Source organism: Chiloscyllium punctatum, chromosome 15 (genome assembly GCF_047496795.1).
Source record: "Chiloscyllium punctatum isolate Juve2018m chromosome 15, sChiPun1.3, whole genome shotgun sequence".
Classification (NCBI taxonomy): Eukaryota; Metazoa; Chordata; class Chondrichthyes; order Orectolobiformes; family Hemiscylliidae; genus Chiloscyllium; species Chiloscyllium punctatum.
Genome location: NC_092753.1, coordinates 61,947,574 through 62,064,794, shown reverse-complemented (window position 1 = coordinate 62,064,794; position 117,221 = coordinate 61,947,574). Strand labels below are relative to the sequence as shown.

The window sequence follows — 117,221 nt, the reverse complement described above, 5'->3', positions numbered from 1 at the left end:
AGACTTTTTGATTAGGTTATTTTGCTGATGATGTTCAGGCAATACAGGGTCTCCTTGAGGGTTTTAATAAAAGATGTTGCATAATAATATCTCTGAATATCTTGTTTAGGAAATAAACACGTTGGCATTGAGGGAAGACACTCATTGCAAGGTCCAGGTTAATGCTCCAAAAGGCTTTAGTGGTACAGTGTAGTGTCTGCCAGTGTACACTCCATAAGCGTCTAATAAGTAAGTTGATTTTTAAAAAATGTACAAGTTGGTATTGAGCCTCCAGAACAGTACATTGTATTGGTCACACTAACACACCACATTCACGAATCACTTAATCTCCATTTTCTTCATCCGCCTATTTTATTCTCGATAAAGTTTCTGTTAAAAACCAAACTTGAGGGATTTCAACTAAGAGGGCTATTGTGCAGTGGTAATGTCTCTACCCCTGACCTCTTGCACATATCCAAATTTAATCTCATTGGTGACTAAGCCTTAGGATGCCTAGGCCCACAGCTCTGGCGTACTTTACCTAAACCTTTCTTTGTCTATCACTCTTCTTACTTTAAAATACTCAATAAAACCTATTTGACAAAGTTTTTGATCATCTGCTGAAACATGTTCCCTGTCAAATTTGTTTGCTAACAATCACTGGAAATGCTTTGGGATGTTTAACTACTTTGACTTGTATTTGTATATCACACTCAATGTTGTGGTCCTAAAACTTTAGTCTTGACTTTTCTGGTGGGGGTGGGGTGATAGAACGGTGAGTCTGGTACATTGAGAACTTGATCATAGGTAGTAACTCGGGTAAGTTGGAGAATGTGGTGAGCTTGCCAATCTTATTAGGTAAAAGCAAGGACTGCAGATGCTGGAAACCAGATTCTGGATTAATGGTGCTGGTAAAGCACAGCAGTTCAGGCAGCATCCGAGGAGCAGTAAAATCGACATTTTGGGCAAAAGCCCTTCATCAGGAATACATCTTATTACCAGGGCTTGATTTGAGTAGACCTTTTCACAGTTCCTATCTGACTATAGTCAGAGTGACCACGGATGTGATGAGCTGGAATGTAAGTTTTGCAGCAGGAGTCAGTGGAGAATGCATTGGGCATGATTAGTAGCTGAACCCTGGAATAATTGGGGAGGTTGGGAAAGCCTTTGATAACCATTAGACAGGTTGCAACCAAAGCTCATCTATCAACAGATCCTCAGCATCCAATTGCATGGCCATCATCCTCCTCCCTTGCGACCTATCTTTCAACTCCTGTCCTCTGATTCTCTACCCACACGCGCTGGTTTCCTTCTCCCTCCAGCATGCTATCTACATCTTTGTACTCTGGTCACCAAGCTCATACGAAATTGGAGTAGGAGTAGGCTATTCGGAACATCAAATGTGCTCCACTATTTCATAAGATAATGGCTGATCTAATTGTGGCTTTAACGCTCCTTAATGGCTTACCCTCTGAACCTTGACTCCCTTGTAGATTAAAATTCTGTCTAACTCACTCATAAAAATATTTAATGATTCAACTTTCAGTGCTCTCTGGTGAAGAGAATTCTAAAGACTAAAATCCTGAGAAAATAATTATTTTTCTCATCTCATTGGAATACCCCTTATTTGTTTTATATTCTCCCAGGAGAGGAAACAACCTTCGACATCTGCACTGTCAAGTCCCCTCAGACTTTTGTGTGCTTCATTGAAATTTGGAAAAAATTTATTTTAATGAGGACGAGCCTAATCAGCTCGACCGTTCTTCATGAGTTAACACCGTCTTCACAAAGATGAGCTAAGTGATCCTTTTCTGAACTGACACCAATAGAAGCACATCCCTCTTAAGTAAGGAGACCAAAACCTCACAATGCTCTAAGTATGGTCTCATCAATGCCTGCAACATCTATAGAAACACTTCACTTCTTTTATACTCTATTCTGCATTGCAAAAAGTTCAACATTTCATTTACCTTCCTAATTAGTTAACTCTCTCAGTTGTTGTGACTGTGGGCTAACGGTTTGTGATTTATGAACAAGGATATCCCTACATCTCAGTATTGTACAGTGTCTTTCCTTCCTGCTTGTATAGTCATCTTGCCTAAGTAGACAAATTTTCCTACATTACTCCATTTGCCAAATTTTAGGCTATTCACTTGATCTATATACATCCTTTTATGGACTGTTTATTCTCCTCTTACTTTTGTATCTATCTTTGTATTGGCAGCAAATTTGACAGTAATACACTCAGTCTCTTCCTTTAGGTGATTAATATAGATTGTAAATGAGGATGTGCACTAGTGTGATGCTGGAATAGTTACAGTTTGTCAAGTTGAATGCGATTCATTCATCCCAACACTTTTTCCTGTTAGTTGGCCAATTTACTCATTTGAACAGCATTTAAATTTGTCCAAAAATTAATATGAATGAGACAATTTCTTTCATTGAATTCTTTTTAAAAAATCATTTATTCTCTAAATGTGAAGGAAGCATTTATTGTCCACTTGTGGTTGCCCTGAGGTAAATAGTGTATTCAGCCTACTACACTTTTTCTGATTTTGCTTCGCATTATGTACAAAACTATTAAAATATAATACTGTACTCCAATAATGTTTAGGAAAGCAGTTCTTGTAAAATAGGCTGCTTTAATTAGATTTTTTAAATGTGTTTTCAAGGTCACTTTATATAAATTAAGCAAAACCATTATTTTCCAACTTAGGTGACAGAGATTAAAAAAATGTTTCTTTCTCACCTAAAAATAAGTTAGTTTCTTCCCTTAACAATAATAGATTTAATTCGTAAGGACACCAGTGAAGATGAATCTTGTCTCAGGAGATTGTAAAATAGAATTATACACTAGAAATAAAACAGTCAGAAACCGTGTTATTCATCTTAATGGCAGGTCACTGCATAGCTAACAAAGTACAACACTGTTTACCATCCGCCTAATGGCATTTTTTTAACCATTGGGCACAGCATTAACAAATAAATTATTTGAGCATGTAAAAAGGCATTGTAATAATTTTTGATAATTTTCTCAAGCGCTATGTTTTGGACCCAACCAGGGATAAAGTTAGTTCAAGTTAGTTATATGCAATGAAGCATGACTCATGATCCAATAAGAAATCACATAGTAAATTGCCCACTGGGAATTAGTGGTCATAATAAAATTGAATTCCATGATAAGATTGAAAGTGAGTTACTCCAATTACAAGTAAGAATTTCAAAGTTAAACAAAGCCAATTACATACCTATGATTGGAGAAATGGCTAAGGTTGCTTGTGTAAGTTAACTGTAAGTTACAATAGTGAATAAACAGTGGGAAGCATTTAAAGAAATAATGAGGACCATTAAGCAAAAATATTTTCTGTTGATGAAAGGTCAGCTAAAAACCTCTGTCTGTGACTTATTCAGAAAATGGGTATTAGATTAAAGTAAGAATCTTACAACCTTGCAAATAAAGGTTCCAAATTTGAGGATTGGGAATGTTTAAGTTACCAGCAAAGGGCCACCATAAAGTTGATGAGAGGGGGAAAGAGCAGAATACAACAGTAACCTATAGCTGAAGAAGGGCTGATGCCCGAAACGTCGATTCTCCTGTTCCTTGGATGCTGCCTGACTTGCTGCGCTTTTCCAGCAACACATTTTCAGCTCAGTAACCTATCCAGGCTTATAAAAAAAGAGCATTTACAAAAGGGCCATCCAACATTTTCAATTGGAAGAGGGAAGGGATATTTTTTCTCTCACTTTATTTAGAAATAAGTATTCAAAAGAACAGTAAAAATGAATTTCAGAAAATTCCAAAGCAATATATTGATATTTTAAATATATGGTGATTAATAAAATTGGCCATTAAAAACTGCCAAGCAGCATAGCTTACTCATAACATTTATCTTTTCCATTAAAAAGCAGAATTAAAGAGAGATGGTGTAAGCCTGTTCACCAGGGAAAAGATGGAGACATGGGCCAAGCTAAGGAGTTAGATCACCTAACAATGACCAGCTGCTTGTCTTTGGTGACTGATACTTTGAGCTTATTGTAGTGGAGTTTATACAAAAGTGGAGCTCAGATTTCAGTTGCTTTCACCCTCTGTGTTTTCCCTCCTGCCGCCTAACTAATACATAGTTTTTTTTGTGGAGGGAAGGGGAGGAGGTGGGTCTATATCCCAATCCTTCTTTGTTTCAGGGTTTCTCACATTGTCTCCCTCAATCACAGACTCCTTTCACATGCTTCTTCCCTCACTTGGTGCCTCACAACCCTCACTCCCTCACACTCACTCCCTCCATCCCTCGTAATAACTAACTCTCTCCATTGCATTCACTTCATCCCTCCCTGAATCTCTCAGTCTCCATCCATCCCTCACTATCTCACACACACACTTGCTCACTGACTCACTCACTCACTCCCTTCCTTCCTTCCTCAAAGACTTACTCACTCTCTCACACACATACTCCTTTTCTCTCATCCAGGGCCCTGCAGGCTCAATAGCCTGTTCTGCCATCTTGACTGCAGTCCTTTGGAGGACGAGCACCTGTGAGGGAAGGAGGGAAGCACTTCCTCTGCTGTCTTCCATGACTCGGTTCTTTTTCCTACATCCACAAGGAAGGCATTCTAAGCCTTACAGTGTCTCCCACAACATCCTCAGCTCTTCCCTTCCCTAGCCATTGGTGTTCCTGGTGCACAGGCATCAATAAAAGGCATGAATAGGCAGGAATAAAACTAGCCATGTTTGCGTAGCTCACTGCTCCTCCAGTCAGAGACAGTTTCGCTTTCATTGCTGTGATGGGCTCATGAGTGAACCTCTCAGCAGTAAATGTGGAAGAGAAACAGAGTCTGAAGAAAGGACCATCTGCTGGTTACACCTTCCAGATGTCCCTGTGGTGTGTAGGACTGCACCACTGAAGGCCCAACAGGCCTCTGTCGGACAGACTTAGTTTACTTTTTACTTCTATTTCTCTTCATTTTCCATTGTAAAATTGGAGGAACAGGTTGTCCAGCTACAGAAAGACTGGGTTGGTGTACTGTAATTCATAAGAACTCCACCTGTAGATGGTACAAGGAGTGCATAGGTAGAAACTTTACCTGGCTGGACTACATCACCACAAAGGTAAAAACAATGACTGCAGATGCTGAAAATCAAATACTGGACCAGTGGTGCTGGAAGAGCACAGCAGTTCAGGCAGCATCCAACGAGCAGCGAAATCAACGTTTCGGGAGTTTCACCTGCACATCCACCAATATCATTTATTGTATCCGTTGCTCCCGATGTGGTCTCCTCTACATTGGGGAGACTGGGCGCCTCCTAGCAGAGCGCTTTAGGGAACATCTCCGAGACACCCGCACCAATCAACCAAACCGCCCCGTGGCCCAACATTTCAACTCCCCCTCCCACTCTGCCGAGGACATGGAGGTCCTGGGCCTCCTTCACCACCGCTCCCTCACCACCAGACGCCTGGAGGAAGAACGCCTCATTTTCCGCCTCGGAACACTTCAACCCCAGGGCACCAATGTGGACTTCAACAGCTTCCTCATTTCCCCTTCCCCCACCTCATCCTAGTTTCAAACTTCCAGCTCACTTACTGTCTCCTTGACTTGTCCGACCTGCCTATCTTCTTTTCCACCTATCCACTCCACCCTCTCCTCCTTGACCTATCACCTTCATCTCCTCCCCCACTCACCCATTGTACTCTATGCTACTCTCTCCCCACCCCCACCCTCCTCTAGCTTATCTCTCCATGCTGCAGGCTCACTGCCTTTATTCCTGATGAAGGGCTTTTGCCCGAAACGTTGATTTCGCTGCTCGTTGGATGCTGCCTGAACTGCTGTGCTCTTCCAGCACCACTGGTCCCATATACATCACCACAAAGCAAGACATGCAGCTACTTTCCAGCTTGAAGAATGGACTATTTAGCTAGCCCTTGGTGTTCAGGGAAATGGTGACTGCTGAGTCCCTGGTGGAAGTGGGAAAGTCCTCACTCCTGTCCTCACCACTTGACCTCACCACCAAGTCCAAATTGAACCTAGAGACCTAATCAAAAGTTTGAGATTGCCAAACGCAAGCTTAGGTTTTAGGGACATATCACTCAAGACATTGGAATCACAATTGATTCACAAAACAAAACAAAAATAATTTTACCAGGAATGCCTTACTGAAGAAGAACAAAAACAATCTTGCTCTATTGAGTTATCAGTCTTCATCTCTACAGAGCAGGTTATTTAGAGTCATAGAGATGGACACCATGGAAACAGACCCTTCGGTCCAACCTGTCCATGCCGACCAGATATTAGATTAGATTAGTTACAGTGTGGAAACAGGCCCTTCGGCCCAACAAATCCACATTGACCCTCCGAAGAGCAACCCACCCAGACCCATTCCCCTACATTTACTCCTTCACCTAACACTACAGTCAATTTAGCATGGCCAATTCACCTAACCTGAACATTTTTGGACTGTGGGAGGAAACCGGAGCATCTGGACGAAACCCATGCAAACACGAGGAGAATGTGCAAACTCCACGCAGACAGTTGCCTGAGGCGGGAATTGAACCCGTATCTCTGACGCTGTGAGGCAGCGGTGCTAACCACCGTGCCACCCAACCCAATCTAGTCCCACCTGCCAGCACCCGGCCCATATTCCTCTAAACCATTCCTATTCATATACCCATCCAGATGCCTTTTAAATGTTGTAATAGTACCAGCCTCCACCACTTCCTCTGGCAGCTCTTTCCGTACACTCTCTGTGTGAAAAAGAACCTTAGGTCTCTTTTATATCTTTTCCCTCTCACCCTAAACTTATGCCCTGTAGTTGTGGACTCCCCCACCCCAGGGAAAAGACTTTGCCTATTTACCCTATCCATGCCCCTCATAATTTTGTAAACCTCTATAAGGTCACCCCTCAGCCTCCGACGGTCCAGGGAAAACAGTCTCAGCCTGTTCAGCCTCTCCCTATAGCTCAAATCCTCCAACCTTGGCAACATCCTTGTAAATCTTTTCTGAACCCTTTCAAGTTTCACAATACATTTCCGCTAGGAAGGAGACCAGAATGGCATGCAATATTCCAACAGTGGCCTAACCAATGTCCTGTACAGCTGCAACATGACCTCCCAGCTCCTGTACTCAATACTCTGACCAATAAAAGAAAGCATATTAAATGCTTTCTTAACTATCCTATCTGCCTGTGACTCCACTTTCAAGGAGCTGTGAATCTGCACTCCAAGGTCTCTTTGTTTAGTAACACTCCCTAGGACCTTACCATTAAGTGTATAAGTCCTGCTAAGATTTGCTTTCCCAAAATGCAGCACCTCGCATTTATCTGAATTAAACTCCATCTGCCACTTCTCAGCCTATTAGCCCATCTGGTCAAGATCCTGTTGTAATCTGAGGTGACCCTCTTCACTGTCCACTACACCTCCAATTTTGGTGTCATCTGCAAACTTACTAACTGCACCTCTTATGCTCTCATCCAAACATGGAGGACCCAGCACCGATCCTTGTGGCACTCCACTGGTCACAGGCCTCCAGTATGAAAAACAACCCTCCACCACTACCCTCTGTCTTCTACCTTTTGAGCCAGTTCTGTATCCAAATGGCTAGTTCTCCCTGTATTACGTGAGATCTAACCTTGCTAACCAGGCTCCCTTGGGAACCTTGTCCAATGCCTTACTGAAGTTCATATAGATCACATCTACCACTCTGCCCTCATCAATCCTCTTTGTTACTTCCTCAAAAAACTCAATCAAGTTTGTGAGACATGATTTCCCATGCACAAAGCCATGTTGACTATCCCTAATCAGTCCTTTTCTTTCCAAATACATACACATCCTGTCCCTTAGGATTTCCTCCAACAACTTACCCACCATTGACATCAGGCTCACTGGTCTATAGTTCCCTGGCTTGTCCTTACCATCCTTCTTAAACAGTGGCACCACGTTAGCCAACCTCCAGGCTTCCGGTACCTCACCTGTGACTATCGATGGTACAAATATCTCAGCAAGAGATCCAGCAATCACTTCTCTCGTTTCCCACAGAGTTCTAGGGTACACCTGATCAGGTCCTGGGGATTTATTCACCTTTATGCGTTTCAAGTCATCCAGCACTTCCTCCCCTGTAATCTGGACATTTTGCAAGATGTCACCATCTATTTCCCTACATTCTATATCTTCCATATCCTTTTCCACAGTAAATACTGATGTAAAATACTTGTTTAGTATCTTCCCCATTTTCTGTGGCTCCACACAAAGGCCGCCTTGTTGATCTTCTCTCCCCAGTTACCCTTTTGTCCTCAATGTATTTGCAAAAACCCTTTGGATTCTCCTTAATTCTATTTGCCAAAGCTATCTCATGTCCCCTTTTTGCCCTCCTGAGTTCATTCTTAAGTATACTCCTACTGCCTTTATACTCTTCGAAGGATTCACTCGATTTATCCTATCTATACCTTACATATGCTTCCTTCTTTTTCTTAACCAAACCCTCAATTTCTTTCGTCGTCCAACATTCCCTATACCTACCAGCCTTTCCTTTCACTCTAACAGGAATATACTTTCTCTGGATCCTTGTTATTTCATTTCTGAAGGCTTCCCATTTTCCAGCCATCCCTTTACCTGCGAATATCTGCCACCCAATCAGCTTTTGAACGTTCTTGCCTGATACCGTCAAAATTGGCCTTTTTCCAATTTAGAACTTCAACTTTTAGATCTGGTTTATCCTTTTCCATCACTATTTTAAATCTAATAGAATTATGGTTGCTGGTCCCAAACTGCTCCCCCACTGAAACCTCAGTCACCTGCCCTGCCTTATTTCCCAAGAGTAGGTCTAGTTTTGCACCTTCCCTAGTAGGTACACCCACATACTGAATCAGAAAAGTTTCTTGTACACACTTAACAAATTCCTCTCCATCTAAACACTTAACACTATGGCAGTCCCAGTCTATGTTTGGAAAGTTAAAATCCCCTACCATAACCACCCTATTATTGTTACAGATAGCTGAGATCTCTTTACAAGTTTGTTTCTCAATTTCCCTCTGACTATTAGGGTCTGTCAGAAAGATTAGGAGCTTCAGAATACAACATCTATTTCTGTGACACACTTTAAAATCTCACATTTCAGAGAAAAATCACAAGACAGTAAAGAGCATCAGGAAAAGAAAAGGGACAATTAAGTTCAAAAATTCACTATCAGGTACAGAGCCTGAGAGTTACTAGAGATGAACCCTAGAAAGAGAGAGTGGAGAACGGTGAGGTTATTCCCTTTGGTCGATAGAATAGAAAAGCAGAATTTAAAAAAAATAACATGTGGAACTTGGAAATGTTGATGTCCTGAGAGACTTGGGTGTACTTTTACGGAGAATATTAGCATGCAGGTCCATCAACCAATTGGGATGTTGGCCTTTTTTGCCTTTAGTGCAAGGGGATTTGAGTACAAGAAAAAAGAGGTCTTGTTACATTGCGCAGGGTTTTAGTGAATTCACACCTGAAATGCAATATCAACTTTCTGTTGTTGAGAGTTATAAATGTTCCATTACTGAACACAGTTAAGGCTGAGATGGACAGATTGTTAGTCTTTCAAGGAATCAAGTGACATGGGAAATAGACAGGGAAGTGGAGTTGCAGTCCAAGATCAGTTATGGTCATATTGAATGGTGGGACAAGTTTGATGGGCCTTACGCTCTACCCTTGCTCCTATTGCTTGTGTTCTTATATTTTTAACTTTAGATATGATAAACCTCCATGTAACTCGACCCATAGCATTATGTAATATCTTATAACCAACAGCATAGTTGATTATCCAAATAAAAACAAAATATAAAGCATTGCAAATACAGCAAACCTACATTAAAAAATAACACATAGCAGGCCAGCCAGCTCCTCAAAAAAAGAAAATTTCATGTTTCAGACAAGAGTCTTTTGAACAAGAAATATTTCAAGGAAGGATTTTTGTCTGAAGTGTAGCGTATATTTTCTGACCGGAGCTATCAGCATGAGACCAGCAGCACAGCAGTTGAGAGTCCCTTGTTTGTGTATTGCTAGTACAGTTTGGGGCAACTCAGTGAGAATTATGGCTGTAGCAATAACTAGGATCAGCTGATACAGAAATAAGTAACAGTCTTCTGTTGCAAACGAGTCTGAGATTGCAAATATTAATTTCTGAATTTGGTAGGTGCTTATTTAGGGATTTATTGCATTTTCTACAAGCTACAGTAATTGCTCCTCATTGTTTCTGTTGAAGTTTGGATACTGGCAGAATTTCAGTTCTGTCCACCTATACCTTTTTAGCAGTTAGGAATTCTCAGGATTAATAACAGTGTTCGCAACTGGCACACTGCAGTGAGCCATTGCCATAGAGGAGCAGGAGTATTATAATATGCAGCAAAGGACACTCAGTGTTTGCTGCCTAAGACCCGGCAGCAATTGTTATAACCGTTATAACCGGAGATACCTTTCCTGTGTCACAAACTCTGCCTCAGGGACTTAACTCTTTCTTCTCCATGTTTACATAAATTCTCTTGAACAAGACTTAGAGGAGCTGGTGTTGGACTGGGGTGGACAAAGCTAAGAATCACACAACACCAGGTTTTTTTGAAAGCACTAACTTTCGGAGTGCTGCTTCTTCTTCAAATGGTTCTTCCCGGAAGAAGCAACGCGTCAAAAGCTAGTGCTTCCAAATCAACCTGTTGGACTATAACTTGATGTTGTGTGATTTTTAACTCTCTTGAACAAGTGTCTGTCCCCAGCGTCTGTCAATTAATCAGCTTTCCTTTGTTTCTACTTCTTCAGGCTAATATTCATCATCTGAGTGAAAACATCAGCATTAATGAGCACACCCTATCCTGTGTGACTAACCTTCATGAATAACAATGTGCCATTTCATTGCACAGTGTATATGAATGCAATATTTACAAAGTTCAGTCTGTTATTTTCTAACATTGTATATGACCTGGGAGTTGACACATACCTTGTCATCAGCAATTCTTATATACCTTCTAAAGTTTACTTGAGGACATGGAGCAACAGAAGTGGTTGTACAGAGGCATCATGGCACTGAATGGACCCTCATTTCATGTCACTTTAGGCAATTTGGTGGGACTTTATTTGTGCTACTGTCCTGAGAGACAGCGGTATAATGTAGCCACGATCACCAGCAAGTCTTTTGGTCTTCATCATAAGTTTCCTCTGCCTGAGCCATCCTTTGCTGTGGGAATCTGTCAGACAGAAAGGCTGAAAATTACCCCTTGGCATTAAATAAAGACAGAAGTGGGCAGAGGTTTATCTCTGTATAGTGCTTCACAGTGATGATGCGATAACAGCAGAAGCTCAGTCAATAACCAGATTCTGGAGAATACCATTACCTCCCACTTCCCAGGAAAAAGCTACATTTCTTTCCCAAAGCCAGATGGCCTTTACCCTGAAGTGCAGCGTACTTAATGTTGGAAAAGGACTGTCTGATACTGTCCATAATAGAATCATTTTGTGCAAATTTACCCTGCAAGAAAATAGAGGAAATGAACATAAAGATAACAGATTGAGAGTGTGTAACAATTCACAAAGGAGTACTGAATAAGAGATGTGGGGATATAAGATTATTAAACTGGCACAAGTGGTTTCAGTCTCATAGATGTATGCAATTTATAGGTAGCTATAGTTCAAGGTGCTGAATTAGAGACCCTAATAATCTGATTTCTCCACACAGAAGCTGCCAGACATGCTGAGCTTTTCCAGCAATTTCTGTTTTTGTTTTTGAATTGCAGAAAAGTTGCTTAAAAACGTTGTTCTGTTTCTTGGGGTGGGCAAGTAAAAAAAAATTGACCTGCTAAGACAGAAATTGCAGCAATAGTTTTAGAAAGAGCAATCAGTAATTTCTCTATTCGAGTGCCCTTTTTTATGCTCTTCAATGTTTTCTTGTCTGAGGTCTGCCTGGTGAGAGGATGATGTATGTCAACCATGAATTAATGTTATGAAGCTTCTAAGTTATAATTCATAGGAGGTGTAAGTACAATTGCAACCTCACATTATCATTGGAAACTTGACATGGCTATAGCTATGGTCCTCTGGAAATTAAAAATGAAATGATTTACACGGTTAGGTTTAAGGTCTGATCTTAAGGAACTACAAGGGAACTCACAAATATAACCCTGGTCATTAGAGTCATAGAGTCAAACAGCACAGAAACAGACCCTTTGGTCCAACTAGTCCATGCTGAATGTAATCCCAAACTAAACTAGTCCCACCTGCCTGCTCTTGGCCAATATCCCTTCAAACCTTTCATATTCATGTACTTAACCAAATGTCTTTTAAATGTTGTAATTGTGCCCACACTAACCATTTCCTCAGGAAGTTCATTCTATATGCGAACCACCCTCTGTACAAAAGATTTGCCCTTCACATCTTTCTTGATCTCTCTCCTCTCACCTTAAAAGTGTGGCCCCTAGTCTTGAAATCCCCCATCGTAGGGAAAAAAAACATCTACCATTAAGCCTGTGACCTCATAAATTTCCAAACTTCTATAAGGTTTCACAAAATGTTGGAGGATTTGAGCTACAGGGAGAACCTGAACAGGCTGGGGCTGTTTTCCCTGGAGCGTTGGAGGCTGAGGAGTGACCTTATAGAGGTTTACAAAATTATGAGGGGCATAGATAGGATAAATAGACAAAGTCATTTCCCCGGGGTCAGAGAGTCCAGAACTAGAGGGCATAGGTTTAGGGTGAGAGGGAAAAGATATGAAAGAGACCTAAGGGGCAACTTTTTCACGCAGAGGGTTGTATGTGTATGGAATGAGCTGCCAGAGGATGTGGTGGAGGCTGTTACAATTGCAGCATTTAAGAGGCATATGGACGGGTACATGAATAGGAAGGGTTTGGAGGGATATGGGCCGGGTGCTGGCAGATGGGACTAGATTGGGATATCTGGTCGGCATGGACAGGTTGGACCGAAGGGTCTGTTTCCATGCTGTACATCTCTATGAATATATAAAAGCCATTTTTAAAGAAGGAAAAATTATAAACCGGGTAATCTAGGCACAAACAGATAAATGAACCTCAGTCAAGATTCCTAAATGAATATCATGTGTCATTGATTCTAAAGAAGAAAGCTGATCAAAGAATGCACAAGTGAACAGTGGTAGAAAAAAAATCAAGTGCTCTAAAATGTTTTGATTCTTATAAAAAAACTATTTGTCAATAAATCTGTATTTAATATATAGTTATCTAATTACCAATTTTACACATTTGATGTTGAAAATACAATTTGCATTTATGTAATATTAACAATTTTTTTTTGTTACAAAGTCATTACGTGTTCTTGTTACAGTTCCTTGAAGTTTCAAATATAAATGCATGGAAATAATTTCAGCTGCCAATGTTGGTCATAGCTTGACATGGCTCAAAATTCTCAAACTCTACTTTTCCCCTGGCTAACCTCATAATGGAAGGGACACAGTTTCACTATCTGATCATGTATTTTAAACAAGCATTATCCAATTGTATAGAATAAATGTACTTCAGTTTCATCTTCCAACTCAGCTTGTGGCATCCATTCTGTCACATCCTACAGATCTGAAATTGTCAATCTGCAGAAACATAAAAAAAACAGACTTTGCACATCATATAAACTCTAGGTGAAAGTGATAGGATAATTTCAATTTTATGCTATTTGTCACTGTTGCCTCATCAATCTTACAATTGCCAACTGTTCCATTAACATTACCTAATTGGTGTCATACCCCTTCATTACTAACGCTTCATTAATGTTAAACTGCTCTATTCTGCTGTCTTATCATTCTCACTTTACCATTACTATTGTCACACTAATGTCACATTACTTCAGTATCAGACTTGCATTGATGGAACACCATAATTACCATTGCAATATTCTGCCTTTGAATCACCACTATCATTAGCTGCTATTCTGTTTCACCTTTTATTTCAATCTCACTGAATCACCAATAACTTATTATAGTCTCATGAGTCCTGACTTTCTCCCACACTCGTTTGAAGGGTGCTGGGATGGCTGATGAATCCAATACCTGAAACACAGGCCCTGCCAAGGAAAGGGCAAATACTACTGGAAGGGGTGAGTAAATGGCTTGTTTGGAGTTTTGCATGGTCCCTTTGATGCCTCGACTTTGCCACAGCACATTCTCAATGACATTATTTGACATAATCAGTGCTTTCTGAATGAACTTTACCCATTTTGGTCAGTTACATGTCTCAGGGGATATGTTTAACCCCTTCAGTGATGTTTTGAAAAAAAAACCCTAAAACATTTCTGATGTCCTCCTAGGGGTTTACTGCCATGGCCGAGTTATAAGTGGTGCAGTTGCTTTGGGAGTCTCATGGCAAGCATTCAAATGATATGTCCTTGCCAGCACAGCTAGTTCAAAGTATTTAATGCCTCTATGTGTCTATGTTGGCTCAGGAAAAGACTTTGCTGCTGGATCACTTTTCTTGCTATTAGATTTGGAGGATCTTGCAAAGGCACAAAAAATGGCATCTCCCAACTGTTTTGAAGTGCCTGCAGTACGCAGTCCTAGCCTCTAGACCAACCAACCATAAATAAGGCCTTTTCCGATCTCATACAAGCCCTTGACTCTGTCAAGTATGAAGACTTTTGGAGTCACTTCCTCTGACTTTACTACCCTCAGAAATCAGCCATCATTCATCTTCCGTCTAGTCTGTGATGTACACAGGCTATACACCTCACCAATGGAACCACATCAATCCTATCTCGATGACATTTGTGTTTGAACAAGGCTGTGATATTGTACAGAGTCGCTTCTCTTTTTTTTTTGCTGCAATATTACAACTCACCTCCAGCAAATTACCCACATGCATTAAGGTCAGCTATAGAACAGAAAATAAATTGTTCATACATTTTTACTGCTCACATTGGATCTTGCCATGAGATTTCATTCCTGGGCTCTCTTTACATCTTGATCTTCTTTCATGTTCTCTCTTCCTTTCTTGATGTTACTGGCTGCTGATTATAACTTTTTAAAGTGAGTTTTATTTTTCTATTGTCAGTATTATAATATCACAGGATCACAAATCTGTCTAAGCATCAGTAAGTCAAAAGCAGCATTGGCCTTCACGCTGGAACTGAAAAATAATTTAATTCATGTTGCAGGACTGTGCTGGTGTAGCAAACTAAAGTAATATTGCACTCCACATAGATGACTTTCACTTTTTTAGAGACTGAAAATGGCCATCAGTTCCAAAGCACTAATTCTTTTCAAAACACCAAATGTCATCTGTCAGTATGAATTGCAGTCATAAAATCATACAGCATGGGAACAGACCCTTTGGTCCAAACAGTCCATGCTGACCATGTTCCCAAACTAAACTAGTCTCACCTGCCCATATCCCTCCAAACCTTTCCTATTCATGAACTTATCCAAATGTCTTTGAAACGTTGAAAGTCCACCACTTTCTCTGGCAGTTCATTCTCTCTGTAAAGAAAATGCTCCTCATGTCTTTTTAAAATTTTTCTCCTCTTACCTTAGAAATATGTCCTCTATTTTGAAGTTCCCCACCGAGCAAAAAGACCTTTATCATTCACCATATCTATGCCCCTCATGATTTTATAAGATCATCCCTCAACCTCCTATGCTCCAGTGAAAGAAGTCCCCAGCCTTTCATCCTATTCTTTTATCTCAAACCTTTCATTCCCAGCAACATACTGGTAAATCTTTTTTGAACCCTCTCCAATTTAATAATATCCTTCATATAATGACCAGAACAGCACACTCAGTTCCCCAAAAGAGGCCTCAGCAACGTCCTGAACAACCTTAATATGACATCTTGACTTCTTGTGGGCGGCACGGTGGCACAGTGGCACAGTGGTTAGCACTGCTGCCTCACAGCGCCAGAGACCCTGGTTCAATTCCACACTCTCTGTGTGGAGTTTGCACATTCTCCCCGTGTCTGCGTGGGTTTCCTCCGGGTACTCCGGTTTCCTCCCACACTCCAAAGATGTGCAGGTCAGGTGAATTGGCCATGCTAAATTGCCCGTAGTGTTAGGTAAGGGGTAGATGTAGGGGTATGGGTGGGTTGCGCTTTGGCGGGGCGGTGTGGACTTGTTGGGCCGAAGGGCCTGTTTCCACACTGTAAGTAATCTAATCTAATCTAATCTTCTATACTCAAAGGTCTGAACAATGAAGGCCAGCACGCTAAACACTTTTTAACCACCCTGTCTAACTGTGATGCAAATTTCAAAGAATTAGGTACCTGAAGCCCTAAGTCTCTTTACATTATCCATGGTCCTACCATTAATTATAAAACTCCTGTCCTTATTAATGCTACACATTTATCCAAATTAATCTTAATCTGCCACTCCTCAGTCCATTGACCCAATTGATCAAGATCTCTTTGTAATCTTAGATAACCTTCTTCACTGTCCATTATATCACAATTTTTGATGTCATCTGCAAACTTACTCACCTCCTAACTTCTCAACCAAATCATTTCTATAAATGAAAAACAAAAATGGATCCAGTACTAATCCCTGGGGGACACCACTGGTTACAGGCCTCCCTCTGTCTCCTTCTACAAAGCCAATTTTATATCCAATTGGCATGCTCACCCTGAATCTCATGTAATCTAACTTTACTAATTAGGCTACCATTGTCAAAGGCTTTACTATAGTCCAAGTAAACAACATCTACCGCTCTGCCCTCAATCTTTTTGGTTACTTCTTTAAAAAAAAACTTAATCACGTTTATGAATCCATTATACCTGGACCCAATATACCGGCCACTGCAACGGACAGCTGGAACTGACAACCAGAAGCGGCAGATTCAAACCACTACAAATGCTGGAGGAAAGATCACAGAAGCGCTTCACAGGAGGCTCCCAAGCACTGAGGATGTCACCTAGACAGGGGACGAACCGTCTGCAACACAAATTCCCAGCTCGGTGAACAGGACCACAACAACGAGCACCCGAGCTACAAATCTTTTCATAAACTATGAATCCTTTCTCTCTCCAGAAAATGTATTTTATGCCTCTTGAACAAGTTTTGGTTTCCTCTTCAATGACCTTCCTTGGTAACTTAATCCACAACAGTGTTACCTTGAAAATGGAAAAGTTGTTTCTTCTCAATTCTACCCTCTTAATTATTTTGTCTGTGTCATCTTGTAAAAGAACTGTTCAGCATTTCTCTTTATAATTTTGAAGACTTCAATATGATCTCATAAAAGTCACCTTTTTGCATAGAAAACAAACCCAACCTCTGCAGCTTCTCTTCATCTCTCAAATTCCTAATACCCGGAATCAAATTTGTCCCTTCCTGCTCTTACAGCATGGATATTGTTGAAACACTAAACTACAACTGAATGAATAAATGTAACATGAGAACAATAACCATGGAAACACAGTATGATAACCCATTATCACTGATGACATTGTTGTGCTTCCAGAGCCATATTTCTACTAAAACAATGGACCTCACTTCAGATGAACTTTAACACTGCTGTTGCATTCTGTAGTGTAACTGTCATGATAATGCTAAATAAACAACTTGTAACTGCAGCAGTTCTATAGCATGGGTGCAACTCATTTTTGTAACTGCATAAATTTCCTTGGTGGATATCAAAAGATTCTCTGTGTTTTTGACAGGTCATCACTCATTATTTAATTATGTGGATTCCCTTAAATATATTGACCCAATATATCATCTTGCAAATATACAGAAATTTACACAATCACAACGTTAATGATCTTTCAAGTATACAGGGCTTTTTAGTCTCTGTCATATGGCAAGCTTTGAAAGAATAAAGATTTAAAATTGTGGATCCAGAGTCCATTCCGGTTAATGTGATTGTTTCTTTCTGTTTCTATCCTTGTGACATATTCTGAAGCATTACTGAAAAAATCCAAATGCAAGCTTCAAAATGTGTATGTCATTCTTATAGAAAATCCAGGACTCTCCTGCAAGGACAAAGCTGCTCTTCTAATGTACCTCTCAGTTTCAACAATACTTGAATGTTCTGAATTGGGTAGTTTTCAAGGTATAATTTTGAATTTTCATTTCTGATGCAAACCAGAAAAAGCATAATTTACATTTTGCACCATAATTCACAAAACCACTGGAACAATCTGAAATACTACATCGTTAAGAATTTATAGCATTATCTACAATGGTGCCATCAACAAGGTTTCTTGAATTTATTGAAGTGTTGGAGGATATATCTTCAGTATTTTTGGCATGTTCTTTGCTACCATCCAATGACTCAAGAGTTCCTGATCCATTGTTTCCCATTGTCTTGCACCGAGTATCATTTCCTGTGTCACAATTCTGAAGAGGGATCAAAACATTATGCTTCATCAAAAAATCATCGCTGTATTTGGCTTCCATTGAATTTCTCCTCCTCATGCTCCTGCTAACAGTTGCGTACCTTCCAGTTTCCTCAAAGCTCAGGGATAAAGTGACAGTTCCACTTCCAAAACTGACCTTCTGCTTGCTGCATCTCTGCATTTCCATGGTTATTTGCTCATCATGGGCGCTTCTGCTGCAGATTGAAGATGTTGGAGAGGAGACAGTGGAACCACCAATACTATTAGACCTCTTGCGAGACAAGGTGCCACGCCGCAAAGTTGCCTTTGCTGCCACTTTAAAAGCATGGGCAGCCGTACTGCATCTCACTTCTTCAATTGTATTTCTTGATGGTTTAAACAAAATTATATAGCATTTGTTAAAATAAATGCATCCAAGTAACCCAAAACTTGATGCAAGAATAGCAATAACTTCTACAGCTGAAACAAATTTCCCGTAAGTGCTGACATAAGCAGGAATAAATGAGATCCAGACTATGAAAAATATGAGCATACTGAAGGTAATAAATTTGGCCTCATTGAAGTTCTCTGGGAGCTTGCGAGACTTAAAGGCAAAAAAGAAGCAAATGGCAGCAAGGAGGCATGTGTAACCAATGAGGAAACCAAGTGCCATTAATGAACCTTCATCACACGTAATAAAAATGATTTCATCTTCTAGTTCATGGTTTCTGTAGCTTGAAGGGGGTGCTGTGTAAAGCCAGATAACACAAGTAACTATTTGCACTAGAATACAGAGGAAAACAAGTAAGAATTGCAAATTGAGGCCCACCCACTTTCGATGGAGGCTGGTTGGGATCTTGGCCTCAAAGACTAATAATACACGATTTGTTTTCACCAGAATGCAAGAAATGCACAGCACGAAACTGATTCCAAAAGCGGGTTGACGTAATCTACAGGTCCAATCCTTAGGTTCTCCAATGAAGATCAATGAGCTGGAGAAACAGCAAATTAAGGAAAAGAGGAGGAGATAGGAGAGTTCTCTGTTAGTGGCTTTCACAATAGGAGTATTTCTGAACTTAATGAATACTCCTAAAACAAAGGAAGTCATCAGTATTCCTAGAATGGCAAATATTGTCAGGGCAATTCCAAAAGGTTCAATCCATGACAGGTATTCAATCTCCTTGGCTATGCATGACGTATGGTTCTCATTTGACCAGAAATCATTGGGACATTTTGTACATGCACTTGCATCTAAAGGAAGAGAAGAGATGACAAACATTGAGTATAGTTAGTTATTTCTTTGATACAATTAAACTTTCAAAGCATTAACTCTTTACTCAGTGCAAGAGTATATTCAGTCCAGTTTGCCTTGCTTTCATGTTATTGCTACCTTATCCAATCATTAGCGTAAGGATTACGTTTCCTCATCTTTTAGCTGGGTTTTAAGGTTGACTAATATTTTAATGTGATTTAGTTGGTTCACCGACCACCTACTTGCATCACAATAGTATCATTCACCTGCTCTTCGCTATTCACATTTTAATCTATAATAAGTTCTGCTTGGCTATCCGGTCTGTCCTCACTAAATCTTCAAATTTTCTGCATCCCAATGAATTTATTGCAAATGAGTCATTTTTATTTACAACTTTATTTACAATTCCTTGCAAGGCTTTTGTTTGTGTTTTCTGATCTCCACTTGTTTTATGTCTTAGTTTGTATTCTTTCCTCCTTTGACTCTAAGTTATCTGTGTATTTCACATCTGTTTGCTTCAAAGTTGTTAGTGTGATGAATCCTGGTATTTATGAGCTTTTTAAAATATTTTGCAGAAGTCAGCATTCTATGAGGAAGTAACATTCAGGCACACTCAGTTTCAAAGGGATGTTGCATTTGGATGTTCCAAAATAAATCAGTTACATGTAATTCTTCATAGAAATAAAGATGGTACTAGTTGCAAGGTTTTCAATAGGTCCCTTAGAATAGTTCACTGTCCACTGAAGAAGAGCTCGTAGCTTATAGGCAATGGGGAAGTGAATGAGTTTGTGAGTGAGAGAAAGGAAGAGAAAGATAGAATCCGTGTTACACAATGCTGCTGGGAATACAACTGAATTACATGGATTTTGTTTGTAGGGGCCTCAGTAAGACTTTGCACAACAGTTGAGTGTCTCAGTGTTGTTAGATCTGAAGAAGTTGTTCAAGGAGTTAATAGGGAGCTAGAAGTCAAGTCAAGGTTCTGGAAATATCCCAGAAACTATGGACATTTAATAAGAAGCAAAGTATCACAAGTACTATTACTTCACTACAGCTAAGACTGGATGTTGTAAAATACATAAGTTGTATTTGCTTGATGTGACTGAGCAAGATTAGAGCTGAGGAAAAAATTGAGAGGTGAAGCTAGATTTTGTTGAAAAGCTGGAATACAGCCTGTGATGAAGTATTGGAGTGCAGTTTCTGGATTCCAGGGAAGTATCGATCCAGGAAGGGAGGGTGATTGACCAGAACAGAGCTTTCACTGAGGCAGCCCACAATGAAACTGAAGGGAATTGCAGGGCCAGATTAGCAGAAAAGAAGAAATGAAAAAGTGAAGAATTCCTTGTCAAGGTTCATGAGGGTAATTTATGGAGGTAATTGCAGAACAATCCTGCATTGGTTACATTTGCTATTTTATGTGCACTGTGGGATGCTTAATCGCAGTCCTTTACTCATATTTTACCAATTGTTGATTCTGGGTTTTAGAACAGAAATTGATAGATTTAGATGCCATCTCTCAACCCTCAGAAAATGAACAGGAAATTACATCACCACAAACCCCAGGAACCCCATCAAGGAGAAAGATATAAATAGAAAGCAGGAGACAACAGCTTCGCTTCACTTGGAGGTCACCACTGATGATGTTACCTCGCCAGGTAATGAAACGTCTGGATATCAAACCTAAAGCTCAGCGAGCAAACCTACACCCTAAAGCTCAACCTGAACTACAAACCTTCACAAACCTTGCAATATAAATTGTACATGCATTGCAGATTATATTACTGTTCAAATGTTTATTGTTATTTATTAAAAACAAAGGAATCTTGTGGCTTTATTCTCTTTGTAAGTCCCCTGGAACCCCTGCTTTTATCCACTTTAATAAAGAGGTTACTAGTCTCCAGATAGCTCGTAACATAAATTTGGTAGAGGAGGATAAAACAATGGTAGAATCTTTGGTTAATGTGGAGTATGCTGAAATAAATTCTTTAATTTTACTATATTTCTTCCCACCTTTAAATAATTTGTTTGGAACAGATTTATATACTTAAACAAACCAGCATAAATTTCAAGCGAGCAGATTGCTTGCCCAGCTACAGCCCTGCATTAATATGACATTAAATGGGCTATAGATATTAATGGGTCAGGTAAATCGGTTAAATTTATAAGCCTTTATTTATATTCTGCAGAAACCAACAAAATATAGGGGTCACTTTCACATTTGTAAATGCCTGTTTTTCAGGTGCAGCTGTGATTTATTTCTTCTCTATATACTTTGGTAGTTCTGTCATAAATATAAATAACATTGCAAAAGCAATCTCCTTCAGTCCCTACCAAGGAGTTAAAGACTATTGGGGCCTTGCAGAAATATAGAGTTGAGGTTAAAATTAGACCTTAGATTAGAATGGTGCTGGAAAAGCACAGCAGTTCAGGCAGCATCCGAGGAGCAGTAAAATCGGTTTAAATTAGACCTGCCATGATCTTATTGAACGGCAAAACAGACGCAAAGAGCCAAGTGGCCTGCTCTTTTACTTGTTTATATGTTTTCCATGTTCATAAATATATTTGCTGATCCTTGCAGAGATGTAAGTGCATGTCAGTTATACTATCTGCATTTCAGTTTACATGTTTCTGAAGGCAGAACTATCTGAGATTTGAACATATATGCTGGACAGCACTTTCAGTTACGGGCACATGTACAGTAATAAAACTAATAGTTTTGCTTACCACTTTCATCACTAAACTCTCCTTCTGCACATGCTACACACTCAAAACAGCAGGTAGGCTCCCCTTCAATTATCCCCTTCCTGGTGCCAGGCACACAATCACGACTGCAGTTTGAGAAAGGCACCTAGCAATGTAAGTTTTAAAAAAAGAAGAAATATTGAAACATTGAGCAGATTCATTAAAATTCTTTGGGTCGAATTTATTATTATTGTGGGAGGTTCCCCATATAAATTCACTGCCAGGCTTTTCTCCCTCTATGGATCCATCACTCAATATTTAATGTTTCCGTCAAATTTCTTTCCATTGAAATAAGTTCTGACATATAACATTATTCCTTTGCAGTAGCTTTAGCTCTATTTATTCTACAAGTGGATTAGGTTGCTATTCATATGTGACATTTGTCTATACGCAATTCCTTTGTAGTTGTAATTCAAAGCAACTGCCTGCATGTACATTTTATGTATATGCAATTTGGGCGAAGTTGAAATTGGAATTGTTCCATTCAATTCTGCATGTTCCCTATTGTTTTACCAAAAGTCTTCACAGCCTGTCACTACATTGCTAACCAATATCGGAAACCCAGACGTCAGTTGAGCTGTTGCTACGGATGTGGATGTTTGTTAAAACTGTGAACAATGGAACTTTTGGTTGAAAGTACTGGTCAAAGATAATTTACCAAAATTAAGAAAAGTATCTCCACGTGGACTTCTACCATTGGAAAAAATTCTATAAATTAAATGTTTTGTTTACAACTTCATCTTACAATTTAGAGGCCAAATCAAGTATGTTCAATCTGGATGTGATCAGTGCATTGAGGAAAACTGATATGTTTTCAGATGATGCTACAGAAGGGTACTGCGTAGATAAGAAATAGGATGCAGTCAATGATAGTTTCTTGGGGGACAGTAGTCATTCCCTTACAGGAGGTGGAGAAGAATCCATTGTATGTGATCTGGCAAATATTAGATCAATAAAATGCAACTAGATGACAACACACCCAGATGGATGACAGTGGAGAGGTTTCAGAGGAAGATGATGTGACCAACTGTGCTAAAAGCAACAGATAGATCGAGAAGGAGGTAGAGAGTCTGTTCACCTTTGTTGCAGTTACATATAATGACACTAGTCACCTTGATATGGTGATAGGACATAAACTTGTTTAGAGGGATTCAAATATATAGTCCTCAGAAATTGATTGAGGAGGTAACAACATGTTCTAGGTCTTTTGGAAGGAGAGAAATGTTAGAGGTGGGATGATAAGTTGCAAGGATAGAAGGATCAAAAGGTTGATTTTTGAGAAGAGAAGTGAAGATAGAATATTTAAGTATCTGAAGATTGAGAAATATTCACCATGTGAGTTAACATGGAGATGAGCAGGGAAACTTGGGCACTCAGAGGTTTATTGAGAAAAAGGACCAGACAGAAGAAGGTGGATCTTGTGGATAACATAAGCTCAGAGAGGACATGATTGGAGACAGGAAAAAAAGAAGAGGAAAATGTGAGATCAGGGCCTAAGCATGGAAGAGTGTTAAAGGAAATTTGGCCTTTTGGACTCGAGTAAGGGAGGGAAGTGGCTGTGGCAGCTAATTTGATGGTTTCTCAGATTTGGTAATCAAGAAGTTTGTGAGCTCTCATTTGTCGAAGGTTGGGGTAGAGGTGACAGGAAACAAAATTTGAAAAAAATTGCAGTGGGGAAAACAAGTTGGGATTACTTTTGGATTCCAGGTTGATTCTAAAATAATGAACAGTATTAGGAGATGAGAGCAGAACTTAAAGGTGCTTCATGTCATCTAGCCAGTACTGAAAGTGAATGGCTAAACCAGGGAGAACAACCAGGGTGAAAGGTGATAATAGTTTTCATGGTTAAGAGGATTTCAAATGTCAAACGAACTGTAGAAATATTGTGTTGAATGGAGAACCAAAGGCTAAATATTTGAGATTTTGAGTCTGGTGTTGTAAGTGATTTGTGAAAGACAAAATACAAAACATTACAAACAATATATTATAAATTGTGTCTGAGTATTATCCCAGTCTGTATTATTAAATACTGATGTGGTTTGAAATTAAATTTCAACCTTGTTTGGAAATATAAGAATAGTAAATTAGTAATATTATTAGTAGTAGCAAAACAGCTAATTATATTTGAGAGGTAGTGATAAATATAGCCATTATACAAATAGCTGGATAGTAGACCAAAACTTGTGCATTATTTTAAAAAAGGCACATTTTGCTGAAGCTTTTCATCTTGCATTCATCAGGACAGTTTGTAAGAATGCCTACTCCAACAGATAAATCAACATCTGTACTACACAACAGGAGGGCGCTGATTGGTTGAGACATTGGTTCTAATTCATAGAGACATTATGATGGAGTATGCACCAATGATTATTGACAGTGACTGCCAGACTTTATTTAAATTTGAAACCGGACCTAATTTGTTTAAAATCTAAATAAAGGCTGATAAGTTAGCTGGTTAATGCTTTGGTTCATTCTCCACAAGAATGTTTCTACTATCAAAGTTCACTCACTAATCAGACAGCACTCTCCTCTCATTCTGTATAAATGTTGGTTTTTCCCCATATTAGTATTCTTGCAAATTGTCCTGATGAGTGCCAGATGAAAAGCTTTGACAAAATGTACATTTATTTCAGCAAAATAGCTATTGCATATTAATCTATTAACTAAAATGTATTCCGATATATTTTCCTTTGTATAGTGTTAAAAGGATAGCTAATTACTAGTCAACTATAGACCAGTAATGGTTTAGTAAAAGTACTTTTCTTTAAAGTGGCAGCTGAGGAGATATATTGCAACAATCAATGAAAATCATGAAATTTTACATTTGACAAATTGTGTATTGAACAAAAATAAAACAGAGGATTAAAAATTGATCACGTACCACTTTTGAGAAACCACTCCACAAGATTTTCTTCTCATTTATGTTGAGTCTATCACTTGGTTTAGCATCTGCATTGTAGTTGCCAACTTCTTGAAACACTACGGATTCATCCTCAGGGGACAACTGCCAATTGATAATGGTATAATTTCCTTTAAGGTCACCTTGATCATCAAAATCAACCTGCTCGCCCATGCTGTTTGTAAACTTCAAATGCAGCAGATGGTTGAGAACCTAGTAGATAATTAAAAGACTTTGTAACAAACCTTGCACATGAAATTCATTCAAGCACACCGGTCTGTAGTGTGGCTCCATGTACTTTTTCTTAAAGTTTGTTTATTATATTATCATGACAATGCTGAGAAGGAAACAAAGACAAAACAAATGAATAGTAATAACTACCATTTGCCTCTCTCCTTTGCTACTGTCTTCACTGATGCCCTCTCAAATTTTTTATATCCCTCTGATTCTGATTTTATATTTGTTTTCATTTTGACTTCGTTATTTCTCTCTCTCCCTTAAAGGATCTGAGATGCTAAAAACAGTGACTTCAATCAATTTGAGTAGACTCCTGTCAGGCTAACTTAAAGTTCAGATTTTATTTGATAAATAAACTAAAATGTATAAAGAAAGTAATTTCACAATTGGAATCTATGTTTCATTAAAAAAAACACAATGCTTAAATAGAAAATGTGGAAGTTTGATGGCTCATTGTGAAGAATAAAAAACAGACTCTAGAAGAAATGCAGCAAAACTACATTTCCTAATTCAAGCAAGAAGTAAAAATAGCAGATTCTGTCACAGCCTGGTCTCAGTGAATATTGTGCAGAACAAACTTTCTAAATCAAACCAGAGATCAAAGTAAAAAAAGGGTAATATAGGAAAAACAATCACATAATGAATATATGTAATTTGTAAAAGTTATGAATTACTTGATTTCACTGTTTTGTGATTGCTCCTGACTGGTGACAGTGAGTGGGGGAGCATGGACCATTTTCTCACTCCTTTGAATTTTTTTTCTCTGTAATTAAACGATAACTATTTGTCCAGCTGCTGACAAGGGACTCCAGACATTTGATAATTTAGAATGGTTACCCAAACAGATAGTGATTATTTGAACCAATTGTAAAAGTGCTAGAGATCTGGCTCCTTGAAAATTGTATTTCTATTTACGTAGGATTCTACAGGATAGAAAGCACAGAACAGGCCATTGTTCCATCCAGTCAATACTAGTATTTACGTTCCACTTCTGCATCCTTCCAACTTTGATCTTCTACATCTGACACTTTAAACCTCCATTCTTTTCAAATGATTGTCTAGCTTTCTCTTAAGTGCATCTTTACTATTCACTTCAACCACTCCTTGTGATAGTAATTTCATATTTCCAACACTCTCTAGGTAAAGAGGTTTCTTCAGAATTTGCTGTTGGATTTTTGGTGACCATCTTTAGATTACATTTAAGTTGTGATTCACAGATTTCGTAATAAGTTGTGGGACTTAATTCATTACATCTTTCTTTCCTGGAAACTGACAGTTATTCATCTTACCATTAATCACTTCTTAAATAATACCCATTTAACTCTAAGTTGTTATCTAGAGAACATTCTATAGCATCATAACCATGGGTCACCTATGGAGATACCAAACTTTTTAATTAAAATGTATGTGTAATTCTTTAAACAGCTACATACAGCCAAAAATTGACAGCAATTGTAAATTCAGTGGCTGCCTTGAGAGAATGAATCTGAACTGCATCTCTTATTTTTGTGTCTTTAAAGACTGGTCTGCAAGGAGAAAGAATTGTTGTTAAAACAGAACGGATTTAACAGAACGGCTGAACAATTTCACAGCAAGGAATTTGATTCCTATTATGAACTCTGTTTCTGTGTCTTTAGGTTCCTGTAATGTACAGATGATCAGAAGCCAAGGAGTTGTTTATTAGTGAAGGTGATTGATTCTCATCTGGCTAAGCAGATAGGAACTGGAAACAAGTTGCAGAAATATAGACATATGGAGAGGGAAAGACTGTTGTTCTCCCCAATTGAAGCTGCCTGTTAGTTGCTGTAAAAAAACTCAGTTTTAACTTGAAGAAAACTAGTTACCTTTTCTGAGGTAGTTGTTGTAAGCTGTGAGTTTTGAATTGTTAAATCCAAGACATTATCCAAGTGAATCAGTCATTATGTACTTCTCACAACTAGTTCCAGAGAGAAAGACAACTGAAAATACCAAGTACCTGGCCAGCTGAATTAGGATCACCTCAAAGTCAGAACAAAGAATCTGACTGACAAAGAAACTGACTTCCATTTTTTATCTCCACTAATAATCTATTTTTCATATTTGCTTATATGAGCATGTGTAAAGGAGGGATTTATAAGGGAATTAGTTTTAGTTAATAATATTACATACTAATAGTTTATATCTAGTTTCTTGTAGCTACAGTATAACTACTTATAGTAAATAATAATTCTTATTTAGTATAGAGACTTGATCTATGGCTAATATCAATCTTTGTCCAAAAGCATGTAAATTGGTGTACAATGCATACATTTGGTGTGACTTGGGTAAAGTCGGGCTCTATTTACAATGCATTATCCCAGTGGATTGTATAAATTGTCATAACTGGCAAGTGTCAAAGAAGCTGCAAGAGGAGAAAATTGGCTCAGTGGTTAGCACTGCTGCCTCACAACACCAGGGTCCCAGGTTCGATTCCAACCTTGGGCGACTGTCTGTGTGGAGTTTACACATTCTCCCTGTGTCTGCGTGGGTTTCCTTCGGGTGATTCAGTTTCCTCCCACAGTCCAAAGATGTGGAGGTTAGGTGAATTGGCCATGCTAAATTTCCCCATAGTGTTAGATCAATTAGTCAGAGGGAAATGGGTCTGGGTGGGTTACTCTTCGGAAGGTCGGTGAGGACTGGTTGGGCCGAAGGGCCTGTTTCCATACTTTAGGGAACCTAATCTAAAAAAAAATGGAACTTGTATCCTCCTCGAGATAAATTTGCATTTCCTCCCTTTCAAGAATCACAAGGCAGGGGTTAAGAATTTAAACCCTTTGAATATGTTAGCGACTCAATGCCTAATGTATAGACTAGTATGCTGTGAAGATCATAGCTCTGAGAACAGCCATTTAAATACCCCAGCACTCCAAGTAATGCATAGGGAAAGGACTCTTTCACAGTCTGAATGCTACCAGTCAGCTACTACTGAAAGTAATCAGAACAAGCATTTCAATCGATCTACAAAACTAAGAATCTTGAAATTGACTGTTCAGCTCCCAACCAAGGGTGGCATTGTGGCTTATTGGTTAGCACTGCTTGTCTTACAGCACCAGGGACCTGGGTTTGATTCCACCTTTGGGCAATTATATCCTTGGAGTTTGCACATTCTCCCTGTGTCTGTGTGGGTTTCCTCCAGGTGCTCTGGTTTCCCACAAAAATGCAGTTTAGGTAAATTAATCATGGGAAATCCAAGGGTAAAGGGGATGGGACTGTCTTCAGAGGCTTGGAGTGGACTTAAGGGCTGAATGGCCTTCTTCCACACTGTTTCTTTCATGAAGAAACATGATAAAACAGAAATGCTACCAGTAACATCCACTGTAATGGCCACAATATTCGACTACCCACTCTTCACAGAAAACTTAAACGTTTCTGGGTTTTTTTTAAACATAAAAATTAATTTATAATTTCTAATCTGTGTATGTGTTGTGTTCTTATTTCTTCTTGCATTTAGTAATGAATAAACTCACTATTTTTACCAACTCAGGAAAGCCTGGTTAAATTGTCTCCTTTTAAAACTTAAGTTAGTGTGGGCCTGTGAGAGATGTATCCACAAGAAAAGACTTTGTGTTAGCCTTGCTGCAATAAACTGAGGAGGCAGGTGAATACTTACTGGCACAATGCCAGGTTAGTTTGTATGTAGTCTAATTACTGACTGCCCCTTCGAATTATAAACTGATTGTCCTTTTTAATTTCAAACTCTGGGCGATTCTGCCTTTCTTTTCTAATAACTCAGTCATCTGATTAAACCACGTGGCCTTTTTCCTGCCTTTTGAGCATAAATGCTTCCTCAAGCCTGTCAGACTCAAAGTGAATGCAGATTTGGGGTGCAGCCTGATCAGAGCAATATACAGCATTAACATGTCAACATTAGACATTAAATGTGACATCCTGATTTGAGATGTCAAACACATTCAAGGTTTGAGACACACTAGTCCACAAGGCCGTATATTAACATTATGTATCATATATTTTTCTGCTCGGCTGTGATACACAGCTAATAATTTTCTAAAATAATAAATGGGAAGAAAATGTTGAGCTCTGCTGAGCTCATTTATATTTATAGGGGAAAGTGAGTCAAAATGTGTGGTGCTGGAAAAGCGCAAACTCCCCTGCTCCTCGGATGCTACCTGACCAGCTGCGCTTTTCCAGCACCACACTTTTTGACTCATTTATATTTATAACAATTAACTTAGTTGGCTGCATGGCTGGTTCACAATGCAGTGCAAACCCAACAGTCCAGTTTTAATTCTCCCACCAGCTGGAGTCATTGTGCAGATCCCACCTTCTAAACCTTCCCCCCCAAACCTGAGGCAAGTTGTCCCTCAGGTTAAACTCACTTCTGGTTATCTCTGGTTCCTTATCAAAGTTGGCATCTTCAGAACAGATGCAACGGAGATGGAAGAACTGGGGTATTGGAATGCAGTATCCATAGATGCTGCTTTGGATGATCTGTTGGAAAGGTGACAATGTCCTGAAGAAGGGTTACACCCGGAATGTCAACTTCTCCACCTCCCAATAATATTCAGCAATACCTTCTTAAAAGGACAAGAGAGACCAAAGTGAACAAAGGCATCTTAGAGAATGAGGCTGCCCAAATAATAATGGAGAACCAGGAAATGACAGAGGAGCTGAATAAATGTTTTGCATCAGTTTTCACTATGAGATACTATTAGCATCCCAAAATTGCTAAATATTCAAGGGCAAAAGGAGAAGAGAAAATAAATACAATAACTATCAGTAGAGAAAACATGTTAGGGAAACTCATGGGGCTAAAGACCGATAACTCCCCTGGGAAGCGTCCTAAGATATTAAATGAAATGGCTGCAGAGCTAATGGTAGCAGTGGTAATATTCCTCCAGGAATTCTCAGATACTGGAAAAGTCCCAGATAATTGAAGAACTGCCAAATGTAACTTTTTCATTTAAAAAGGGAAGCGGACAGAAAACAAAACAGGTCACTGTTGGTCAGTTAGCTTCATATCTGTTATTGGGGAAAAAAGGGTCTATTATAAAAATGTAATAGCAAAGCATTTTGAAATGCATAATATGATCAAGCATAGTTAGCATGGATTCATGAAGGCGAAATCATGCCTGACAAATTTACTAGAATTCTTTGAGGAGGTAACAAGTAGGATAGATAAAAAGGATGCAGTGGGTGTAATATATTTATGATTTTCTGGAGCTATTGGATGAGGTACCACACATTAGGGTCTTTATTAAGATAAGAGCCCATGGTGTTGGAGGTAGTATAGAGCCATAGTCATTTATTAACATGGATAGAGGATTGGCAATCAAGTAGAAGACTGAGAGTTGGGATGAGGAGAGCATTTCCAGGATGGCAACCTGTAACTCGTGATATGCCATTAAACTAAATATTGGGTTCAGTTGCATGGAAAATAGTGGGAAAAGTTAAAAAGGGGAAGGCTATTAAAGTTTTCAGAACAAGAGAGCATGAAGAACTCAAATTTAATTTCAGGCAAAGCATATAAGAAGGGGGCAGACAACGCAGGACTGAGGGTGTTGTACTTAATTGCTGCAGTACATGAAAACAAGATAAATGAAATTGTAACACAGATTGAAATTGGCTGGTATGATCTTGTGGGAATCACAAGTGGCTGCAAGGGGCTTAGAGCTGGGAAGTAAATATCCAAGAATAACGAAAGGACAGGCAAATGGGCAGGGAGCGGGGTTGCCTTGTTAGTACGAAATGAAATGAAATTGAAAGCAAGAAGTTATATAGAGTCATAAAGTATAGAATCTGTCTGTAGAGTTAAGGAACAGCAAAGGAAAAATCTCTCTGATGGGAGTCATGTACAAGCCTCCTATCTGTAGTCAGGATTAGGGAAAGAAAATAAAACAGGAAATAGAAAAGGCATATAAGAAAAGGCACAATGATCATGGGGGACTTCGATATACAGGTAAACTGATAAAATCACAGAATGTGTACGAGGTAGTTTTCTTGGGAGGGGCTTGTGTTAGAGCCCACTAGGGAACAACTCATTCTGAATTTGGTGATGTGTAATGGGGCAAACTTGATTAGAGAGCTTAAGGTGAAATAACTCCTAGGGAACAGTCACCATAATGCAATACAATTCACACTACAGTTTGAGAGAAAGAACTAGAATCAGAAGTAACGGTATTATAATTGAGTAAAGGTAACTATAAAGACACGAGGGAAGACCTGGCCAGAGTTAATTGGAAGCAAGCCGAACAGGGAAGATGTTGGAGCAGCAATAACAGGAATGTATTAATTTTAATTTAAGTATCTGACATGGGAACGTTTCTTTGTACTCATGAATGACTACTTTAATATGGTCCTGCATTGAGTTCCGAATGGCGTACAAATCAACTTGGGAACGGATCCAAGTATGGAACCTGTTCACAACCTGGGGACTGTTTGTGCTGGCAGTGGAGGAGATCAAAGAAGGTTCACTAGATTGATCCAGGGTATAGAAGGACTGTCTTAAGAGGAAAGGTTGAGTAGACTGCATCTATGCGCCTTGGAATATAGAATAATGAAAAGTGATCTTATTGAAACATACAAGGTTTTTAGGGGACTTGACAGGGTAGATGCAGAAATGTTGTTTCGCCTTATGGGAGAGTGTAGAGGGCATAAACGTAAGAAATTGCACATTTAAGACAGAAAAGAGGAGGAACTTCTTCTCTCAGTGGTTTGTGAATCTATGCAATTCGTTACCACAGAGGGGTGTTTAGACTGGGTCATTAAGCATATTCAAGGCTGAGATAGATCTTCAATCAGTAAGGGGAATCAAAGGTTATGTGGAAAAGGCAGGAAAGTAGAGTTGGGGATGAGCAGATCAGAAATGATCTCACTGAATTGTGGAGCACACATGATGGGCTGAACGGCCTATTTTTGCTCCAACATCTTATGGCCTTATGGTCTTAAAGAGAGAAATCCCAATTGAGTTCCTGAAAAAGAGGCCAGTTACCAGATACCCTCAGCAGATTTGAAACCTTATGGGAAAGAACAAAAAAGGATTGTTTCCACCTGAAAGATTCGGCTGATGAGCATGGTTAAGATTTCTCAGCTCACAATTTTCAGAACTGCTTACCTGATGATAAAGTTAGCCACAGTAAGTTAAGACAGTGCTTCAGGTTCAGAAGTTATAAAAGCTAAACTAATAAAACTGGAAAACAAATTAGCAATTGAATTACTTGCCAATGCCAAGAAGAGGGAAGTAATTGAAATATTGGCAAAGCAATTTTGGGACTGATGGAAATACAAAGAGTACTAGACACACCAAGTGGTGAATCACCTGAGTTAGTAAAGATCCAATTCCAATTCAAGTAGTTCTAAATGTGGACAATAGTTGAAGCAACTCGAGATAGAAAAAGAATTTAAAAAACAAGATAGTGATGAAAATCTTGAACATCTGAGGGAGGAGAAAGGGAAAAAAAAAAGAGTAATTCAGAGAAGGAAAAGGCCCAAAGGTTCAGAATTTAAGAGGCTGAAACTAATGATTTAGGAGACAAAAAAAAGAAGGAAAAACAAAAAGTGGAAAGAGGTAGAAGTACTGTCTTAAAATTATGCAGTTTCAGAAGGAAACTTCAGACGCAAAAGAAGGTTCTGAGGAGAAGAGTTCTAGCTATAATCTAAAGAGAAATATATAATTTGTATAAGCCCCACTGGATTTGAGCTAAAAGTTATGAGGGCATTCTTTATGTCATTTGAGGAAATAGCCACCAAATGAAGTGCTGAAGGGAAACTGGACATTGCCCATTCAAAGCAAGTGGACATTCTTACCAGTTGTCATGATGGTATAAATGCCACAGTATGGTCAGAATTAGAAAACTTTGCATTCACTGGAATAACACCAGTGCAACAATCTAGACTGAAAGACTAGAATATTGTGTGCAATTCTGGTCTCCTTCCTGTCAGAAGGATGTTGTGAAACTTGAAAGGGTTCAGAAAAGATTTACAAGGGTGTTGCCAGGGTTGGAGGATTTGAGCTATAGGGAGAGGTTGAACAGGCTGGGGCTTTTTTCCCTGGAGCATCAGAGGCTGAGGGGTGACCTCATATAAGGTTTGTAAAATCATGAGGGGCATGGATAGGATAAATAGACAAAACCTTTTCCCTGGGGCGGGGGTGTCCAGAACTAGAGGGCATAGGTTTAGGGTGAGAGGGGAAAGATACAAAAGAGACCTAAGGGGTAACTTTTTCACACAGAGGGTGGTATGTGTATGGAATGAGCTGCCAGAGGAAGTGGTGGAGGCTGGTACAATTGCAACATTTAAGAGGCAGGCATCTGGATGGGTATATGAATAGGAAGGGTTTGGATGGATATGGACCAGATGCTGGCAGGTGGGACAAGATTAGGTTGGGATATCTGGTCAGCATGGATAAGTTGCACTGAAGGGTCTATTTCTGTGCTGTTCATCTCTATGACTCTATGTGCACAGAAAGAAGATAGATTATCTTTATCTAATGTACTTATAAGTCAGAGCCTAGTATGTCTGTGATTATCATGTACACTGGTATACAGTATTCATGTATAATAAATAGTATTAATTTGAAATGCAAGCCTGCAGACAGTTCTTGACTTTGCCTTCTCTTCAACAAATCCAAACACACAGACTAGCATCAAACCACACAAAAGGCAGCAGCAACTAGAGACTATTCTGCTTATAACTTATGGTACAGGCAATCCCTGGGTTGCGAACAAGTTCACTTCCGGAGTTTGCTCACAAATCGATTTGTATGTAAATCAGAACACAATGCAGGACAATATAAAATATTCATTCGTATCTTTATATGTCAGATCTTTAAAATCACACCCCTGCAGGAAATCACATTTGTAAGAATGAGTACTTGTAAGTTGGACATTTGCAAATCAGGGATCTACTGTACAGGAAAAGATATGGACAAGGAGTAAAGCGTAAGCAAGTAGTTGTAGAGTTCTTATTTCACAGAAAAAACATTTTCTTGTGAATGTATCATAAATCCAATTGAATGTTGCAACAACAGGATTGATGCAAACAAAATCCCAAAATGAATAATTTTAAGTAAACTTTGTTAATCATTCCAATAATGACACCATTAGTAAAACTGAGGTTTTTAAAAAATATAATAGCAGCAGCTATTACTTCTGTCGGTGAATTTATTACTTAATGAGGAAATGAGACATACAGATCCAGAAAAGCAAAGAATTGATCCCTAGTCTGTGCTTTCCTTGAGCTCAGTTGGGATGTGACAGATGTGTTCATGAGCTAAAGAACAAAATCAATCCAACGTATTGATTCAGAACTTTCCAGAGCAAAACTACATCACCATGTTTGTATAATATACAACTGACACAATTACCCTGAATAAGGCCATCATCATGCAAGTTTTCCGAACACCTTTCTGTTAAGTTAAGGGCATCACCACGAGGTAGCACATATGAACAAACATAGCTTGGCAGAAGAACACCAATTGCCTGAAACAAAGGTGGCGCTGCCCATATAATCACAGCACAGGTTACTCTGAGTGAAGAAATATGTGATTTTACTGAGACTTTGCTGTTATCACTGTGTTCATGTGATGATCTCCTGACAGATTGACGGATTTCTGTTGTCAGTGATTTTTTGTCCAATATACACTTGATCAAACTTAATTTGCTATCTGATCTCCAAAAGGGAAAAATAAATCTCCTTAAAGTTTGGAAATGACTGTAAACCTTGACAGACATGTGAAAAAACATTCGGGAATATAATAAGCTGTGCAAAAACATGCAGGTTAGGTGAATCGGCCCTGCTAAAATTGCCCATAGTGTTCTGCAATGTGTAGGTTAGGAGCATTAGTTAGGGGTAAATGTAGAGTAGGAGGAGAATGGGTCTGGGTAGGTTACACTTCGGGGGGTCATTGTGGACTTGTAGGATTCTATCTGTGTCATCGAAACATAGAATTAGCATTTGCCATTCAGCTCATCAAGATTGTCTAGCCATTCCATCCCTTTTATCTAACCCATCCCCATTGGTAATCAGAAATTTATCAATGTCTACATTATGTATACTTAAAAAAGACTGAGCTTCCATAGCCCTCTGTGAAAGAGAATTCCAAATGTTCACAACTCATTGAGTAAAAATGTTTATCCCCATCCCAGACCCAAGTGGTATTCCCCCTTATTTTTAAAATGTGCCCCCTGGTTCTAGACTTAACAATCAGGGGAAACATCTTACCTGCATATATCCTGTCTATCCATTTAAATATTTCATAAGTTTCAATGCGATCATTTCTCATTCTTCAAAATACTACTGGCCCAGTTTACCCAATCTCTCTTTATAGGACAGAGTGTGGTACTAGAAAAGCACAGCAGGTAAGGCAGCACCCGAGGAGCAGGAGAATCGATGTTTCGGGCATAAACCCTTCATTAGGAATGAGTTCTCATTAATAAGCCCTGACGAAGGGATCTGGCCGGAAACGTCAATTCTCCTGCTTCTTGGATGCTGCCTGACCTGCTGTGCTTTTCCAACACCACACTCATGACTCTGATCTCCAGCATCTGCAATCTTCACTTTCTCTTCATAGGACAGTCCTGCCATCCCGGGACCAGGTCTGGTGAACCTACATTGCACTTCCTTTCTACAATAATAGCCTCGATTTTCCGCTGGCTGACAGTTGTTATTCGAGTGTAAATGGGAAAGGGCAAACGGGGGCCCTGCAGAATCTCCAAGGTAGCAGAATTGGAAGGAATTGCTTGGGAAACTTAATTTTCCTCTGGGCATTTCCCCTACTGGAGACTTCATACTGAATATATAGTCTAATTCCTGAGTGACTATGGTGCCAGACGAACATCAGCACCCAGCTAGATCCCCAGACCCCAACACTCGCAGGAGGCCTGTCACTCAAACACTACCCAGGGACCCGAGGCCCAGATCTAACCCTGCAACCCACTGGACCCAACCCAACTCTCCCGTTCCCATGCTTTACCTGATCCAAAAGCCCCCATTGCTGGACCTAAAACCCCTCAGACCCGATGCCTCCTGCTTACCTCAGCCTGCCCTAAACACTGCACATTTACCTGGATTCCTAGTCATCATCCAAAGGGCACCCTGCCCATACCTGCCTACTATCCTCTGCAACTGGTAACCTACTCCTAACCCAGCACCGAAACTCCCAAACCATCCTGCACCCTACCGTCACATTTACCATATAGTTATTTTTAATCAAGCCATTCAGGCATGTTATGACACATTTCTTGTACAGGTGGAACTTGAACCTGGATCTTGTGGCCCAGAGACAGGGACACTGCCACTCTGCTATAAGAGACCTTATTCTTACCTTATTTGCTTGCTTTTCAACAGCAGCTGTCAAAGTAGCTGTGTGAGATTGGGGCAAATTTTCCAGACAGTGGCAATGTATTTCCTGAGATAAGGAGTCCAAAGCTGCATACAGTACTCAGTTGTGGTCCAAACAAGCTTCTACTTAATTGAAGAAAACTGCACTGCTGACTTGAATCCTCTTGTAAGAAAGGCAAGCATTCCACTAGCCTTCCGAATAGCTTGCTGCACTTGCATGTTATCCTTCAGTGACTTATCAACAAGGATACCTAGTACATCGACACTTTCCAACCTCCCACCATTTCAGAAAGACTCTGCACATCCCACTAAAGGAATAACTTCACATTTTTTTCACATTATATTACATCTGCCATGTTCTTGCCCATTCACTAACCCTGTCCAAATCATCCTGAAGCCATTTTGCATCTTTCTGATAACATACATTCCCACATAGCTTTGTATCATCCAGACATTTGGATCTCCATGCATCGATATCAAGCCAATCAAGTCCTCCTCCATTGTTCCTCAGATGACTGAGAATGTTCAGAAAAATTGCATGCAGCCTTTCCACCTTCCATAGTATAATGGATGTTTGAAATTGACTACAGGGTGTCAAACAGCTGTGGAAGCATTTGGTGATATCCAAGAAAAAGGACATGATGATATAAACTACATTTAGATGAGATAATCAGCCACAAAAGTTTCCATATTCCAGAAACATGGTGGAACACTGTTGCCTGTGGGTCACACAGATCAGAATTAAATAATGGATGATATGGAGTTTTGACAGGGAACCCATAGCACATTAAAATATGGGAAGTGAGGAAGAACAAAACTTACTGGATTGATCAAACATTTTCCATTCCATTCCTCATTATCTAAGGTCCTACTGCTAATGAGCAGTTTAGAATTATTCATAACTGTAATATCCAAACTATTCTTACACAGTTTTTGAATAGAAAAAGTGAGGACTGCAGATGCTGGAGATCAGAGTCAATAGTGTGGTGCTGGAAAAGCGCAGCAGTTCAGGCAGCATCCGAGAAGCAGGAGAATCAACGTTTGAGGCAAAAGCCTTTCATCAGGAATGGGCTTTAGCCTGAAATGCCAATTCTCCTGCTCCTTGGATGCTGCCTGACCTGCCGTGCTTTTGCAGCACCACACTCTCAGCTTTTGAATAAAGTTTCAATTAAGATTATACTTGCAATAATTCATCTCCTTTACCTGCCATGCTTCAACTTTCTTTATATCAGGACATGATCCATTTGCAAAAATACCCTTGCCTGGTTTGCAGTCATAGATGTCCTGCAGAGCATGAGCAATTGAATATACTGCTACATATACATTGTATGAAATACGTAGGTGAGTATAATCCAGATAAGGAGTTTCCACACTCGTGATATTCTCTTCTCCGGTGCATGGAGGCCTTGATCTTGTCCTTGTGGAATGCTGCACTTTAGCGTTGCCATCCTGTGTTGCTAATCCATGGGTTGGTGTTTTTGAATTTTTTAGCTGCGTTAGGGATTCATCAGTGAAATAACAGTCAAATGTTTCTTCCCAAAATTCCTTGACAAATCCATTGTCAGAGGATCTGCTGGGATGGACTCTTTTTAAAAACTCATTGAATCCTGGGATGCGGCCTGCTCGGAGTGCAATTCCAATGGTTCCACCAACAACATGGAAATACTCTGGTTTGGCTATCAATGAGGAACTCGCCCATGCTTCACTTGCCAGCCAAATCCTACCAGTGATGTTTCGTCGAACTATCTCTTGTATCAGTGGTTCCAAGTCAGGGCCATTTGAGAAGACAACAATCACTCTGGCTGAGGAATTCTGAATGATATCTGCAAGCTGTTCTACCTGTTTCTGGGTATAGTACTGAGAAATCATCTCACTGAAATCTATGCAGATATCCCGTTCTTCAGCTTCTTCCCGAAATGTATCTATCCCTGGACGCCCATAGTCGTCATCAGCGGCTAAAGTGCCCACCCAATTCCACTGAAAATGCTCGATAATCTCAGCCATGGCTGTAGCCTGTTGCCCATCATTTGGGATTGTGCGAAGGAAAGCCTTGTATTCGTTCTTGTTGCTTAAGAGCCTGCTTGAGGAGGCATAACTGACCTTCAATAGAAACAACAAGTGTTAGCAAGGGTCACCTGTGCAAAAGCTAAACAGTCATAAATCAAAATGCTCAAATCTTTGTGTAACAAACATTTGAGTTCTTAAGTCTGTAAGTTTGCTCACCGAGTTTGGAGGTTTGTTTTCAGACATTTTGTCACCATGACTAGGTAACACCATCAGTGAGAGTCTCTGGTGAAACGCTGGTGGTATGTCCTGCCTCTCTATTTATAGGTCTTGGCGATATCATTTTGGTTCTTTTTTTTTTAAAGGGAAGATTGATAGGATCTCAGTTGATGTGTTTATTGATGGAGTTCTAGTTAGAATGCTATGCTTCTAAGAATTCTCGTGGGTGTCTTTGTTTCGCCTGACCTAGGATGTGTGTGTTGTCCCAGTCAAAGTGATGTCCTTCTTTGTCTGTATATACAGAAACTAGTGATAGTAGGTCATGTCTTTTGGTAGCCAGTTGGTGTTCATGTATCCTGGTGGCAAGTTTCCTGCTGGTTACTCTTCAGTAACTTCAAATCTGCTCAGTGTGGTATACATGAAAATGTATCAGGATTGTTCTATTATGTGCATATTCCATTAAACTTATTAAATCACAACTACTTTTCCTATTGAGTATGAGTTTTAAGAGTCTCTGATATAAACAGAAATGTAATTATCCGAAACCCTACCATGAAAAATGCACACTTCCAGCCTCCAGCATGAGAAGGAAGTACTACCACCTATTTCACAAGTGAAGAAATATTATCACCTTATTTACACTGATCCATTGACACTAAGATCAGATGTCCCCAATTCTTCTGAACAAACACTTTCCCACATCCTGTAGCAAATGTGTCACATCTAAGGCTACACGATTTCTTAGTCCCAAAGTCCATTCATTAATGCTGGTGATGTGAGTTTTCTCTTGACATGAGGTTGCTGTACACTAACAGTCAAATTCTGGCCAATTTTAGATCTTACAATTTCATATCTTACAAAAAACCGTTTTTAAGTTCTGATCAAAAGTTATCAGCCTGAATCATATCTCCCGGTTTTCTCATTCCATTGATGCTGCTAGAGCTGCAGAGTACTTTCAGCATTTTCCCTTTTTATTTCAAATGTCTTTGGTTCTCTTCGGTGGTTAGTTGTTTCTAGCCTGTTTTTGTGAAATGGGCCTGCTTACTTTAGGTGATCACTGCAGTTTGATTAGCTACACTTTCAATGGATTAGAAAAATGTATACTGCTAAAACCTTATACTTGCATCATACTTCACTAGTGCACTATATTGAGAATAGATATCTCAGATGGAGTTACAATGAAGAAATTCAGGAAAACCTACATACCAAGAAGTGTGAAATCTTACTTATAAATGCCACTGCTAAGCCTGTTCTCATTTGTCTCCTAAATAGCTTCAAATTATTCAGTGCACTTTCAAGAAACTGAATGTAGGATCTTATCCTATAGATCAATATGTATAAGATTCAGTGTTGCTACCTTTTGTAAAAGTTACAGCTAGTGTGCTGTTAGTGCTATTGAATTTCAACAATTGTGTAGGAATCTGAATGTTACTAAATCATCAATTTTAATAATACTACTAGTTTTTAAGATTTGTTAATTATGATCAAGAAGACATCATAAATGACCTGAAAGTTTTATTACTATTCATCCCACATGTTAGAAGAATGGGCACTTGAATTTTAAACTATACAGAATTCTGGGATCACTGAGGGTGATTTTAATTTTGCACAATAGCATAAAGCAAATTATAGTGAATTAATCACCCATTATATACTATGCTTGATCCATAGTTAAAACAACTCCTTGTAATTTATGCTCTCTTGCAGGGAGTGAAGGACAGGATCTCTAAGCATGGGAAATCAGGAGCAGTACATGTCAAGGTGGAGAATTGAGGAGTGCAGGAGCTGTGTTGGTGGGGATTCAGGGTGGGTGCTCTGAGGGTCTGTATGGGGGGTGCAGGGGCTGTGAGGATGATAGGGAGATGTGGGGCAGGTGAGGATTGTGGAGAGTCAAGGGATGCAAGAACTGTGAGGGTGAGGAGTGGTGAAGCCAGAGACTTTGAGGGTAGGTGCTGGGGGTTAGCAGGAGGTGTGAGGGTGGGGATTGGAAGGGTGGGGTCTGTGACAGTGGACCATGAGCTGTCTAAAAATAAATGAAAAGATAAATAAAATGAAGAAGATAATGCTTAAATGAATTTTATATAAGAGTGTGCACAATGATAAAAAGACACAGTATGGGGTTTTGTGGAGAGTAATCTGAGTCTGAGCTGAAAACTCATGAAAACTAGACGTGTCTGATTTCTGACCAATAGAAGGACCACTATTGTGGTTGCCTCCAGTACAAATCCAGATCCAACCAGATCAAAACTACTGAACCCCAGTACATCCTGATCCAGTTTTGTACTGGTTTCATACTGGACTATACTGGCTTTTCCTGTTAGTGAAAACAGCTCAGAGGGACTATTAGGGCCTCTAGCTAAGGAGGGCAGCATTTAAACAACATCATCAGTTCCATTTCATTTTAGATTATGCAGATAGCAGAACTATATTTCTTGTTAAAGGAATTCACTGAACAATTACATCTAGCTATTCCGTCAGACCAATGAATTGTCTAACAAATTGGCCAAAAAATGAGACCATTCAACCCAGCAAATACAATTCTATATTTACTTCAATGCCTTTTACTGATTACTTATTTCAAAACCCTGCTGCAAAATGAAGTCCAGTATCTATTTTCATAAAAAGCATATGAGCTTAAATTTAAAAATCAATGTCACTATTAATCACTAATGAAAGGATGTTGATATTAATGCAAAACGTCTTCTAATCTGTTATGTTTTTACATGTAAGACAAAAGATTGAACTTAAATTTGACTAGACAGTTGTTAAAATGTGGTATTCACAAAGAGCTGGCTGTTTGTCTACAGCTACATGTGGTCTCCTTCACAAACACACATACATATACTGGTTACAGAAACACTTGTTCTCCACAGTGTACACACACACAATATTGTTCATTGTCACTAAGTGCACTGACCTGTGGAATGTGAAACAACCCCAGCAGATTGGCGACTGCAGTCGAAATTCCAGATCCCGTTGCCCCCACAACTGCTATTGTCGATGGGATGTGATCAGAGCAGTTACAAAACTCATCCAAGTTCAGTGAGTCAATTTTATTCTGGGCTACAAAACTTAGAGTTGCTTCCAGACCTTTGGACACAGTGTTGCACGTATCAAATATCCTGTATCCGAGAGTGATATTTGGTAGAAATTTCATACTATTGTTGATTTCCTCAATTGCAAATATCATTGCCTGCAACCACCGGAATCCTCTGAAGTTGTACCTGTCAATGATAATTGAGACGTAGTTATGATATTCTTATCCACCTTTTCAACCAGTCTAACTGTGGCCTTTCCATTGATCAGTCTGTAATCAAGATGGACACAAGGAGAGATGCCTCAGCCATAATACAAACCCATTGCAAAAACAGTTTTCTTAATGGAATTGTTTACAGCTTAATGACTAACATTTTTGAACAGAAAAGAAAAAGGAAAAATTGCTTTTTTTTGTGTTTTTCACATCCTGAAGACTTCCCGAAGTGCTTTACTACCAATAAGGTGCATTTGCTGTTATAACGTAGGAAACACAGTTGCCAATTTGTATATTGTAAGGTCCTACAAACAGCAATATAATAAAATCTCGATAATCCATCATTTTTAGTAACATTCTCCTGTTCTTCTCCAGAGTAGGGTCATGCAATCGTTTCAGTCCATGTGTGAAAGCAGTTGTGGCCTTAGTTTAAAGCCTGATCCAAACGGTGGTACTTCTGACATTGCAGTCCCCGTACTTAGGAATGCACTGAACATATTGTTTGCAAGGCATTTTGAGGTGGAACTTGAATCCACGTGCTCCTACCTCTGATGCACCACTCAACCACAACAGACAGTTTTCAGATGCAACTTTCATAGAATCTTTTTTAGATTAGATTTACATTACAGTGTGGAAACAGGCCTTTCAGCCCAACAAGTCCACACCGACCCGCCGAAGTGCAGCCCACCCATACCCCTACATTTACCCCTTACCTCACACTACAGGCAATTTAGCATGGCCAATTCACCTGACCTGCACATCTTTGGACTGTGGGAGGAAACCGGAGCACCCGGAGGAAACCCACGGAGACACGGGGAGAACGTGCAAACTCCACACAGTCAGTCAGTTGCCTGAGGCAGGAATTGAACCCGGGTCTCCGGTGCTGTGAGGCAGCAGTGCTAACCACTGTGCCACCATGCCGCCCATAAATCGTAGAGATGTACAGCACGGAAACAGACCCATCAGTCCAACCCATCTATGCCGATCAGATATCCGAACCTAATCTAGTCCCATTTGCCAGCACTTGGTCCATATCTCTCTAAACCATTTCTATTCATATATCCATCCAGATGCCTTTTAAATGCTGTAATTGTACCAGCCTCCACCATTTCCTCTGGAAGCTCATTCCATACACACACCACAGTCTGTGTGAAAACGTTGCTCCTTAGGTCCCTTTCATATCTTTCCCCTCTCATTCTAAACCTATGCCCTCAAGTTATGGTCTCCCCACCCTAGAGAAAAGACCTTGTCTATTTATCCTATCCATGCCCCTCATGTTTTTATCAACCTGTATAAGGTCACCCCTCAGCCTCTGATGCTCCAGGGAAAACAGCCCCAGCTTATTGAACCTCTCTCTGTAGCTCAAGACCTCCAACCCTGGCAGCATCCTTGTAAATCTTTTCTGAATGCTTTCAAGTTTCACAACATCCTCCCCATCCTCATTATTAATTAATTAATTGTAGTTAATACAAATTACTTTTATTTACTCATTGCTGAAATGGGTCTGACTAATTATGGTTAAGACTGATTTTGCAATAAGTTAACATTTAGAATACTAATCTCCCTTCGAGTAATGATTCAAGGATGGGAAAATTTAAAATGAAAAAATGTTGCGAATTAAATTGCTTTGGTTGTGACTGGAACCTTTTACATTGCAACCATTAACAATAATAGTCTCTTTTTTCTGTTCACTCCACACCTAATGTCTTCAGCAAATAACTACAGTTTTCGTGAGGGAGCTCCATCTCTCCTAAGGAGTTAACTGTTGCCACATGCCACTTCTCATTTTATTCTCTCAAGTATCACTTGCACAAAAAGACATTTCTACATGAATAACTCATGGCTAGGTTTCAAATATTTCAATATAAATGAGATAAAAACTCTGGACAGGCTGAAAGGGATTTCAAAATACTAATCTATGGAGACTTATTCCAGCATGATGAAAACTTCTATAGGTATTATTGAAACGATACCAATCATGATGGGAGTGTCATTTGAATCTAAGAAAGTACCAGTAGATTCGAAATTAATGCGTTTCCCAATAAAAACAGGCACGGACAATTATTTCAACAGCACCTTCCAAACTTCTGCCATTGAGAAGGACACAAGTCCCATATACATGGGAACCACTACTTCATATCCCCATCTAGCCACACACTCTGCTGACTTGGACTCTTATTTTTGTTTCTTCACCATCACTGAGTCAAATCCTAGAACTCCCTCCCTAATAGCATTGTGAGTGCAACTTCACCAGGTGGCAGCAAAGATGACTTGGCCAGTAGGGTTATACCTATATAAGAATAAAATTATGGACTCAGGAGTCTAATTTCTAAAGTTGAAGAGATGGATTCAATTACTGGGAATAAGCCATTAGGAGTATACAGTAATAAGATAGTAAGTGATAATTAATATGGATTTAGCAGGGAGAATCTTGCCTGTCCAGCCTGACCAGCCTTTTTGAGGAAATGGCCTTTCCAGGGAAAGGTTCTACAACTCCACAAAGACATTCCACTAAGTCCCACAGAAAAAAAAATTAGTGAAATTCAAAGTTGTGGGTATCAGAGGAAAAACTGGGAATGGAAAAGAATATGACTGAAGGTTAGTATTCAATTCATTAGATGATTTATGGGGAGAACTATGAATTCAGGTTCTTCAGAAGTCATTGTTTTGACAACTACAGTCATAGAAACAAATACAAAATGTTGTGGCAACATTTGCTCCAGCCATTAGCACCTGCTTGACTACATCATCTTCCAGGTGAAAGTGAGGACTGCAGACGCTTGAGATTAGAGTTGAGAGTGTGGTGCTGGAAAAGCACAGCAGGCGAAGGGCTTTTGCCCGAAACATTGATTTGCTTGCTCCTTGGATGCTCCTTGACCTGCTGTGCTTTTCCAGCACCACACTCTTTACATCATCTTCCAAATGAGGGATCACAAGGATGTTCACATCACTTGGATATAAGTTGAAGACTTTTGGACCATCCAATACCTAAACATGACTACAATCTACAATAGATTGGGCCAAAAACACAGAACACTACCTCAGGACATTCTGTGATGATGGACTCAAGGTTTTTGCAAAGGAAGACCTATTCAGTTAATGTCTCACTGACAACCTGATGTCACTCAATGAACAGAACCATAGAATGTTCCCAATACTTGGCTTGTCCTTAAATACATTACAAGCAGCACTGGCACAGATGCCTTTGATTTCCTCACCAGGAAATTGGTTTGATGAGGATGATCAGGAAATTCAAGAGCTACAAAAAACTCCAAGTCCAAGGTTTTCCTGAACTAGAAGCACCATCAAAATTCAAGGGTAAGAAATCAGATCTACAGACAAATGAAGGCTAAGGTCCAATGTAAACTTCTGACCTAAAGTATAAATGATGGGTGGAAATAGAGCAGGACATACAGTAATTCACGGACAACCATGACATGTATGTATTCATCAGCACAATCAAGGTACAAACTCACATCACACTCTGCTCTGAGAGCTAAGAATGGAATAACTTTTACAAAGGACAGATAGGCAGTAAGCATTCATTGGAAGTAGTGCTTCGAGGATCTCCTCAACCAGGACTCAGTCCTCAATGTGAGTGCCTTCAACCACATCCCACCGCTTCTAACTACCCAATGTTTCAGCAGAACAACTATTTGACATGAAATTGGAAAGGCCATCGAACAATTAAGAACCAATGAAGCCACCAGTGCAGCCAAACAGTGGAGAAGATCCTCTGCATGACAATGTGAATTATTCCCCTCATCTGGAAGGAGGAGAGCACACCAGCAGACCTCAGAGTGGCAGTAATTGTGAGTAGCTTCAAGAAAGGAATTGACTGATTGCGATAACTACAGAGGGCTGTCTGCCACAGTGAAATTAATGGCATGAATTTTCTTCAATTGCATCTTCCCCACCATGGCTGAAGAGCTCTTACCAGAGTCACAATGCAGACTCTGTCCATCAAGAGGCACAGGAGCCATGATCTTCACAGCAAGATGGGTAAAATGCAGAGAGCAGCAGCAATATTTATATATGGACTCTTTGATCTCATAAAGGTCTTCAACGCTGTTATGTGGGAGAAATTTGTCTGTTTGCAGAAATTTGTCACCATTTTCCGCTTGCTCCATTAAAACATGAAACAGATCCATCACAGATCCAATAAGTGTGCAAGTTGGGTTCAAGCATGGCTGCATCATTGTGCCAATGTTCCTTTCAATCTTCTTCACCAGAACACTTCACCCCACATCCACAAATGGAGCTAAGCTATAGAATTATGGGAAACTTAAATCTAGAACCACGATCACCCAACTTCCATCATTGAGACGTAGTAAGTAGATGACACATGCAAAGACTGAACTCCCATTCAGCATCAATAAACTTTTGGAAGTGTTTAGGAAGAGTGGGCCTCAGGTTAAATATCTAGAAGACAAAGGTCCTCTATCAACCTACTCAGGAAGAAGGTCTTATGCCCAAAACGTCGATTCTCCTGCTCTTCGGATGCTGCCTGGCCTGCTGTGTTTTTCCAGCACGACATTCTTCAACTCTGGTACTCCAGCATTCTGCAGTCCTCACCTCCTCCTAGCATAGTCTTTGGTCATCTGAGGACCAGTATTTGTTAACCAAGACCTCAAACCTCAAACATGGCACTAAGCACATGTTCTACAGGGCTGTCGTGTTACCTGTCCTCTTGTATGCATTGGTGCAACGGACATTGTTCAGCAGATACCTCAAGCCATTGGAGAAATAACATCAGAGACGTCTCTGCAAAATCAAGAACAGGATAGGTGCTCCATATAAATGCCTTCTCTCAGGCCAACATGGAGGCACTGGTTATGGCCAATCAGATAAGCCACATTATCCCAAACACAACCCTCTACTCAGACAGAATGTCCTCAAAATTACCGTAAAGTTGCAACATCCCCACGAGCTCATGGAAATCTTTTCCCCAATACCATTGAAACTGTAGAAGAAACACCTGCAAAGGTGCAGAGAATTTTGATTGCCCCTAACAGTCTCATGTGCAAGCTAAGTGAAAATGGGCTAAAGAGTTTTAAACATTCTCAACGTCCCACCCTCCCAGCTCATACGATCTGCCCCATGACAACAGGCTGTGTGGATCCACTATTGAGGTCAGGACCCACAGTGGAAGAATGTCATCCCCATTCCCAAAGGGCTGCCTAAGAAGAAAGAAGAAGAGCCTCTAATTGACATATTTAACCATGATTCAGAAACTCAACATAGTGAAATTTCCTGATGAGATTAAACAAAAAAAGGCAATGAAAGAAACCCAGCGCATTAGATAAATTACACATGGCACTTACTGTTTCTGATTTAAATACATGCTTGGACTGAGAAAATGATCAATTACTTAATTGTGATATAACTTAACTGAGAATTACAAAGGTAAAATATTTCAGTGGAAATGAGACACAATGAACGAACATGATGGGATTTCCATTTAATTGTTTGGTTTTGCGGTAACCTTTGTAGATTTGATAACTCAGATCTATGCTGAGATGAAGCATCAGTTGCTATGTGTGCAGGAATTTTACTTACAAAGGTTTTTTTCTTTAACGGCTGCTCTATGCCTACAGTTGTAACTCTAAGTAACTTCTACAATGTATTGACTTTTCTTTGAGTGCACTCAGGTATAACTAGTTAAGCACAACGAGCATCAGTAGTACACAGACTCACATAATTTAACACAGAACATTTGACCACAGATAACATTGCATCTTAGGCCAATTCCACTGGCCTTACCATTCCATTATGAAAGCAAAGTTTAGTCTGGCTGAAGTTCATACAGGCTTCAAGTTTCTTAGTGCTGTTGTCTTGTTGGCGTAGACAGGCAGGAAGCTGGGAGAACACAGCAAGCCAGGCAGCATCAGGAGATCGAGAAGTTGACATTTCAGGTGTAAATCTTCTTCAGGACTGGGGCTGGGTGTAGAGAGAGCTACAGATAAAAGGGGTAGCAGAGGTGATGTGGTGGAGTGGGGTTAGTTGAAGACAGGTAGAGGATATGACCTGGTTGGTCAATGGGAGGAATGAATCCAGTTGGTGTTGTTCCTCCAATTTGCAGTTTGGTTTGTTATGGTAAAGAAAGCAGCCAAGGAACGATCATGTCGGAAAGGGAGTGGGAAGGGAAATTCAAGCAACACCTCAGATTCAGCCTGGGCAGCTGACAGCCTGGAGAACTCAACACTGAGTTCTCCAATTTCAAATAACCTCCCTTCCCAGCCCCTCCCCCACCCTTCACTCCTCCCTGCCACCAACCAGATTCCTTCCTCCCATTGACCAACCCTCTGCTTATCTTCACCTATCCCCACTCCACCACCCCCTTTATCTGCAGCTCCCTTTACACCCACCCCTAGTCCTGAAGAATAGTTACACCCGAAACATTGACTTCACGGCCTTCTGATGCTGCCTAGCTTGCTGTGTTCTTCCAGCTTTCTGCCTGTCTACTTTGGATTCTAGCATATGCAGTTTTTTTGTCTCCAATGTTGTCTTGCTGGTGGGCAGTATCACCAACATGTTCACTTCAAGTTTCATATGTGAGTGGTGCTATTTACAAGAAAATGAATAATAGTAAAGATACTTGTATCCTATATCATCCTTAGCCAGAGTAGGTATTGCTATTTTAATGGACTAGTGAAACCCTTGGAATCCAAACAAGGCTATAGCAAAACCAAACAAGTGGTTGGATGTCCCATCCTGTGAGTTGACATTAGCAATGAGCTTCTTTATGTTTGTAACTCACTTAGGAATTAAGTCATTCAATAATTTTGTAAATCCAGAAAATGTATTTAGATTAGAAACATTAAATGGGAAATCACAGATGCTTGGGATACTCTGTTCACTGTTCATTTTCCTAGTTCAACATCACTCCCCTAACTAATATCCTCTGTTTTTCTCTCTTTCAGATGGGTCATTATCCATCTTGAGGTTTTACAAAAAAATGTCAATTGCATTAAGCTGTGTAATAGCCTTTCATTAGATTACCTACAGTGTGGAAAAAGGCCCTTCGGCCCAACAAGTCCACCCTGATCCTCTGAAGAGTACCCCACCCAGACCCATTTCTTTACACTTACTCCTGAATAATGCACCTAACACTATGGACAATTTAAATGGCCAATTCACCTTACCTGCATATCTTTGGACTGTGGGAGGAAACCCACGCAGACACGGGGAGAATGTGCAAACTCCACACAGTCACCCGAGGTTGGAATCAAACCTGGGTCCCTGGCGCTGTGAGACAGCAGTGCTAACCACTGAGCCACCGTGCTGTCCCAAATGTAGTAACTTTTATGTGGAAAATTACCAAAAGCTTTTGAGAAATCTCAATATACTTCCACCAGATTATACAAAATCCACTTCTCTCAAAAAAGATCAACTAGCTCATCAATCAGAATCTGCTCTTTCTGACAATGATCGAAATCTTCATTAATCATAAGAAAATCATTGAATTCACAGTATTACAATGCAACATTGCTAATTTATAGTAAATCACAGTATATTGTAATAAAATTTCACTAGAGTACAATATATCTGAATGAACACTTAGTAACGTATATACAGCTCACTCCAAACTCAAAATAATTCAATATAGTGTAATGTTAGATCATCAATACACAGTATAACCAATTGAGGATTAAATAAAGTGTAATCCACTTGAGAACTCAACAACTCATACTAAAACTCTTTGAAACTATATTAATTCATATTCCAACTCAGTAAGAATTCAATCTGTAACCGAAGGAGAGCTCAATTAGTTTTAGTGATCTGAATCAGCATTCGGTTAAAGAGAGTGTAATTCAATAACTTATATTGTAATTTGATACAAACTAATCATGCAACTCATTACTTTATAAAGTTAAAAATCACACAACAATAGGTTATAGTCCAACAGGTTTAATTGGAAGCACACTAGCTTTTGGAGCGACACTCCTTCATCAGGTGATAGGACTCTCTTTAACCTGGTGTTGTGTGATTTTTAACTTTGTACACCTCAGTCCAACACCGGCATCTCCAAATCATTACTTTATAGTGCACCTCCAGTAACATATGCTGGCAATTTTCCAGGACTTATGTCTCTAAAATTAGCAAAGTTCCAGTGGCAGAGTCAGAGAATTCCCAAGGACATTCCCAACATTACTGTAATCTAATAAAATGTCAGCATAAAACAATGAGATTCAATATTTCAGTTTTCTGTAATGCGATAACAGTACTTGTGGCATCAATGCGATTTCAATCACTCATATTGTTAGAAAATGAGAATTTCATAGATCCCAATGTAACTCAATCAGAAGCTAATATATTATTGCATCTCAGTAAGTACTCAAATTCACAGTGAGGCTCAATGACAATTCAGTAACTTACTGCATAACTGAATGCAAATTAAATCAATCACAATATAAGTCAATCATGTAGTCCAGGCTGTGGGGTGTGATTCTGATATCTGCCTGTGATACTGATAATGCACAAATAGCAAATATGATTAATTTACAGTGTCTCTGTTGCTCTTACAATAGTTTACATCAGGTTCATTTCACCCAGTATCCCATGTTTATTGACCTACATTGGCTTCCCCATGTTTTAAAATTATTATCTGTTTCTAACATCCTCCATAGCTTCATTCCCTCCCTATTTCTTTAATTTCCTTCAGTCTCCAACACCCCTCTAATACTGACCTCTTTTTCACCTCTATTTGTCATTACTCTACCATTGGTGGCTATACTTTCAGCTGTGTAGGCCATAAATTCTGGAATCTCCTTTATAAATCTGTTCATTTCTCTATCTATCTCTCTTCCTTTAAGATGCTTCCAAAACATCTCTAACCAAGCTTGAAATGACCTGTTCCCAAATTTTGTTTCATAATGCTCCTGAGAAGCACATTCAGATGTGTTACTTTTGTCAAAGGTGCTGTATGAATACAAGCTGCTATTGTTGGGTAGCTAATGAGACCTTAGTCCACATTTCTGTAAACAGCAATTAGATCTTAGAAATTGTGATGCTCTATCAGACTTCAGTTCTAGCTTAAGTGCTGGAAAAGCACAGCCGGTGAGGCAGCATCCAAGGAATTCCTGATGAAGAGCTCACACTCAAAACGCCGACTCTCTTGCGCCTCAGATGCTGCCTGACCGGCTGTGCTTTTCCAGCATCACGCTTCTTGACTGATCTCCAGCATTTGAAGTCCTTACTTTCTCTTAATTCTAGCTTAGCTAAGAACAGAAAAACTCAGCAACATCTCAATGAACCAAGTTTATCAGGGAGCTGGGAAGGATAATTTTACTAGCTTACACTAACACTCAGTAAGATCTCAAGTGCTTTTTATTATTCTTAGATTCACGGAGATGTACAGCATGGAAAGAGGCCATTTGGTCTAACTCGTCCATGCCAACCAGATATCCAAACCTAATCTAGTCCCACTTGCCAGCACCCAGCCCATATCCTTCCAAACCCTTCCTATTCATGTACCCATCCAAATGCCTTTTAAATGTTGCAATTGTACCAGCCTCCACCACTTCCTCTGGCAGCTCATTCCATACACACAACACCCATTCTTGTTACATTGTGATATATTACAAAAGACTATTTTAATTTTCTTACTAAAATGTAATGATTATGTGCTATCACATAATCATTACATCCTAATTAACCTTAGCATTGTTCAACAAGATGTCTCATAGTGCAACTATACTAAAGCATTATTTTACAACTAACGCAAATGTTTTGTTGAACAAAATATTATTATTGGGCCATCCATCTCTGCTCTTTAATGGACAATGACATATGAAAACCTACAACCACTTTTAGCCAAGTTACAAATAAACTTATATTTCAAATAGTTTATTGGTGGTGAAGCACTTTTGAACACCCTGAGAGTATGAAAGGCACTTTTATGTAATGTTCTTTCTTTAATCTTAATAAAGCACAATGCGATCCAATGTGAACTTTACAAATTATATTGCTTAGTATATTTAAAAGTAGCTTAATATTTGTGTAACAAAAACTCCATACCCTTTCATGCATCACAATGAAATATTCCGTAACACAATATAATCTATGTGAAACACCACAAACCAGTTAAAATTTGTATTAACTGTCTCAGAAAGAGTTGTGAAATATGAATTTTATCCCAGAAATATGTTGAGCTTTTAATACTTGATTAACAAAATTTTGAGTATGATATGATTTCTTAAATGAGATATAAGCAAAGCACATTAGTAAACAGGGAGAAAGATACATTTTTGGACAGAGGAGAAAAACATAGCTACATCTCAGGAAATCCCAACATAAATGAGAAACGTCACTTACATCTCACTGAATCTTGCAGTAATTAACTAAGATGCAGATGAGGCTTTAGTTCACAATTATACTCTTCTGTGAGGTCTGTGTTCAATCTCAGAAATTACTGCGGGGATCCAGTGAGATTTCAGTAAAATGTAATTATATAACAGTGATATATATATATATATGATAGCTGAGCACCTTCTAGTGAGTATCATATTTCAGATTAATCTTAGTAAATCACTGTAGGATTAAGTGAGATTCAAACACTGACTGTATAAAATCACAATAGGCCTAAGTAGGATCTCAGTTAAGACTCACATTTAAATCACTATATAACTGAATTAGATTGCAGTTACACATCAATTACAGTTTCAGAATGAGTCATAATGTAAGACATTTTATATATATCATATATAGAGAGAGAGCAATATCACAGTCAAATTGATAGTAAACTTCAGTAAAAATCAATGTATACAATTGAACCAATGTACAATCATAATTATGTTTCACTCAACTAATATGACTCATTAAAATTAAAATAAAAGTTACATATTCGTAACTACAGGGAGATCAAAATGGTGTATATTTGGTGAAAATTCGTTTGCAACAGTATCTCAAATAATTGTAGTCTAACACAATAACGCAATTCAGATTTTCATTGTCATTCATCAGTGAAAAGCTAATAAAAGGTTGTTTCAGAATTGGAGTTAAAATAGTTGAATGGCCAATCTTACAGGAAGAAGGTATGATATTTTTATATTTTCCCATATGTCAAATGAAAGGAATACTGTTGATGATTATTTTAAGAAAGTCTACTTTTATATTTCCAAATACTCCAGTATAAATGAAAGTATGAATATAAACATATGTTTTAAGTAAATACATTTGAAAAGTTTGTTGTACTTAAGGTCCTACCTAATACATTTAGTTGCCTCTGGTCTAGATTTTAAGTCTTGATCCTTTACAGCTACTCCAAAGTGTATTGGGAAAAGGCCTCCAAGTATAATGTCTCCCTTCTTTTGTGCTCTTTGATTTGGCCCATATCCCGAGACACTGTAAGATTGTAGAAGAGTAAATCCTAGGAACAAGAGATGGTAATAATAGTGCCCCATTGTACAATCCACTCTTGCCGATTTCTTTACCAAGTCAAAAGGTTGCACTCCAAAAAAAAAATCACTTAGAGAAAAATCGTTGAGGCTTTTTGCTTATCTTTGTAATGGTGAGGGATGACACGATTGTAGAATTTTTGAAAGATGAAAACTGCTGCCTTCTTGAAATCTTCCATCTTGTAAAAAAGGTTATCACACAGTCTTACAGCTGATGAACAAACAATTCAGCTTTGTTCCATTTTCAAAGATTCCTTGGGGAAAGAAAGTACAGAAGTTGAGTAACTGTAAGCTTGTCTTTGGAATTGCAAAACATAAGCTTTTTTTCTTGCTTTCTTATTTTAACCTATGAAACCCATTCACTTTGTCTTGGCCTTGTGAAGTATGGTGGAGAAGACTGAGTTTTTCTACGATTTCTGATAATATCACACAAAACTTGGTTGCAAAGGAGGCAACTGGCAGAAAAACATGGCTACAATGTATATGCACATACTTTACCGCAATTGTCAAGGAAACCCTCCTAACAAAACATTTTGAAAACTTCAGTGCTATCTTCTGAGTTTTCTTGTTATAATCTGAAAATTTTACTTGCCTATCTTTTTAAAGTATACTTCCATTTTTAACAACCTCAGCCTGAAATTTGTAAGGGTTTGAAAACCACCTATTTTGAGTCTCCAGATTTGTACTCTCAGCCAGCCGAAATTCGGAGGGTGAAGCCCAGGATTCATATCAGTATGGTTCACACTGAGTGCTACTGGATTCTGAGTTAGTTTGGAACACCAAGGAAATTGGGAACCCGTACTTTTGGAAGGTTTCATTGATTCCAAAGATAGAATGACATGACAAACCCACCTTGAGATCAGTTTAATTGTATATGTTGTGGAACAACTACTTTATATTCAGTGCTATAGTACTTACTACCTCCTAATACTTTGTTGACTCTTGTATGAAATTTGTAACATGATATTCCCATCAAATACGAAGGTGATTTTTCCAATGCTAGCATGATACATAAGAACAATAAAACACTCCACATCGATTTATGAGGAAACACCTCAAGTTGCCTGAGAGAATATGTGACTTGAGGAATCCATGGTTTATTAATCCATGGTATCAGTATTTGCTTTGGAAAATGCAAAAGCAAATGTGTGACAGAATGAGACAGTGGATTGCCTAATTAGCTGAGAGTGCTGCTGAGATACCAGAAAGATGGAAATGCATTTCTATTTATATAATTTATTTTCTTTCAAGAGATTTTGCTTTATTAGAGACCTCATGATGAGATCACACTGTGGAACAGTGATCAAAAATCCACAATCCCACCTACAAGATTGTGCAATATTTCTAGTATAATTGACCACTGTTCAGAAGACAAAAATAAATTATGCCTAATTTAAGGAAAGACTATTAATAGTTCATATGTAAACCCTTAAAAGAAATGCATCAAGTTCCAAAACATCTTAGTTATCCATGATCATCACGAACCATACTTGATTAATTTCCTCTTCCCATACCTCCCAATGTCCCTAGAAATATAGGAGTATGCATGATCTAGAAGGTTATTTTTGACTATTATGCCAATTATGAATAGAGGCTTAGGGTGTAGGTTTGCTCGCTGAGCTGTAGGTTTGATATCCAGACGTTTCATTACCTGGCTAGGTAACATCATCAGTGGTGACCTCCAAGTGAAGCAAAGCTGTTGTCTCCTGCTTTCTATTTATATCTTTGTCCTGGATGGGGTTCCTGGGGTTTGTAGTGATGTCATTTCCTGTTTGTTTTCTGAGGGGTTGATAGATGGCATCTAGATCTATGTGTTTGTTTATGGCGTTGTGGTTGGAGTGCCAGGCCTCTAGGAATTCTCTGGCATGTCTTTGCTTAGCCTGTTCCAGGATAGATGTGTTGTCCCAGTCAAAATGGTGTTTTTTTTCATCCGTGTATAGGTATACGAGGGAGAGAGGGTCGTGTCTTTTTGTGGCTAGCTGGTGTTCATGTATCCTGGTGGCTAACTTTCTTCCTGTTTGTCCTACGTAGTGTTTGTGACAGTCCTTGCATGGAATTTTGCAGATGAAGTTGGTTTTGTCCATGGGTTGTACTGGGTCTTTCAAGTTTGTTAGTTTTTGTTTGAGAGTGTTGGTGGGTTTGTGTGCTACTAGGATTCCGATGGGTCTTAGTAGTCTGGTTGTCATTTCTGAAACTTCTTTGATGTATGGTAAGGTGGTTAGGGTTTCTGGCTGTGTTTGGTCTGCTTGTCGTGGTTTGTTCTTGAGGAATCTGCGCACTGTATTGTTTGAGTATCCGTTCTTCATGAATGAAACAAAAACTAACAAACTTGAAAGACCCAGTACAATCCATGGACAAAACCAATGTCATTTGCGAAATTCCATGCAAGGACTGTCACAAACACTACGTAGGACAAACAGAAAGAAAGTTAGCCACCAGGATACATGAACACCAGCTAGCCACAAAAAGACATGACCCTCTCTCCCTCGTAGCCCTACACACGGATGAAAAAAAACACCATTTCGACTGGGACAACACATCTGTCCTGGGACAGGCTAAGCAAAGACATGCCAGAGAATTCCTAGAGGCACTCCAACCACAACGCCATAAACAAACACATAGACCTAGATGCCATCTATCAACCCCTCAGAAAATGAACAGGAAATGACATCACCACAAACCCCAGGAACCCCATCCAGGAGAAAGATATAAATAGAAAGCAGGAGACAACAGCTTCACTTCACTTGGAGGTCACCACTGATGATGTTACCTAGCCAGGTAATGAAACGTCTGGATATCAAACCTACAGCTCAGCGAGCAAACCTACACCCTAAACCTCAACCTGAGCTACAAACCTTCACAAACCTTGCATGAATAGAAGTCCTCATAACTTTGTCCAACAATCTCAAAAACTGGAGAATAACAGGCCAAGTAGATTATCTGCCTTTTATAGAACCATCTAATCAAGTGTTTTCTACAATGGACACATAACCTGAACCTCCAGCTCACTCTCAAATGGTGAATGTCAACATTATTCCTGCGGAATCAATGCTGCTGGATTAATTGGCCACTTTATTGACAGTACAGCGAAAGAGAACCACAAAAACATGTGGTGTTAAATTATCTTTAAAGCTGCTTTCCCAATTTCTTTCATTTACTTATCTCATGTGATTGCAAACATTCCCCTAGGACTTTCCTGGCTACACAATATTGAATCTGGCAGACAGCACTGAGATTTACATTGGCGTGGGTTCTTTTTAAATGAAGCTCTGGTATGGAAATGACACACACCCCTTTGTACCTGGCAAGTGCAGATGGCCAAAAGGTCTACCCCTGCCCCAGCTGTAAGAACTCCGCATCCTGGACATGCCGTGAAGTCTGGCAGTTCAGCAAGAGAGAAACCTGAGACAAATACTTGATTACCTTTGTTTCCAAAGAGTATTTTGGGTGGATGGGGGTGCCACGGGACAGTGATGGTCACTCACCATATCTCACCCTCCAACACACCTGGTCCCTCACCATATCTCACCCTCCAACACACCTGGTCCCTCACCATATCTCACCCTCCAGTACAACTGGTCCCTAACTATATCTCTCCCTCCAACACACCTCACTATATCTGACTGTTTTAAGTCCTCCTGGTCCCTCACCATATCTGACCCTTCAACATAATGCCTGGTCACTCACCACATCTTCCCACTGCCTTACCTGTGCATCCCAATTACAACTTGCTTTTCCTGCCACAATTAATTCCCCGTTACCACGACACACTCCAATTCAGCACCTGACGTTATCACGTCTCTATAACTGATCGATAAAGATAAAGTCTTACCAGACCATAGAGCTACGCTCTCATTAGAGAGACAACTGGTGGTGGCTCAAAAGTGTGTTATTGGAAAAGCGCAGCAGGTCAGGCAGCATCCAAGGAGCAGGAGAATCAACGTTTCGGGCATGAGCCTTTCTTCAGAAATGCCCAAAATGTCGATTCTCCTGCTCCTTGGATGCTGCCTGACCTGCTGCGCTTTTCCAGCAACACATTTTCAGCTCTGATCTCCAGCATCTGCAGTCCTCACTTTCTCCTCGAAGATTCTAACCTAAGGGCCACCATACTTCAGGCAGGGGAAGAGTTAAGAAGGATCATCCTTCATGGTAACATCAGCCAGTATGGGAAATGAGGAGAAAGTGAGGTCTCCAGATGCTGGAGATCAGAGGTGAGAGTGTGTTGCTGGAAAAGCGCAGCATCAGGCAGCATCTGAGGAGCAGGAGATGATGCTTCCTGATGAAGGGCTCTGGCCCGGAACATTGATTTTCCTGCTCCTTGCCCTGCTGCGCTTTTCCAGCAACACACTCTCGACCCCAGTATGAGAAATGAGCCCACACTGTTGGCATCATTCTATATCACAACCAGCTGTCAAACCAACGGAGCTAAATAACCCCTCCAGAATTAAGGTCTGTTGGGGAAGCCAGCGACAGTCACCAGTGGGAGGACTGAACCCATAACCTTGGCATTATGAGCGCCATACTCTAACCATCTGAGCTAACTAGCCCAATCCAATATTGCACCAAATAAGCCAATGTATCACTCAGGTTGTTTGTTTTCCACTAGTATAATAACCAATCAGTTAACCAAAAACCACATGGGTGGTAAATGTACAAAACAAAATAACCAGAATATGATCACACACATAAAGGTCACATGGAGAAAGGAACACACTTCTTGCATTTTATACAAGAGAAAAATGACACCAAATAAAACTACTTTGTGACTGTGGTCACAGAGTCGCTTCTAATGAACTAAACATTTCCATGAAACAGTATAAGTTAAAGAAAACTCCAACCAGAAATAAAATTAGTGTTCAAACTTTGCTTGAAGTTACTATCTATGGAAAATACTGTCACCTGAGGTCTTGAAAATGTTGTAACAGAAGCATGACCATTTCTCAAAGCTAGAACAGTTCCAAGAAGTTATATTAGATGCAACAGACTGTGACAACCTCAGTAACAAAAAAGGTAACCATAGTAGCAGCAAAGGTCAACTACGGTAGGTACAACAGTTTCTAAATACTTTTATCAAACTTAATACAACAGTACAGCCGGCTAGAACAGAGGTAGACAACTGCATCATCAAACACAAATATTATGAACGACACTAAGCAAAAAAGGCAGGCTGGAGGCACAATCCAGTTTCCATTGCCACTTCAGTCTGAATCACTTCATCTTTCTGTGTTAAAGGTTATGAGTTCTGCAATATACACATTAGAATATAGGGTTTATTTGGAATTGCACATTTGTTCCCCCAGTAAAAACTCACTGTGGTGGTGAATATGTTGAAATTAGAGTGACAGAGACATAGCACAGAAAAACGCCCTTTGGCCCATCAAGTCTGTACCAGTCAAAAACCAACACCTAACTTTTCTAATTTGATTTTCTAGCAGTTAGGCCATAGTCTTGTATGCCTTGCATTGCAACTGCACATTTACATACTACTTACATATTATGAGGGTTTCTGCCTCTACTGTCATACAAGCAGTGAGTTTAAGGTTTCCACCATCCTCTGTGTGAGAACATTTTCACTCACATCCCCTCTAACCTTCCTATCCCTTACCTTAAAATATATGTCCCCTGGTCATTAATGCCTTCACCAAGGGGAAAGGTTCCTTCCTGTATATCCTGTCTATGCTCCTCATAATTTTATACATCCCCCCTCAGTCTTTTCCAGGGAAAACTGTCCAGTCTGTCCAACCTCTCTTCATAACTGAAACTTGGTAAATCCCGGAACCTGGTAAATCTCCTCTGTACCCTGTCCAGTGCTATCATATCCCTCCTATAATATGGACTCTGGAACTGCACATCATACTCTAGCTGTGGCCTGACCAACATTTTATACAGTTCCAGCATAGACTCCCTGTTAACCTTCTTAATCATCTTACCTACCTGTTCCTGTTACCTTAAGGGATCGATGGACATGCACACCAAAGTCCCTCTTATCTTCAGTGCTTCCCACGATCCTACCGCCATTGTGTATTCTCTTGCCTTGTTTGTCCTGTCCAGTTGCATCATTCATATTTATCTGGATTAAATTCCACTTGTCACTGAACAGCCCACCTAAACCCTCCTGTAATCTAAGACTTACTTTTGAAAAATAACAATGAGAATTTAATTATCTTGAGGGGAAATGTGGTTTATTTAAGAATTAATATAAAATCCATGATTCAACTGTGGAAGGGTGTGCTGATCTGTGAAAGCAATTCCTTTTCTCATATTTGGGTTGTGGCATTGCTGGTTGGGCCATTATATATTGCCCATCTCTAATTGGTCTCGAGAAGATTGAGCTGCCTCTTTGAACCACAGCAATCCGTGTGCTCTAGGTAGACCCATAATGCTGCTGAGTGGAGAATTCCAGGATTTTATCCCAGAGATACTGAAGGAACAGCAATATATTTCCAAGTTAGGATGATGACTAGCTCGGAGGGGAACTTGTAGGTGGTGTGTTCCCACGTATCTACCACCCATGTCCTTCAGGATAGAAGTGGCTGTGGGTTTGGAAGGAGCTGCCTAAGTGGTGAATTTCTGCAGTGCATCTTTTAGATGATACGCACTGCTGCTACCGAGTGTCAGTGTTGAAGGGAGTGGATGCTTGTGAATGTATATGATTATAAATATATGACTAATAGTAAGACAAGCAAATATTCCATTCCCGACTGAAGCACAATGAATGTGACTATGAAGGAGTCCACTTTCAGTCTGTGCATTGTTGGTTTGCCTGGCGTCAGCACTCAGCAGTCACTGCACTCTTCAACCACTCTTGGAGAATATGGAAACCGTCAGAGAAACCAGCTGACTCCTCACAAAAGGAATCAAAGTTGCCAGCCTTAGCAGGATTATAGGATGCTCAAATGACTGTCATGCAGATGCTTGAGGTTTGGACTCTACCGAGGCGAAACAGGAAACCACCTTGGATAGGTTAGTGGACAGATAAGGGCTGCCAAAGAATCACTATTCTACCACATTCTGCTGTCCGTCAGATTGGTGGAAATAATGGACCTCTGCAATGGGATAGTAGAGGTGAGTTTTCCCACATTAAAAGGGACTTACATTTTACCAGAGTGACAAGGAGAGAAGGAGAGGTGAAACGAGGGCTGCTGGAAGGGTGAATTTTCCCGCATTAAAAGGGACTTACCTCAGGAGTCGGGCCTGTATTTTGCCAGAGCAGCGAGGGAGGAGCGAAGGACTTCTGGGAAGACATATATTTGTGCGGTTGCATTACCCGAAGCACTACTCGGGTAGTGTCTCCCACCCATCCTCCTCCTCTAACCAATAAAAAAGGACCTGTGCACCAGATTGGTAAGGTAACGAGTTTTTTTTATTCCTTATCTTTTCATCAGTCTCTTTGGGAATTTAGAATAGTGGGAATGGAGATTAGGGCAGTTGAATATTCCTCCTGCAGAAATGTGGGAGGTAAGGGTCACCACTAGTGTCCCTGCTGACTACATCTGCAGGAAGTGCACCCAACTCCAGCTCCTCGAAAACCACGTTAGGGAACTGGAGCTGGAGCTGGATGAACTTCAGATCATTCGGGAGGCAGAGGGAGTTATTGAGAGGAGTTACAGGGAAGTAGTCACTCCTCAGGTACAAGAAAAAGGCAAATGGGTTACCGTCAGGGGACGGAAAGGGAACCAGCTGGCAGTGCAGGGATCCCCTGTGGCCATTCCCCTCAACAATAAGTATACCGTTTTGGATACTGTTGGGGGTGGATGACTTATCAGGGGAAAGCAGTGGGGCACAGGGCTCTGGCACAGAGTCTGTACCTGCTGCTCAGAGGGAAGGGGGAAGAGGAGCAGAGCGGTAGTCATTGGGGACTCCATAGTTAGGGGGACAGATAGGAGGTTCTCTGGGGATGAGAGACACTCACGGTCGGTGTGTTGCTTCCCAGGTGCCAGGGTTCGTGATGTCTCTGATTGGTGTTTTTGGGATCCTTAAGTGGAAGGGGAAGCAGCCTCAAGTCGTGGTCCACATAGGCACCAACAACATAGGTAGGAAGAGAGATGGGGATTTAAGGCAGAAATTCAGGGAGCTAGGATGAACAGAGTTGTTGTCTCTGGTTTGTTGACCGTGCCACGTGCTAGTGAGGCAAGGAATAGGGAGAGAGGGAGGAGTTGAACACGTGGCTACAAGGATAGTGCGGGAGGGAGGGTTTTGGACTCGTGGATAATTGGGGCTCTTTCTGGGGTAGGTGGGACTTCTACAAGCAGGATGGTCTTCACCTGAACCAGAGGGGTACGAATATCCTGGGGGGGGACATTCGCTAAGGCTATTGGGGTGGGTTTAAACTAATCCAACAGGGAGATGGGAACCATAATTGTAGTTCGAGTATAGAAAAGGTTGAGAGTAGGGAGGTCCAAAATCAAGTTTCAGGGACGCAAGATGGCACTGGCAAGCAAGAAGTTGGTTTGAAGTGTGTCTACTTCAAGGCCAGGAGCATCCGGAATAAGGTGGATGAACTTGCAGCATGGGTTGGTACCTGGGACTTTGATGTTGTGGCCATTTCGGAGACATGGTTAGAGGAGGGACAGGAATGGTTATTGCAGGTTCCAGAATTTAGATGTTTCAGTAAGAACAGAGAAGATGGTAAAAGAGGGGGAGGTGTGGCATTGTTGGCCAAGGACAGTTGCAGAAAGGATGTTTGGGGACTCGTCAATTGAGGTCGTACGGGCTGAGGTTAGAAACAGGAAAGGAGAGGTCACCCTGCTGGGAGTTTTCTATAAGCCTCCGAATAGTACCAAAGGTATAGAGGAAAGGATAGCAAAGATGATTCTCGATAGGAGTGATAGAGACATGGTACTTATCATGGGGGACTTCAACTTTCCAAATATTGACTGGGAACGCTATAGTACGAGTACTATAGATGGGTCAGTTTTTGTCCAGTGTGTGCAGGAGAGCTTCCTGACACAGTATGTAGACAGGCCAACAAGGGGCAACATTAGATTTTGGACTGGGTAATGAGCCCAGCCAGGTGTTAGACTTGTAAGTAGGTAAGCACTTTGGTGATAGTGATCACAATTCTGTTATGTTTACTTTAGTGATAGAAAGGGATAGGTGTATACCACTGGGCAAGAGTTACAGCTGGGGGAAAGGCAATTATGATGTGATTAGGCAAGATTTAGGAAGCATAGGATGGGGAAGAAAACTGCAAGGGATAGGCACATTAGAAATGTGGAGCTTATTCAAGGAAAAACTACTGTGTGTCCTAGATAAGTATGTACCTTCAGGCATGGAGGAAGCTGTACAGCGTGGGAGCCGTGGTTTATGAAGGAAGTGGAATCTCTGGTCAAGAGGAAGAAGCAGGCTTATGTTAGGATAAGATGTGAAGGCTCAGTTAGGGCGCTTGAGGGTTACAAGGTAGCCAGGAAAGACCTAAAGAGAGAGCTCAGAAGAGCCAGGAGGAGACATGAGAAGTTGTTGGCGGATAGGATCAGGGTAAACCCTAAGGCTTTCTATAGGTATTTAAGGAATAAAAGAATGACGAGAGTAAGATTAGGGCCAATCAAAGATAGTAGTGGGAAGTTGTGTGTGGAGTCAGAGGAGATAGGGGAAGCACTAAATGAATACTTTTCAAAGTATTCACTCTAGAAAACAACAATGTTGTCGAGGAGAGTACTGAGATGCAGGCTACTAGACTAGGTGGGATTGAGGTTCAGAAGGAGGAGGTGTGAGAAATCCTGCAGAGTGTGAAAATAGATAAGTCCCCTGGGCCAGATGGGATTTATCCGATGATCTTCTGGGAAACCAGGGAGGAGATTGCTGAGCCTTTGGCATTGATCTTTAAATCGTCATTGTCTACAGGAATAGTGCCAGAAGACTGGAGGAGAGCAAATGTGGTTTTCCTGTTCAAGAAGGGGAGTAGAGAATATCCTAATAATTATAAACCAGTGAGCCTTACTTCAGTTGTTGGCAAAGTGTTGGAAAAGGTTATAAGAGATAGGGTTTATAATCATCTAGAAAATAATAATTTTATTAGGGATAGTCAGCACGGTTTTGTGAAGGGTAGGTCGTGCCTCACAAACCTTATTGAGTTCTTTGAGAAGGTGACCAAACAGGTAGATGAGAGTAAACCAGTTGATGTGGTGTATATGGATTTCAACAAGGCGTTTGACAAGGTTCCCCACAGTAGGCTATTGTACAAAATGCGGAGGAATGGGATTGTGGGAGATGTAGCAGTTTGGATCAGTAATTGGCTTGCTGAAAGAAGACAGAGAATGGTGGTTGATGGGAAATGTTCATCCTGGAGTCCAGTTACCAGTGGTGTACTGCAAGGGTCGGTGTTGGGTCCACTGCTGTTCGTCATTTTTATAAACGACCTGGATGAGGGCGTAGAAGGGTGAGTTAGTAAATTTGCAGATGACACTAAGGTCGGTGGAGTTGTGGACAGTGACGAAGGATGTAGTAGGCTACAGAGAGACATAGATAATCTGTAGAGCTGGGCTGAGAGGTGGCAAATGGAATTTAATGCGGACAAGTGTGAGGTGATTCACATTGGTCAGAATAACTGGAATGCAAAGTACTGGGCTAATGGTAAGATTCTTGGTAGTGTAGATGAGCAGAGAGATCTCGGTGTCCATGTACACAGATCTTTGAAAGTTGCCACCCAGGTTGACAGGGTTGTTAAGAAGGCATATATAATGTTTTAGCTTTTATTAACAGAGGGATCGAGTTCCAGAACCATGAGGTTATGCTACAGCTGTACAAAACTCTAGTGCAACCGCACTTGGAGTATTGTGTACAGTTCTGGTCACCGCATTATAAGAAGGATGTGGAAGCTTTGGAAAGGGTGCAGAGGAGATTTACTAAGTTGTTGCCTGGTATGGAGGGAAGGTCTTACGAGGAAAGGCTGAGGGACTTGAGGTTGTTTTCGTTAGAGAGAAGGAGGTTGAGAGGTGACTTGATAGAGACATATAAGATAATCAGAGAGTTAGATAGGATGGACAGGGAGAGCCTTTTTCCAAGAATGGTGACAGCGAGCACAAGGGGGGGCATAGCTTTAAATTGAGGGGTGATAGATATAGGATAGATGTCAGAGGTAGTTTCTTTACTCAGAGAGTAGTAAGGGTATGGAATGCTTTGCCTGCAATGGTAGTAGATTCGCCAACTTTAAGTACATTTAAGTTGTCATTGGACAAGCATATAGACGTACATGGAATAGTGTAGGTTAGATGGGCTTCAGATTGGTACAACAGGTCGGTGCAACAGCGAGGACCGAAGGGCCTGTACTGCGCTGTAATGTTCTATGTTCTATGTAGAGCTATGGAAACTGAACAAGATTCTTTGCCAGTTTGACAGCTTCTCTATTACCTCTTCAAGCAAAATCTACCATTGTAAAGGGAAACCAATTAGGCCAGATCTCCCCTGCTGAAGTGCATCTGTATAAAACTAGATCCTCACAGCATCTTTAAGGTCTCAACATGATCAACAGCAGCCTTCCCCTAACCTATCGCGTCCATTCCAGCAGAATCTTGTAAGAGCAATATTAGGAATTCTTCCTCTCAGATAGGTGCGGTGGAGTGATGATTGCATAAGGAATGAATGAAACAGAATTCGTTTTTATTTGCTTGGCATTTATTTTCTATCTCCAATTACCCTCCAGAGGGTGGTGCTGTACTGCGTTCTTGGACTACTACAGTCTAACTGATAGAGGTACAACCCACAGTGCTGTTAGAAAGGGAGCTCCAGAATTTTGACCCTGAACCAACAGTGCTTGGAATTACAATCATCACGAGGTTATCTTTGTTGGGCTGTTATGTGAATATTTCTGAGCTTTCATTGTAATCATGCAATTGATTGAGAAGTTGGCTCACGCTTTCAATGTTGGATATATTTAATCAATCTTGAGAAATGGCATGCAATCAACAATGCATCTATAAAGTGCATCCAAATGGGAGGTCTCAGCTGGAAATTTGTCCCCCCCCCCCATGCCCTAACAACAAGATATATTGGGCAACAATTGTTTGCGCCAAAGTTCTTCAACGCGATATGAGGGAAAGCTTTAACAAGAGCTATTAATGCTGAGGAATAGAGTTAAGGTTTCATGATACAGCTCCTCACCTGTGTGTGTGTTAGTGGGCTGATGTTTTGGTTCAGACTAGTGTGCTGTGTAAGTCACTGCTTGAGGACTGCCATTAGGCACTCCTGTGTTGCAGATAAAGAAAGACTCTTTTTCTCTCTGAATAGTGGAAACCAGGTAATCCAGTGAAGTCACCATCAAAAGGGAAACAGGACAAAAACCTGTCAAATAGCTTGCAAAGTCTAGAATCTTGAAATCAATAGCTTCGCTACTACTATAAGTAATTCTGTTATCTTCCAACAGAACATCCCACCATCTATTCTTCACTGATCAAAGACACTGATCTGTTTATATTTTTAACTGATATCTTTTACACAATTCCCATTTATAATTTGTCAGTATGCATGCCTCATTTTATTATATTTCTCATATTTAGTACCTAATAAACTCAACTTTTCTTTAACTCAAGCATACTTGGTTAATTTGGCTCCTGTTAAAATATTAATATATTTAGATTGTGAAAAATGTATTCAGGATGGAAGAGAATCTTTGTAAATTAGTCTTGTTGGTGTCAACCAAGACAGCGATTGAATTAAAAAGTGGAGATAATTTATTCCTCCTCAGCCAAAAGCAAAAGATTTAGGGGCATTCCACATAGAACTGTAGCAAATTGCAAATTCTCACCCAGGGATCAGTCATAGCACAGGATATTACTCAGCTTTCCTGACACTTGAATCTCTGTTTGCTGTTAGTGTGCAGAGACAGCTCTACATGCCTTGCAGTGATTTCATTCACCAGGTTCAGTTTAGCTCAGTTGGCTGGATCATTGATTTACTGAGCAGTGTGATGCCAACAGTGTGGGCTCAATTCCCAACATGAGTTTGAGGTTACCATGAAGGACTCTCCTTCTCAAACTCTTCCCTAGCCTGAGGTCTGGTAGCCCTCAAGTTAAATCACCACCAGTCATTTCGCTCTCTGTCTAATGAGAGAGCAGCCCCAATGGTCTGGTAAAACTATGGTGACCCAACCAATCAATACTTCAGGCTAGTTTAGGGGTTGCACAGTGGCTCAGTGGTTAGTGCTGCTGCCTCACAGTGCCATGGACCTAGGTTTGATTCATATAAGATAATCAGAGGGTTAGATAGGTTGGACAGTGAGAGCCTTTTGCCTCGGATAGCGATGGTTAACACAAGGGGACATAGCTGTAAATTAAGGGGTGATAGATATAGGACAGATATCGGAGGTAGTTTCTTTACTCAGAGTAATAGGGGTGTGGAACACTGCCTGCAATAGTAGTAGACTCACCAACTTTAAAGGCATTCAAATAGTCATTGGACAGGCATATGGACGAGAATGGAATAATGTAGGTTGATGGGCTTCAGATTGGTTCCACAGGTTGGCACAACATTGAGGGCTGAATGGCCTGTACTACGCTGTAATGTTCTTTGTTCTATGTCAAGTGTGTTATATTGCACCAAATGATTAGGAGACGGCTTCTGATTGTTGGAAAACCCAGGATTAATATTGAAGTGAGTGAGGGAGATACTTTTTTCTTTTCTTTCAAGAATTCTTACATTTATACTGAAAGTGCTCCCATGACCCACAAAGTCAAATGAATTGTTAAAGTTTTGTAAGACAAATTCATTATAATGCAGTGTGCAGTGATAACGTTTAAGACAGAGTGGCTAATATTTTGAAAGTACATGCATCTCCTTTTCATGTCTATTGACTTGAGCCACAAAAACTAGCATTGATGGACTTTCATATCTCAGGAATATTAAATTTGTTGATGTCTCTCATTAGAAAGTCACCTTTGGAGTTGAGGAATCACAATTATATGAGACTAAAGAAAAACACTGCAGATATTATAAATCTGAAATAAAAGCAGAAAATCCTCAGGAATTTAGACAGCATTTGTGGAGAGGAACAGAATTTACATTTCAAGTCAATTATTAATCATTATTGATCTGAAGGACTCTGCACACATCTTGCCTCTAGTTATTTCCTATTTTTATTATCACAATTATATGGGATTCACTTCTTTGATAATTTACAGGGCATCATTACATTTTAGAAAAGTCTTTCATTGAAAGATGCCAGAAATGGTGAAATTTGTTCAACAGTACCCTTGCAAAGCAGTTAGTTTGCCTCATACAGATCAAAATGAAGAGACACCATATTAAATCTGTGATACTTTGAGAGACTGTCATGACTGTGTAATTGTAATACTGTATATTTTGTTTAAAAAGAACTTTTCTTTGAATTATCAGAGAGAATCTAAAACACTAGCTGCTAGAAGTCTCTTGCCTCTATTCATTGATTCTTTAAAGCCAGGAAAAGCAAACTGAGTGAAATGTTATCTCAGTTTTTAATCACATAGAGAGACTTCTAAAAAATTGATTAACCCTTGGACAACACAAATGGCCCTTCTCAAGATGTGAGAATTCAAAGTTTCTGTGAAAATGCAGAAATGTGTCCCAACAAGGAATTCCAACATAATTGACTTAACATCTGAATGAATCATTGTTTCACAAAGCAGTTAGCTTGCCTCATTCAGATCAAAATGAAGAGACATCATATTAGGCAGAACTCTTAAGATGAGAGACACCATCAGCAGGAGAAGGATCCTCAATGGGGATACAAAAGAAAGGCAATTCAAGAACTGCTGAACAAAACCAGAGTGTATTGGCTGTAACTTTCTGTGTTGCAAAAGCAAAATGAAGGAGTTTTCACCCCTCCCAGTGTCTGTATCTGTGGGAGAAGACATTGTAGCTTCTGAATTTTGACTTCAAACTTTCCACCCCTCACCTTGGAAAGAGAAATCTTCAGACAAAGAATAGGGCTGCAATGATAACGGATTGAACTTAATTTCATCTTTAAAATTACCTTTTGCTCATATCTACTTTTAATCTTTGTATTAGTTTTTTCAGCTTGATAAATTAAAGCAATAGTTGCGTAATAAATTAAACATTGTGTTTAAGACTAAAGCTTTGTTGGTTATTTTTAAATTGCAATGCTTGAAAAATTAAAAGGAGACTTTGAAACAGCTTTATGAATTCATAGCTCACAGATCACTTTGCAGAATTGCCAATTGCCAAATACGTATTCAATTTGCTGCTCAGGTGTAAAGCTGGTCTTGTATGCTGCAATGGTCATCATGGAGACCTTTTGAGTTTCATTTCCTTGAATGTCTCTTGTAAAAGTATATCAACAGTTGGAAGATGGGGGTGCTCAGCCCCATACTAGAAATAACTAATCAACTTACAGAGTTACAAAACTATTACACTGTTCTAACTGCCGCATTCATAGGAACACTGGATCCCACAAGCAGGAGAATGCATGGTCTTCAAGCTTGGTCCATGATCATAGCTGATCAATCTTTCTTACCTGCCTTTGCTGTTCTCGTGAGCAATTAAGAACTATGTTGATTCTGTAGTGTCTAGTTACTGTGAGTACAGCCATGCCAATATGCCAAAATATAAACTTACCCTCCTATACATGTATCACAGATTTATAGACACAAAGCTTACAGCATGGAAGGAGGCCATTTGGCCCATCACGTGTACGCCAGTCCAAAGGTTTGACTGCATGAATTCCATTTTCCACCCCTTAAGACTATGGCAACACTAACAACTATCTAAATATTGTTTAAATGTCACTAGAATTTCTGACTCAACCACCCTTTCAGGCATTAATTCCAAATTCCCACCATCCTCTGGGTGAGAAAAATTCACTCCTAATAGCTTTCTACCTCTTACCTTCATATTTATCTCATCTGTACCTCTGATAATATGAAACACTTTTATTAGGTCACCTTTATGAACAAGTGAATTACCTTCTGCAGATTGTGGCTATCCTCACTATTTACCGCTGCAACAATTTGTGTGTCATGCTCAAACTGCTTGCTCCTACCCTCTACGTTTAAGTTCAAATCATTGTTGCACATCACAACTAGCAAGGGCCCCAACACCTATCCCTGTGAAACGTCACTAGGAACAGACTTTCAGTCAGAGAAGCCCTCAACCATCACTCTCTGCTTCCTACCTCTCAGCCAGTTTTGGATTTAGGACCACTTTGCCTTGGATCCCATGGACTCTTACTTTCTTGACTAGTCTGTCATGAGGGACCTTAATAAAAGCTATACTAAAGTCAATGTGGATCACCATGCTGTGTGAACAAGTTGCGTCAGAACTGCACAAAACCTATAGTGGGGCAGAAATGATATTTGAAAACAAAATTTAAAAATATAGCTACCTCTCTTTATTATGGTTTTCCCTGTTTAGATCCTCAATTTCTAATTTCTCATCATCTTCTAAAGGTACTGTGGCCTTTGAACATTTTCATATTTGCCCTTCTCACTCCAGGATCAACCAAAATTTAGTGGATTTACTCATTCATCTGTCCTGTTCGCTAAAACATTTTGTTGATGTAGACTGTGCCATCCATTGTCAATGTTACAAAACTGACACAGATATTAAATAATGTGCAAAAAGAAATGTCACCTTCATAGCAAGGTAATTGATTTTGAGTGGGAGCAGCGGCCGAGTAAAAGCGAACCCGGGAGACTACAGCTAAGGTAAGACAGTTTGTTTCAAAATTACTTACCTGTAGCGGGCAGCGGAAGTGAGGTTGGAGCGCATAGCTGGGCGGGAAGGTAAGTGATTAGTATTTGAGTGGGTGTGTTCTAGACCCCAGGTCCTACTTTCGTAGGGCCTCCCTCCCACCCTCCTCCTCTAACCTAACTTTAAAGTCCACAGGTAAGTGACTCAGTGGTATTGACTCAGTGTTCTTGTTTTTGGAGACAAAGTGTACAGTCATGGCAGCGCAGGCGGTGGAATGTTCCTCCTGCAGGATGTTTGAGGTAGGGGTGACCACCGATACTCCTGCCGACTTCGTCTGCAGGAAATGCAGTCAGATCCTCATCCTCACCGAACGAGTTAGGGAACTGGAACTGGAGTTGGACGAACTGAGGATTATTCGAGAGGGTGATAGATAGAAGCTACAGGGACATAGTTACGCCAGAGAACAGAGGTAGCTGGGTAACAGTTAGAGGTGGGAAGGGGAAGAAGCAGGCAGTGCAGGGTTCCCCTGTGGTCGTTCCCCTAAAAAATAAGTTTACAGCTTTGGAAACTGTTGGGGGGGACAGCCTTGCAGGTGTAAGCTGCAGTGAAGGGGTCTGTGGCTCTGAGACTCAGAAGGGAAAGGGGGAGAGGAGGAGAGCGCTAGTTATAGGGGACTCTCTAGTTAGAGGGACGGACAGGCGGTTCTGTGGACATGGGCGAGACTCTCGGATGGTTTGTTGCCTCCCGGGTGCTAGGGTCCGAGACGTCTGGGACCGTGTCTTCAGAATCCTTAAGGGGGAGGGTGTGCAGCCAGAAGTCGTGGTACACATTGGCACCAACGACATAGGTAGGAAGAGGGGTGGGGAGGTCATTCAAGAGCTCAAGGAGTTAGGCTGGAAGCTAAAAGCTAGGACAGACAGAGTCGTCATCTCTGGGTTGTTGCCGGTGCCACGTGACAGTGAGGCAAAGAATAGGGAGAGAGTGCAGTTGAACACGTGGCTGCAAGGATGGTGTACGAGGGAGGGCTTCAGATATTTGGACAATTGGACTGCATTCTGGGGAAGGTGGGACCTGTACAAACAGGACGGGTTGCACCTGAACCAGAAGGGCACCAATATCCTGGGGGGTAGGTTTGCTAGCACTCTTCAGGGGGGTTTAAACTAATTTGGCAGGGGGATGGGATCTGGACTTGTAGTCCAGCAAGTAAGCTAGCTGTGTGTCAGGATGCCCAAGACTGTAGGGAGGCTGTGGAGAAGGTAGCACTGACAGGGACTACTTGCAGACACAGAGATGGGCTCAAGTGCGTATACTTCAATGCAAGGAGTATCAGAAATAAGGTGGGTGAACTTAAGGCGTGGATCGGTACCTGGGACTACGATGTTGTGGCCATCACGGAAACATGGATAGATGAGGGACAGGAATGGCTGTTGGAGGTTCCTGGTTACAGATGTTTCAGTAAGATTAGGGAGGGTGGTAAAAAAGGAGGGGGGGTGGCATTGCTAATTAGAAATGGTATAACGGCTGCAGAAAGGAAATTTGAGGGGGATCTGCCTCTGGAGGTAGTATGGGCTGAAGTCAGAAATAGGAAAGGTGCAGTCACCTTGTTGGGTGTTTACTATAGGCCCCCCAATAGCAGCAGAGATGTGCAGAAGCAGATTGGGAAACAGATTTTGGAAAGGTGCAGAAGCCACAGGGTCGTAGTCATGGGCGACTTCAACTTCCCAAATATTGATTGGAAGCTCTTTAGATCAAGTAGATTGGACGGGGCGGTGTTTGTGCAGGGTGTCCAGGAAGCTTTTCTAACGCAGTATGTAGATTGTCCAACCAGAGGGGAGGCCATATTGGATTTGGTACTCGGTAATGAACCGGGACAAGTGGTGGGCTTGTTAGTGGGTGAACATTTTTGTGATGGTGACCACAATTCTGTGACTTTCACCTTGGTTATGGAGAGAGATAGGTGCGCACAACAAGGTAGATTTTATAATTGGGGGAAGGGAAATTACGATGCTGTAAGACAGGATTTGAAGAGCATATGTTGGGAGCATAGGCTGTCAGGGAAGGATGTGGTGGAAATGTGGAACTTTTTCAAAGAGCAGATACGACGTGTCCTTGATATGTATGTACCTATCAGGCAGGAAAGAAATGGTCGTGTGAGGGAGCCTTGGTTGACGAGGGAGGTTGAATGTCTAGTAAAGAGGAAGAAGGAGGCTTACATAAGGTTGAGGAAACAGGGTTCAGACAGAGCAGTGGAGGGATACAGGATAGCCAGAAGGGACCTGAAGAAAGGGATTAGGAGAGCTAAGAGAGGGCATGAAAAATCCTTGGCGGATAGGATCAAGGATAACCCCAAGGCATTTTATGCGTATGCGAGAAACCTGAGAATGACGAGAACAAGGGTAGGTCCGATCAAGGACAGTACTGGGAGACTGTGTATTGAGTCGGAAGAGATAGGAGAGGTCTTGAACAAGTACTTCTCTTCAGTATTTACGAACGAGAGGGACCGTATTGTTGAAGAGGAGAGTGTGAAACGGACTGTTAAGCTAGAAGAGATACCTGTTAGGAAGGGAGATGTGTTGGACATTTTGAACAACTTGAGGATAGACAAGTCCCCCGGGCCTGAGGGGATATATCCTAGGATTATGTGGGAAGCAAGAGAGGAAATTGCAGTACCGTTAGCAATGATCTTCTCGTCTTCACTGGCAACGGGAGTGGTACCAGGGGACTGGAGAGTAGCGAATGTTGTGCCCCTGTTCAAATTACAGGCCAGTTAGTCTTACTTCTGTGGTAGGCAAAGTAATGGAAAGGGTACTGAGGGATAGGATTTACGAGTATCTGGAAAGACACTGCTTGATTAGGGACAGCCAGCACGGATTTGTGAAGGGTAGGTCTTGCCTTACAAGTCTTATTGAATTCTTCGAGGAGGTGACCAAGCATGTGGATGAGGGTAGAGCAGTGGATGTAGTGTACATGGATTTTAGTAAGGCATTTGATAAGGTTCCCCATGGTAGGCTTATGCGGAAAGTCAGGAGGCATGGGATAGAGGGAAATTTGGCCAATTGGATAGAAAACTGGCTAACCGGTCGAAGGCAGAGAGTGGTGGTAGATGGTAAATATTCAGCCTGGAGCCCAGTTACAAGTGGAGTTCCGCAGGGATCAGTTCTGGGTCCTCTGCTGTTTGTAATTTTTATTAATGACTTAGATGAGGGAGTCGAAGGGTGGGTCAGTAAATTTGCAGATGATACGAAGATAGGTGGAGTTGTGGACAGTGAGGAGGGCTGTTGTCGGCTGCAGAGGGACTTAGATATGATACAGAGCTGGGCTGAGGAGTGGCTGATGGAGTTCAACCCTGCCAAGTGTGAGGTTGTCCATTTTGGAAGAACAAATAAGAATGCGGAATACAGGGTTAATGGTAGGGTTCTTAGTCAGGTGGAGGAACAGAGGGATCTTGGGGTCTAGGTACATAGATCTTTGAAGGTTGCCACTCAGGTGGATAGAGTTTGTAAGAAGGCCTATGGAGTATTATCGTTCATTAGCAGAGGGATTGAATTCAAGAGTCGTGAAGTGATGTTGCAGCTGTACAGGACTTTGGTTAGGCCACAGTTGGAGTACTGTGTGCAGTTCTGGTCGCCTCACTTTAGGAAAGATGTGGAAGCTTTGGAGAGGGTGCAGAGAAGATTTACCAGGATGTTGCCTGGAATGGAGAGTAAGTCGTACGAGGATAGGTTGAGAGTTCTCGGCCTTTTCTCGTTGGAACGGCGAAGGATGAGGGGTGACTTGATAGAGGTTTATAAGATGATCAGAGGAATAGATAGAGTAGACAGTCAGAAACTTCTTCCCCGGGTACAACAGAGTGTTACAAGGGGACATAAATTTAAGGTGAAGGGTGGAAGGTATAGGGGAGATGTCAGGGGTGGGTTCTTTACCCAGAGAGTGGTGGGGGCATGGAATGTGCTGCCCGTGGGAGTGGTAGAGTCAGAATCATTGGCGACCTTTAAGCGGCATTTGGATAGGTACATGGATGGGTGCTTAATCTAGGTTAGAAGTTCGGCACAACATCGTGGGCCGAAGGGCCTGTTCTGTGCTGTATTGTTCTATGTTCTATACTGAAAATACATCCAGGTAAAATAACTAAATGTGAAGGAATTGTAAGCGCTAAAACCAATTGCACACAATTACTCATTGATCTTTTAGAATTCCTCATATACAAGTTAATTTCCATTTAAATTTCCTTGCTGAATACCAGATCATGTACTTTAACCACCATCTGCATTCTAGTATCACAGCTAAGTTTATCCTGAAATTAAATATTGATGCATGAATATCTGTCTAAAATAGAAATCAATGCGTATAAGTATACAATGGAAATAACATTAAATGATTCTGTGCCGATCAGAAGGTCAAATTACATATAGCCCTGCCTGTAAATGACTGAATTAGACACCATCTTCCTTATTGTATATGACATTTAATACTTTGTTGCCTCATCACATTGTCAAATATTTACATTATGTACTGTGTACTTGAAATTGAATATTCATCAGAAAAGTTTGTCAGAGTTCACTTCAGCTTACTTGCATTGAGGATGGAGGAAGAAAAATCACTTCAAATGTTATAGTGTTCTGACTGTGGTAACAGAGCAAGAGAACCAAACTAAAAATGATGTCAGTCAGGATCTGAAAAAGAAACATTAGACTTTTCTTCGCATGAACTTTCAGATTAATTTTGCTAAAAAGTCATACTCAAAATGTTAACCTTCCATTAAAAAATATTAAAGTACGCAGTTGACTTTCAGTGCAAAAGGAATAAGAGACTGTGGATGATTTTATTAGGCCAAGTGATTTTTTCAATGTACATTAACCCATGATTTAAGTTGTGCGGTGTTCCTTTCTTAAATAAAGGAAACTGGAATAATCAAACTTTCTGATGTGTTTTTATTGTGCCTCATAGCTAGTTGAGTTAAACAATAGAACAACATTGTCTTTTATAGTACAGAACATCAGTATTGCTCAATAAAAAACATATCTTTTTGAAACTTTCATCTTGCAGTCATCAGAGTGGTAGATGTGATCTATATGGACTTCAGTAAGGCGTTTGTCAAGGTTCCCCATGGGAGACTGATTAGCAAGGTTAGATGTAACGGAATGCAGAGAACTAGCCATTTGGATACAGAACTGGCACAAAGGTAGAATACAGACGGTGGTGGTGGAGAGTTGTTTTTCAGACTGGAGGCCTGTGACCAGTGGAGTGTCACAAGGATCGGTCTCCTTCCTATCGGAAAGATGTTGTGTAACTTGAAAGGGTTCAGAAAAGATTTACAAGGATGTTGCCAGGGTTGGAGGATTTGAGCTCTAGGGAGATGCTGAACAGGCTAGGGCTGTTTTCCCTGGAGCGGAGGCTGAGGGGTGACCTTATAGAGGTTTACAAAATGATGAGGGGCAAGGAAAGGGTAAATAGGGAAAGTCTTTTCCCTGGGGTTGGGGAGTCCAGAGCTAGAAGGCATAGGTTTAGGGTGAGAGGGGAAAGATATAAAAGAGACCTGCGGGGCAACTTTTTCACACAGAGGGTGGTACGTGTATGGAATGAGCTGCCAAAGGAAGTGGTGGAGACTGGTACAATTGCAACATTGAAGAGGCATTTGGATGGGTATATGAATAGGAAGAGTTTGGAGGGATATGGGCCAGGTGCTGGCAGGTGGGACTAGATTGGATTGGGATATCTGGTCGGCATGGAGAAAGTGAGGACTGCAGATGCTGGAGATCAGAGCTGAAAAATGAGTTGCTGGAAAAGCGCAGCAGGTCAGGCAGCATCAAAGGAGCAGGAGAATTGGCTTATGGTTCCTGAAGAAGGGCTTTTGCCCAAAACGTCAATTCTCCTGCTTCTTTGATGCTGCCTGACCTGCTGCGCTTTTCCAGCAACACATTTTTCATATCTGGTCGACATGTATGGGTTGGACCGAAGGGTTTGTTTTCATGCTGTTCATTCTATGACGATGACTCTATCAGAACAATTCTAAAGAATATCAATTCATAGGGAAAACCATTATTTAAATTGTATGATAGGAGAGCACTGATTGGTTGTCCATGGAGAACAGTTGCCATAGAAAATGGATTTATTAATGTTAATAGTTAACTGCTAGGTTTTGTTTACATTTGAAACAAGGCAGGTGAGCTTTCATAGATCAGGGCATTGCCCTGCGAAATAGACCACTTGTTTTTTGTGAACAAGTTGATTGGGCCCTTTTTATGAGGCTATCCTGATCAAATAATTTCTCCCTGTATTTGACTCATGAAAGACTCTAAAACTGTGGAAGAGTAAAGTTGATCACCAGGTGGTTAGCCGATTCATGCTGCTACCTTGCAATTGCAAAATGAGTGATGATTGTTACTATCAGGTGTTATTTTCAAGCCAAAAAATGTTCTCCTTACCATAAAAGCAATTAATGTGGTATATGAATTTCCCTGCTAGTATGATAACAGGTATGTAGGCTGTGCGTGTCAAAGACTGGCAGATCATATTTATTCAACCGTTCACAATAAACAAGACACTGTCTGAACCCTACCAGTCCACGCTTGCAAAACTCACAACACAGTATCCAATTTTTGAGAAGATTTGTAGCTCAGGTTGAGGTTCTGGATGTCACCTTTGTCATCACTAAACGAAACAAATTAGAGGAAACCTTCAAGACCATCAATAATACCCTTACTGGCATAAAATTCACTAAAGAGGAGGAAACCAACAACAAACTGCCATTCCTAGATGTCACAGCAGAGCAAACAGCCAATGGGGAACTTCAAACCAGCGTCTACAGAAAAACAACACGTACGGTCCAAATATTGAACTACAGAAGCAATCATCCCAACACCCACAAATGAAGCTGCATCAGAACATTATTTCAATGAGCCACTACACACTGTAGCACAGAAGAACTGCAGAGCAGAGGAAAATCACCTATACAGTGTATTCAAAAAGAATGGACACGGTCCGCCGATTTCTCAGCAACAAACCCAAACAAGCAGACAAAACACGTGCAGAAACCCTAGCCACTCTCCCCTACATCAAAACCATCTCGGAAATGACTGCCAGACAATTCAGACCCCTTGGCATCATGGTTGTCCACAAACCTACCAACACACTAAAACAGCAGCTAATGAACTTGAAAGACCCCACACAGACAATAAACAAAACTAATGTCATTTGCAAAATACCATGCAAGAACTGTAACAAACACTACATTGGACAAACAAACAGAAAACTAACCACCAGGATATATGACCATCAACTAGCCACAATACGACATGACCGTCTCTCACTAGTATCCTTACATACAGATAAGGAAGGACACCACTTCGACTGGGACAACACATTCATTCTAGGATAAGCCAAACAGAGACATGCACAGGAATTTCTAGAAGCATGGCATTCCAACCAGAACTCTGTCAACAAACACATTGACTTGGATTCCATTTACCACTCCCTGAGAAAAAGAACAGGCAACAACATCCCCACAGGAAATGATGTCACCACCGAAAATGGCATCATCAACCCAAGGAAACCCAAACATATAAGTAGAAAGCAGGAAACACCAGCAGTGCTCAATGAAGATGTTACCTAGTATGGTGACGAAATGTCTGAAAATGAACCGTCCAGCTCAGCGAGCAAACCTACATCCACAGTAATCAAGGTTAGATGTGATTATATAATTAGACTTTGCTGGATGATCCCAAGTGTGTGAAGAATTACACTGGATTTTCAATCAGGTTCACAGTGTGATGCACTTGTATAGACTGGAAGCTACATACATTAATATGTAGGACCTTTGCAGACAGAAAGAACATGATAAGTATTGCACCTATTTCAACTCAAAATAGATGAGAGCCATTTCTCAGGGTAATGTCCTGATCAATCAAAGTCAATCTGCCTAGTTTCAAAATTAAGTAAAACCTAGCTGATAGCCACCAATCAGTATTAATAGTGCACTCTCTCCGGTAATATCTTTCCCAATCAGAGTCCACTTGCTAATGAGTTGGGGTGTTGTGTTGGGTGGATGGGCTCTCACACTGGTTGTTTAGTTCAAGGTCGTGTGTGGATTCAGTGATGAGTCAGAGATCCCATTTAATAATTGCTTAGGGGTCAGAGTAGGGTTTTAATCCACTGCATTTTCCAGGCTAAGTATGAAGCTTATGTGATTAGGAACCTTTTAAAGTCATCAGCTTTAAGGAGCTTTCCTCTAGTCTCCATATGCAGGGGAATTGCCTATGGAAGTGTCCTGGGTCCATCCCTTGGAGTCAGCTGCATTGGCAATTCCTCATGACCTTGATGCGAAGCTTCAGGCAAAACTGCTCCAGCTGACCATTGCAATGTCTGGTTCAATAATTTTCCCTGTATTTATCCATACTTTCAGTCTGCCCGTTTTCTCCCATTTTAATTTGATACTAAAATAGCATGCAATAAAAAAATTATTGTTTTTTTTCAAATTTCCAAAAAATAACCTTTAAAGATTCTCATCAATCTAGCTCTTTTAGCTATTGAATGGCTCTATAATGTTGTTTCTCAGTTAACCTCCAGGAAAATCAGTCTTTTTCTTTTATCCTTATTGAAGATTGGAAAGACTAACTGCAATTTGACAATTCAGTGTCAATAGCACAGAAGAGACAAGATATAAATAGTTATTCAGCATATATTATTTATTTCCAATTAGCATGCTCAAATAATAAATCACAAGTAAGCAGTTAGAGAATGGTGCTAGTCAGCTAGATATCTGGAGTACTATTGTTCAATGTTGCGAGAAAAGGAACTTACTTTTAGTATATTAAAAGGAGAAGGGTACACCAAATATAGATGCTGAACTGAAATATAATGAGTAATATTGTAGTCAAATTTAAAAGGTCTGGAATGTTAAATTTGTTTTCTGTTTCACCTCTGAGATGCAAAAGCACTTTAAGAGATTTGCCCATATTTTTCGGAACATTGAAACAAGAGTAGACCATTTAATCCTTTGAACCTATTCAGCATTCAGTAAGATCATGGTTGATCAGCAAAATATTTGCCTTTTTCCGATATGCCAAAATATCTTGGAGTAACTAACACCTATCAATCTCAGATATAAAATCAATAATTGACCTAGCATCAATTGCCACATGCAGAAGAGAATTTCACACTTCTTTCACCCTTTGAAGTTGGAACTGTTTGCTAATTTCGTTCCTCAGTTTGACTCTAATTTTTAGATTCCAAAATTATCAAGCAGCAGAAGATGTTACTCTCCAACAACTCTACCAGATTCCCTTTATATCTTGAAAGGATAGATCCCTTAACCTTTGAATTCTGATGAAAACAATGGGAATTTGAGTAAAATCACCTTGCGATTTAATTCTTGGCATACAAGTAACATTCTGGTAAAATTATGCTGCATTTCCTCCAAGACAAATATGTCTCTTTTAAAGTGTGAGATCCAGATCTGCTCACAGTACATCATGACATATCTAACAAGGGCTTTGCAAAGCCAGTGCATGCCTTCTACCTCCTTGCTTTCTAGACTGCTCGGTGTAAAAGCCAAGATTGAATTAGCTCTTTTGAATATTTGATGTTATTTTAACATACTTTACACCTGGACCCCAAACCTATTGGGTCTCCATTATTTCTAGCTTTTCAACATTCGTAATAAAATATCTGTTCCATCCGTTTTAGATCCAAAATTGTTGAAATCATGTATCTATATTTTTCCCCTATATTTCCCTACAGTGCTGTCAATATCTCTATATATCATTGGCAATCTTGGATACACATTTTATATCTAATTATCTAAGTAGCCAAAAATAGAGTGAATATTAAAGCTTCAATATAATTCTTTGCAGGACAATAAGAGCAGAATTTTGCCCATGGGCTTCTGAACCCTGCTATGAGACGCAAATTGAGGTCAGAAGCAAGAGCTATTGGTCATTCAATGTGATATTTCCAGAAGCAGCTCTTGTAACCCTAGTTAATAGTAATCCCGGACAAGCCAGATCCCAGAGTTAAATCTAGTTTGGGAGACCATAAGGTTTAGTTTTCATTTTGTTTACCTTAGAGGTTGGTCACTGGATATATTCACATGATGCTACCACTGTAGTTTCAAGAAGAGAACATATAAGTTAACTACACAAGAGAAAAGTGCATGAACTATGCTAAAAGACGTAACTATTGGAATAATTCAATATAAACATTGGAAACGATCCTTTTCATCACAGAAATATCCATACACAGGCTTCAATATAATGTCACCCTTTTCTCCATGATAAAGCTTCTTGCTCATTTGATACAGCTGTAAATAATTTTTTTTCAGCAAATTTCTAAGCATTCATTCAATGTCATTTTCTTTTGTTATTCTTGGAGGCCCTTAAAACAAGTAGCTAACTCAGCTTACTTTTCACGCAACAAGAATTTCCCAAAACTTGGGTCTTTACCAACCTTGTAGGATATTTTATTCTCTAATACTTCCATAGCTTTTTGCTTTTGGAACTTTTTATACCAATACCTAAGCTTCTCAGGACCTGTCCCAAGCCCTAACCGCTTGGAGACTGTTTTTAACTGCACCTCTGCTGTGTGGGCTGTTTCTATGTGCATCTGTTTTGCTCTCTTGCTCAGAGTTATAAAACTAAGGTGATTACCTTAGCAATTTCCTCTCCAGGTTACTTACTGGCCATGTATGTAAAAACATAAGCCATTTTATGAATGCTGTTTCAAATTCACTGTTCAAAATTACATTCTGATCTTTCAATAAAAAAAGAGTGAACTTCACTGGACTAAAAACTAAAATCCATTTCTCCTCCATTTCAAAATCCAGGTTTCCAAATGGTCATAATACGCTATGGACACTCATCACAGCCTCCATGCAGAAAAATAAATGAAAATGTATCTTTAAGAGGTATTTCAGTTTCTTTTTCTCTTATTGCTTTTACTATTTTAGTTGTACAGACTTCATTTTGACAACAGCAATATATTTACATTCAGGGATCAGCTGGATAGCTGGTTAGTGATGCAAACAGCACTGGTTCAATTCCCAAATCAGTTGAGATTACCTTTTGATTTGGTAAGGTACGGAAGGTCTGTGCTTTTAATGGTTCCCCAGAAATGCAAATCAATATTACCATTTAGTCTCCAGTAACAAAATTCCAAGCTTAGGGATTTTGCCTGCTTTGGTTTTTATTGCTTATTGAGCACTCTTGAAATGCTTAATGGACATCTCACACACTTCTGTCAATATTTCTTGGAAACTTGACACATTCGTCAGAAATGTCATCTCTAAGCATTGAATACTAAACTTTACTTTGATTTATTTAAGGGAAATGCTCACCTCACACATTTCAAAAGGACTGAATCCAGTCAACCCACGAAAGACATCCCTGATGGCACCAGTAACAATTAAATTCCATTATCTCAATCATGAGGGCATGCATGCTTTACCAATGATATGATGATGAGGTACATTGTTTTGTTCCCTAACATTAGTTATTTATTTTAATATTTGTGACATGAAATTTGAATCTTGATCTGATTGCATTTCCTTGGATATTAGAATCATAGAGTCATAGAGATGTATAGCATGGAAACCGACCCTGCAATCTAACCCATCCATGCTGATCAGATATCCCAACCCAATCTAATCCCACCTGCCAGCAACCAGCCCATATCCCTCCAAGCCCTTGCTATTCATATACCCATCCAAATGCCTCTTAAATGTTGCAATTGTAGCAGTCTCCACCACTTCCTCTGGCAGCTCATTCCATACACGTACCACCCAACAGTGGCCTAACCAATGTCCTGTACAGCCGCAACATGACCTCCCAACTCCTGTACTCAATACTCTGACCGATAAAGGAAAGCAGACCAAACACCTTCTTCACTATCCTACCTACCTGTGACTCCATTTTCAAGGAGCTATGAACCTGCACTCCAAGGTCTCTTTGTTCAGCAACACTCCCAAGGACCTTACCATTAAGTGTATAAGTCCTGCTAAGAATTACTTTCCCAAAGTGCAGAACCTCGCATATATCTGAAGTAAACTCCATCTGCCACATCTCAGCCCATTGGCCCATCTGGTCAAGATCCTGTTGTAGTCTGAGGTAGCCTTCTTCACTGTCCACTACACTTCCAATTTTGGTGTCATCTGCAAACTTACTAACTGTACGTCGTATGCTCGCATCCAAATCATTTATGTAAATGACAAAACGTAGAGGGCCCAGCACTGATCCTTGTGGCACTCCACTGGTCACAGGCCTCCAGTCTGAAAAACAACCCTCCACCACCACCCTTTGTCTTCCACCTTTGAGCCAGTTCTGTATCCAAATGGCTAGTTCTCCCTTTATTCCGTGAGATCTAACCTTGCTAATCAGTCTCCCATGGGGAACCTTGTTGAACGCCTTACTGAAGTCCATATAGGTCACATCTACCATTCTGCCCTCATCAATCTTCTTTGTTACTTCCTCAAAAAACTGAATCAAGTTTGTGGGATATGATTTCCCATGCATAAAACCATGTCGACTATCCTTAATCAGTCCTTGCCTTTCCAAATACATGTACATCCTGTCCCTCAGGATTCCCTCCAACAACATGCCCACCATTGATGTCAGGCTCACAGGTCTATAGTTCCTTGGCTTGTCCTTACCACCCTTCTTAAACAGTGGCACCAAGGTTGCCAACGTCCAGTCTCCCGGCACCTCACCTCTGACTATCGATGATACAAATATCTCAGCAAGACGCCCAGCAATCACTTCCCTAGTTTCCCACAGAGTTCTAGGGTACACCTGATCAGGTCCTGGGTATTTATCCACTTTTATGCATTTCAAGACATCCAGCACTTCCTCCTCTGTAATATGGACATCTTGCAAGATGTCAGCACCTATTTCCCTACCATTTATATCTTCCATATCCTTTTCCACAGTAAATACTGATGCAAAATATTCATTTGGTATCTCCCCCATTTTCTGCAGCTCCACACAAAGGCCACCTTGCTGATCTTTGAGGGGCCCTATTCTCTCCCTAGTTACCTTTTTGTCCTTAATGTATTTGTAAAAACTCTTTGGATTCTTCTTAATTCTATTTGCCAAAGCTATTTCATGTCCCCTTTTTGCCCTCCTGATTTCCCTCTTAAGTATACTCCTACTGCCTTTATACTCTAAAGGATTCACTTGATCTATCCTGTTTATCTGCTTCTTTCTTTTTCTTAACTAAACCCTCAATTTCTTTAGTCATCCAGCATTCCCTATACCTACCAGCCTTTCCTTTCACTCTAACAAGAATATAATTTCTCTGGATTCTCGTTAGTTCATTTCTGAGGCTTCCCATTTTCCAGCCGTCCCTTTACCCGCGAGCAACTGTCCCAATCAGCTTTTGAAAGTTCTTGCCTAATATCGTCAAAATTGGCCTTTCTCCAATTTAGAACTTCAACTTTTAGATCTGATCTGTCCTTTTCCATCATTATTTTAAATCAAATAGAATTATGGTCGCTGGCCCCAAAAGTGCTCCCCCACTGACACCTCAGTCACCTGCCCTGCCTTATTTCCCAAGAGTAAGTCAAGTTTTGCACCTTCTCTAGTAGGTACACCCACATACTGAATCAGAAAATGGTCTTGTACTCACTTAAGGAATTCCTCTCCACCTAAACGCTTAACACTGTGGGAGTCCCAGTCGATGTTTGGAAAGTTAAAATCCCCTACCATAACCAGCCCATTTTTCTTCCAGATAGCTGAGATCATCTTACAAGTTTGTTTTTCAATTTCCCTCTGACTATTAGGGGGTCTAGAAAACAATCCCAATAAAGTTATCATCCCTTTCTTATTTCTCACTTCAACCCGAATAATTTCCCTGGATGTATTTCCGGGAGTATCCTCCCTCGGTACAGCTGTAATGCTATCCCTTATCAAAAATGCCACTCCCCCTCCTCTCTTGCCTCCCGTTCTATCCTTTCTGTAGCGTGTGTGTCCTGGAACATTAAGCTGCCAGTCCTGACCATCCCTGAGCCATGTTTCTGTAATTGCTGTGATATTCCAGTCCCATGTTCCTAACCATGCCCTGAATTCACCTGCCTTCCCTGTTTGGCCCCTTGCATTGAAATAAATGTTGTTTAATTTATTAGTCCTACTTTGTCCCTGCCTGCCCTGACTGTTTGACTCACTTCTGTTCTCAATTGTACCAGTCTCAGATTGTAACATTTTGGTTAACAGCCGACTGCGCTAACTGATTGCACCACTGAGACTCCTATTTCCTCAGGACCTTTCTCAGCAATGACTGCTTTGAGGCTGCTACTAAGATCATTTGTATGAACTTTTTAACCTCTGCATGAACTTACTTCTGGCTTATGCTCTTTTTTTGAATTGTAAAATTCAAGTCTGCAAAAGCCTTATCAAGTACAGTGTCTCCTAGGTAGTTAGCTGGTCATTTGGTCAAAATAACAACTTTTAGAACTTTTAACAACTTTGCAAATGCCATTTTAAGCTCATCATTTAAAATGATTTGCAGCTGTTTCCAAAACAAAACAAATCAGATCTTTGGAGGACTGAAAACTAAATTCCATTTTCCCTTCACCTTAGTACATAAGTTCCAAATATAACGTCAATATATTATGAACCTTCATCACACAAACAACTAATGGCTAGTTGGCAAATTAAACTGACTTGTGGGTTCCCAGCAATTAAGTGGAAAACTTCAGTCAGCCACATGATAAATAGACTATTAGCTGATTTAATTGCCACCCAAAAGATGGATTTTGATAACCCCTCTGCCATTATTTCTCGTCTGGCATGGGGAGGGTTGGAGGTCAGGAGTGCTGTTTTGCGTTGACTCATTTTCATTCCTGATCTGATGGGGCATAAAACATAAGCTTTATGTATCATATTCTGTCTAATTAGGATAATGTCCATTATCACTACTCTCTGTTCCTTACTGCTTGGCTAATTTTCTAACCAGTTTAAAATTCGGCCTCCAATTCTAAGAGCTAGAATATTAGATAGGAGTCTGTTATGAGCAATTTTATAAAATCCAGATTAATGATATCCCCCAGATATTGCCCTTTCCATTATCTTATCCACCTCTTCAAAACATTCAGTTGTATTTGTTAGACAAAATGTAGCCTTTACAGAACTATATTGCTCCCACTCTCTAAACAGCTGAAAGTTTTCAAGTTCCTCACTCATCAAATCCATAGCTATAGACAGATTTTCCCTTCTTATCTTCCTTAAGTAGCAGAACGACATACACAATTTCCAATCTAAAACAACAGATCTTGAACTGAGAGAACTTTAGGACAATACAATTGGGACATTTGCAATATTCTTGCTCATTCCCTTTACATCCTTTGGATAGAAAGCATTTAGTGATGGCAATTTATCCTGCATTTTTATTTTGTTTGATGACTCATTGACCCTGAAGAAATATTAGTTTCCTTAGGATGTCAGGCTTGCTGACCTCTTCCTCTATTGTAAATACTGACACAACGCGCCTGCTATTTCCCCATTCTTTGGCCATAAGACTGTAAGGTATAGAAGCAGAATTAGGCCATTCAACCCATCGAGTCTGCTGTGCTATCTGATCATGGCTAATATGTTTTCCAACCTTATTCTCCTGCCTTCTCTCCATAATCCTGGATCCCCTTGCCAATCAAGAACCTATTTATCTCTGTTTTAAATATACTCACTGACTTGGCCCGCAGAGTCTTCTGCAGTAATGAGTTCCACAGATCAGCCACCATCTAACTGGAGAAATACCTTATCATCTCAGTTTTAAAGGTTTGTCCCTTCATTCTGAGTCTGTGCCTCATGGTCCTAGTTTCTCCTACTGGTGGAAACATCTTCTTCACATCCACTCTATCCAAGCCTCTCCGTGTTCTGTAAGTTTCGATCAAATCACCCCCTCATCCTTCTACACTGCATTGAGTAAAGACCCAGAGTTGTCAACTGCTCCTCATGCAATCCCTAGGATCATTCTTGCAAATCTCCTCTGAACCCCTCCAATATCTTTCCTTAGATACAGAGCTCAAAACTGCCCTGAATATTCTAATTGCAGTGTGTCCAGAGCCTGATACAGCTTCAGTAGTACATTTCTGCTCTTGCATTCCTGCCCTCTTGGAATTAATGTCAATATTCCATTTGCCTTCCTAACTGCTAAATGAACCTGTGTGTTAACCCTAAAAGAATTCTGAACTAAGTTGTGACCAAAGTTTAGAGTGATAGGTTCAGATGTTGTTTCATCCTCCATTATGTGTTGGAGAGCCTTCAGCTGGCCCTCTGAATCAAGCATTCTGTACTGATTTATGACTGAGTGTATTCACTGCAGTAAAAGTCACTCTGGACAGTTCTACTATTCACAAAACTCTACAATATACAGTCCAGCTAAGAATATTCAGATTTATTTTGTTTGCATCTATGCCTTAGTTGCTAATTCCAGACATTTTCACTTTATTTTTGTTTCACTTTTCCCATCTGTGTGATTATTCTGTACGTGAGTATATATTGTTTAAGTCTTCAGAAGGTAAAAATATGAATGTATATCCAATTAAAATACTGTCCATACTAGATAAAAAGGGAAAATGATTAAAGCTGATATTGCTTGGGATCTTAAAACAATTGGTGGATGAAGAGTAAAGGATTCTCAAGCACAAAAACGTCAGAAACATTGAAAAGTAAAGTTGAATTAAATAGAATCAGAAGAATAGAACTAGTTGAGACAATCTTAAGCACAAAGATCTCTTTCGGTTATAGAAAATAAAAGGTGGATAACGTAACTTACCTTATTCACACGAATTCCAAAAAAGCTTCACCTCAATGATAAATAAAGGCACAGAGACCACTGGTTTAAAGTCCTGGATAGCTGATCCACTTTGCGCTTCTACCTTTGTTTCTGAAAATATATGGGTCAAGAAATCAGTGTGATGTTGAGGAGATGGATTGGTTAGAATGAAGAATTCAACATTCAAGGAGCACCACATAAACTACAAGTTGTAAAAGTAACGCTAAACATACAGTTTAACTATGATTTCAAACAAATGCCTTTCATGCACTAAGCCAGACTATGAGTCAGTGTGGAAAATTGCCACACTGTATTTCAATTTTTCTGAAGGAGGCAGGGAGTAATCTACGTCAAATATTTCCACATTGCATTGTATTTCCTTCTGCTGCCAGATAAATTATGAAGCAACTCAACAAGCTGGAAGGTGTAGCTCTTTTTTGTACTTCAATAGTCAAAAGTGGTTCATCTGCCTCTAAACACTATGACAAGGAACACATTGACCCACATCAAGTAAGACTTGAAATGTATTTTTATAGAACTGTATTTCCCTGTTTTTGAGGACTGCAAAACTTTTTGGTTAAATACTAACAGATGTGTTTCCTTCATTTAGGCATGACATAAAATCACTTACTTCAATACTTAAAGTAACAAGTACCACCATTACCAACCACAAACAAATCTTGAATGCACTATTCATTTGAAGTCATTAAATGTTAGTGTTATATTCTGAATATGTTTTTAACTAGTCTAGCAATTTTTAATTGAATTCCGAGCAATCTTCAAATTTTCTCAACAGCATGGCAAGAAAAATGCAAAGGAGGATTTGTGCAAACCTACATTCTTACTTAATATGTAGATGTTGACGTCTTATTACGTAAGTTACTTAGCTGACACAAGACAGAGGTCATTTTCAGCATTGACCATTTCAACAAGGAGAAGCCCATATCCTACTGTACTTCAAACATGAATTCTTTCAGACAGCACTTGCATCTTTGAAACCTTTAGGAAGGATCTGATTCACTGTGAAAGACACCCTCTTGAGTTTAACAGAATGATATAATCCAGATTAGCACTTAACTTGGTTCACCCCTTGCTGAACTAATATCAGAGCAACAAAGAAATCCACAGAGTTCATTCATCACCAAAAATGTTTTGCATTAAAATTCCTAAAATATTAATGCAAAATTGTTAAAGTTGACTTTTATTCTTCTGGAATGTGAATTACATGATGTGTTGTCACCTGACTATGGTCATTATTTAGGTCTGTTTAAATTTGACTTCTCAGTAAACTTGATTTGCTGTTTTTAGCCCTTAAGTGTCTGATCATATGTTTCCGAGAGCCTTGGGACATTTTCCCTTGTTAAAAGGTGCCAAGCAGATAGAAGCTGTTTAAAATACAAAGATACAGTTCCTGATAATGCAAACTTTGTTGGTGATACTGAAAATATATAAACTGATCATGACAAATCTGTAACAATGGTCAGACAGCCCAGCACAGAGGAGAGAGTGACCCCAGCATGGAGGAGCATGGCAAGTCAGCCAGAACACTAGTTATTGAATTTCTCTAAAAATCCCACTTTCAAATGAATGAATGAATGATTTATTGATACATGTATTTTATACTAAAACACAATAAAATACAGTGAAAAGCTGTCATTTTTCACCATAATCCAGCACCATTTTTATAGTTTAAGAATAAGAGAAAATGAAAAGATAAAGTTTAAAAAGAAGTCCATCTGTGTATGAGCTCTGAGCCAATTCAGAACCACCGCTGCCTTGCCAGACCCAACTAACACTGAAGTTGCCAAACCTCAGGTGGCATCTTTTGCCTTTGGGCCCATTCATCTTCACCATCCACGCTGGGCACACCAGCATCAGAGACTATCGCTGCAGTCAATGTTGCCATAGGGTTCTCCCACCACCAATTCACTGCAGCCAGCATCGGACCCAAGTCAACCATGCAGTTGCCAACCCTAAATTGCCAGATTTTACCACGAGGCCTACCTTGCTGACACCACTTCAGGGCTCATGCTCCTCCCCATTAGGCTTGCTCCACCTGTCACAAAACACCCCCCCCCCAATCCTGCTAGGCTCACAACCCCCCCCCCCCCCCCCCCCCCACCCCAAGCTGGGCTCACTCTCCCTACACTGAGCTAGCTCTCCCCCCACCCTTGCTTGGCTAACATTCCCCTCAGCTGGGCCAGCTCTTCTCCCACCCCCCCCCCCACTCGCCCAACAACTCGGCTGGCTCTTACCATTTCCACCCCCCCGCCCCAACTAGCCCACTGGCTCACTTTGGTTTCCTCACACCCCTGCTGGGGTCACTCCCCTGACCCCCCACCCACCCCCAGAGCTGGGCTCACTCCCTCCCCACTGGGCTGGCTACTCTCCTCACTAAGCTCAACCCCCCACCCGCTGGACTAGATGCCCCCTCGGTTGGGCTAGCTCTCCCCCACGCTGGGCTCCCAATCACCCCTTCCCGCCAAGCTCGCTCTCCCTTCTGCACCAGGCTCGCTCTCCTCCCCTCTACTGGGCTCACTCCCCGCTCACCCCACCATCCCTGGGTGCATTCCCCCCCCCCCCCCCCCCACCCTGCTCCTCCTCCACCCCGCCCACAAAGAAAATAATCATTCCTGAGTCAAAACTGTTGTCTTGAATCATAGATTCCCTACAGTGTAGAAACAGGCCCTTCGGCCCAACAAGTCTACACCTACCCTCTGAAGAGTAACCCACCCAAACCCATTCCCCTTCCCTATTAACCTATATTTACCCCTGACTAATGCATCTAACGTACATATCCCTGAACACTATGGGCAATTTAACATGGCCAATTCACCTAACATGCACATTTTTGGATTGTGGGAAGAAACCGGAGAACCTGGAGGAAACCCACACAAACAGGGGAGAATGTACAAACTCCACACAGACAGTTGCCTGAGGTTGGAATTGAACCCGATTCCCTGGTGCTGTAAGGCAGCAGTGCTAACCACTGAACCACCTTGCCACCCAGAGTCAGTTCTATTTTTGTTAGTCTCTGCAGATGCAATGGTATATAAGCTTTAAACAACATATGCCTCTTAATGGTATGTGTATGTATTTTCTTTGCCGGTTCCTCTAGAATCTGTTCCTAGGTTATGTTCCCTCTCCAAGAAGTGTTGTTCCCATGATAAGTGTTGTTACCATTGTAACTGTTATTACTTATCTATTTCAGATTCTGGGGCTGATAGTCATTCTGTACTCTTTGCAATTGGTGAGATCATTTCTTTCAGATGAACAGCCTGAAGTTAAGGGACAGCTTCTAATTGCAAGCAATATAGGTAAAGCTATAATTATGGGTTACTTTAATCCCCAAATAGATTGGGCAAATCAATTGGCAGCAATGAATAGTGGGAGTTCTGGAATATGTGCAAGATGGTTCTCTGGAATAATACATTGAGGACCCAACTAGAAAACAGGCCATTCTACATTGGATATTGTTTAATGAGAAAGGAATAATTCGCAATCTAGCTGCGCAAAGTATCTTGGGAAGAGTGACATAATATGATAGATTATTTTCATTAAGATGTAGAGTGATGGTGGTGACTCTGAGACTAGCATCCTGAATTTAAATAAGGGAAACTACAATGCTGTGAGGTGTGAGTTGGCTATAATAAATGGGAAACATGATTTCAAGAGTTGATAAATGATTGCATTACTAATCCCCTAAGGAACACAAGGATGAATTGCAACAATTGTTCATTTCTGTCTGGTACAAAAATTAAAACTAGAAAGGTGGCTCAACAATGGTTAACAAGGGAACTTAGGGATACTATTAGATCCAAGGGCATCCAAATTGACCCAAAAAGCAACAGTCTTGAGAATTGGGTGTACTTTATACTTCAAAGGAGAACAAAGGGATTGTCCTTTTCAGAAACAGGGGAAGTTATAACAGAAAGCAGAGAGATGGCAGACCAATTACATGTTCTGAATTTGTCTTCATAAAGGAGAATTACATTTGATGTTCCGGAGCAGTGCCTCATGTTGAGGGATGAACTGAGAAAATCAGTATTAGTATAGAAATGATGTTGGGGAATTTGTTGGGATTAAAGGCTGATAAATCCCTACTGCTTGATAATTTATCTCTTAGAGCGTTTAAGGAAATAGTGGAGAAATTAGTGGTGATCATTCAAGATTTAATAGACTATGGATTAGAGTTCCTATGGATTAGAGAGTAACTAACATAACCCACTACTTAAAAAAGAAGCTAGAGAGAAAACAGAGAATTACAGATCACTGGGTCTGGAAAAGTAGGGAAAGCGCTAGAGCCCATCATAGAAAATTTAACAGCAGAGGGCTTAAACAGTGACAAGATCAGACAGTCAGCATGGATTTACAAAAGGGAAGCTGTGCTTGACAAATCTACTGGAATCTTTTGAGTTGAGAGTGTGGTGCTGGAAAAGCACAAGTCAGGCAGCATCCAAGCAGCAGGAGAATCAACATTTTGAGGATATAGGAGTAAGGTTCAATACCCTTATCGATTGAGGTTACCATGAAGTACTCTGTTTATCAACCTCTCCCTTCACCTGAGGCATGGTGACCGTCAGGTTAAACCACTACCAGTCGTCTCGCTCTTTCTCTCTCTAATGAGAGAGCAGGCCTATAATCCAATAAGACTGACAACTTCACCTTCACCACAGGGATCAGTGTTTGGGCTCCAGCTTTTCATGGTTTTTAAAGTTTTAGGTGAGAGAACTAAATGTAATGTCTCCAAAATTGCAGGCAATACAAAGTTGGGAGAGATAATGAACTGTAAGGGGGATGCAGAGATGCTTCAGTGCAACAAATTTGGAAAATGCATGGCAGATGATTATATGTAAGGTTATCCACTTTGGTAGTAAAATCAGGTAAACCTATTCAAGTACTCAGAAAAAATGAAAGTACTTTTAGACCATCCCCAAGCCAGGCAATGACCACTCATTACCAAAGGAATTTTTGGATTCCTTCCAAAAACCAATTGATATGGACTGTCCAATTTATTTTGAGTCTCTTACATAGGTGGCCTGCTCAGCAGTAAGGGTATTTCCCTTGACACTACATCTATGCTGATGTAGGGGTTTACCCCTGCTATGTTATGGGGAAAAAAAAAATCACCATTCTTTAGCACTTTCAACACATCCCTAAACCTAAAGCAGGTAGGACTCCAATTCATAGCCTTAATTTGGTTCTTACTGCTTAAAGAATCTAGGTAACATCTTAAATCCACACTACACACTATGGACATATGTCCACTGTCCAAACATCACAATTGACTGAGTTGGCAACTAAAAGATCCACTACTGAGCTGAAGTTTCTGGTAACTTTGAACAATTCCCTTTGCCCTGATCATTATCACAATTTTATCCTTCCAAAACTGCTGTTATGCTTAATTTTGATATTCCATGCAGGCCAATTCATTGCATAGTGGCATTTCAAATTGCATCTAAAAACAGTTGTTGACTATATTCTATTTCCTGTTATATATGTTATAATTGCCACATATGTAAGAGGAGTGAGAATAGAGATATAATTTTCCTTTTGCATTGATGTTTTTACCCTATAGCTGGGCAGTGTACCACATTACCATAGAAACTTCTATTCTTTATGCTAGTGCTAATATCTTATTTGAGTCTGTTAGGAATGAATGTTTACCCAGGATTTTTCCTAAAATATATATCTGAACATGTCTCACACATTTAAACAGACAACTTCCTTATATATTTTTCCATAAAGTTTCCAAACTTGCCTCAATATTAAATTGTTCAGCCTCTAACTCTGAATATTTTATATCTAATTTTGCTTCTACTAGGAAGTGACATACCTTGTATTTTTTTCTTGGTGAAGACATAACCCATGCTCACATATTACTTTACTTTCCCATTGATCATAAGGTTCAGCCTCACAATTTATCTATGGGAAGTCATAGCCAGACACTACACTTGGTTTCTCCAATATAACTCAAATTACAATTCTCTGTTTGAAAAAGAACTCTTAGCTACCAAATTTTACCTCTAGGCAACCATCCTGTGCTATCAATGTCAATTAATACCCAAGCCAATCAGTAAGCAAGAAACCAAGACACATGGATCAAGTTTATTGACTACTCAGTCTTACCACTACAGCCCCACTTACTACCCCTTCATTTTTTTATATCGATCCAGAACAGCTCTTATACACAACTGAACTTTTTTCTCGTTACCAAATCACCCATGGTTCTTTTTAATCAATTAACCACCACCAATATATTATCCACATTTTCTAATTGATTAATTTACATGCAAAGGCTATTAAGTGCTATTATCTCTTTATTTTGACCTAGTCAATTAGTGTATCACTTAGCTTCAATCATCTGCTTAATTACTTGTTAGGTCAACACAACTAAGAATCAGACATCTCCCCTCCCCTTCACTGTTTTGATCACACAGCATTACCCTTTGATGTGAAGGGCAGTGCTTGTCACTGGTCACTTGGGTGTTTTGCCTATCTGGAGAAATTGGATCAGTGTGTGAGAAAAAAGAATCAGACATCATTGTCTCACAATATTTGGGTAAGCTGTGGAAAATGACAAGAAAAATCTAAAGTAAGGCATGCTTAATTTCAAATTTCAATGGGATGAGAACAGACCTGATTCAGATAAATCAAAATCAAAGATGGTCAGACAAAGGTTAACAGAACAATGAGCTGCCTTTAAAAAGGAAATATTTTGTGTACAATTCAAGTATATTGCCACAAGGTGAAAAGGTGCAGCAAACATACTTGGATCTCCTTCAATGATGGAAAGACAGTGTAAAGATGAAGCAGTGAAAGGTTATGTATACTAGACATTTAATTGATAATACAAGTGAGAACCAGGCTGAACTTTAAAAATTCAAAGTGGAAGTGAAAAGGAAATAAGAGAAGCAAATAAATAGTGAAAAGTAACTGCAGATAATATGAAAGAGCTTTAAATGAGTATAGTAAAAGTGTATGATAGATAAGGTATGAAAAAGGAGTTTTAAAAATATAGCTAGGTACATGGCTGAGGTGCTCAGTGAGTCATTTTGCTAAAGTCTGAGTGGAAGAAGTGATAGTTACGATGCTGGATGAGTTACCAATTGATAATGAGGTTAGGAAGGCTGTATATTTAACTATAACCAGCCAACAGGATCTGATCTACTGCATTCAAAGATACTGAAGGAAGTAAGTTTGGAAATAGTATAGTCTGGCTGTAATCTGCCAATTGTTCTCAGATATAAGGGTGGTATTAAAGAACTGGAGAATTACAAGCATTATGTTTTTTTTAAGATAAAGTATTTGATAACAAACCCAGCAACTAAGGGTAATGAGATTTCCTCATGATGGGAAAGCTTTTAGAAACAAAATTAACACTGTCTTGTGAATTCATGTAGGTCTGTGGGAAAAAAGCAGTGTTGATGTTTTGAGTCTCGTGACTGACAAAGTCACCAAACTTTAGTTCTGCTTTCTTTCTATGCATGTTACTACACCTGTTGTGTTTTCTCCAGTAATTTCTGATTTTGTTTCAGATCTTTGCATAACAAGTTCTGTTTCATTCATCTGCAGTGTTTAAAAGAACCTAATCTTAAAGTTTACTTTGCTGCAGCAGTTGCTTTAAACTATGGTTCTTAATCTATAAGCAAGAGACTTTATAAAAGTCAGCCAATCTCACTGTACCTTCTCCAAACAAGTGAAAGTGTTTGGGGAAGGAAATCAAGGGACAGCAATTCCTTACAAGCAAAAAGGACCATCTCAGCAAACAGTGAAAAACCTCCGATGAAAGTTGATATCTGCTGGTGAAGCATGATCTTGCCAGTGTCTTACAGTCCTAGAGATGTACAGCATGGAAACAGACCCTTTGGTCCAACCTATCTGTGCCGACCAGACATCCTGAATAGTTCTAGTCCCATTTGACAGCATTTGGTCCATATCTCTCTAACCCCTTCCTATTCACATACTCATTTAGATGTATTTTAAATGTTGTAATTGCACCAACCACCAATACATCCTTTGACAACTCATTCCATATGTGCACCACCCCCTTCATGAAAATGTTGTCCCTTATGTCCCTTTTAATTCTTTCCCCTCTCACCTCAAACCTATGCTGTCTAGTTTTAGTCTCCCCCACCACAGGGAAAAGACTTTGGCTCTTCAACCTATCTGTTCCCCTCATGATTTTATAAACCCCTATAAGGTCATGTCACAGTCTCTGATGTTCCAAGGAAAGTAGCCCCAGCCTACTTAGCCTCTCACCATAACTCAAACCTTCCAGCCCTGGCAACATCCTTGTAAGTTTTTTCTGAACCCTTTCAAGTTTCACAACATCCTTCCTATAGCAGGAAGACCAGAATTGCACGCAGTATTCCAAAAGTGACCCAACCAGTGTCCTACAGAGCTGCAACATAACCTCCCAAATCCTGTACTCAATACACTGATCAAGAAAGGTAAACATACCAAATGCCGCCTTCACTATCCTATCTGCCTGTGACTACTTACAAGGAGCTATGAATCTGCACTCCAAGGTCTCTTTGTTCAGCAACACTCCCCAGGACCTTACCATTAAGTGTGTAAGTCCTGTCCTGATTTGTCTTTTCAACATACAGCACCTTGCCTTTATCCAAATTAAACTCCATCTACTTCTCCTTGGCCCATTGACCCATCTGATCAAATCTTTGTACTCTGAGGTAACCTTCTTCACTGTCCACTACATCTCCAATTTTGATGTCATCAGCATACTTACTAGCCATGCCTCCTATGTTCACATCCAAACCATTTATATAAATAACGAAATGCAGTGGACGCAGACCGATCCTTATTGTACATTGCTGGTCACAGGCCTCCAGTCTGAAAAGCAACCTTCCACCGCCACCCTTTGTCTTCTACCTCTGAGCCACTTCTTTATCCAAATGGCTAGTAACTCCTATATTCCATATGATCTAACCTAGCTAACTAGTCTACCAGGGGGAACCTGATGATCACCTTAATGAAGTCCATTTAGATTAATTCCACCACTCTGCCCTCATTAATTCTCTTCATTACTTCTTCAAAAATCTCAATTAATTTAGTGAGACATGATTTCTTATGCACAAACCATGTTAACTATTTCTAATCAGTTCTTGTTTTTCCAAATACATGTAAATCCTGTCCCTTAGGGTCCCCTCCAACATCATGCCCATTACCGAGGTCAGGCTCACTGGTCTACAGTTCCCTGTCTTGTCCTTACCACCTTTCTTGAATAGTGACACCACGTTAGCTAACCTCTAGTCTTCCGGCACCTCACCTGTGGCCATCAATGATACAAATATCTCAGCAAGGGACCTAGCAATCACTTCCCTTGCTTCCCACAAAGTTCTATGGTATACCTGATCAGGTGACAGGGATTTATCCACCTTATGCATTTTAAGCCATCCAGCACCTCCTCCTCTGGAATATGTTTCAAGATTTTGTTATTTATTTCCCCAAGTTCTCCAGCTTCCATACCCTTCATCAGAGTAAACACCGATGTAAAATACTTGTTTGCTATTTTCCCCATCTCCTGCGGTTCCACACATAGGCAGCCTTGGTGATCTTTAAGGAGCCCTATTTTCTACCTAGTTACTCTTCTATCCTTAATACATTTGTAGAATACCTTTGGATTCTCCTTAACACTGTTTGCTAAAGTTATCTCATGCCCCCTTTCTGCAGTCCTGTTTTCCCTCTTAAGCATATGTCTTTTGTACTCTTTTAGGGATTCATTCAATCCCTGCTGCTTATACCTGACACATGTTTCCTTCTTTCTCTTGACCAAGACCTCAATTTCTTTAGTCATTCCCTATACCTACCTGCCTTGCCCTTCACCCTAACAGGAACATACAGTCTCTGCTCTCACCTTATCTCATTTTGTATTTGTCCTTGAAGGGAAATATTGATCAAAACCTGTTATGAGGCTGTCAGATATACAGAATTCCCTGATTTGTGAACGTCTAGTTTAGAAATGTTCGTACTTATAAATGTAATCCCGCACATGGTTGTAATTTTAAAGACTTTGACACACAAAAATTTCCTGTAGTTACGAACAACAAGCTTTCTATTGTCCTGTATTGTGTTCTAATTGCATGCAATTTGACTTGCGAAAGGACTCCAAATGGAATACCAGGGACTGTTAGTAATTTGTTTCTCAATGATCTGCTGGCTATGTAACACATGATTTGATGTTCTTCCCATTTAGTAGACAAGTATGAATTCGATTTGCAGTACATTGCTGAAGTAGCTCAAAACCTTAGGAATTGTATTTGCCACATTTGTAAAAATGGATCTGATAACCTTTCACCATTTCTCTGGGGAAAAGTTCAGTACGATTAGTATTGTTACATTAGTTGACTGAAGGTGTTGGTTATTTTCCTGATTTGAATAATGATAATTAGGATTTGATCTCCTTTTATCATACTCACTTTGTTGCCTTGTATCTTTATTGATTAAAATTATTGTTAAGTCTTTGCTGTTTGAAACATTGTTGTAGTTCTGAATCAAAGATGGCTGCTGTGATCATTAGACTGTAAGATACATGTATGGAATTAGCCCATTCAGCCCAGACCATTGAGTCTGCTGTGCTATTTGATCATAGCTTATATGTTTCTCAACCCCATTCTGCTATCCTCTCCCCGTAGCCCTTGATTCCTTTCCTAATCAAGAACTTCTCTATCTCTATCTTAAATAAACTCATTGACTTAGCCTCCACAGCCCTGCAATGTATTCAATACATTAGAACTGAGATGAGGAGGAATTTCTTCAGCCAGAAGCTATTGACTGTGTGGAACTCATTGTGGAACTCACCACCTTCTGGCTAACAAAATTCCTCCTCATCTCAATTTTAAAGGGTCATCCCTTCACTCTGAGGCTCTGCCCTGAGTCTTGGTCTCTCCTACTAGTGGAAACATCTTTTCTATATTCACTGTATTCAGGGCTCTCAATATTCTGTAAGTATCAATAAGATCCCCCTCATCCTTGTAAATTTCATTGAGTACAGATGCAGAGTCCTCAATCGCTCCTCATATGATTACCTCTTCATCCCCGGAATCATTCTTGTAAACACGTCCAATGCCAGCACATCTTTCCTTAGATACTGGGCCCAAAACTGCTCACAATGTGCCAAATGTAGTCTGGTCAGAGCCTCAGTAGTAGATATTTTGTATATTCACTCACAGGTCATGGGAATTGCTGGCCGGCCAGCATTTATAGCCTATTTGCAGTTACCCTTGAGAAGGTAGTGGTGAGCTGCCTTCTTGAACTGCTGCAGTCCATGTATTGCAGGTTGACCCACAATGTCCTTAGGGAGAGAATCCCAGGATTTTGACAGTGAAAGAGCTGTAATGTATTTCCAAACCAGACTGGCTGAGTGATTTGGAGGGGAACTTGCAGGTGGTGGTGTTCCCAGGTGTCCTCTAAATGGCAGTGGTCATGGATTTGAAGTCGCTCTCTAACCATCTTTGGTGAGTTTCTGCAGTGCATCTTGTCAATCGTACGCATTGTTGCTGCTGAGCATCGATGGCTGAGGCACTGAATGCTTGAAGATGTGGTGCCAGTCAAGCATGCTGCTTTGTTCTAGATGGTGTCAAGGCTTTTCAGTACTGTTGGAGCTGCACCCATCCAGGCAAGTGGGAAGAATTCCATTCCTGCTCTTATATTCTAGCCCTCTCAAAATGAATGCAAACATTGCATTTGCCTTCCTTACTGCCAACTGAACCTGTATGTTAATGTTAAGAGAATCCTGATCTAGGATTCCTAAGTCCCTTGTGCTTCAGATTTCCAAAGCCTTTCCCCATTTCGTCTTTACCTGTATTCTTCCTACCAAATTGCATAACCTCACACTTCCCTGCAATGTATTCCAAATGCCACTTCTCTGCCACTTCTTTCCTAGCCTGTCCAAGTCCCTCTGCTGCCTCCTTGCATCCTTAATGCTACCTGTCCCTCCACCAATTTTTGTGTCATCTGAAAGCCTAGCAGGAGTGCCCTCAGTTCCTTCACCCAGATCATTAACGATGATGTGGAGGTGCCAGTGTTGGACGGGGTGGACAAGGTCAGAAGTTATTTCACCTTATAAAGTGCTAAAAAAGCTTGATTTCCGATAAACCTGCTGGACTATAACCTGGTATTATGTGATTTCTGACCAGATCATTAACATATAACGTTAATAGCTGTGGTCCCAACGCAGATCCCTGCGGAACACCACTAGACACCAGCTGCTATCCTGAAAAAGAGCCCTTTACCCCCACACTCTACGTTCTGCATGTTAGCCAATCCTCTATCCATGCCAGTACCTTGCCCATAACACCATGAGCTCTTATTTTATTTAGTAGCATCCTATGCGGCACCTTGTCTAAGGCCTTCTGGAAATTCAAATAGATCATGACTACTGGTTCTCTTTTGTTTAATTTACTCATTACCTCCTCAAATAATTCAAACAGGTTTGTCAGACATGAACTCCTCTTGACAAAGCCGTGCTGACCATGCACTTCCAAGTATTCTGCAATCTCATCCTTACTAACGGATTCTGAAATCTTACCAACAACCAAGGTTAGGCTAACTTGTAGCCTGTAGTTTCCTGTCCTCTGCCTCCCTCTTTTTTTCAAACAGGTGTGTTATATTAGCCATTTTCTAGTCCTCTGGGACTTTTCTGACTCCAGTGATCCCTGAAAGATTATCACTAATGCTACCACAGTTTCCTCAGCTATCTCCTTCAGAACTGTTTGGTGTAGTCAATTCTGGACAAGTGATTTCTCCAACTTCAGACCTTTTCAGTTTCCCCAGTACCTTAAAGTTCCAATACCAGGGAATGGTCTTTATTTCTGATCTTTTCGATTGATTACCTGAAGCTTTTTTCTGAATAAATTTCTTAACTCTTTCTTAAATTGTTGATAAATTTGCCATCAAGTAAATAGTCGAAAACTGCTAAACCACTGCCCAAAATATTAACTCTGCCTTCCACCTTAGGCTTTTGAAATGTTTCTCTAAGGGATCCAATCTGCGCTGATCCACCTCTTTTCACATGTGTTTGATCTACATTTATCTCCTTGGCTGCTATTGGTCATTTATTGTTGTCAGGTTTTTTCTTTCCCCTTACAGGTTTGTTTCCTTATTGCAGGGGTTCCCAATTTATGAACGTCCAAATTGCAAATGCTCATACTTATGAATTTGATCCATACAGGGGTGTAATTTTAAAGACCTGATATACAAACATTCCCTGTGCCTACCGAATGGCTGCATTGTGTTCTGACTTACATACAAATTGACTTGCGAATGAACTCCCAAATGAAACACGTTCACAACCCAGGAATTGACTGTATTGAAAATGACTTGAGTAGTTTCACTGCAGAAGTTTTCTGTTCTTTCCTTCCCTGCAGCTTTTCAGCTCTGTGGCTCTTTTGGCTGCTAGCCAGTCTTAAAGCTATACTGATGATGCTTTGGAAGAGTGAATTTTTAAAATTGTCTCTTGGACATTTTCAGGTCTGCTTTTTGAGCTTTACTGCTTCTGTAATCTTCCAAGTAGTCGATCCCATGGCTGCCACCATCTTTTGGAGTGTGATTTTAGACTGACTGGTTGAAGATCAAAGCAAGGTGAAGAATTGTCTTGAAGTGTAGACCTCTTTAGAAAGCTTATTAATACCAAACACTATTTCCATGGCAATCTGAGGTGCATCATGCTGATACATAATGAGATACATCTTACTGTTAATTGTTAAAAGACTGCTCCCTGAATTGTGTTTTCCCAATAGTTTTTCCTCCACCCAAAACATCCCTGGTTTATTTATTTTTCTGGGTCTTTCTGCATGTATATGCAAGGGTTAGAGTTTCAGTTAGTAAAGTTATATGATGATAATCCATACTTCTGTTTGTCTGTAGTTAGAATTAATTTACTTATAATAAAAAGTTCTTCATGTTAACTACAGAAACCTAGTCAGTATTTTGTTGCTAACCTGAATCTATCAGTTAAAATGGTGAACTTAGAGAAACTTGATAAATTTTCAACTTTTGTTATGACTCTGAAGTAGTTTTGCTCAAGTTTTGTGCACTTTCCCAAGTGGGTCATGTCAGGTGATGAATTCTTATCACAGTTTATCATGCTGTAGGATCCATCTGGTAGATTTACTGCCACCATTCTCTTTCCAGGTAGGATCAACAGAGCCTGCTTGGTCTAGTGTGAAAAGACACCTAATTGTCTGATGAGAAGAGGCTCCAGTGTGAAACAAATGTAGTTTATTGCATTATAGCAGCTAGGGTAGAAGTTAGATTGAGACTATAACAGTGAGGGAGGCCTCAATATTGGAATAGAATAAAATCCCGACAGTGTGGAAACAGGCCAGTTGGCCCAACAATTCCACACAGAGTAACCCACCCAGACCCATTCCCCTAGCCTATCACTATACATTTGATTCAAGCACTTAACCCACACTATGGGCAATTTAGCATGGCCAATTCACCAAACCTGCAGATCTTTGGATTGTGGGAGGAAACCAGAGCACCCGAAGGAAACCCACACAGACACGGGGAGAATGTGCAAACTCCACACAGACAGTCGCCCAAGGTTGAAATCAAACCCAGGTCCCTGGCGCTGTGAGGCAACAATGGTAACCACTGAGCCACCGTGCTGCCCCTTAGGTTTCACTCTCTTGTGATACAGAGCTCTTCTCTTAGCCCAGGTACATATGACAGCATCAGATTGGGAAATATTTAATGCACTCCTCAGCATTAACCCTTTCAGATCTGTACACCCTGTTTTAACATCTCTCCACGACCTTTCTTCCCTATTCTATACATTTATGTGAATTACATTTCCCACTAACTCATTTCCCCTCAAGGCACTGATTTCGCACATTGTCTGTAAGTTTTTCTGTTCTCCTAGAGAGAATTATTTTTAGATCTGGGTGAATGATAGATCACTGGGTTGAAGACTGTTGATATTGATTCTGTTCGTGACAATATGGGGTCTATAAATCCCTTTAAGCTTGGGGACCTCTTATTTAAAGAACAAAGAACAAAGAGCATTACAGCATAGGAACGGGCCCTTCAGCCCTCCAAGCCTGCTCCAATCCCAATCCCCTATCTAAACATGCTGCCTATTTTCTAAGGATCTGTATCCCTTTGCTCCCTGCACATTCATGTATCTGTCTAGATACATCTTAAATGGTGCTATCATTCCCACTCATACCACCTCTGCTGGCGACACATTCCCAGCACCCACCACCATCTATGTGAAGAATGTTTCACGCATATCTCCCTTAAACTTTTCCCCTCTCACCTTGAACTGGTGACCCCCAGTGATTGAGTCCTCCACTCTGGGGAAAAAGCTCCTTGCTATCATCCTGTCTACACCTGTCATGATTTTGTAGGCCTCAATCAGGTCCCCCCTCAACCTCCTTCTTTCCAATGATCTACTTAACCTGTCCTCATAGCTAGGACCCTCCATACCAGGCAACATCCTGGTGAACCTCCTCTGTACCCTCTCCAAAGCATCCACATCTTTTTGGTAATGTGGTGACCAGAGCTGTACGCAGTATTCCAAATGTGACCGAACCAAAGTCTTATACAACTGTAACATGACCTGCCAACTCTTGTACTCAATACCCCATTCGATGAAGGAAAGCATGCTGTATGCCTCCTTGACCGTCTATCAACTTGAGTTGCCACCTTCAGGGAACAATGGACCTGAACACCCAGATCTCTCTGTACATCAATTTTCCCCAGGACTTTTCCATTCACTGTATAGTTCACTCTTGAATTGGATTTTCCAAAAAGCATCACCTCGCATTTGATTAGATTGAACCCCCATCTGCCATTTCTGTGCCCAACTTTCCAATCTAGCTATACTCTGCTGTATTCTCTGACAGTCCCCTTCACTATCTGCTACTCCACCAATTTTAGTGTCACCTGCAAACTTGTTAATGGGACAACCTACACCTTCCTCCAAATCAAATGATGTACAATCATTTATGTATATCACAAACAACAGTGGTCCCAGCATGGATCTCTGTGGAACATCACTTGTCACAGGTCTCCATTTTGAGAAGTTCCCTTCTACTACTACTATCTGTCTCCTGTTGCAACCAGTTCTCTATTCATCTAGTTAAAATACCCTGGACCTCATGCAACTTCACCTTCAGCCTACCCCATGGGGAATCTTATCAAATGTCTTACTATGTATATGACATAGTAAGTTCATGTATATGACATCTACATCCCTTCCCTCATGCAGCAACTTCGTCACCTCTTCAAAGAATTCTATTAGGTTTGTAAGACATGACCTTCCCTGCACAAAACCACACCGCCTATCACTGATAAACCCATTTTCTTCCAAATGGGTATATATCCCATATCTCTGTATCTTCTCCAGTAGCTTCCCTACCATTGACATAAGGCTCACAGGTCTGTAATTACCTGGATTATCCCTGCTACCCTTCTTAAACAAGGGGACAACTTTAGCAATTCTCCAGTTCTCCGTGATCTCCCACATGATCAAGGATGCTGTTAAGATATCTGTTAAAGCCCCAGCTATTTCCTCTCTCACTTCCCTCAGCAACCTGGGATAGATCCCATCTGGACCTGGGGACTTGTCCACCTTCATGCCTTTTAGAATACCCAACACTTCCTCCCTCCTTATGCCAACTTGACCTAGAGTAATCAAAGATCTATCCCTAAACCCATCATCTGCCATGTCCCTGTCCTCAAATGCCAATGCCAATGTACTTGTTAAGAATTTCACCCATTTTCTCTGACTCCATGCATATCTTTCCTCCTTTGTCCTTGAGTGGCCCAACCATTTCTCCAGTTACCCTCTTGCTCCTTATATATGAATAGAAGGCTTTAGGATTTTCCTTAACTCTGCTTGCTAAGGAGATCTCATGACCCCTTTTAGTGCTCTTAATTCCTCAATTCAGATTGGTCATATATTTCTGATATTCTTCCAAAGCTTTGTCTGTCTTCAGTCACCTAGACCTTTATGTATGCTTCCTTTTTCCTCTGAGCTAGTCTCACGATTTCACCTGTCATCCATGATTCCCTAATCTTTCCATTTCTATCCCTCATTTTCACAGGAACATACCTATCCTGCACTCTCATCAACCTCTCTTTAAAAGCCTCCCACATATCGAATATGGATTTCCCTTCAAACAGATGCTCCCAAATTACATTCCCCAGCTCCTGCCGAATTTTGGTATAGTCGGCCTTCCCCCAATTTAGCACTCTTCCTTTAGGACCATACTCTTTGCTGGGAATATCATTCCTGCAGAAATATACAGTTGCTGCACTGTAATATTTGGAGGAACTTTATTACCTTTACAGAGTTGAAACACACTTTACTTTTTGCTGTATCTTGGATTTCTGGAAACAAGTGTTTTTTGCTATTCATATGGATCTATGAATCTGGCAGCTTTGGCTTGACAACATTTTGCATTCCTGTGCCAGGCAACCTCTTCTTGACCATGTCCTGAGTCTGTAGACTGAGTCATCCCATTGCAGTGGTGCTTTCCATAGAGTTGCATGCATCACATCCTCAAACTGAGTCAGCAGAACTTTATTCTCAATTTTCCAGCAAATCTATGTTGAAGTATATAGAATTTTAAATTCTAATTTTAATTTAGGATGGCTGCTTTCATTCACTCTCAGTGATGGCATTCTGAGGAAAACAGTAAGTTCACTCCATCAATCATACTGCTTGAGGACTGCTTCTTATTTGACATAATCTCTGTCACTGATATTGACGATTCTTCCTGAGAAGATACAGGAATAAGATGTTCTGATTGAATTTGTGTCTTTTCAACATCATTGATCACTCTCAGTTTATAAAGCTGGATTGCAGTCTGACTTGCAACAGATGAGGATTCAAAAATGAGATCAAGTGATAGCTCAAAGTTATAAATCACACGACATCAGGTTATAGTCCAATAGGTTTAAATGGAAGGACTAGCTTTCAGAGCACCGCTCCTTCATCAGGTGGTCATCAGGACAACCACCTGATGAAGGAGCGTCGCTCCAAAAGCTAGTGCTTCCAATTAAACCTGTTGAACTATAACCTGGTGTAGTGTGATATGTAACTTTGTACACCCCAGTCCAACACCGGCATCTCCAAATCATATGTGATAGCTCATTTGGTACCTCATCATTGGTGTTTCCTCAAATGTTGTTGATTTATGCAGTCTGAACTCACTGTCGATAGGAGTGGACACTGTTGAACAATGTTGACAGGGGTAGAAAACATTTCTGCCAACCCCTTATAGCCACAGTTTTCTGGCTTGCTAACAGTGTAATGCAAGTTTGTTACATCATAATTTCAGTGGATTCTGACTTTGGGTTTCTCAGGAAATCTTATGAAATCCTATGGTTGTCCCTTGACTGTTGGTTTAGTAACTGAAATTTCTTTGATCTTTTCTTCTTTGAGCAGTTGTTCCATAACTGACTGTTCCTTGAATAGCATTTTCTTGACTTGCATTAATTTGGCTCCTTTGGCCACTTGAAGAAGTTTCAGATCTAAATATGCATTTATCCCCAAATGTGAGAATTTGTGATTGAGAAATATGCATAATATGTCTGACAAACCACACATTTGCAGAGTTACTTATAACATATCTTTTATCATTAAGTGTGATATCTAGTCCATGTATTTGCATGGTATAGACTGTAAACAATGTTTCTCCAACTGTGATACACTGATGATATAATGACACTCACTCCTGTATTAAGCTTAAAATTAGTGAAGTATTCATTAGCATATATATCTTTCTATGAAGAGGTCAAGTCTAGATCACCGTTTCCCCTTGGGATACCTTGGGCTTTTGTTCTATTGTAGGCTGCTTTGTGAAAGTAGTTACTTGTCTTGCTGCTCTATAACTGTCTCCTACATCAGCACATTTTCTGAAAGTGACCCATTGCCTTACAGATAGCAAACTCTTTTGTATAATAGTTGGGCACAGCTTTAGCCCACAAGGTTTCCTTGCTCCTCAGTGCTAACACTGAATTTTTGTTTCAGGTATCACTCCTGTCTTCACTACAGGACAGATATGAGAAGTACTATGAACATTTTTAACTTCTAATTCCAAAATGTATCTTCTAAAGGAGCACTGATACAACCAAAAGTGGGTGCAGATGTAAATTAAATGGTCATCTGAATAGACAGACCTGTGGAATGTCACACCTATTGATGCAAAGGGAACTTCCAACAACAGCCTTCAAAGTGGGTAAGAGGAATGTTGGAATGTATGGGACTGAGATCTCTTGTGACTATGAAGGTACCAAGGGACTGATGACCACTGCTCAACAACAAGCCTGTGGAGTATGTCCCAAACTAAGACAGATTTTGTGTTTTTCACTTTGAAGAAAACACAAGGCAAGGAGTTAAAATGTCTGTTTCAATACTACTGGCATTTGCTAGTGGGACTGAACATTTTTGTCTTTACCAGGCTGAGTTTGAGCATTAGTGTTCTTTGGAGGTTGTTATCATCTAACATGGTCTGAAGAAATGTCTAATATTCAATGGAATGAGGGAACAGTTATGTATCTACTAATTAGGGGTTAAATAGTTGTATAAATATGGAGAGCTAGTAGTCAGTGGAGTGTGAGTTTCATGGATTGTGGTTAATTAAAATACAGCTCTCACTCAAAGTTTGAACATGGACTCTGTTTAAAAACAGTTATCTCCAAGTGTAGAATATTGGTGGCAAAGGATGGGTGAGCCAAAATGTAAGTTTTTGGAATATGATGATCTGTTTTCTGAAAGTGAGCTTCAAGTGTCACAAAGCTAGTCCCTTTTTTTCTAAAAGCTGTTCCTTGGCTCAAGGAGGCTCTGTCCTTGATGTTTTTATTTTCAGAGGGGCAACAAACCAGGCTGGGCTCCGATTAGTCTGGTTTGGTACAGAAATGAAAAGGATTTTGAGAGGCCTTTTGTTTATATGTAAATAGATGGGACTTCAGGCCAAAGTGGTCATGCTTTAGAATGACATTGACCTGTATAATGAAAGGGTCAGCTCTTTAGCTGGGCTGAACAGTTTCAGTTCAGTTTTGAACTGGTTGAGGAGTTCAACAGGGAGCTGTATGGAAATTCTCTCTCTTTTCTGCCCTTCAACCTCAACCTGTAAGCATGTGATCCATTCACACTGTTTTTTAAAGGGAGTTTGTTCATTGGGACTGTTATGTATATTCGGAACAGCATAATTAAGTCCAGTTGGATAGTTTGAGTTCTATAGGGGTTCTTGATTCTGTTCTTTGTGTTCCACACTGTAATTTTGTGAATACATTTTTTGTCTGTTTTAAAATCTAGTGGTCAATCTAGCTATCTTAATGCGGGTAATTTTCACTGTTCACTTACCAAAACAAATTGCAAAGTTATGGTCTGCCTGCTTAAGAATGTTTTGAATGGTCTGGCCTAGTCCATAATACAAGACCGTGAAAGAATGAAGTTACAATGTGGATCTGGATTACCTCTTTACCAAACAGAAAACAAGGTACAGCCTTAGCATTTTTTGTTACTATACAGAAGCTGGATAAGAAGAAAAGATTGTTTTGGAATTGAAGCCTGATGATGTAAACATAGGTGAATGTTTGGACTGTTTGAAAACTTTCATCAATGAAATTTCGCAAAACGTTCAATTATTGACTGAGGTATGGTCACAACATCGAACATAGAACAGTACAGTACAGCACAGGAATGGGCCCTTTAGCCCACAATGTTGTGCTGAACATGACGTCAAATTAAACTAATCCCTTCTGCCTGCCTTTGGTCCATATCCCTCCATTCCTTGCAAATTTGTGTGCTTATCTAAAAGTCCCTTAAATGCTCCTGTTGTATCTGCCTCAACCAACAGCCCTAGCAGCGCATTCCAGACTCCTAACACTCTGTGTAAAAAGCTTGCCCCTCACATCTCCTTTAAACTTTCCCCCTCTCACCTTAAATGCACACATCCCCTATTAGTAGACACTTCAACTCTAGGAGAAAGATTCTGATCATCAAACCTGTGTATGCATCTCATAATTTTATAGACTTCTATCACGTCTCCTCTTACCTGCTGCTGCTCCAGAGAAAACAACCTGAGTTTTTCTAGCCTCTCCTTGTGGCTCATACCCTCTAATCCAGGCAGTATCCTGGTAAACCCCTTCTGTAGCCTCTCCAAAGATTCCACATCCTTCCTGTAATGTGGTGACCAGAATTGAATGCAATACTCCAAATGTGGCCTAACTAAAGTCTTATAAAGCTGCAACATGATATCCTGATTCTTGTACTCCATTCTCCAACCAATAAAGGCAAATACACCATACATCTTCTGTACCTCCCTTTCTACTTGTGTGGCCACTTTCAAGGAGATTTTGACAAAGTTAGAAAGACTAAGATTAGTGCCATGGAAAAGTCATGATGGAATTGAATCGGTTGTTTGCAGAAATTTCATTTGGAAATTCTCCAATCAGTGTTTAAGTTATTGGACTATGCCAATATATCATGTATAGATAGACATCTGGTTTTGATGGGAGATAAATTTGTGGAAAAACATACACTGTTAGAAAAAATGTTGGAAGCCCTAAAAACAATTCCCCAGGAAAGCATCCCTTTCCAGCAACAAAAGGGAACAATTGACAGCATGACAGAAAATGGAGGATATAATGTTGAAAAATTTGCATGATCATCTAGATACACTTCAGAAGCAATAGTATGGAAGAAGAACTGTAACCCAGAGAAATGAGAAAGAAATACTGTTGATAATTTTGAGAAGCAAACAAAATTTGGATTTACAATAAAAGAATGAACCACAGAAATGCCCAAGGTGTAGTCAGTCAATGTTTCAATTCCAAATCCAAGTACCTTTGTACCATGAACTGTGAACTGACCCAAATGTTATAATAAAGTATTCCAAACCAAACAGAGGATTTGGAAGGAAAAGATGGGGATATGTAAGGTATAGACAGGATAGATCGAATGAATCTTATAAGAGTATAAAAGCAGTAGAAGTATAATTAGAAGGGAAATCAGGAGGGCAAAAAGGGGACATGAGATAGCTTTGGCAAATAGAATTAAGGATAATCTAAAGGGTTTTTACAAATACATTAAGAACAAAAGGATAACTAGGGAGAGAATAGGGCCCTTTAAAGATCAACAAGGTGGCCTTTGTGTGTAGTCGCAGAAAATGAGGGAGATACTAAACAAGTATTTTCCATCAGTATTTACTGTGAAAAAGGATATGGAAGATATAGAAGGTAGGGAAATAGATGGTGACACCTTGCAAAATAACCATATTACAGAGGAAGAAGTGCTGGATGTCTTGAAATGCATAAAGGTGGATAAATCCCCAGGACCTGATCAGGTGTACCCTAGAACTCTGAGGGAAGATAGAGAAGTGATTGCTGGGCCTCTTGCTGAGATATTTGTGTCATCAATAGTCACAGGTGAGGTGCCAGAAGACTGGAGGTGGGCTAACGTGGTGCCACTGTTTACGAAGGGCGGTAAGGACAAGCCAGGGAACTATAGACCAGTGAGCCTGATGTCGGTGGTAGGCAAGTTGTTGGAGGGAATCCTGAGGGACAGGATGTACATGTATTTGGAAAGGCAAGGATTAATCAGGGATAGTCAGCAGGGCTTTGTGTGTGGGAAATCATGTCTCACAAACTTGATTGAGTTTTTTGAGGAAGTAACAAAGAGATTGGTGAGGGCAAAGCAGTAGATGTGATCTGTATGGACTTCAGTAAGGCGTTTGACAAGGTTCCCCATGGGACACTGGTTAGCAAGGTTAAATCTCACAGAATACAGGGAGAACTAGCCATTTGGATACAGATCTGGCTCAAAGGTAGAAGATAGAGGGTTGTTTTTCAGACTGGAGGTCTGTGACCACTGGAGTGCCACAAGGATTGGTGCTGGGTCCTTTACTTTTTGTCATTTATATAAATGATTTGGATGCGAGCATAAGAGGTACAGTTAGTAAGTTTGCAGATGACACCAAAATTGGAGGTGTAGTGGACAGCGAAGAGGGTTACCTCAGATTACAACAGGATCTTGACCAGATGGGCCAATGGGCTGAGAAGTGGCAGATGGAGTTTAATCCAGATAAATGCAAGGTGCTGCATTTTGGGAAACAAATCTTAGCATGATTTATACACTTAATGGTAAGGTCCTAGGGAGTGTTGCTGAACAAAGAGACCTTGGAGTGCAGGTCCATAGCTCCTTGAAAGTGGAGTTGCAGGTGGATAGGATAGTGAAGAAGGCATTTGATATGCTTTCCTTTATTGGTCAGAGTATTGAGTACAGGAGTTGGGAGGTCATGTTGCGGCTATACAGGACATTGGTTAGGCCACTGTTGGAATATTGCATGCAATTCTGGTCTCCTTCGTATCGAAACGATGTTGTGGAACTTGAAAGGGTTCAGAAAAGATTTACAAGGATGTTGCCAGGGTTGGAGGATCTGAGCTACAGGGAAAGGGTGAACAGGCTGGGGCTGTTTTCCCTGGAGCATCAGAGGCTGAGGGGTGACCTTATAGAGGTTTACAAAATTATGAGAGGCATGGATAGGATAAATAGGCAAAGTCTTTTCCCTGACCCCAGGGAGTCCAGAACTAGAGGGCATAGGTTTAAAGTGAGAGGGGAAAGATATAAAAGAGACCTAAGGGGCAACCTTTTCACACAGAGGGTGGTACATGTATGGAATGTGCTGCCAGAGGAAGTAGTGGAGGCTGGTACAATTGCAACATGTAAAAGGCATTTGGATAGGTATGTGAGTAGGAAGGGTTTGGAGGGATAAGGGTCAGGTGCTGACAGGTGGGACTAGACTGCATTGGGATATCTGGTCAGCATGGATTGGTTGGACTGAAGGATCTGTTTCCATGCTGTGCATCTCTATGGCTCTATGAATCTATATGGATCAAGGAGTAACATGGTATTTGCCATAAGAAGTTTCAACCATCAACAAATGTGTTGGTGGCAGTCTTTCAATTGAGCTGCATTGGACAGTGAATGCACATCTACAACCTGTGGACTAGACTGGCTGAAGGGCTGCCTTGATTCTCTGAGTAATAATGAGTGGGACAAAGTTAAGGAAGTTGAGACTTCACCAGTTTCAGATTTGGAGATGACAGCACGTTAAAACCTTTGAAAAGAGTGGTCATTCCTTGTGAAATAGCAAAGTCAATCATTTTCTTAGGCTAGATGTAGTCTAAGAGTGAACATGCCCCTAGAAAGAGATCACAAACACCTTGAGAGGAATCTTATTAATAGGAGGTGGATCTCAAATGGTAGCTGTACAGACAGAGATAGAAGGCAAACTACAGGCTGTAGTTGAACAAGGACAAGAATTATAGTATGAACCAGGATTACTCATGTGATCAGGCAATCTTAGTGGCTACAAACAAGCTTGAAAACAAATTAATAAAAGATGTCAACAGCAAAAGCTACAAAATTGAGAGAAGTTGGATGTGTACAGAAGTAAAGAAATTATAGGAAAATGCTGCATTTCTTGTTCTTTAACATAAACGATAATAGTTTTTTTAATGTAACAAACACATTATGCTGGAGAAACGTAGCAAGTTTGGCAACATCAGGAGAGAGAAAAACAGAGTTAGCATTTTGTGTCTGATTTCTTCAGAATCATGTCAGACTCGAAACATTAACTTTGTTTCTCTCTCCACAGATAGTTCCAGATCTGCTGAGTTTCTCCAGCATTCTCTACATTTGTTTCAGATTTCCAGCATCCACAGTATTTTGCCTTTAATCATTTATTATGTATTCCTTTTCCTCATCACTATAGTAGAAAAATACATTTTCTCAATCAGGATAGTGTTGGGTTTAGCTCTACCCTGTTAAATTCTGAATTAATAGCAGGTGCTTTTATAGTGCATAAGAAGAATGTTGGGCCTTCAATGATGGGTCAGCCCAGCTTGGAGGGCCGAAGGGCCTGTTCCTGTGCTGTATTGTTCTTTGTTCTTTCAATTTGGAACGAGGAAGTATACCCACATCACATCCAAAAAATATCACCGATCATGAACTCACTTGAATAAGGGATTTTTTTTCAAGTGTCAATGAGTTAACTATTTATAACTCACTCTTTAAACATTTGAGCCATTTAACTTTTTATTTTTGAAATGTTGACCCTTACCTAAGTTGGTTGATTTATACAGACATTTTAAGATTAAAGTTTACAGTGTATAGCTGTATGCAGACAAGTAGCTCTTCAATTAACAGGTGAAGAATTCAAATTGTAATAACTGCTCAGTCAAACAAGCCAGCCATATGCATCTATTTCTTCAAAGCACTTTATTTGTTAGTTTAAATTTAAACTTTTAGATATTGGTGATAAATGTATGCTAACATATTGTACATCGTTTCCCATTGCATAAGACCATTGTGATATCTGAGTTTTGCTAACAGGAAATTATGATTGGAGAGCTTTGCAAGCAACTTATGTCACCACAGATCCTTTTAGAAAAAAATTCAAGTGTTGATTTAAACATTGCCCATTAGGCAAAAACTCAATAGCAATGATTGAGTTTTGCTATGGTCCACATGATTCATCTGCATTGACTGTGGCCTGTTAGGCCAACCCTACTTTCTTGACTCCGCCATTCATGGCAACAGCATTAGCCATCTGGGCTTTGACCTTTGGAATTCTCTTCCCAACCCTTACTGCTTTTCTAGCTCTTCCTCTTTTTGTAAGTCCCTTCTTTTTCTTTGATTAAGCTTTTAGTCATCCCCCTCCCCCAACCCCCCCCAAAATTTATTTTTTAGCCTTAGCTCCAATTTTTGTCCGGTTATGCTGCTGTGAAGCAATGCAGGATTTTTATGATCTTATCGATCCATATAAATGCGAGTTGTAACTAAATGAAACATATCACTATATTAAGTATCTGAAATTGTTGTAATTATTTTAGCCTATGGCCATTTTAATGCTTTTAATATTCTTGACCTATATAACAGAGGTAAATTTACAGTCTGGACTGCAGAATTGCAATAATGTTCTGAAAGTATTTGCATTTCATGACCGTCAAAATGATGTTACTTCATAGTGTAAGTGAAAATTCTTTTTAAATTCAATTTAATGAGTACTTGTGGTAATGAAAATTCTTAATCAAAATGCTTTCACAGTATTGAAAACGATGAAGAAAGGTTACATTTATGTCGTTGATCTACTTGGATAATCAACCTCGGGTAGAAGAGAAGTAGAAAACAGCTGACCTTTGCTCACTGCATGGTACAACTCTTCTGCATTTAATTTCCAGCAGAAAGTCATCAGAATAAAGTTATATTTCTCTATTTGAAAATCTTGCATTATGTTCCTATAATACCTTCAAAAAGTTCCCTTTCAATGTATCTAACCAGAAAGAAAGCACCTTAGCTGCTTCTGAAATAGTCATTGGCTCAATTAAGTATTTATACTGACGCATATGAGTAGAATGTTGCTGATTAAATATTTACCAACATTTAGAATTGACCATCTGTTCGAGAAACTGCTCAATATCCCTTTCCATCAAAACAAAAGAAAGTGAAAATTAAACAATTGCTCCGCGATGGTTATTTCCCACCTGGGCAGACAGTTGAAAATTCCAGAAATGCTTATACTGAGATCTCAACTTTTTAACTTTAGACTGCATCAAACACACATAGCTACTGAAATTATCAGATGAATATAACTGTTGCAAGTTGAGTTTCAAAATAAAAGTCATAATTTTTCCAGCAAGATTCTATCACTTTAAGTTTCTATTCAGTCCCCTTTAAACCCTATTTCCATAAATATCATTATGATTATATTTGTTCAATATCTGGGGTTCAATTAATAATTTGAAGTTTATGTGTTGGTCAGTGCTTCATGTAAGAGCTCTCATGAGGACATGCAGTAACTTTCTGGTTAATTCCTAATTTTTGGCTTTAACTGAAGTAACAATAATTTTGATAGGTAGGCATTCTTCTCATATTCTAAGCTCTGTCATTACTTATTCTGTTCGCTTTCACTCTTGAAAGCGATTTATTATAGCTGCAGTCTGTTTATTGTTCATCTCATCTCATTTTAAACCCACAGAGAATGACAGTTGTCTATTAGTGCAATTACAAATTCTACCAAAAAGACTATAAATAAGCATCTGATCTACAATGGGATCGAACAAATTCTTACCTTTGGTACCCTGGTCAGCTATTCATGCAATGACAATGGGAGACTTGCAGGAAAGTTTCCTCAGCTGAGGACATTCTTACTGAAATATTTTAATAACCTTCTAATAGCTGGAAATATTTCATTAACACAGATGTATGTTCCTGTAATGGTGACCAGCAGTATTGTTTTGCATTTCGGGGAAGTTCAGCTAACAATATTTTCCTTGGGGTTAATTCAATGTAATTTAGTCTTTTGCACATTAATGCAATGCACGCCAAGCTCTAAGAAAGGTCAAAACGATATAATCTTGGTTAATGATTGATCTTGATCGTCCTACTGTTAGTGAAGTTGTTGAATCTTGTGTTTCAAAGGAGTGAGGAAAGCTCTGACATTGTTCAAAAGCACATTGCATTTGAGAATTGCAGGTCTGCTGCAGTTCAATCATCTCAAGTCGAAAGAAACTTTTTGGCATCTTTTTCAAAACAAAAGAATCTTAAGATAGCATGCATCTCTTCATTACCATTAAACACCAATTAGTAAGGCATGTATTTATATACAAGAATTCTAAATCTGACTAACACAAAATCAAAGCCCAACCCTGCGGTCTGGTAGTCAAGCCTCCTTGAACCAATGATATTTATATCTCCTATGCCAAGCCCAATCAAAAAAAAAGAGTTCCCTCACTTATTTTGCTAGTGATTGTGAATGTAAACCTCCCATAGACTTCTAGGAAATCATAACTACCTCAATAGTAGATTAATGTTCCTTCAGAGCTTCTGTTTTGTATGGTTGTTTCAGTTAATATTGAACTGGCCAAAATGTAAAATAATACACAGAAATTTCAAACCATTATTGTTGTTTCCAGATTTTAAAAAAAGTTTTGTAATAATAACATTTATGGAATTAGAATTGATATATTACAATAGAAAGTTTTTTTTTAAATCAGGCTTCAGATGAATATGTCTCATTGTTGTCAACTCTCCTACTTGAGGATGATTTCTCCTCAGGATATCACTTTTTTTGCTTCATTAGTACAGCTTCACAAGTCAATAAAATGAATTTAGTATTTTCTTTTACTCATTTCTGGGATGTGGGCATCACTGGCTAGTCACCATTTATTGCCCATCCCTGGTTGCCCTTGAGAAGGCGATAGTGAGCTGTCTTTTTCAACCACTACAGTCCATTTGATGTGGGTTGACCCACAACATCCTCAAGGAAGGAATTACAGGATTTTGACACCACAACAGTGAAGGAACAGTGAGATATTTCTAAATTGGAAGGGAGCTTCTAGGGGTGGTGTCCCTATATATCTAGTGTCTTTGTCCTTCCAGATGGTAGTAGTCATGAGGTTGGAAGATGCTGTCTGAGGATCTTTCATGAATTTCTGCAGTGCATCTTGGAGATGGTACACATTGCTGCAAAAGCAGTGGTGGTGGAGGGAGTGGATACTTGTGAATGGTGTCAAGCTTCTTGAGTGTTCTTGGAGTTGTACTCATCCAGGCAAGTGGGGAGAATTTAATTACACTCCTAACTTGTGCCTTTTAGATGGTGGAGAGTCAGCAAGTGAGTAATTCACCGCAGTATTCCTAATCTCTTACCTGCTCTTACAGCCACTGTGTTTATATGGTGAGTCCAGTTGAGTTTCTAGTCAATGGTAAGCCCCAGGATGGTGATAGTGATGGCAACACTGTTGTTTTTCAAGGAGTGGTGGTTGAATTTTCTCTTATTGGTGATGGTCATAATGTGGCATAGTATGGCATGAATGCTATTAGCCACTTGTCAGCCCAAGACTGGATATTGTCCAGATCTTGTTGCATTTGAACATGGCCTGCTTCTGTATCTGAGGTGCTGTGAAAGGTGTTGAACATTGTGCAACCATTAGTAAACATATCCACTTCTGACCTTATGATGGAGGGAAAGTCATTGATGAAGCAGCTGAATGCTTGTTGGGCCTAGAACCCTATTTAAAATTAAAGATTCATTGGCCAGCAAATGAAATTCCAAACATGATTATTCAATCATAAAGATTCTGAAATGAGACTTTTACCCAGGACTCTTTCTGCAAGCTATAGAAAACACAGTTTGTACAGTATTTTAAGGAAAGAGGAAATAATGTATGCCATTTGACTTGAATTTCCTTCTTCAATTGGCTTTATTCAAACGATTTCAAAAAGGCTTCTTTTAAAACCAAGCTTCTGAGAAATTCTAAATCAACATTCCGTAGCAGGTCTTTCTTTTACATGACCACGGATAGCACCTTAAGGGGTCCTCATCATAACCATACATGTTTCAAACTGATAAAACCACACACCACATTTTCACATCATCATACAATCCCAAAACATAAACTGAACCCAAAGGGTCCCCAGATCTTGAGCTCCAGGGAATGAAAGCACATAAATTGCACAAGACAACATTTAACAAGTCATAGAGATTTACAGCATGGAAACAGACCCTTCAGTCCAACCCATCCATGTCGACCAGGTCTCCCAACCCAAACTAGTCCCACTTGCCAGCACCCGGCCCATATCCCTCCAAACTCTTCCTATTCATATGCCCATCCAAATGCCCCTTAAATGTTGCAATTGTACCAGCCTCCACCACTTCCTCTGGCAACTCATTCCATACTTATACCACCCTCTGCATGAAAAAGTTGCCCCTTAGGTTCTCTTTTATATCTTTTCCCTGTCACCCTAAATTTATGCCCTCTAATTCTGGATTCCCCACCCCTTGGAAAAGACTTTGTCTATTTACCCTATCCACTGCCCTCATGATTTTATAAACCTCTATAACACCACCCCTCAGCCTCTGATGCTCCAGGGAAAATAGCCCCAGCCTATTCAATCTCTCCCTGTAGTTCAAATCCTCCAACTCTGGCAACATCCTTGTAAATCTTTTCTGAACCTGTTCAAGTTTCACAACATCCTTCTGACAGGAAGGAGACCAGAATTGCACACAATATTCCAACAGTGAAAATGGATGTGAACCAGACCACAAAGTGTTGACATTCAGTTATAGGGATATAGCACAAAAAGGCTGGCCCAGGTGACATTACTTTGGACATTTGTTTTGCTCTCTCAAATAATTCAGGCATTTTAATAATTCTATATGTGTTCAAAGTTAAGACCTTGTCTTCTTTGTTTCTCTTTTTTAAAAAATCACCTTCTTTATAATTAGCTTTAACCAACTAGTGAATTT

At 40.1% G+C, this 117,221-nt stretch overlaps 1 protein-coding gene across 2 annotated transcripts; it reads right to left on the bottom strand.

The window, feature by feature from the left end:
• Positions 1 to 17,516: 17,516 nt before the first annotated feature.
• Positions 17,517 to 87,212, bottom strand: casr (calcium-sensing receptor). 2 transcript variants are annotated; one of them, XM_072584360.1, is made up of 8 exons: positions 87,165 to 87,212; positions 86,932 to 87,042; positions 53,363 to 53,807; positions 41,822 to 42,128; positions 37,885 to 38,781; positions 25,111 to 25,341; positions 22,212 to 22,335; positions 17,517 to 19,489 (listed from the first exon to the last, which is right to left on the bottom strand). In XM_072584360.1, the coding sequence occupies exons 3-8, from the start codon at positions 53,557 to 53,559 to the stop codon at positions 18,078 to 18,080; spliced, it is 3,168 nt and encodes a 1,055-aa protein (XP_072440461.1). In that variant the 5' UTR covers positions 53,560 to 53,807; positions 86,932 to 87,042; positions 87,165 to 87,212; the 3' UTR covers positions 17,517 to 18,077. The 2 variants fall into 2 exon arrangements, with proteins under 2 accessions (XP_072440461.1, XP_072440460.1); XM_072584359.1 differs by having other exon boundaries at positions 86,932 to 87,201.
• Between the last annotated feature and the right edge of the window lie 30,009 nt (positions 87,213 to 117,221).

Coding starts and splice junctions, on each gene's coding strand:
- casr (XM_072584360.1), bottom strand. CDS start 53,559: ATGGGGCACTATTATTACCATCTCTTGTTCCTAGGATTTACTCTTCTA. Junction 38,782..41,821: donor GGTTGTTTCACATTCCACAG/GTCAGTGCACTT, acceptor TTTCTATTGAAG/GTCAGTTATGCCTCCTCAAG. Junction 22,336..25,110: donor GGAGTGGTTTCTCAAAAGTG/GTACGTGATCAA, acceptor TTACATTGCTAG/GTGCCTTTCTCAAACTGCAG.